The sequence below is a fragment of the Ornithorhynchus anatinus genome, chromosome X1 (assembly GCF_004115215.2).
Source record: "Ornithorhynchus anatinus isolate Pmale09 chromosome X1, mOrnAna1.pri.v4, whole genome shotgun sequence".
Taxonomy (NCBI): Eukaryota; Metazoa; Chordata; class Mammalia; order Monotremata; family Ornithorhynchidae; genus Ornithorhynchus; species Ornithorhynchus anatinus.
In genome coordinates, this window is record NC_041749.1 from 76002767 (window position 1) to 76146945 (window position 144179).

Here is a 144179-nt window from a genome sequence, read left to right on the forward strand (position 1 = left end):
TTATTCATCCCCCCTCCCAGCCCCACAGCAGTTATGTACATATCTGTAATTTTATTTATTTATATTAGTGTCTGTCTCCCCCCAGACTGTAAGCTCATTGTGAGCAGGGAATGTGTCTGTTATATTGTCCCAAGTGCTTAGTACAGTGCTCTGCACCCAGTAAGTGCTCAATAAATATAATTGACTGACCTATTGACAGACCCTCTCCCTTGCTTTACAGCTATGGTGATGAGAGAGAGCCAGACCTGCAAGCCTGCACCAGTAATCTTATCACAGCTCAGGGCCATCATTTACAGTCCAAATGGAGGACACAGTTGGAATTCTTTGAGTCTTGAGCAGTGATCTTGTCACTTGTACAGACATGGACTATGAGATAACATGTGAAATCATTTTAGGGGGCCTGTAATACCTTTAGAGTTAATGGTGCAACTGGGGCTCTTAAAATCCCTGTAGGGTGTAAAGTAATGCCGCGAAGATTAGTTTGCTTTCTAAACAATGCTTTTCCTTTTCAAAATTGGATATGATTGGATTTCTCCACATTCATTTTTCTGAGCAATTCATAGACATCATAGTAATGGATAATCAGTTAAATCAATTTTAAGAAAATAATCAGGAACAAAAACTGAAGTAATTTACAATTCATTCTAGAACTGCATTAGAGGAGATAGCAGTACTGGACATAAAGTAAAAAAAAAATCCTTTCCTTAACAATGCTCTTTTATCTACTCAATTTAGAACATGCTGCTGGTAGTTTTCATTTTCAGTTGAAGTTGTTCGAACTAGAAAAGTGTGAACTACCAGTATAAAACCTGGGAACAAATGATGGTAGAAACTTGAGAAGTCTTGTTACATTTGGGCCTGGAAATTTGACACTTGGTTCAAAAGACCATTTCCTAGCTTTTCCCTAAAAGTATGGCTGTCACAGGCAAAGTTCTCCCCCTAGTGACCTTCCAAAGATTAATTTTAAATAGTGTTTTTTTGTGGGTTTTTTTTTTTAAACGAACAGGAATCTGCATCTGTGTGTATGACTGTGGAGATATTATTCCTTGGAAAATGTGACTTCCAGTGCTATGCTTTGACTTTAAATGTTGGTTTTTGTGTGTTTTTTTTTTAACGAACAGGAATCTGCATCTGTGTGTATGACTGTGGAGATATTATTCCTTGGAAAATGTGACTTCCAGTGCTATGCTTTGACTTCTGAGTAATTTATTGTGGTCTCTAATCACAGTTACAATTGCAGCACTTAGCATATCCAGTGGAAGTATGTAGCCATACATATTATTATCTTAAATAGTGTTTTATTTGGTAGTAGGTTAAGTATCATACTGATTTAGGATACACCCAGTTGGCATAGAAAGACTACTTTTTCCAGCTTGACTTTACTAGAAACAGGATGTGTTCTATTTTTCCATCATCATTGCCTTTCCCTTTCTTGTGTCTCATAGTTACCATTCATAAGCAAAAGAACATGTTCAAATGAAGAAACAATGTACAGGAAGGCTTCAACTTATGATGAATGGCATTTCCAACATCTCTGAATTTACACCTGTTGCAGGTTTGTGACTTCAGATCTGATTTTCCGCCAGGTTCATGAAGTAAGTATTTCATAACCTTGCCCCCTCCCTCTACTCCCCGCCACCCCCTCCCCCACACCTGTCAATGTCACTCCTGCCACCGCCGTCACTCTCCCTCTCTCCCCGCCCCGGGAGAAAGGCAGTGGCAGCAGGAGTGATGGCAGCTTCTCTTCCCTCCTCTGCCTCCTCTTTTCTCTCCCCCACCACCGCTGATGGTGGTAGAATCTGAAGCAGCAGTTACCGGGATATGTAGCCCCTCACCTCACTTCTTCCCATTTCCCCCACTGCTGTAATCACCAGTCCCAGCCCGGCCCTGGAGGACTGGGGCCACAGGTTGTGGAGTGGGCTAGACATGGTAGCCAAAAAAAATGACATCCAAGACTCCGGAGAAGATTCCAGTCAAGAATCCTTCAAAAAGTCCATCTGAATCACTTCACAACACCCAAAAAACCTTGTCCAGTCGGACCCACCCACGAGCCCATTTTTCTAAAAACAGAATAAAGGGTTTTCACATTTTCTATGGCTTTTGATCATCTGTAGGTACAGGTAATGCACAATATATAGGGCAGTATTGTGCTACATTTCATTTCGAACTGTATTTGTAACTGACTGTGATTTTTATATAAGCGTGATTACTACTTTCTATACATAAAACATTGACATGTCCATTTTACTTCTGATGAAGTAAAACGTCAGCTACCCTAACATAGAACCTCTCTGGCCTCCTATTAATGTAGCCATAGTACTCCTCAGTAATCGATAAGTACACCATTCTGGGTAATTTGGGTAAAGGTAGAGCATCCAATCTTGGTTCGGGAATCAATCCAGCCACTCTTCTAAGACCTCTGCTGGTGAAACAAAGCTGTGCAAGACTGAGATTTTACTTTCATTTCAACAAATACAACAATAATCTCTGTTCTCCAGAGCAGGAAGCAACTTTTCCAGCAGTCTTCCTTTCCATAGTTCCAGATATAGAAAACTCCAGATCTTATGGATAATGCTATACAGAAAATGTAAGTAACTAGTAGCTAAAGAAATGAGTGGTTAAAGAAGTAAGGGGAAAAGCATTTTTAAAAGAGAATTCCAGTGGTTTTAGGGAGGGAAAAAGAAGGGGAGGTGAAAAGGAAGGAAATTCCAAAAGCAGGAGAGGGATTTTTAGGAAGGTTTTTTCTATGATATGATTGGGAATATTTTCTCATTTAAGTAACTTGTGGGAGAAAAACAGCTTTGGGTATATATTGAATGTGTAATTTGACTCACTGCTTCGATGCTAGATATGTTTTCTTGACATTTGCACAGATTTCACTAAATAAACTTCCTGTTTTCTGGGTGAGAGAAAGAACCAAATACAGTTTTAATTAGACATACTAGGCATTTGGAAAAGCAATATTCCAGATAACACAGTGTAATATTTAACATCTAGCTAAATATAGTCCTTTTCTAATTTAGCATAATTACAGTGACGTTTCCAAGATAAACATTGTATTACGTTGTTCTGTAGGGAGAAGTTGGACTCTTCAATCAGGCCCTGTTCAAATCCCTTCTTTGTCTTAAAACTTAGACTGCATTTTACATGAGTTTTCAAACAATCATGTCCATCCCAGACTAATGAAAAATAAAGTTCAGACAATAACGTGGCTTTAACTCTCAGTAATTTGGGAAAGGAAGTATGAGGAATTGGGAGGAGGAGAGGGATGGAAGGAAGTTTGATTTCCAAGGAGACCAGAATGACTTACAGTGAACTCATCTGGGATTTAAACCAAATTCGTGCTACCTAAAGGATGCCTTCAGCATAGCATACATATGCCTTGGGTTTCTCTTTTTAGGTCTCTGACAAATGTGCATGGTATTAAATTCGCATGACTATTCTGATTCTATATTTAAGTGGTTTTCTGCCTGCCACATGCCTAATGTTGACTTTCTCCAAAGGAGAATGGGCTTTTTGTTATCCTTTTGTCCCTTGGCACAATACTGAACCTCAAGGCAACTGCAATTTCCATTATGAGTGTAGCACATCAAATGTCTGCAGAAATGTCAAAGGTCCCAAAGTTCAGGGAACACATATAGGGCCCAAGATGAAATAACGTGTTCCTGAGTGTCACAGTACAATATCCACTGTCTACTATCTGATTTTTATGCAAGAAATTATCATTTTGTTACAGCTGTTCATGCATCCCAAAATAGTTTAGACATTGGAAATAAATTAGATTCTGTTCTGTACACTAGTGGTGCAGTGGATAGAGCACAGGCCTGGGAGTCAGAAGGTCATGGGTTTTAATCCCGGCTCTGCCACTTAATAATAATGATAATAATAATGATGGCATTTGTTAAGCGCTTACTATGTGCCAAGCACTGTTCTAAGTGGTGGCGTAGATACAAGATAAACAGGTTGTCCCACGTGGGGCTCACAGTCTTAATCCCCATTTTACAGATGAGGTAACTGAGGCACAGAGAAGTTAAGTGACTTGTCCAAAGTCACACAGCTGACAAGTGGCAGAGTTGGGATTAGAACCCACGGCCTCTGACTCCCAATCCTATACTCTTTCCACTAAGCCACGTTGCTTACTTACTTTTCTGCTGTGACCTTGGGCAAGTCACTTTACTTCTCTCTGCCTTAGTTACCTCATCTGAAAATTGGGATTGAGACTGTGAGTCCCATGTGGGGCAGGGACTTTGTCCAACCCACATTGCTTATATCCACCCCAGTGCTTAGTACAGTGCCTAGCACATAGGAAAGGCTTAACAAATGCCAGTATTATTATTATTGTTAATGATAAACAATGAGCGTTATTAGTCATGTGATCATTGTCAGGGATTTTTAAGTTATATTGCAGAAGAGTATGATTGGAAGGGAGAGGGACCCTGAAATTTAAATTAAATTAGTTCCCAAATCTTAGGGAAGGATAAATCATTCTGCTTAATGCACCCAGTAAACCGAATTTTCCCCTCCACTCCCCACGCCATCAAATAATTTGTAGTGTCAAGGACCAGAACGTTTTCAGACACAGAGGAGGCTACATCTGCTTTTTGCGCCACCAGAGGCCAGTTCTGCATTACAGAATGACCCTAACCAGGCCCCACCAGCTGTCCCAGCTGTCCAATCACACTCTTTTGCGGAAGCCATTTCGAGATGAATTTAGCCTCAGCAGTGCCGGAGTGTGTTCTTGAAACTGGGAGGGAGCTCATATCCTCATGTAAGGGTGAGAGTGGTAAACTAACCTGGGGAGCCTCTGGGGTCCTACTGCTCCAGATCTGCCCTTTAATCCAGCACTGCAGCACTAGGGAATTGAAGATTTGAGGCAATTATTCTGCTTGGATCAAACAAGTCAGAATCATGTTTTCTGTCTCCACTGAGGCAAAATTAAGCAAAGAGAATTGCCCAGATTCTCCACGTTCCTTCGCTCACAGAGCCCTAGCTGGAGAGTTTTCTGCAGAGGTAGTAAAAGTCACCAAAGTTGGAAAGGGCAGAATTTGTTCGCAAGAACAAAAGTACTTTGCTCTACAGAGATAATTCCCTTCCTCCTGTGTCTCCCCGCTCCAGTCTTCATTCCGCTGCCCGGATCACCTTTCTGCAGAAACACTATGGCCATGTCACACCCCTCCTTAAAATCCTCCAGTGGCTGCCTATCAACCTCCACATGAAACAAAAACTTCTCACTCTGGGCTTCAGGGCTCTCCATCACCTTGCCCCCTCCTACCTCTCCTCCCTTCTCTCTTTCTACTGCCCTCCCCGCACGCTCCGTTCCTCTGCCGCTCACCTCCTCACCGTCCCCCGTTCACGCCTATCCCGCCGTCGACCTCTGGCCCACGTCCTACCGCTGTCTTGGAATGCCCTCCCTCCTCACCTCCGCCAAACTAACTCTCTTCCCCTCTTCAAAGCCCTACTGAGAGCTCACCTCCTCCAAGAGGCCTTCCCAGACTGAGCTTCCCCTTTTCCCTCTGCTCCCTCTGCTCCCTCTCTGCTCCCCCTTCACCTCCCCTCAGCTAAGCCCACTTCCCCCCTTTCCTTCTGCTCCTCCCCCTCTCCCTTCCCCTCCCCTCAGCACTGTGCTCATTTGTATATATTTTTATTACCCTATTTATTTTGTTAATGAGGTGTACATTCCCTTGATTCTATTTATCGTGATTAAGTTGTCTTGTTTTTGTCCGTCTGTCTCCCCTGCTTAGACTGTAAGTCCGTCAGTGGGCAGGGATTGTCTCTATCTGTTGCCGAATTGTACATTCCAAGCATTTAGTACAGTGCTCTGCACATAGTAAGGGCTCAATAAATACTATTGAATGAATGAGTATTGAATGAATGAATTCCACTAGGAGCTCTGCTGTATGATCCTCTTTCACACTTTCACCTCAATCCTGAACAGATATTTTACAGAGTCCTTGAGAACTAATCTACAATAGTAATAATAATGATGGTATATATTGAGTGCTTCTCCTGTGCCAAACATTGTACTAAGTAGTGGGGTGGTTATGAGATAATCAGATTGGATACACTCCCTGTCCCACATAGGGCTCACAGTCTAAGAGGGAGGGAGAATAGAGTAGAGAATAGGGAGAATCTATTTTACAGATGAGGAAACTGAGGCATAGAGTGGATAAGTGACTTGTCCAAGGTCACACACAGGCAAGAGGCAGAGCTGAGAGTAGAACTCTGGTCTCCTGACTCCCAGCCCTAGGCTCTTCCACTAAGACATGCCTCATTTCAATATTTTAGTCACCAAAAGGTGAAAAGGAATTCAACTCTTCAGTACACTGTAAGATTCCACCTTGACACAGGGCAGGTAGTCCAGTTGTGAGAGTCTTGAAGTTCAAGCTTCCCAGCTGGGCCTCAGTCAGTCTGGGTTTTGGTGTAGGTTGTGGAGTTGGGAGCAGTCTCCTTGCAGCGGCTGAAAGTGCCATTTGCCCAAGCCATGGAGTCAAATCTGGGGCAAGAATCCCCTCTCCAGGGGAACCTCACCACCCTTTACTAAGCCACTCTGAGTGATCATATTCACTGATGTACAAAATGGGTGAGGGCGCAGTGATTTCTGCCACTGATGAGAGCTCAAATATGCTACTGCTACTAAAAATCATAATGGTGGTGGTATTTCTTAAGTCCGCAGTACTAAGCACTGGGGTAAGTACAAGATAATCAAGTCAGTCACACTCCCTGTCTCACAGGGGGCTCACAGTCCAAATAGGAGAGATAACAGGTATTGAATCCCCATTTCGTAGATAAGGAAACTGAGAGCTACAGAAGGTAAGTGACTTGCCCAAGGTCACACAGCAGACAAGTGAAGCAGTGTGGCCTAGTGGATAGCGCACGGGCCTGGGAGTCAGGAAGATTTGGGTTCTAATCCCTGCTCCCACCCCTTGTCTGCTTTGACCTTGGGCAAATCACTTCAGTTCTCTGTGCCTCAGTTATCTCATCTGTAAAATTCATTCATTCAATCATTCATTCATTCAATCGTATTTATTAAGCACTTACTGTGTGCAGAGCACTATACTAAGCACTTGGGAAAGTACAATACAACAATAAAGAGTGACAATCTCTGCCCACAATGAGCTCACAGTCTAGAGGGGGAGTCAGACATCAATACAAATGAATAAAATTACAGATATATACATAAGTGCTGTGGGCTGGGAGAGGGAGGAAGAGCAAAGGGAGTGAGTCAGGGCGATGAAGAAGGGAGTGGGAGATGAGAAAAAGTGGGGTTTAGTTTGGGAAGGCCTTTGGGAAGGAGATGTGCCTTAAAGTGCTATCCCAACACTTAGTAAAGTGCCCTTAACAAATACCATTAAAAAAGGCAGCAAAACTAGGATTAGAACCAAGGTCCTCTGACTCCCAGGCCCATGCTCTTTCCACTAGGCCACATTCTGTTTTGTGATCACAGATTGCATCCATTCTTCCTTCCAGTCATCTTGCAAAGTGTGGCATTGGGCACAGAGGGACTGGGCAACAGAGTGTTGACAACTCTGCACGAGCCATTACCACTCCTGCATTAACAGCTCAAGCATATGTCCTGTGAGTGGTAGGACATGCTCTTCCTTTCTTATTCATGTCCCGAATGGTAAGGATGGGCAGAAAGGTGCATTACCGTATTTTCATGGGCAAAGTGTGCCAGTGTGCAACAGCACTTTCACCGGAGGATACAATCTTATCATCAGCAGCATTGTCTTCAAAATTGAAGGACAGCTCTATAAAGAGCCTACTTTCTTTGTTTCCCCTTCCAATTCTGAATTCAAATCAGAATCTGATTGCAGTGCAGTGATCTCTGAAAGCAGTCATTGACAAACCCTTGCCCATGAACCAAAACCTCTGGGATTTCACCTGCACTACATCTCTGGGCCCAGTCATTCCACAATGTGTGCCTGTCAAGATTGTGCTAATAATAATAATAACAATAATTGTGGTATTTGTTAAGCACTAACTATGTGCCAAGCACTTTGGTAAATACATGATAATCAGGTTGGTCACAGCCTCTGTTCCACTTGGGGTTCACAATAATAAGTAGGAGCAATAACAGGTATAGAATTATCATTTTACAGATGAGGAAACTGAGGGTCAGAGAAGTGAAGTGACTTACCCAAGGTCATCCAGCAGACAAGTGGCAGAGTCAGGATTAGAACCTAGGTCCTCTAACTCCCAGTCCTGCTGTGTTTCCTGTGTTACCCTGCTGTGTTTGACATTTCCATTGCCTATTGCTGTTTTTGAGTCTTCCTCAGGGCATGAAGTTGCTGAGACAAATGTGCAGGGGAATGGATTATGGTGGATTATGGTCTCTGAAAAACTGGCAAAGTTACTCATCGCTGCAAACTCTGAAGATGGCAGACTCTGGGTTTAGCTTTGAGATGCTATTGCTTTGCTAGCTTGCTCATTGCCCAGTATTCTCTTGGTTCTTAGTGTAAAAGAAAGTAGGTTTATGGTAGCATTGTGAAGTAGATCTGCTTTCATCACACTCTTAGAGGACTGGGGGCACACAGCACCCACCCATCACTCTAGATCAAAGCTCTTTTGATTCATACCTCAAGGATACTGAAGTAAAAATTCAAACAAAGAAGTAAAATAAAGGAGAGAATGCAGAAATCTAAAAAAGAAGGAAAAAGGGAACAGAAAACTATTCTTACTAAAATTGATTACTGCCAAGTGAACAGTATTTTCCACCCAGCTAAAATACATTCCTTGTTGAAGGTCAGTGTGTTCTGCAAGTACCTGAATATGTCTGTATTCTGCTATTTTCTGTACAGTTTTACTATGATATGACAGACTCAGAAGGCACTTTGCCTTTTTCTGATTGCTGTCCCTCCTGAGTTTTGGTGTCCTGATTCTAAATTGTCTTGGCTGCAAGAACATGGGCATACTAAACTCTACTACCTGCTCAATCATGGTCAGTGTTATACTCCAAGGCCTAGCATGGGCAGGTAGGGAACCTAGCATTGAATGTCACGTCATATTTGTTTGTTTGAGTCATTGGAAATTGATATTTTCTAAGTCATTCGTCCAGGGAAAGAGCACCGCTGTGGAAATTGGGAGGCCTGAGCTCCAGTCCCAGCTCTCAGCTGCAGCTTACATTAGTGGTGAAGGTTTCTGATTGCAGAACCACCTGTGGTGTTCCATGAGGGGGATGGGCCCAGAAGGAATCCTGAAAAATAGCTGGTTAACTTGAGTGGCGAAAGCCTGCACAGACTACCAAGGAAACCACATTGCCAGGTTATGCCACTACAGCACAGCATTGGCATTATCCTGAGGGCACTCGGGCATAAACAGACCCTGCGTGTGAAAAAACCTTTCTGTACATTTGCATTGTGCCTGCCTATTCACTGGTGGCACTCTGTGCCCAAATTGGAACATAACTGGCAGATAAGAGAGAGTGTCAGTGGAGTTGCATAAACCACTAGCGCTATAATCAATTTCTGAAAGTCTCTCAGGACGGAGGCTTGTCCCTCTTTTCCGAGACACTTCATCATCGTCACCACCTAGAGAACCCACCTGGAAATCTGCAGTCATAAATGCATGTTATGGGGTTCTCTGAGGGCCACACTTTGCAAAACTTCCAGTCTGGTTTGTGCTTTTTCATGGAACTTCTCCCCAGGAACCTTGCTGAGCACCTGCAGGCTGGTGGAATCGTCTGCCTTGGGAAACTGTTAATGACATGGGATCTCTTCATGGTTCCTGCCTCTTGAGATAAGACTCATATTTAATTAGGAGCCTTCATTAGAAATGTTTTCTTCAATTTAGAAAATCTGCTCTCCCCCTTCCCCCCTTAGCATTGAAAATCAAGCTGTCAGCTTCATCTTGCATTTCCACCTTGTGGAGAAATAAATGAGTCCAACTTTCTAAGTGTACAATTAAAATAAATTACGCATCCAAAGATAAATTCCACATGCCAAGTTTAGCTAGGCAAAAGTTGTACTGGGGGCCTTATGCATGGAAATTATACATGGAACAGGTATAGTGTGTTATTAAAAGCCATAATTAATTATTTTTTAAACCTAGTGATTATTTTAAATTCAAGCTTATAGTCACAATGCCAATCGTGTGTTTTCAGATTTCACCCTTTGCTATCACTGTAGTTTTACAGAGTCAATTGTCTCATGTCCCTTGAGTAGTTCCAGTCCTGTCTAAATGTCCTGAAAAGAACCAATTAGTAAATTACATTTTATCTCTTCACTCCTTTCCATTGTCAGTTTCTCATAAAATCTTCTATTCATAAGCAGGCTTACTGAAAAAGTCCCAAATAAGAGAAAAACATCTTGAATACATCTATGGCCAAAATAATGACATTGGGAAACAGAATGACCTACTGGAAAGAGCACGGGCCTAAGAGTCAGAGGATCTGGGTTCTAATCCCAGCTCCGCCACTTGTCTGCTGTGTGATCCGGGCATATCACTTAACTGTTCTGTGCCTCATATGTAAAATGGAGATTAAGACTGGGAGCCTTATGTGGGTCAGGGACTGTGTCCAACCCGATTAGCTTGTATCTACCCCAGCACTGAGTACAGTGCCTGGCATGTAATAAGCGCTTAGCAGATACCATAAAAAATATATCCTCATCTATATTGAATAGGAGTAGAGGGATTTAAAGGATGTATGAAATGTAACAGTCACATGTGGAGCAGAGCTCTTCACTGACAGCAGCGTGGCCTCATGGAAAGAGCCCCCGCCTGAGAATCAGAGAAGCTGGGTTCTAATCCCCACTCTGCCACTTATTTGCTATGTGACCTTGGGCAAGTCACTTCGTTCTCTGTACCTCAGTTCCCTCATCTGCAAAATGGGGATTCAATGCCTGTTCTGCCTTCTATTTAGACTGTGAGCCCCATGTGGGAGAGGGCCTGCATCCAACCTGATCATCTTGTATCTACTCCAGCACTTAGTACAGTGCTTGGCACATAGTAAGTGCTTAACAAAAGCCACAGTTATTATTATTGTGTCCTCACCTTGCTGTTTGTCCAATGGAAAGAAGATAGGTGTAGAAATAAGGAGACCCGGGTGCTAATCTTGACTCTCAAAATATGAGACTGCCTACTGGGGCTTTGCTCTCAGAGTAAAGATCAGTTTGCAGTTGGAATCTCACTGCTGTCTATTGCTGGCAAGGTCCTAGCCAGAGTCCTTCTGGGCTGGCTACTGAAGAATATCATTGACCACATGCTTCTAGAACTCTAATGTGGTTTCTGACCATAGTGTGCCATGGTGACTGTGGTCTGTGAGAAGTATCAGATACACATCTGCAGGGAGAAGCACCAATGCCTGTGTCTAGATTTAGAGACTATAAAACACAAACATTTAGCTCCATTAGTGCATCTATATTCTGGCACTCAGTAGGTTTGATGACCCTATGAAGATCAGGTGGCTTAGTGGTAAGAGCACGGGCTTGGGAGTCAGAGGACGTGGGTTCTAATCCCGGCTCCTCCACCTGTCTGCTGTGTGACCTTGGGCCAGTCACCTAGCTTCTCTGTGCCTCAGTTACCTCATCTGGTAAATGGGGATTAAGGACTGAGAGCCCCATGTGGGACAACCTGATTACCTTGTATCTACCCCAGTGCTTAGAACAGTGCTTGGCACATAGTAAGCACTTAACAAATACCATCATTGTTATTATTATCATCAAGATATGGAGGGATCGTGTCTACCAACTCTATTGCATTGTACTCTTCCAAGTGCTTAGTGCAGTGTTCCTCACACAGGAAGTGTTCAATAAATACCGTTGATTGATGGAGGTTGATCCAAGCTAGCATGGTTGGTCAGGTTAGACCTGGGGGTGCCCTCTCTGATCCAGTCCCCCTTCTCAGTCAAACAATAGCATTTATTGAGTCTGAAGCTCGTCCCTTAGACATCATGGGCAAGGAATGTGTCCGCTAATTCTGTTGTATTGTACTCTCTCAAGCTCTTAGTATAGTGCTTTGCACATAGTAAGCACTCAATAAATACGATTGAATGAATGAATGAATACGCTCAGTGTCAGGCACTGGGGTAGATACAAGCTAATCAGGTTGGACACAGTCCATGTCCTGCAAGAGGCTCACAGTATTAATCCTCATTTTACAGATGAGGGAACCGAGGCACAGAGAAGTGACGTGACTTGCCCAAACTCACACAACAGACAAGTGTCAGAGCTGGGATTAGAACCCAGGTCCTTTGGACTCCAAGACCCATGCTCCATCGACTAGGCCACGTTGCTTCTCCACTCAATGTGCAGAATATTGTACTAAGAGGTTGGGAGAGTTCAATAGAGTTGATAGGCTCACTCCCTGATCTCAAGGAGCTTACACAAAATAGGGCTGCATAGGCCGTGAGAAGCAGCATGGTGTAGTGGATAGAGTATGGGCCAGATAGAGTCAGAAGATCATGGGTTCTAATCCCAGCCCACCACTTGTCTGCAGTGTGACCTTGGGCAAGTCAATTCACTTCTCTGAGCCTCACATCTGTAAAATGGGAGTTGAGACTGAGAGTCCCACATGGGACAGGGACTGTCTCCAACTTGATTTGCTTGTATCCACCCAGTGCTTAATACAGTGCCTGGCACATAGTAAGCACTTAACAATTACCATCACTATTATTACGAAGTCTAGCCCTTTTAAACTTATTCTGTGCAACTCTGCTGGAGGATGCCACAAGGGATCTGGACGTAGTGCTTCCAATCCTCTCAGAAACTCAACTAAACAGGTTGTGAACATCATCAAAAGCCCTAGGGACAGTCACTCAAGAACTGTTATATGCAAATGACTGAGCCTTAGGCACATTCCCAAGAGGGAATGCAGAGGATTGTGTGACCTTGGGCAAGTCATTTCACTTTTCTGTGCCTCAGTTACCTCATCTGGAAAATGGGGATTATGTGAGCCCCATGTGAGACAAGGACTGTGTCCAACCTGATTGGCTTATATCTACCCCAGTGCTTAGTACAGCGACTGGCTCATTTTCATTCATTCAATAGTATTTATTGAGTGCTTACTATGTGCAGAGCACTGTACTAAGCTCTTGGAATGTACAATTCGGCAACAGATAGAGACAATCCCTGCCCAATGACGGGTTTACAGTCTAATCGGGGGAGACAGACAGACAAAAACAATAGAAATAAAGTCAAGGGGATGTACATCTCATTAACAAAATGAATAGGGTAATAAAATATACACAAATGAGCGGACGAGCACAGTGCTGAGGGGAGGGGAAGGGAGAAGGGGAGGAGCAGAGGGAAAGGGGGTGAAAGGGGGCTTAGCTGAGGGGAGGTGAAGGGGGGCAGAGAGGCAGCAGAGGGAGCAGAGAGAAAAGGGGAGGCTCAGTCTGGGAAGGCCTCTTGGATGAGGTGAGTTGTCAGTAGGGCTTTGAAGAGGGAAAGAGAATTAGTTTGGCAGAGATGAGGGAGGGCATTCCAGGACAGCGGGAGGACATGGGCCAGGGGTCGACAGTGGGTTAGGCGAGAACGGGGGACGGTGAGGAGGTGGGCGGCAGAGGAGTGGAGCCTATGGGGTGGGCAGTAGAAAGAGAGAAGGGAGGAGAGGTAGGAGGGGCAAGGTGATGGAGAGCCTTGAAGCCTAGAGGGACAAGTTTTTGTTTCGTGCGGAGGTTGATAGGCAACCACTGGAGGTTTTCAAGTAGGGGAGTGACATGCCCAGAGCATTTCTGCAGGAAGATGAGTCGGGCAGCGGAATGAAGAATAGACTGGAGCGGGGAGAGACAGGAGGAAGGGAGATCAGAGAGAAGGCTGACACAATAATCCAGCCGGGATATTATGAGAGCCTGTACCAGGAAGATAGCCGTTTGGGTGGAGAGGAAAGGGCGGGTCTTGGCGATATTATAAAGGTGAGACCGGCAGGTCTTGGTGACGGATTGGATGTGTGGGGTGAATGAGAGAGCTGAGTCAAGGATGACACCAAGTTTGCGGGCTTGAGGGACGGGAAGGATGGTCGTACCATCCACAGTGAGAGGGAAGTCAGGAAGAGGACAGGGCTTGGGAAGGAAGATAAGAAGCTCAGTTTTGGACATGTTGAGTTTTAGGTGGCGGGCAGACATCCAGGTAGAGACGTCCTGGAGGCAGGAGGAGATACGAGCCTGAAGAGAGGGGGAGAAGACAGGGGCAGAGATGTAGATTTGTGTGTCATCTGCATAGAGATGATAGTTGAAGCCGTGAGAGCAAATGAGTTCATCAAGGGAGTGAGTGTAGATGGAGAACAGAAGAGGGCCAAGAACTAACCCTTGAGGAACTCCTACAGTTAGAGGATGGGAGGGGGAGGAGGAGCCTGCGAAGGAGACCGAGAATGAAGAGCCAGAAAGATAAGAGGAGAACCAGGAGAGGACGGAGTCCGTGAAGCCAAGGTGAGATAAGGTGTGGAGGAGAAGGGGATGGTCAACAGTGTCAAAGGCAGCTGAGAGGTCGAGGAGGATTTGGATAGAGTAGGAGCCATCAAATTTGGCAAGAAGGAGGTCATGGGGGACCTTTGAGAGAGCAGTCTCGGTAGAGTGGAGGGGACGGAAGCCAGATTGGATGGGGTCCAGGAGAGAACTGGAATTAATGAAATCTAGGCAGCGAGTGTAGACGACTCGTTCTAGGAGCTTGGAAAGGAAGGGTAGGAGGGAGATAGGGCAATAACTGAAAGGGGAACTGGGGTCGAGAGAGAGTTTTTTTAGGATGGGGGAGACATGGGCATGTTTGAAGGCAGAGGGGAAGAAGTCATTGGAGAGTGAGAGGTTAAAGATAGAAGTTAAGGAGGGGAGGAGGCAAGGGGCGATGGTTTTTATAAGGTGAGCGGGAATGGGGTCTGAAGCACAGGTGGAGGGGGTGGCACTTGCGAGGAGGGAGAAAATCTCCTCTGAGGATACTGCAGGGAAAGATGGGAAAGTAGGGGAGAGTGTTGGAGGGGGGAGGCAGAAGGGAGAGGGGTGACTTTGGAGAGCTCAGACCTGATTGTGTTAATTTTCATAATGAAGTAGGTGGCCAGATTACTGGGGGTGAGGGATGGGGGAGGGGGAGGAACAGGGGGCCTGAGGAGAGAATTAAAGGTCCCGAACAATTGGCGGGGGCGACGGTCATGGGTGTCAATGAGGGAAGAAAAGTAGTTTTGCCTGGCGGAGGAGAGGGCAGAGTTAAGGCAGGAAAGTATAAGTTTGAAATGGATAAGGTCGGCTTGGTGCTTGGACCTTCGCCAGCACCGCTCAGCAGCTCGAGCATAGGCGCATAGGAGGCGGACAGAGGGAGTGACCCAGGGCTGTGGGTTATTGGAGCGAAAGCGGCGGAGGGAAAGGGGGGCGAGAGGGTTGAGATGAGTAGAGAGGGTGGAGTTGAGAGTGGTAACCTGATCATCAAGAGTGGGTAGAGAGGACGGGGGACAAGGTAGGGAGAGATGTTTTTGGAGAGATGGATGGGATCAAGAGAGCGTTGGTCTCTGTGGGGGAGTAGTACAGATTTGCAGGGGGAGAGAGTGTGAGAGAGGAGGCAGGTGAGAAGGTTATGGTCTGAGAAAGGGAATTCAGAGTTGGTGAGGGAGGAGATAGTGCAGCGGTAGGATATGACGAGATCGAGGGTGTGACTAAGTTGGTGACTGGGCAAGGAGCAAGAGCAGAAGGTTGGCAGAGTTGAGGAGCGATAGCAGGAGGGCGGCAGAGGAGTCACTGGGTATATCCATGTGGATGTTGAAGTCTCCGAGGATCAGAATGGGCAGAGAAGGAGAGAAGGCAGATAAGAAAGGGGTCAAGGTGGTTGAAGAAGTCAGTGGTGGAACCAGGAGGGCAGTAGATGACGGCTACAAGTATCTGGAGGGGGTGGTAGAGGCGAATGATATGGGCTTCAAAGGAGGGGAAGGAGAAGGAAGGGGAGGAGGGATAGTGCGGAAGGCACATCAGGGTGAGAGAAGGAAGCCGACGCATCCTCCCTTTCTGGTGAGTCTCGGGGAGTGGGAGAAGGAGAGGCCTCCGCTGGAGAGAGTGGCAGCGGAGACCGTGTCATCAGGAGTGAGCCAGGTTTCCGTAAGGACGAGGAGGAGGAGAGAGCGGGAAAGGACAAGGTCAAGGATGAAAGGTAGTTTACCTGTAATGGAGCGGAGATTCCAGAGGCCACACTTGAAAGTAGCTGTGGGTGTAGGGGGCAGGGGGGAGAGTGGGGGGAGGGGAGGGTTTGGATGGGAACGAGATGGCGGGGCCCTGGATGGGGAGGGGGGAAGAGGGGTGGCGGTGGGACAGGAGGACTGGGATAGGGCGTGGGTGGGGAAGAGGGAAGGGGGGAGGGTGGGAGGAGGGGGTTTGGTGGGGAGGAGCGTAGGGATGGGGGAGGAGGGGTGGCTCTGGTAAAGTGGGGTTCTAGGGCGGGGGAGAGGAGGAGGGGAGGAGGCAGAAGAGAGAGCGGGAAAGAACTGGGTGAGAGAGGGGAAGGGGAAGGAGAAGATTGGGAGGGGCAGATCGTGGGGTGGCGGTGGAAAGAAATGGTGAGGCCAGAGAGGTAGGTGGCAGCACTGACAACAATTAACTATAACATGCTATAGCAGTAATATAGTAACATGATACAATAAAATATTATTACTAAGCGGGTGATGACCAGGGTCGGGTGTTGACTTGACTAAGGGTCGACCTGATCAAAATCAAAATCAAAAGGCTAGCGGCAAGGAGAGTCCTGGGGCTCATGGTCCAACTGTCTCTGAGGCGGTGGCGGGAGCCCTGAGGATGTCCGGTGTAGGTTGCGGGCATAGGTGGCGGCTAAGGTAACATAACACAGTGAGAACGAGGACATTGTTGCCCGGGGATGGGGGAGGGGAAAGGGGGGGCCGAATCAATCGCCTTACAGGGGAGGAGTGAGTGAGGGCTTCCTTAGAAGCTCAGTGGCTCAGTGGAAAGAGCACGGGCTTTGAAGTCAGAGGTCATGGGTTCAAATCCCGGCTTGGCCATTTGTCAGCTGTGTGACTTTGGGCAAGTCACTTAACTTCTCGGTGCCTCAGTTACCTAATCTGTAAAATGGGGATTAAGACTGTGAGCCCCACTTGGGACAACCTGATTCCCTTGTGTCTACCCCAGCGCTTAGAACAGTGCTCGGCACATAGTAAGCGCTTAACAAATACCAACATTATTATTAACATTATTCCCAAAGGATTCCCTCCGCTTCCGGGTGGAGTACGGGGAGGGCGGTTGGGGAGCACAGTGTCCCAAGGCCCGGGGTGGGAGGAGCAGGGGAGCACAATGTCCCGAGGCCCCAGCAGGGAAGCACAATGTCCCACGACTTGGCGGGGGGGGGGGCAGTGCTGGGGAGAATAGAGTCCTGTGGCTCGGGTTTGCTACCAGGATGGATTACAAGGGTCAGGGAAATTTGTGGGGAGGTCTGGGAGCTATTCGTGGATCTGGTGTCGGTGAAGCTTGCGGTGGTGTGGGGGCTGGGGCGGGGGGATCCTCAGTGTCGGAGTCCTTGAGCAGGGGTGCAGAAGCCCAGGTTGGAGAGCTGACCATAAGCCCGGGGGCAGGTCATTGAGTACTGATAGCGCAGCTCGAAGGAAGCGGAGGTCCCGAGTCGACGTGATTATTTTGTTTTAAAATATTTATTTTGTTTTATTTATTTTCCCTATTTATTTTTATTTATTTTTATTTTTATTTATTTATTATTTATTTATGTAATATTATTAATTATTATTATTATTTATTATTAACATTATTTATTATTTATTTTTATTTATTCCCTATTTATTTTGTTAATGAATTGTACATCGCCTTGATTCTATTTAGTTGCCATTGTTTTTACGAGATGTTCTTCCCCTTGACGCTGTTTATTGCCATTGTTCTTGTCTGTCCGTCTCCCCCGATTAGACTGTAAGCCCGTCAAACGGCAGGGACTGTCTCTATCTGTTGCCGACTTGTTCATCCCAAGTGTTTAGTACAGTGCTCTGCACATAGTAAGCGCTCAATAAATACTATTGAATGAATGAAGTGATGGCGATGACTGGAGGAGAAAGGTTCAGCCGTGAATAGGGACCAGCGGTCCAAGGCGCAGCTCCAAAGGAGAGGCTGTCCCGGCGCAGTGAGTCGGCGAGCAGCAACCAAAGAGCTTGCCAGGAATAAGGGACGGGCGGTCCAAGCCTCCGCTTCAAGGGAGAGGAGATCCCGAGTCCATCTGGCGGCGGATTCAGCCGGGAATAAGGGGACCAGCGGTCCAAGGCTCCGCTCTAAGGGGGTGGAGAGTAAGCGCTTAACAAATACCATTATGATTATTATTATTGCTAATAATTATAATAAACCCCTTCAGAGAGTCAGCCCAGGGCTATACGGACTGACAATAAATCCAAAGCAAAGCATGGCAAATCCATTCAATCTCTTTTATACTGGGACTCTAGGGCCTGCTTCATGGGAGAGAGGCCCCCCGACACCCCACACACACCTGGGACTCCCATTGGACACTTCTTCTCCAGCTGGGGGACGTGGGGAGCGGGGGCGAGGAGTAGCCTTGCATAGTATGGATAGCAGGATGAGAGGCTTTCTCAACGTTAGGAAGGCTATGGCTGCAGCTATAACTGTTGGACCCTGAACCTCGAGAAGCCCCAATGTCTGCCCCTCTAGCCACCATGCCCTACCTCTCTTGTTTTTAATTAATCCAATTTATGGTGTTTGGTAAACCGTTTCTATGTGTCAAGGACTGTTCTAAGCACTGGGGTAGATACAAGTTAATCAGATTGGACACAGTCCCTGAAGCTAACAGTCTAAGTAGGAGGGAGAAGTGGTATATATTGTTGTACATATAATGTCCTCTTTTATGTTGTTTTTGTATTTTTATTGTTTTATCCTTCCTTATGTTTTCTGTCATCTGTCCCATAGAGAAGCAGCATGGCCTAGTGGATAGAGCATGGGCCTGGGAGTCAGAAGGACTTGGATTCTAATCCCGGCTCTGCCATTTGTCTGCTGTGTGACCTTGGGCATGTCACTCATCTTCCCTATGCCTCAGTTACCACATCTGTAAAATGGGGGTTCAGTTGTGAGACCCATGTGGGACAGGGACTGTGTCCAATCTGATTGGCTTGAGCTTAGTACAGTGTCTGGCACATAGTAAGCACTTAATGAATGCCACAATTATTATTATTATATCACCTTCTTGGATTTTAAGTCCCTTTAGGGCCAAGGACCACATCTAATTTCCCCCATTCCCCCCCCACCCCAGAGCTTAATAGCATATTCTGCTCAAAGTAAGTGTTTAAGAAATACCATTATTACCTACACATGGGCAAAATGAAATTGAATGTTGCCATGGAATTCTGTTACCTAGGCTTCACACTGTCCAACAATGCAAAGATAGACAAGGAAGTAGAAAATCAAATCAAGATGATAAGTGTATTTAGAAAAGTAGCAAAGTTGTAGTGGCAATAAGGTGGTGGCAATTCAAAAACAATGATCTACAAAACTGTAGTGCTGTCCAATCTTCTAAAAAGTGGGTGAGACCTGGACTCACCAAAATCACCACAACCACCTCCTGGAAAAGATCCATCGGTGTTACTACGGGCCCAAGACCAAGTAGCAAGACCAAGCACAAACAGTGAAGTCCTGGAACAAAGTCACTTCTACTAGCATTAAGGCAATGCTCATCAAAAAATAGTTTTGCTAGGTAGGAATGTGTCTGTTAATTATTGTAATGTACTCTCCCAAGCACTTAGTACAGTGCTCTGCACACTAATAAGCGCTCAGTAAATACGATTGGCCGACTGACTGGCTTGGGAGAATGGCTGAAGGGAGAATACCCAAATATCTACTGAAGAGTGAGCTGAAACAGGATCAATGAAAGTTAAGCGAACCAAGGAAATGTTTTAAGAATACAGTGAAAAAAAACCACCCCAAACCTTAGAAAATGCAAGGTTTCAGCTGAACATTGGCAACAGATATAGGGAAGGTTCTTTTTGAGCAGATGCTGCAAGAAAAGTGTGAGACAAAGAGATAAAGATGAAAACAGCATCGGCTGCTGCAATCTTTGTGTGTATGTGGTATGGTTGGGATGGTCAGACCTGGATTAGCCACTTTCAGGACTGTAGGTAAACCTCACTTTCAGAAGCCTTATCTTCTAAAGAGAATAGTGATTTGTATTTAAAGAGTCCCACACAAACACTGACTTGGGGAGATCTGCTGGTGAATGAGCTGCCAAGTCAGACTTTTCAGTTTGCTGGCCAGGCAGAAAGTGAGAGAATCTCCGAAGGGAATCTAGCGCCCTCTGTTGACAATACTTCATAGAACATGCTCATGGAATAGGCACAGGGCCCCACCAGGTCTGAGCTAATCCCCATTGTCTTCGTGCCTTACGTAAGGTGTAGGTGGGCCAAATCCAGGTGCTGCAACCTGTCCTGGATCTGCTCTGCAAAAATCTACATACATTCATAAGGGACAACGTGAGCTCTGTCTCCCCAGAGGATAAAGCTCAGGCAGACGTGGGAGGAGGCAGGCCTTCTGAGAAATGGGCTATCCAGCCCTTGGCGAACATAGCTGGATAACTAGTTTAGCCTGCTTGTCTGCTTGTGAGGGCTTTCTGTTTCCATATTGTGTGAATGCTGAGATTCATTTAACTCTAAAAGAGATAAAAATTGATTCCCCATTGATTACTTGGCCTATGAGAGCTTCCTTTTCCTCAGTACTTTGAGCTGTTGTCAGGTGGACCACAGAAAGAGCAGAATATTTCCAAGCAATCAATAAATGGTATTTATTGAGGGCTTACTGTATGCAGAGCACTGCACTAAGCACTTGAGAGAGTACAGAGGATGGTCTGCTTCTTTCTCTTCTCAACAAGTCCACTGGGATTGAAAGTAGGTTGGGCTTTTGGAAGGCAAAATGAGAAGCCTCTGACATGCTCTCTCCATTGCCTACTGAAGGGGAGACTTGGAATCAACCAATCAATCAATTGATCATATTTATTGAGTGCTTACTGTTTGCAGAGCACCGTACTAAACTTCCGGGAGAGTACAATATAACAAGAGTTAGCAGATTTGTTGCCACTTGTCTGCTATGTGACCTTGTGCAAGTCACTTAACTTCTCTGTGTCTCAGTTAGCTCATCTGTAAAATGGGGATTGAGACTGTGAGCCCCATGTGGGACAGGAACTGTGTCCAACCTGATCACTTTGTATCTACCCCAGTGCTTAGAACAGTGCTTGGCACACAGTAAGTGCTTATCAAATATCATAATAATAATAACAAGCTTACAGTAACCTGTATTCTTTATTCCCAGACTTCATTTGGTTTTCTTTCACTGAAAAGATTAACAGGTTGTTATTTGGAGCATCATGGTGGGTCTTTCTCAGAAAGTAAAATGCCATTGATTGTTTCAGCATTGAGTGCTTTGGTTTTGTATTTCCTGCTTAGAGATGCAGGTGGATTTTTTAAAAAGAATTTACTCAGAAACACAGCCCATGATTATTTGCCCATTTTTAGTAGTTGTCCTATTTAACACTGACTCAGTTCTGCCATAACTTGTTTTTTTTAAATACCTGTTTGGGCTAGAATGTGATTAAGAAATTAGAGAATGAATGTTCTTCTGACAAGGTGAGCCTATTTGGATTCAGTGTGCCACATTAACCAAGAAACTGCTTGTGTGCATGTGCATAGCTTTGGAACGGGTGAGTGCTACATCACTTGCTTCCCTTAATGGGAACCACCCTCATATTATAGGATAACTGGGTATGTTTTCTGCTGTATTGCTTTTTTTCCTCTTTACAGTCATGCCAAAAATATGGGTGTTTTTTTCTTGGCCAATTGCAGTAAAGTTATTAAGTATTCCAATTTCCAACTCTGAAATACTGCTTAGGTATGCCCCCCAATTGGGGTGGGGGGAAAGGGGAGTTTAGGTACCATACCGTTTCTTTTGTGTTGTGCTTTGTGTTGTGCACCTGTCTTTTCTTTGTTGACCCACTCAGCCTTAATCAGAGGGGATTCGAATAAAAATGAAGAGCCAGTTGAGGCAAAGGGAGTGATGGTGGAAGAGTTGGTACTTGGTAAACTGTGCTGGCCAGCCACCTGGGCATGGGGGTACTTGGCTATTTTTTTGTATATGTATGGTATTTGTTAAGCACTAACTGTGTGCCAGGCACTGTACTAAGCACTGAGTAGATACAAGTTGATTGGGTTGGACACAGTCCCTGTCCCACATGGGGCTCACATTCTTAATCCCCATTTTACAGATGAGGTAGATGAGGCACTGAGAAGTGAAGTGACTTGCCCAAGGTCATACAGTAGACAAGCGGTGGAGCTGGAATTAGAAGCCAAGTCCTTCTGACTCCCAGGTCTGTGCTCTGTCCACTAAACCAGGCTGCTTCTCTTGACCTTAATTGACTGCCCACCTATGCTAGTCAATGGTGGACAAGGAGCTCCAGTACTGGTAATAGTAATACTGGCATTTGTTAAGTGCTATGTGCCAAGCACTGTACTAAGCACTGGGGTAGATATAAGATGATCTGGTCCCACATGGGGCTCAGTCTAAGTAGGAGGGAGAACAGGAATTGAATCTCCATTTTGCAGATGAGGGAACTGAGGCACAGAGAAATGAAGTGACAGGCCCAAGGTCACATAGCAACCACATGGCAGAGTCAGAATTAGAACCCAGGTCCTCTGATTCCCAGGCCTGTGCTCTTTCCACTAGGCCACACTGCTTCACAGAATCCCAGAATCTCTAGGTTTCTAGCAGCATGGCATAGTGGATAGAGCATGGGCCTGGGAGTCAGAAGGTCATGGGTTCTAATCCCAGCTCCGCTACTTGTCTGCTGTGTGACCTTGGGCAAGTCACTTCACCTCTCTGTGCCTCAGTTACCTCATCTGTAAAATGGGGATTGAAATTGTGAGCCCCACATGGGACGGGGACTCTATCCAACTTGATTTGCTTGTATTCACCCCAGCGCTTAGTACAGTGCCTGGCACATAGAAAGCACTTAACAAATACCATCATCATCATAGGTCCAGGGTGTATTGGTGATAGAGACTCTTTTCCTCAAAAGAGAGACTCAAACTGAGCCTTGAGGGACATCCACAGTCAGAAAAAACAAAGTTAGTAAATCCAGGATTAGGTGGTGGCCTACAGTGTCAAAGTGGCTGAGAGGTTGAGGAGGATTAGGGCAGAGTAGAGTCTTTAGATTTGGTGAGAAGAAGATCACTAGGGACCTTGGAGAGAGCACTTTTGGTGGAGTTGAGGTTGTGGAAGCTGAGCTACAGGTGGTGGAGGAGAGAGCTGGAGGGGAGTAAGTGGAGGCAGCTGTTGTAAACAATCTGCTAAAGAAGTTTTGACAGGAATGGTAGGAGGGAGGTGGGACAATAACTAGATAATGCAGTGGCTTTTTTTTTTGGATAGGGAAAATATGGGCATGGATGAATGTAGAAAGAAAGGAATCACCACAGTGAGTGAGTGGCTGAAGATGCTGGTCAGGGAGAAGAGTGGGTGCAAATGTTTTAATGAGTTGCAAAGTGAAGGGATCAGAGGTATAGATAGAGGTGGTAGATTTAATAATTAATAATTGTGGTATTTGTTAAGCACTTACTATGTGCCAGGCACTCTACTAATCGCTGGGGTGGATACAAGCAAATTGGGTTGGACACAGTCTCTGTCCCACGTGGGGCTCACAGTCTCAATCCCCATTTTACAGATGAGGGAACTGAGGCCCAGAGAACTGAAGTGTCTTGCCCAAGGTCACCCAGCAGACACGTGGGGGATCGGAATTAGAACCCATGACCTCCTGACTCCCAGGCCTGCAATCTACCCACTACACCATACTGTTTCTCGTGAATGCTTCTAGACTGTGAGCCCATTGTGGGCAGGGATTGTCTCTGTTGCTTTGTACTCTCCAAGCGCTTAGTCCAGTGCTCTGCACACAGTAAGCGCTAAATAAATACGATCGAATGGCTAGGGGAAGAGAGAACTGGAGAGGTGAAGAGGAGACTTTGGGGAGTTCTAACGTGAACATCTTACGTTCAGTACGGCTTCAAGCTTAATCGAGTACTATGACTCCGCTGGAGTCCGCCCGGAGGAAAGGGCGAGGGAGGAGAGGCAGAGATAGTCACTCAACTTCTCTTTTTTCCCAGGCCCTGCTTATCTCCCGAGTCGGTCCTTGCCCGTAGGGCAAGGAGGAGTCCCGACTTTTGGATTAGGTCTTTCTCTCCTAGGGAGGAGCCTGAGCGGGTTAAAGTCTCCTCCGGCCCCAGCGGGGGCAGAGAATGAGCTTTCTCGGCAACACAGGAAGGGCAGGGAGCGGTGGAGCACGCGGGCGGCGGGTGCGCGCAGGGACAGAGCGAGGGTGCGCGCGGTGGAGCGCGCGGACGGGGGTTGAGGCTCGAAACCTCGGTTTGTCCGGCGCGTTGCTGGGAAACCTGAGCCCGGGCCGGGGAGGAGGCGGAGCCCGGGCTCCGGAGGGGTTGGGGATGGAAAAAACTAAGGGCGGGAGTTAGGAGCCCATGGCTTGCCTCCTCCCCCAGTGGGCGGCCCCGGCTACAGACGGGGGTAGTCTGCGGCACTCCGGCCCCGTCCGGCGCCCGGTAATATGCCAGGTCAGTGTCATCCCCTGAAAGAGAGCGATCCCCCTGCCAGCCCAGGGCCCGGTCCCAGCGGGCTTCCTCCAGTGGGACCGAGGAAACGCCCGCCTGCCCCGGGGCCCTTCCCGTTTCTCCCGCCGCCTCCCTCCACCCCCTCGACTCCACACACCCGAAGGACTCGGGTGGGATTCGGTTAAGGGACCGACCGGGGGCGGGGTGGCCCAAGGGGCTCGTCATGCCAGGGCCGGGCCGGGCCGGGAAGGAGGGCGCGGCGAAGGGCACAGGCAGAAGAGTTGGGCAGAGGGAGATCATGAGGCAGGTTTCATTTTTTTTTTTAAAAAAAAAGGAAGTGGGAGGGAGCAACAGACCTCCATGTAGGTCTGGGCGGGGGGTGAAAGTTGTCGTGGGACAGGGGGGTCTCAGTGGTGAGCCCCATTGGGCTCCTGGATCCCTTCTGAGCCTTGGCAATGGTTTGCGCTCCTAAGTACGTTCACGGTGGCCCGATCGGAGGTAGGTCCTATTTGGCATGAAAATATTTTCAGTGGGTCAGCGGGGATCCTTTCACTTAGGGACATTGTACCGTTCCGTTTAGTAGAGGAATGGATCAACTTAAAGAAACATAAAAAGTGCCTGGGCTCCTTTCACGTTCACTTTCGTGTTAAATCAAAATGGGTATACATAGTACGTTCCCCAGAAAAATCTCAACGGCCCTCTTCTACATTGGGAGAGCGAAGGAGTCAGGGGTGATTTTCATCCCGGCACAAGTTGGGGAAAATAAATTCAGGCCCTTCCCTTAATCGGCCACCAAAACGTAACGCAGTTTATTGGAGGAGGAGTAAATGAGGCCTGGTAGCTGACCAAAGAGGAAGAAAATGATGGGACTCGGGACTTCTCGGCTCCTGGCCCCCACGCTCATGGGTCCAAGATCATGCCTTCTCTAGAAGGCAGTACTCATCGTGTAACCAACATCGATATCCTTGCTGCTGCTGCTGTGGTTTCTTTTTGGGCGGGGTTTATGATGATATTTGAGCAGAGACAGTAAGATCAAGGGTCAGCAAGGTAAGAATCCAACAGGAAGAACAGTAAAACACTGACGCAGTCTTAGCATGCAATATGTCTTTGACCTAGTGTGGGAGGTATAGCCTTTCTGCTTTCCACAGTCCTAGATCTGCTCCCTTCACGTGACTGACAAGAGAGAATCAAGTTACAAAGATGGAAAGAACCAGGTGACTTGCAGGCTGTGAAATCGGAGTTGTCAAAGTGTTGTCTAAATGCCCACTAAAATAATATTTGTTGCTAGAAAATTGCCTTCATTTCATAATTGATCCACTCTTCACTGGATAAGTTCAACAGCACTTTTTGTAATTGCACCTAACACTGTCCTTAATGATATTTCAATATGATACTCTTCTTTAAGAGTTCAGATTTAAAAATGGAATTAATCATATTTCATGTGCCACTCCTTTCCTGCTGAGTCATTTTTTTCAGAAGCCTTACAGACTAGAGTGATGCCCCAATTCACTGCCTGTGTAACTGTGGTAGGCAAATTGGGCCTCTAGATCAGTGTATGGCAGGTTAGTGCCATTTAAACAACAAGTTTCTGAACATTTTGCTCCAAGCGTGCCAAGTCTCCCCTCACATGAGCATGTGCACATTGTCTACACTCCCTTTCTTTTCCCTAAAATGACACACTGCCTCCTCTACTTAGGAGTGGGACAACTTTCCTCAAATCTGGCAAACCTGGCCCAGGCCACACATGGCAAATAGTGATTGGATTTCTTTCCGAACAGTGAAGCCTGAACCTTCTTACTGAAGAACCCACCTGGTCACCAGTGGAGGCAACAGAATTCTATCACTTTGGCTTGAATTTTGGGGATAGTTCTCTGGGTAATTCAGGCCAAAGGGTAAGGTATTCAGGCTTGAATATCTCAGGTAATTGCAGCTGGTGAGAACTAGTCAGAATTTGCTCACTGCAGAAGAACTAAGGAATTATCAAGGGGAAGGAAGTGGACAAAGACAGACTATTACCATGAATAAATAAATTTTGATGGTGTGCAATTTTGTTTCCTCTATGCATTTTATCTGATAAGCCAGATAGAACACGTGGAAGATTCAGGACGGGTCTCTCTAAATGTATTTGTTCATAGAAGAAACTAAATCAGTGAGTGCTTTGGAAAATAAAAATAAAAAACCTATAGGGAAAAACCCATTTATAGTAATGATTGTGGTATTTATTAAGTGCTCACTATGTGTCAAACACTGTTGTAAGTGCTGGGATAGATACAAGCTGATCATGTCAGGCAGTCCTTGCCCCACATGGGGCTCATAGTCTAAGTAGGAGGTAAACAGGGATTGAATCCCTGTGTTACAGATGAGGAAACTGAGGCACAGATAAATGAATTGGCCAAGATTATACAGCAGGCAAATGATGGAGTCAGGATTAGGACCCAGGTCTTCTGTTTCCAAGGGCCCCTGCTCCTTGCACTAGGCCATGACACTTCACTTCTGAGGGTAAATTACAAAATTAAAACCATGTCTGCTGGACCAGGTAAATCATAGAGTTAGTGGGTTTTGGGCACCCCTGAGGTAGAGTATATACACTGGGAAATCTACGTCCTCTCAAAGTCACACTGGATTTTTTTTTTTTGTGATTGGGGGTCTGCCTCACCCCCAGTCACAAATAATTTGCTAGTCCTTTTTGGGACAGATGAACTCTCTACTAGAAGGAGCAGGTCCTCAAAAACCCCAGTGGAGCAATTCCCCCCTTGGCATGGGCCAAAGTGTCCAATTTTAGGATTTTTCCTCTATCCTTACAGTCCAAGCAAAAGCCAGATCAGAAGGGCCCTCAAGAAATGTCTCCACACTCATTTCTCCATGGATCTGTTGTTCGTGTATAGCTGGGCTGCTGTTGTATGGGCTGCTAGGAGTTGTAGTCCCAGCAGCCCAGGGGATAATGGCACATGTGGGGAACTGCCACATATGCAAGGCAGTAACTGTTTGGAAATGAGTAATGGGCCCCTTCTGTTCCAGCTTGGGCTCGCTTTTGGTTTGGCGAGGTCTCAGCAGCTGAACTGCAGCATTTCCTCCGTCCATCCCCATAATGAGGGACTGGTTCAAACCAAACCAGTCAGCCTAGTTGTATGAGCCAAGTTCAGCCTGTGTCTCAGTCCCATACGCGCTCCCACCCAGTTAGACAGAATACCAGTTAGCGATCTTAAGGGTATATGTATAGTGTGCTTCTCCCTGAAACTCCTGGATCGAAGCAGAGGCCACTCTAAATTAAACTAGGCTTTATGGCAGAGGAGTTTCCCTTTTAGGACAAATCAGCAACAGCTGAATATAAATACATTTTTACCAAGTCCGCTCCCTGTAAGTGGATGCTCTGGGAAGCAATCAGAGCGAAGCTAAGATAACCAACTGGTGGTTAAGATGTATTAAAAGGCATTCCACTGATGGACCATATAGTGGATTGGGATAACTTGTGCTTTTAAAAATGTTCATTGATGTAATCCAATTGCTATGTTAATGAGTTACTAAACTCAGATTTGCTATAGGCTTCTGATTTCACTTTTTCACTCCACACTCATTTCTCCATGGATCTGTTATTCGTGTATGGCTGTTGTATGGGCTGCCAGGAGTTGTAGTCCCAGCAGCCCAGGGGATAATGGCACATGTGGGGAACTGCCACATATGCAAGGCAGTAACTGTTTGGAAATGAGTTATGGACCCCTTCTGTTCCAGCTTGGGCTCGCTTTTGGTTTGGTGAGGTCTCAGCAGCTGAACTGCAGCATTTCCTCCGTCCATCCCCATAATGAGGGACTGGTTCAAACCTGGTTCAAACCAAACCGGTCAGCTGATTTCACTTTTTCATGATCATATATTTTAGTAGCTAGAGAAAGGAGAGAGTAATACATAATGATATAAGCAAAGTTTCGGGCAGTAGACCGATGGTCCAGCCAATCTCCAGAAGTGGCAACAGAAAGTGTAGGGGTGATGGTAGCCCTCCTTGACATCCACCCTGAATGCTTGTGGATGTAAGGTATAACACGCCTATTTTCCCCCTCTCATAACTAGTCACAGATCTAATGCCTATGAATCTATTTAAAACCTCCCGAGGAGTCTAACGTCTCTACTTTGCCTCCTGGTAACGCATCCTGAACCAGTCATTCATGAGTTGATCCAAACCCCTCTTAAACCTGCTGATATTTTCAGTCTGCTCAAATTAAATGATCAGAAATTCCACATTTCTCACCTGCGGTATGAAGTTTCCTTTCGCTTTGGACCTGTCACCTAGCATCATTGGGTGCCTCCTGGTCCTCGTGTTGCAGGAATTGGTGAGTAACAATTTCATGTTTGCTCTGTTCTGGCTCTTTGTAATTTTATACATTTTAGTCATTTTGTGATAGTTTGAGAGTCCCCTTTGGGCCAGGGACAGTGTCTGAGTTTTCATCCATGTACCTGTCCCTGATATTTAGTACAGTGCTTTACATAAAGGAGGAACTTAGAAAATGTAATAAATAGTAGTAGTCATTCTCTTCTGAGTTTTCCATCTTTTCAAAATGAAGAATCCTAAACTTTTCAGTCTATCCTTCTACAGAAGCTTTTCCATGATGCAGTTAATTCATAGGGATTTTTTTTTGGAAGGGTATCTGCAAGAGTAAGTGGGAAAAGATTTAAATGCAGCATTCCTCTCCCCCATCCCCCAGTCTCTCTGGCTAGTTGAAGAGTTGGAAGCTGAAATAATGCATCTGGTAAGAAAGCCCTAGCAGATCTGATAATGTTACATACTGGATTGTTTGTGTTCCTTAGCAGAAGAATAGTGAAATTTCTATAGAATTGTAGTATTTCTTTTGCTGTAGCTGTCTCAAATGATTTAGGTTTAAAGTAGCATCCTTTACTAATATCCCGTTACTTGTCCCTTCCCTCTTTCTCCCCTAAAAACCCACATCCTTCTTTGTTCTGTTCTCTATTTTCAGTCCTTTTTGAGCCCTTAGGTGGAAGAACACTTAAAATCCTTTTGCAAGCCCGAAGACTACCATTGAAGTTTCAAGAAGTGTAGTTGCCAAATGTTCTTCATTTTCTGTGCTGTCCTATAAAACAGTGTGGTTATTCAAAGAGCAGTCATTTTACTAACGGTTTTATAAGAGGAAAAAGTTGAACACAATGAAAACATAATGCATCCTATCTAGGCCAGAATCTTTCAATTTTGGCATTTACAGAACTTTTACAGTGGACACGAAAGTGCTTTGTTAGAAGAATTCTGATCATTTTCAGTGGGACTGGGGCAGAGTCTAAAGTGGGGAGGGGAATAAAGAGAGGAGTTAGAAGAGGGGAGGAGGAACGGGGGGGGAGGGGGCGGAAGCAAAAAGGGGAGAGGAGGAGCAAGTGGAAAATGAAAAAAGAGAGGCAATGGGTAAGGTAGAGCAAAAAGAAAATGGGGAGAAAGGGAGAAGGAAGAGATAGGGATGGGGCGGGGGACTTTGTTCCTCCGCCCCCCCCCCCCCCCCACCTTCCTTCCTGGCTTGCTGCTCTGCTGCCACGTGACTCCAGTACTTCTGTCTAGGAATTGCTGGGTGACTGATGCTTGGCTCAGTGGAAAGAGCCCGGGCTTGGGAGTCAGAGGTCATGGGTTCGAAACCCAGCTCTGCCACTTGTCAGTTGTGTGACTGTGGGCAAGTCACTTAACTTCTCGGTGTCTCAGTTACCTCATCTGTAAAATGGGGATTAACTGTGAGCCTCACATGGGACAACCTGATTACCCTGTGTCTACCCCAGCGCTTAGAACAGTGCTCTGCACATAGTAAGCGCTTAACAAATACCAACATTGTTATTATTATCTTTAAACATCATTGCCATCTAAGCAGTGGTGACAGTGGTTGACTGGGAACAGTGGGCCACCATGGCTAAGCCAAAACTGACCCTTCCAGACCAGAGATGAAAGTTTCTGTGAGATCAGGATCGGGTAGATCATGTATTTCTAGCTGGGCAGGAATAACCATCGGCAGCCTGTACAGGCCAGTTTAGCCATGGTGGAAATAGCAGGAGCAGTGGTGGCTTCATGGGTTCCATCTTAGGCTTGGCTGGATGGAATACTAAAATATACGGCCTAGCCCTGCTCTAAAGCAAACTGTCTGTTCACGTTATATTGTACCTGCATCTCTGTTCCATGGCCACAGATGGCAGATGTTACCCTTGACAGCCATCTCACCATGCTTGCTACTCACTGGGGGTGAGGAGGGTAGATGCGTGCAGGACCAGGCAGGAAGGTGTGGATGAAACAGCACAAACCATCGCTACTAGTGCAAAAAGAACTGGAGCACAGAGTGTGCTGGTGGTAGGAGAAACCTTTCCTTTCCTCCCCACCCTAGAAAGAGAGGCCATACACACCGCAGTGCCATCAGACAGCAGCCTCACTAACTGATCAGCCATTCTTAGGGGATGTAATGGTCACTCCAAATGGCAGGGTTTTATTTTATTTTATTCATGCACCTGTCCTCATTTCTTGGGATGTGAAAATGGCTTATTATGTCATTCCACCTCTCCTCCCTCACACTCTCCCCTCTTTCCCTCCATTTTGGTAGCTGATTAGGAATCAAGACAACTTTTAAAAAATGTTTTGCTTCTGAAGTGAGATATTCTAAGCATAGCTTGCAATTGAAAAGTTGCCAAGTTAGCTGCAAAGTGATGGCTTCCTGAGGTTGTGGTTCGATAATGTTTGGGTTCACTGGGCTATCCTGGCCCCTTGCCACTCGGGGTGAGCATTATGCAGAGACCGATGGTTAAGAGGAGAAAGGCATACCCAACTGCACTGACATGGGCACAGTGTTCAAATGTACACTAGATTCTCAGTGTAACCCAGTGTTGCAACTCACCGCTAACAGTGTCCTCTTTGAAACATAGGACAACTCTACTCTAATTAGATTTTTAGGATGGGGCTATACCAAGCTGTTCTCTTCCTGATCTGCCAGGAAAAGTTACTAAATTATCAATCAGAGACAAATTGCATAATGCTAGAGTGTGCTTTATTTGTGATTTAGAGGGGTAGCCCATGTCAGAGATAGAGTCCCAGACACCTTGAGAGCCTCTGGTTCAGCCTCCTGCCTTTAGGCAGGTCAGGAACTAAACCATTCAGCACAGATGGTTGTCTAATTTGGATTCTATTTACTACTGTCACTCATGTCCTCAGGTATCTCACTAAATCTCTGTAAGCCCCTAGTTTCTCCTATTGTAAAAGAGGGTGAATTATGCTTTTCATCTCCCCCTGCTCTTCCTCCCTCCCCCCATAAAGGTGTTGTGCAGATTTTTTTTTACTAAAGCCAGTTTCACCTTCTGGGTGATTCTGGGATAGCCAGTCAAGCATCTATCTAATTAGAAAACAGGACCACAAAGCTGTCAACCTAGACCATATCTCAATGGACCAGCTATGTATTTCAAAGATTTTTTTTTTAGTAGAAAAATCTGGTTTGGGCCCAGATCTGCACAGCACTTAGTGCTAAGGGCCAACTTAAATGAACAGGTAACATCCTCTTTTTATGAGCCACACACCACACCACTAATCTTATCTCAGAGCTCGCCTCAGGAATCCTGAGCAGACATGTCCACCTAATTGACAAGCCATATTTCAGGATTTTGCAGCCCTCAAGGTCCAAGCAAGCTGGTAGTAGAATGGGGACGAGAGGAGAGCATCAACTTGACAGATGTCTCCTGAGAGTGCTAGCAAATGGACAGACTCGGCCAATTGGGAAGCACCCATAGGAATTCCATCTCAGAGAAAAAAAAAACTGCCCGCACCAGCCAAGTCTAATGTTTTTCACTTCTAGTTTACTGAGTTTCTACAAAGGAACTATCAGCCCCCACCTCGACCCCCAAATTAAGTGGCTAATACATCAGGTACCATTAGGCCTATTGATACAGCCAGTTTAGCTTTGACACAATAATTGTGTTCTTGAGGAACCCAGAGTTATGGAAAAATTAAATTATAGCGCAGTCAATTGTCCCATAATGTATGTTTTCATTATATTTGGATAGAAGGCTATTGGAAAATTAGGGAATGCTCTCCCAACGGTACATTAGGTGACCACAAGTTGGAACGAGTATTGCATGGCATTGGCTGATCAATCAGTTGTATTTATTGAGCACCTACTGTGTGCAGACCACTGTACTAAGCAATTGGGAGAGTACAATGCAACAAAGTCAGTAAATGTGTTCCCTGCCCACAACGAGCTTACAGTCTAAAAGGGGAGACAGTCATTAATATAAATAAATTACAGATATGGACATAAGTGCTGTGAGGCTGAGGGTGGGTTGAATTCTAAGGTTCAAATGCAGGGATTGGGAGAAGAGGAAATGAGGGCTTAGTTGGGGAAGCCTCTTGGAGGAGATGTGCTTTTAAAAAAGCCTTGAACATGGGAAAAGTGATCATCTGTCAGATATGAAGAGGGAAGGCCATTCCAGACAGGACATGGGTGAGGGGTCGGCAGTGATATAGGTGATATCAAGGTACAGTGAGTAGGTTGGTGTTAGAGGAGTGAAGTGCGCAGGCTGGGTTGTAGTAGGAAATCAGGGTGGTCAGGTAGGAGGGACCAAGATGATTGAGTTCTGTAAAGATGGTCGAGACCTAGTTGAGATGTACAAGATGTTTTTCGAGAACACGACTATCACATCATAGCAGAACTGGTGGTACCTACGCCATTTGCATAAGCACAACTGTTTCTTCCTGCACTAAATCTACTTACACCAGTTCATGAATAGCATTGTAGTGCATGGTGGGAAGAATGTTCCCTAATTTTTCAATAATGTGCTAACCAAATCACATAATGAAAACAAGGGTTATAGCAGAACTGATTGTCAAGTTTGTCAGTATGCTGTAAGATTTTCCGTGTGTGTGCAGGCACAACCATATTCTTGGTAGACACCTGGGGTCCAGTTCTTCTTATATTTCTCCAAAAGCCAATGGATTATGTGCTGCAAACTGCAAACTCCATTTACCGTAGCTTCAACTAGTTGTTCGTACCCACAAAGTTAGAGAAAATAGGAGCAAAATATTTAGACCTCTGTGGCCAGTAGAGTCATTGGCAAATGCTCCCTTGTTTCTAAAATTTTTTTGAAGACTGTTACTTGTAAGTAATCATTAGGCATCAATTACCTCTCACAGTTTTAGGCTCAATATCCTGGGCAAATTAAAAACAAAACTGGAAATTCACAGCACTGGAAATATACTAGCAACTTCTTGATTAAGAAGGACCCTCTACTCTGAAAATTCTCCAACAATTTTCCAGCTGATAATTTATTACTGTTTATAATCTTTGTAAAAACTCTCCATTGATTTAGCCTTTTTTTTAACTTACAACCATGTTATGCTTGTAACACAACACATTGTTGACTTGAAGGTCGGGCTGACCATATGGCATTCTTTTTTTCTTTTTTTGCCCATTCCATGTTCTCGTTTATTAAATAAGACTCAAACTCAAAAGATTACACAATGGGAAGAAGCATGCCTAGTGGTTAGAGTACGGGTCTGGGAGTCAGAGGACCTGAGTTCTAATTCTGGCTCTGACACTTGTCTGCTGTGTGACTTTGGGCAAGCCACTTAACTTCTCTGTGCCTCAATTCCCTCATCTGTAAAATGGGGATTAAGACTGTGAGCCCCATGTGTGACATGGACTGTGTCCAATCTGATTAGCTTGTATCTACCCCAGTGGTAAGTACAGTGCCTGGCACATAAGCACTTAACTAACACCATAAAAGCAAAAAGCAAACCAACAACAAAAAAAAACTGGGTTAAAAAATAATTATGTTAATGGTGGGAGGTAGGAGCAAATGTTGGAACAGAGCTGGAGTGTTAAAAATAAGCCACATCTTCCAGTCTTGAATTTAAATGTTATTGTCCATTTCACCTCCAGTATGCTGGAATGCCTTGTTTTATGACCTTGAGTATCTCTTCAAAGTTATATATTTTATATGGAGTTTAGATTGACAACTATGAATGAAAGGGGATTTATCTGAAACATTAAGTGCACAGGAACTAGTAAACCAACACTAAATGTAAGGCTGAGAAGCAACATAAAAAAAGCATACATAAATATGCTTGACATTTGCCTATAATACTTATCCAAGGATCTCAAATCACTTTGCACATGTTCATTGTTTGATTTTAGGAAACTCAGTTTTCATCATCTTTTACCCTGTTATGAAATTCTTTTTGGCTTCTGCAAGAGTCATAGGAAAAGAGGGTAAGAAATAATTGAAGTGTAGGCAGTTGACATTCAGAACCATTGATTCAGATTTTCAGCACTGCTAAAGGCTTCCAAGTGTGTTTTAAGACTTTTAACATAATGGTATTTCGTTAGTATTGTTTAAGGGAACCAAAATCAGTAGAGATGACATGATGATGTGATGTATGTTACTGATATACTATGGAGCCCAGGAAATGGGCACACTATGCCCTTTAAGATGAAAGCCATTTTGCATGGTAGCTGATTCAAGTGGGTCTATTTAAAGAGCAAAATCCTCAGAGAATGGGGCCAGATCCAAGCGAGTGAATGTGTATCTGAATTACATTCCCCATGCAATTTCATTTGGGAGGGTAGATGCAGTAGATTTTAAACAGGAAACATATTTAGAAAGTTTGGCATTGATTGATTTGTTGATAACACCATCCCTTCTGTCTTTCGAGCCCCAAACCTTGGCATTACCCTTGAGTTAAACCCTTAAAGTTAAAGTTAAAGTTAAACCCTTGCATTACCCCCTTTCACCTATCCGCCTTTTCAGTCTGTCACCATATCCTGCTGGCTTTTCTTCCAGAACATTTCCAGAATCTCCTTCCTCCCACCATCCCCCACCCCACTTCCTCTCCATCCAAATGGCTACCAGGCCGGCCCAGGCACTTGTTATATCCCAGCTTGACTACTACATCAGCTGCCTTGTTGCTCCCCATCTCCATTCTCTCGCTTTTCCAGTCAGTATTTCACTCTGCTGCCCAGATAATCTTTTTAAGACATCATTCTGCACACACCTCCCTATTTCTGGGAAACTTCGAATAGTTTTCCATCCCTCAAAATGTCAAGCAGAAACTCCTGACCTGTGTCTTCAAGGCACTCGATCAGCTCTCCCCACCACTTTGTCTACTCTCTCTTCCCATTACACCCCAGCTCACATACTTCATTCCTATTTAAGTTAATCTCACTGTGCCCCGCTAATGTATCTTCTGATGTCAACCTTTTGCACACACCCTCCCCACTGCATGAAACTCTTTCTGCCTTCACATCCAACAGATCAATTGATGTCACCAACTTGAAAAACCTTCTGAAATTGCATCTCCTCCAGGACATCTTCCCCAATTTTCTAATCTCCCCATTTTATATCTACTCCACGGCCTCATCAGGACTTCTGTACCACTTGGGAGCTCATTTCCCAACAGCCTTCCACCCTCACTCCCCCATCAAAAACACTTATATGTATATGTTTATACTCTAATCCTCTGATCTGTAATTTATTTTAGTATCTGCCCCCGTTAGACTGTAAGCTCCTTGAGAGCAGTACTGACATCTTATGACTATATTGTAGTTTCCCAAGTGTTTAGTACTGTGATCTGCATATAGTAGATACTCAATAAAAAAACTTTTGATTGATTGATTGAATGATGCATGAACTGTAGTTTTGCAAAGGAGAGCAAAGGAGATGGTTAGTGCTTCTCTGGTATGGTAGCTCTTTTTGTTTTGTTTTTTTTTCTTTATAAATGTCACCAAAGTTCCAAGAACAATTTCAGTGAGTGCTGCAGTTGATAGCCACTGTGAAAGCTTCCGTTGTTTTGGAGAGGCCTATATTTTTTGGCATTTTGTTGAAATTCAAAACACTTGAAATTTAGGAATGTATTTGCTACTTTCAAAATGCACTTTCTGCTCCTATGTATGTTCCATGGAATTAGTGGGCTTAAAGGATTTCATCTGGTGAGGATGAGCAGGAAATTTGATTCAGGAAAATTAATCAGTCAATGGTATTACGCATTTATTGTGCATAGAGCCCTGTATTAAGCACTTGGGAGAGCACAGTACAATCGCATTGGTAGAAATGTTCCCTGCCCATAAGGAGCTTACCAGTCTAGAGGAGGAGAGTAGTGAATACAGAATTAAAAATCTTTTCTTTCAGAAGATTTGAGCTTGGAAGGAAACAAGTTACCAGCCAGTAAAAGTGGTTTATGAAGGTCTTTATTTTGTTTTTCAGATCAGACTTTCTGCGACCAACTGATGCAAGACACACCTTTTCTAATAAGTAATGGCAGATTAAGTGAACAGGAGGTTGATAAAATTATCCTCCAGCTAAACAGATACTATCCACAAATTCTCACCAATAAAGAAGCAGAAAAGGTATTGACTTACTCATGCAAAATTCCAGATTGACTGGACCGTTTGTGATTTTGGTTTAAATGATACTGTACCTGATTTTACTTTCATTACAAATCTAAATGGCTGCCACATCTAATGCTTAAAGAGGAAATTCTAAATGTCAGCAGGTTTGTGCTTTTATTTTGTCTAATCAGTGAGCTAATTCTGCCTGTAGGAAAGCCAGGAAAACATGAAGTTTGTCTTTTAATATTTCAGAATCTCTTAATTTTGGAATTTATGTCCTTGTCTAAAAAGTATTCAGGAGGAAAACAGATTACAAGAGAAAAAACAAAATAATTGATTTTGGTAGTGACTCATAGTTCCCATATTTAGTAAGTAGGCTAGGTAAGGGCAAATGGATAAATGTGATGAAACCCTGGCATTGAGAGATCAGTGGCTCAAGTTAGTGGTTAACTTTTATAAAGTGCAAATTGTGTTTTTAGAGGGTCCAAGCTGTGAAAATTAGCAGTTGATGTGACAGAATCAAATAGCTGAATAGAGTACATTACGGTTAAAATAATGTTCCATGACATCCCAAAATAGAAGGGAAGGTCACTCTTTTTTATATTCTATCCCATTATCCAAAGAGCCGAGGGGAGATCCATTAAGGTCCCACTTATGAATGGGGTGGCAGGAAAGGCTCCCATAGCCATGGTGGTGATGGTGGGGGCTTGGCTGCAAGGAAGAAGTAAGGAAAGGAAGAAGAGAAGGAGACTGTTTTCCTCTTCCTCCACTTTGACAACAGCAGTAACCTATACTGCGATTGCCACCATCCATGCCACAGCTGACTTGGGCCTTCCTGGGGCCAGTTTATCCCGAGTGACTTGCCCAGGCTGCCACTGTTTCCACCCTTGTGGCAGAGGCAGTGGCTATCATGGTGGCTGTGGTTGAACTGGCCTGTCCTGAGCTGTGCCACTGCTTCTATCTGGTGGAACAATCCAGGCAAACAGGACTGAGCTCAAGCCACTGCCATCGTCACTCAGGCAGAATTGACCATTCCAACAGCAATGGCAACCCCAGCTGAACTGGCTCATCCTGTGTTGGGAAGCTGAGTAAGTGCCATCTCCCCTCTTCCTTGTCCACTTTTCCCTCTCCTATGTCTCTCTTCCCCCATTCTCCTCTCTCCATTTCTCCTCCCCTCTCTCTGCTCTCTGACCCCTTTCTTTCTGGCCTTGACCCTGGAAGCCTCACTGCCCACCCCCCATATCCAGCCTTAAAACCAAGGGTTGGACTTTCTCATTTGACGAGGTGATAGGGCAAGGCCTTCTTTGCTTCAGTATGCTTCCCCCACAGCTAGTTCTTACAATCTTACACAGTTGCTGAGGACACTAGTGCCAGGGGTGGTTATTTGCTACTTACTCTTTTCTGCCCCCAGAGAGGACTGAAGTAGCAGATAATCTGACCCAATCCTGGAACAGCAGTAGGCAGCCTAAAAAGAGGAGAAGGTATTGTGAGAAATCATTAAAATGGTTGGGAATCCATTTTATGACACTTCTGTGGAAGTTTAGAACAGTAACATCTATGAACTCTTAAGGAATTCTAAATGAATTAATGCATTATAAAAATGAAGGCCCAAATTCTGATAATGTAATTAAAAGGCTCCACTGCACTCATTCCTTCATTCTCACCACATTCCTATGAAAAAGAAGAGGCAGGAATTATTGTCCTTGTTTTATGCTTTGGGGTAAACTGAGGCCCAGAGCGGTTATGACCACACAGTAAGTGCCAGGGCTGTGGCTAATACGTGCCTGATTTCCAGACTAATGCTCTGTAAACTAGAAAATGCTGCCTCCATATCTTTTCCGTTTATTGCAGTGCTTTTAATATATAATTAATATTTAACACCATCGCACAGTACATGTGTCAGCAGTGTGGCCTAGTAGAAAGAGCACAGGCCTGGGAGTCAGAGGACTTGGGTTCTAATCCTGGCTCGGCCCATCTAAGGCTGTGTGACCTTAGGCAAATCACTTAATTTTGTGCTTCAGTTACCTCATTTTGTAAAATGAGAATTCAATACCTGTTTCCCCACCTATTTAGATTGTGAGTCTTGTGTAGGACAGGAACTGTGCCTGACCTGATTATACTGTGTCTTCCCTAGCACTTAGGACCTTGCTTGACCCATAGTAAGCACTTAACAAATACCACAATTATCATTATTATATGCACAGCAATCAGGAAGCCAATCTTTGATAAAGTTTAGGGATCAAGGTAAGGCATCAATTTCATAGGAAGGGTTTTTGGACACACAAGTTAGGAATCCTGGTCCGGTTGCAGTTTGAGCCCTTGCTAATGTTTACCTCCCAGTGATGTTGCCAATATTTTACATTTGCAGCCTTCGTCCTAATTCTCCCTTCTGGTTTCCAGTTCAGAAATCCCAAAACATTGCTCCATGTACGTTTGAACCACTTGCTAAACCATCTTCAGAAGAAGGGTGAACGTGATTGTCAGGAATTCTACCGAGCTTTATACATCAATGCCCAACATCAATACAACAGCTTGCCAAGCCGGAAAAATATGAGTAAGTTGGGTTGTTGATGGTGATTTTGATTTATTGGGTCAAAGTTTGCTTTGCCTTGCCTAGTTAAAAAATAGAAATTCCCTTTAAAAAATATGTGCACTTTTTCACTTGTTTACCTGCCATTAATGCACGTTCATCATGTTGAACTTTTCATTCTGCCAAACAAAGCCTACTCAAATCTTCTTAGCTTTTTGCGTTTTTTATTGAGGATCATTTTTTGCTTGCTTGGGTGTGGTTTTTATAATCTATCTTCTGCACAGGACTTTGGGGGGTGATAGATGATAGATGCCAACCTGGAGCAGACTAACAAAATTTGAGCAGTTAGGATTTTGGCCATGCTTTGGATTCTCTGTGACCCCTACTGCTGTGGAGTGAGTCATGAGACTCTCTGTGGCGGTTAAGTTTTTTTGTTTGTTTTTTTTTTTAGTGTGGAACATTAAGTGGGTATCATGATGGCTCATAGTTCTATATCACTTTGCAGAAAGCTAAATGAAAAACTATTCTCTGGTTGGTGGTGGTAGTAATCATAGCACATTCAGCACATAGTAAATACCATTGATTGATTGATAAATACCATTTATTGATAGTAGTATTGGCATTTATTGAGTGCCCACTGGATTCAAAACACTGTACTAAGCACTTGGGGAAAGTACAACAGAAGCATGATCTACAGTCTCTGCCCCCAAAGAACTTACTCTCTAAGAGGGACACATCAAAGTATTTGCAAATAGAGCAATCAGAATACAAATTTGACTTTATAAGTGTAGACACAAGTGCTGAGGGTGGGTGTAAAGAAATATATCAGTGCTAGAGCTGTCTCTTGGGTTGATATGACCGGAGGTGTTGAGTTAATCAGGGAAGGCTTGTTGGAGGAGGTAGGATTTTAGGAGGGCATTGAATATGGGGAGAGCTGTCAACAGGTGAGGGAGGCGTTTCCAGAATGCTCTCTTTTGTAGTGGAATTTTAACAGGATTCCACACTGGATACTTGCAGTATGATACTTGTCCACCTCAGAGTTTATGTAAAATCTCATTTGATAGGGTAATTGCCATCTCACTCACAAATTTAGATTTTTTTCCCTATTAATGTGCTGGGGAAAGGTTGGGCTTCAGTGTCAGTTTTCTGTAGGAAGTCATGTCTTTCACACTCTTAAGGTGAAATGCTAGAGAGTAATAAGAGAAGTCCTGTCCCAGCCCCCACCACCCCCATGTATGTTGCTTTTTGTTTATCCCTATTTCTGTTTTGTTTTCCACTTTATCACCATCATTTTCTCAGGCTCGTTTTGTTTCTGTTTTTTTTTTTGGCAAATCAACTTTTTACACGTTTTTTGCTCCATGGGTGCCCTACCATTGCTGTGGCAAGCTTGCTTTCATTAGACAAACCTTTGAGTCCCCAGCAAAGTCCCCATGTAGCCGATCAGCATTTGAGCCATTTCTTTTGGCCTAATAAACCTGTTTGTTGCCTGCAAGGAAGCTATCCCCGCTGAGACTTGAACCAAAAACTTGACTGATTCCAAAGCAGTATCTCTGCCACCTGAGCTAAAAGCACAGCGGTCAGAGTAGCAACAGCGATCATCAGAAGACTTTGCTAAGAAACCTGATAAACTTTAATGGGACTGTAGGGTCTGCTGCAAATTTTAAGGGTCCCTTATAGCACAATGTTCAGTGGAGTAGATCATATGAACATTAGTGCTAGTGCAGCCATGGGCTAATGAGACAGCACTTTGCTGGCCTAATTATGGTCTTGGAAGACCTAACTAGATTTGCCCCTGTTGTGCAGTGCCAAAGGTGAACCACCATCCACTTTTATTATGGAATTCTCTTCCTCAATGGCAATTGAAGCAGAAACTCTGATATAATTTGGCTAAGGCCTGTGGGGTTACAAATGGTTATTTCATTGCATTCATTTTCTCTAGCAACTTTCAGTAAGAAACTTAGCTTTGAGGTAAGACAGCGCCACTCTTCTCGTTTTTTGTTAATATTATTTGAGTGATTACTGTGTGCCAGGCACTGTACTAAGCAATGGGGAAGATATAAGTTAATCAGGCTGGATACAGTCCCTGTCCCACAAAGGGCTCATAGTCTTATTCCCATTTTACAGGTGAGGTAACTGAGACAAGGAGAAGTAAGTGACTTGCTCACCCAGCAGACATGTGGTGGAGCCGGGATTAGAACCTAGGTCATTTTGACTCCTAGGGCTGTGCTCTATCTACTAGGTCACCCTCCTCCTTGTCCGTATACTGTTTTCCTCACTAGGAGGCCAAAAGAGGAAAGATGAGAGCAAATGGTATATATTGAATACCTACTATGTGCAGAACATTGTACCAAGTGCTTAGGAGAGTGCAATTCACCAGAGATGATAGACATGTTCTGTGTCCACAAGGGGCTTACAGTCCTGAGGGGGAGACAAACACTAAAATAAATTATAGTTATAAAAAAGTGTTTCAGGGCTGAGAGTGGGGTGAATATCAGATGCTTAAAGGATATGATGCAGAAGGGAGCAGGAGTAGGGGAAATAAGGATTTCACTGAAGAAAGCCTCTTGGAGGAGATGTGATTTTAATAAGGCGTTGAAGGTGGGGAGAGTGGTGGTCTGTTATATATGAAGGGGGAGGGAGTTCCTGGCCAGAGGGAGGATGTGGGCAAAGGGTCAGTAGTGAGATAGGCAAGACTAACAGTGAGTAGGTTGGTATTGGAGGAGTTAAGTGAGTGGGCTGCATTGTAGAAGGAAATCAGTGAGGTAAGATAGGAGAAGGCGAACTGATTGAATGTTTTAAAGCCAAGCTGATTGAGTGTTGTAAAGCCAGTGGTGAGAAGTTTCTGTTTTATGCGGAGGTGGATGGACAACCGAGAATATTCATTCAATAGTATTTATTGAGCGCTTACTATGTGCAGAGCACTGTACTAAGCGCTTGGAATGTACAATTTGGCAACAGAGACAATTCCTGCCCATTGACAGGCTTACAGTCTAATTGGGAGAGACGGACAAAAACAAGACAACTTAATCACGATAAATAGAATCAAGGGGATGTACACCTCATTAACAAAAATAAATAGGGTAATATAAATATATACAAATGAGCACAGTGCTGAGGGGAGGGGAAGGGAGGAGGGAGGAGCAGAGGGAAAGCGGGGGAAGGGGGCTTAGCTGAGGGGAGGTGAAGGGGGAGCAGAGAGGGAGCAGAGGGAAAAGGGGAAGCTCAGTCTGGGAAGGCCTCTTGGAGGAAGTGAGCTCTCAGTAGGGCTTTGAAGAGGGGAAGAGAGTTAGTTTGGCGGAGGTGAGGAGGGAGGGCATTTTAAGACAGCAGTAGGACGTAGGCCAGAGGTCGATGGCGGGATAGGCGTGAACGGGGGACGGTGAGGAGGTGAGCAGCAGAGGAGCGGAGCATGCGGGGTGGGCAGTAGAAAGAGAGAAGGGAGGAGAGGTAGGAAGGGGTAAGGTGATGGAGAGCCTTGAAGCCCAGAGTGAGAAGTTTTTGTTTCATGCAGAGGTCAATGGGCAACCACTGGAGGTTTTTAAGGAGGGGAGTGACATGCCCAGAGCGTTTCTGCAGGAGGATGATCCGGGCAGCGGAATGAAGAATAGACTGGAGCAGGGAGAGACAGGAGGAAGGGAGATCAGAGAGAAGGCTGACACAATAATCTAGTTGGGATATTATGAGAGCTTGTACCAGTAAGATAGCCGTTTGGTTGGAATGAACTAGAGTGGGGAGAAACAGGAATCAGGGAAGTTAGAGAGGAGGCTGATGCATTAGTCAAGTAGGGATAGGATAAATGCTTGGATCAGTATACTAGCAGTTTGGATGGAAAGGAAAAGGCAGTTTTTAGCAATGCTGTGTAGGTAGTACCGACAGGATTTGGTGGCAGATTGAATACCTGGGTTGAATGAGAGAGATGAGGATAATGCCCAGGTTACAAGTTTGAGACAGGAAGGACGGTGGTGTTGTCTACAGTGATGGCAAAGTCAGGGGGAAGGCAGGGTTTGAGTGGGAAGATGAGGAGTTCTGTTTTGGACATGTTTGGTTTGAGGTGTCAGTGGGACATCCAAGTAGAGATGTCCTGAAGGCAGGAGGAAATGTGAGATTGCAGAGAAGGAGAGAGTTCAGGGCTGGAGATGTAGATTTGGGAGTCATCCACATAGAGATGGTAGTTGGAGCCATGGGAGCAAATGAGTTCTTCAAGGAAGTAGGTTTTGGTGGAGAATAGAAGGGGACCTAGAACTGAACCTTAAAGGACTCCCCATTGGAGGATAGGAGACAGAGGAGGGGTCCACGGAGGAGACTGAGAATGACCAGCCAGAGAGATAGGCGGTACAGCCAAAGTTAGTTCCTAAGCATTCTTTTTAGTTATTGGAAATTTAATCAATCAGTGCAGGAAGCATAAAAAAGGGGGAAGTACACTGTTGAGTTGGAGCTAAACTATTTAGTTAATTTCTGCTAAAACAAATACAGAACCATAACCTGGTTATTTACTGCTAAAGTTTTTGAACCTTGGATTATTCCACAGGCTTGAGTTTGGTGACTGATTCTCTGGTGACCTTACCACACTGCTTGAGTTCAGGTGTAGAGTAGAACACGTTCCCAGAGGGTGGGAAGGAAAATGCTCTTGCTAATGCCCAATGCCATGACAGTGTCCTAACCGGCCACTATAGAATCTCTTTCTCCTGGTTAATGCAGTATCACAGATCCCTCTTGGAATTATAATTAGCAGTCGCTGGTTGGTTAACACTGGGTGCCTGGGGATTGGCCTCAAGTCTGACTTCTTGGTAATACAGTGCTCTGAGTATCTCTTAACTCTTCCCTGAATGATAGTTTCCAAGAAAAGCCATTAAGAAGGCAATCTAAATTTTCTGTGCACAAATAGTTAATATCTCTGAGGTGATGTGGAACTGTTAACATTTCTAAACTATTAAATTAGATTAAGTGCATTTTCATCTTTCTCAAAAAACCAGGTGGCCTTACAATTACATTTTTATATTTTTTAGCATGTGTGAAGCACTTTTCATTTGTCAAATGTATACCATAACTGTTTTCATCAAGGATTTCTAATTAAAGGTCAAGCAGGAGGAAAATTAGAAATGAGATATGAGGTGTTGGATTTTATTTGGTGATGTGGGGCGCCTACAACCTTTTCCGAGCCTGAATGGTTGGTTTTTTTTGGTTAATCCTTAATTTAGAATTGAACTCTTGCTTTGAATGCTACATATTACTTTTGTATTGGGCCCTAATCTCCCATCCAAGTTCCTGAAGGGTCAACAATGCACCTCAGCAGATGCAAAGAAAATTGCTTCCTTCTTCTCTACTAATTTTCAGCAAAAAAAAGTCTCTCCCGAGTGAATAGCTGCATAGAGCAATGTCCACTAGTTATGTTTTGGGTGTGTTGGAGGGTTGTCAGAAGGGATAGCTTGTACTTACCCCAGTGCTTAGTACAGTGCTTGGCACATAGCAAGCGCTTAACAAATACCATAAAAGGAAGGGGGAGGTGTGGAGCAGTGGTGGCAGCGCTCATAAGAGAATCTCGAGGAATGTGCACCTTCATTACGCCAAGGGCCCATCCCTGGGCCCTGTTACTCCTAGAATGGCAACTTCTCCCACTTTATATCCTCCCAAGTGCTTAGTCCAATGCTCTGCATGTAGTAAGGGCTCAATAAATACCATTGATTGTTTGATTGTGACTTCAGCCTGCAAGGATTCATGACAACTGCTCTTGCCCCTCTTCAGAGGGGCCAATCTGGTTCTTCGATACACGTCCTTTAAACAAGTACTGCAGATTCTTAGAGGAGAAAAGCTGGAGCCCATTTTGAAATCTGTAGATCCAGTTTCCTTTTTGGAAAATGAGAAATCCTTCACTTGGTGACATTGCATTCCATTGTAGTGTGATGGTCCCCGTGTCCTTTGAAGGGCTGATAGACTGAAGTCTGAAAGGAGACATAATTGATGTTTATAACACCATGAAGGGTGTGGGCGGGGCAAGCATGGAATTGATTTCACCAAATCCCACAGTAAGGTGATGGAGACAACAAAAGAAAACTCTTCATCCAGCAGGTGATGAATATATGGAATTTGTCACCACAGGAAGTTGTGCGGGCTGAAAATAGCAGGTATAGTCAATCAATGAGATGTATTGAGCCTTTACTATGTGCAGGGCACTCTCCTAAGTGCTTGGGAAAGTACAGTATGACAAAGTTGGTAGATGTGATCCCTTCCCACAGGGAATTTACAGTCTACAAGAAAATATTAGGATTTGGTGGCAGATTTCGGAACCACAGATATGTAATGGGTTACTAGAGGGGAAAGTTAGGCATGTCCATGGCATATCCCTAAACATTAGGGTAGTTGTCAAAGGAGTACAGGAGGAGTACTCCTGTGGAGGAGGACAGTTCCTCCAACAGGCCTCTTACTACTGTCAGAGCCAGAATATGTGTGACCCAGTAATGGTAGTGTTCGTGTTGGTCAGTTCTCTTACCTTTGAGGTCCTGTCTTGGGAATTACCAACAGATGTTTTGTATAAAGCAAACACTTTCCCATAAGCCAAACTTGGTGAAATCTTTTGCCAAAATTATTGGACATGTTGAGTGGCCTAAAATAATTTGCTTAGCAGAGATAAAGGGCTATTCCCCTCCGTGGCTATGAACCAGTTTCAATGTAGTCTTTTGTTTTGCACTCCCACGTCAGCATTCTCAAGTCCAGGCATCAGACTCAGGGTGAAAACTGCTTCTACAGTAGCCATGGATGCCAAGAATAATTGAGCTTGGTGTGTTCGTGTCATTTATGTCCCCAGACCCTCCCCCACCCCTTCCCATTTTGAAAGTGTCCCAGTGGATTTGAGTGCTTTTCCCAGCTTGAGTCACATAAATACATTTGCCATGCCTAAAGAACTGTTTTTATAGGGTAGTCTTCTGAGCTGCCAAAACTCAGATGGGTTTGGTGCCATTGGAAAAATACAGCCTCGTTTAAGTGTGAACTTCTTCTGGCTGCTTTCCAATGGTTAGTTCTACTTTTGTTGAGAAATAAAAGTCAGTCCTGATAAATGCCAGCAGTCTTGTGTCTTTAGGAGATGTTAATTCTATATGTACAGTTTAAAGTTCCTGTAGAAAATAGTCTTATAATTTTCTTAATTTTGCATGAATTGCGACCAATGTGTTCTTAATTGAACCCCATTACTAATGATTGGTGTGTTACTTTTATTTCTAGAAACCTCAGATTCCACAGAGATAGACACTGACAAGGAGAAATATAATCTAAATGACAGGGGTAAATACAATATATTCAGAAACATTGAAGAGCAAAACTCTAAATTTTTCCCCTCCATCTATCTCTCTCTTCATTTATTCCTGAGACATCAATCACTGTGGTGATGGCCAGTCAATTGTTCTGAAATTTAAGTTATTGCTGAATGGAAAATTCTTCCTTAGTGTCCTTATTACAGTTATTGAAATTCTTCACTTCTTAGTAAAATGAGCTTCCTATAGCACATGTAAATGTATTCAAAACTGATGCTTGGTGATTGTCCTGGACAATTAAAATAATCTAAACAAATCAGATAAATTGGCATATTATTTATAATTTGGATAAATTCATTAGGGATAAGCATATTTTTCTTTTCCTCTTACCTTGACCTTGATTATTTTCAAAGAGAACATGAAGTGGAAATTTTCATATGTTGTTCCAGTGGGTTTGGTGGCAAAATAGAGAGAGATTGGCAGCCCTTTAAATCCATTGCAAATCTTATTTCCCCCTTTCAGTACATTTCCCATGTTTGGTTTTGATTGGGGATTGCCTTGTCTAATTATAATGAACCAGATTTTCAACCAGGTTCATTCTGGCCTTTAAATTTGTATCCATAATTTTTCCATTCTTGTTTTTTTTTTCCTTGGGTGGGTCCTAAAAGCTACATTTGCACAAGTCACTCTCTCTCTCCTTCTGCCTCTCCCCCCTGCCCCTGGATTTGTTTATATAGAAATCTTTTGCTTACAGCAATGCATGCCTTTTTTTCCATCACATATATAACTTGGAAAATGAATGCCCAGTATATGATTAAATCCATTTCACCTTTTTCTAGTTTCAAATTTCTCTGTCTTGTCTTTGAGAATTATAAAAAGTTCATTAGCTAACAGCAAGCAGTGCCTGGTTAATTGCCTTTGCTTCCTTTTCAGGTCCCATGTTCTTCCTTGCTTGTTTCAGTATGGCTGCAGGATTAGCATTCTTAATGTACTACCACCAACCAGGTATGGATAGGAATGAAGTGTATTTTTCCCTTTTTTGGTTGTCCAGTTACTGCAAATGATTTCAAAAGTTAAATTGTGGTGCTCTTTAAGTATTTAAGCCTGCTTCTACATAATTAGACATTTCTGAAATAATCCCAGGAGACAGAGTTACCAAGACAGGCACTCCAAGAGCTTAATTCTCCTGTACTTTGAAAGTCAGTTCCATAAGCTTCACAGATGCCCTAAGTGTACCAGAGAAAGAGACACAAGAAGAAGTCCAGAGCAACCTTATCTCTACCTCTACGTGCTCTGCACCTTGGGATCCAGCTTCAAGGATGACCCCCTCTCCCTTCCATGCCTCAGTCCTCTTCTCAGGACTCTGAAAGTAAGGGAGCACATGATGGGACTGCAAAACCCCCCTCCATCCCCTGGATTAAGAAAAAGCACTGAGGTCAAGTCCCTGCGGTGGTCTGAGGGCACTGCAGCCGGCATAGACTACCATTCATTCAAATGAATTTATTGAGCGCTTACTGTGTGCAGAGCACTGTACTGAGCACTTGGGAGAGTACAATATAGCAATAAACAGACACATTCCCTGCCCACAATGAGCTTACAGTCTAGAGGGAGTTTATGGGACACCTTGGTTGTCCTGCCACCAGCCCAGGAACCTGCTCCTGAATTCTGTTCCTGAGCCTGATAAATTCAGATCATTTATTCTTCTCTGCCATTTGCTCTGTTGGAATGTTTTCCACTGACACATGTGAGAAATATCAACAAAGCATTTCACTCCATCTGTTTTCCATGAAAACTGGATGGAATTTTTCTTTGAAGAGGTTGTGCAGGGAATGGTTTCAAAGGCACATACCACAGGAAATAATAGAATCTTGTTCACCCAATTTTACTCCTAGAAAGTTGGCTGAGTTAGATGCAAGCCCTGGCATGTACTACCAAACCAGCCTGAACTGAATGGAGTTTTTTCAAAATGAACCCCAGTTTGACTGCTACGCTACTTAGAAGAAGCAGTTAACAGGAGAGACATGGCATGTTTGAAATATTATTCTGTGGCTCCATAATTCACTCAGGGCCAGTGCCCAAATAGCACAAGTAGCCACCTTTCAAAAGAGCAACAGCTAGGGTTGGCTCTGGTAATCACATTCAGCTCCATGTTCAAGCCCTCTATGTCCTTTAAGTCACAGCTCACTGAAATATTTATGGGTAAAAACAAAGTCTTTTCACACACCCAGAAAGTTTTCCTTTATGATATCCTCATCCTTTGAGATCCATCTGGATATCCATCATTTTCCATTTCCCTCTAATAAAATTTCCATCTTAAGCCTGTCTGCTGGTTCAACTGTCCTCTCCAAAGTACTTAGTAGGGTACTTTGCACACAGATGGACTTGAACAAAGCAGTGTCTGCCTCAAAGAGTTTACAGGCTAAGAAAGTCAACACTGCTGTGGGCAATCATTAAAAGGATATAGAAAATTCCATCTACCTGCTCAGACATGGAATAAATCCTTCTGAATAAAGTGCACTGTATTATAAGATGTCTTTCCTGAGGTTGCAGCCTGGAACCATTCTACCCACAAGAGCAAAAGCCTCTTTGTCAAAGAAGACAGCATCTTAGTAAATTCTTTTTCAGGCAGGTGGATTTTAGAAGTGCTGTATCATAGGAGATGCTGTGGGTCTTGGTGGTGGCCTGAAACTCAAGTGAAGCAGGTTACAGGGAAAGGAGGATAATTAGCAATGAAAACGGTGTTCTTTTATAACCTGAACAGAGATCTTTCTTTGATCATATTGCTGAGTAGTTTTTAAGGCAGGATCTCTTCAGTCATCAATCAAGTTAGGGTTCAGATTGCCTCATCTATCATGACTATAAGGTGTCTATAAGTGTTGACTTTGTTTTGCTGGGCTGAGATTATTTTAAAAATTCAATTGGATGATGAAGTTAATGCAGTGGAATAGAGTTATTGCTATAAATAATTTATAGGGATTTTTTTGCTCTAGGTATGTAATGTGTGTCTATATTTTTAAAAAAAGGTCAATGCTGCTGTCTGGATTATTACCAAACCCTGTGATTGGCTAGGAGGCAGGAACCAGGCAACAATTGGCTATTACACTGGGCACAGAGAATTGGGGGCCATTAACAGCACATCCTCTAGACTGCAAACTCAATGTGGACAGGGATCCTAGCTACCAACTCTGTTGTATTGTACTCTCCCAAGTGTTTAGTACAGTGATTGGCACACGGCAAATGCTCAATAAATACGATTGATTGATTGATAACCTTACCTGCAGACAGGTCAGTGGCTCTCTGCTTACCTCCCAACTGTGATGTTTTCTGTGGTTGTATGTTGACTTTAAACTTCTGGTCATGGAAACCACAGCTGCCGTGAACCAGTCTGTGTTAATTTCACTGTACATCCACAGCCAGCTACTGCAGTGGAAGGTACACTGTCCCACCCACAGTGGAACACCACATTGGCTACAGGAGGCACCCTCCAAATGCAGCTGTTGTGGGCCTAATGCTAACTTAACCACCTGGTTTACTCTTACAGCTTCAGTGGTTTCTATGGCAGGGAGTTAGTTCTAAAAATCTTTTTTTCCCCCAATCTGAAATCATCAGTTTGCCTTGAGACAAGCACTCAAGATTATTGACTATTCCCCTTAACTCAACAGCTGTCTGTCCACACTGCACACAAACCAGTAGGCACACCTAACACACTTTATTGGAAGAATAAATGCCCAGGATTAAAAAAAGGTTAAATGAGACATAGCATAGGCTCTAACCATTTGTCTTGAATGATTCAGGGTGGTTTCCAGGCACAAAGGCCTAACTATTGAAAAAAGCAGTATGTTTCAGTGAATTTGTCCCTTGATTTTCTTTTCTTCTTCCATTTGCTCTTTCTTCCAGATCCCAAAGTCTTCAAGGGTGCCAGAAGGGTAATGGGATTCTCCCCAATTATCATAGGAAAACATGTCAGTCCTTATTTCTTGGCATTTTTGGAAGACAACTTGGAGCAGTAAGGGACACTTGCTTCCATCCATCTCTTCTGCATCTTTTGGATCTCCTGCCAAATGCAAAACAGCAGTACCTGTATTTACAGCCTACCCGAAATTCCTATACCAAAGAATTGGTTACCTTACTCTAGCAATGAAGATACTATTCAGGGGTTTGTTCCAAAGGTTAACTCTACACCATCTGCTTTTTCTGTTAGGAGCGGATCATTTATTTTTTTAACTTTTTATTTTAAAATATTTATCACTTTGATAGTTTTTCAACCATATCCAAAAATGTTTCAATGTATAGACTATCCAAATATTTAAATAGGTGTAGGTCTCCATAGCCATCTTAACATGTTTTTTGTCTTTTTTTAAAAAGATGTAAAAGTTTTGAGGATTTGTTTAACTGTTTCTTAAAGGTCAATTTTACAAGGACACTTTAAAGACTACCAAAGGCCTTATTAAGCATAGGACAGGTGTTTTTCTGTAACTGGCCCTTCTGTCCATGCACCAGAATCTGAGAGATAGGTAACTAGGTCTTATTCTGTGCCACGAAAGCATGGCAGAGCTTCTTAACTGCCTCTTGTGTCTGTTCTTAGTCAGTCAGTCTTTATTCAGGGAACCTTGTTCCAAATACCAACCTCCATTATTGTCCATTAAACTGCAGGTGATCATTGGTAAAGCTGGTGCCAAGTCAGATGGACCTACCTTGTTGATTCTTTTGGGCACTGACTCCAGCACTTTTCCATGATAGTAAAAGACAATCCTGACAATGAAAGTTTTTTTTTTTTCCTGAGATGGGAAACTGAGTGGGAATGTGCCAGCAGGGTTTGGCATGTTTCTGAGAAGGATGTGTCTGAAAAGGACCGCCATGAATAGTTCAGATTAGCAGCATACCCATGAATAGCAGAGGGAGCATAGAGTGCTTTGTTTGGGTATAAGTAGGGTGTTTTCAGGACATCAAAAGTATTTTTAACTCTTCCACATGTACCTGTTTTGCAACAGGTAGGTTGAATTAATTAAGTCAGTCAAACCTAATCATTCTTTTGTTACTGCAGCATGAAGCCTTAAAACAATATCTAAATAAGCAAAAAGAGTTTGAGATGTAAAAGGAGGCACAGCTGTCTAACAAGGTTTCAAATGAGAGATTTTTCCAGAGTATTTTTGCTTGAATGGAAATTCTTACTTTAAAAAAGCCAAAGGCTGTTAGCTTTTGGTTAGGAATCTGATCTTAGGCCTATTCATAAACCTGTTTGTCCTTCAAGTTTAAGGTCATACTTAGAGGAAATTGAGGCATAGGGGAAAATCCAGATAGACAATTTGGCAAAGTGCAGTGCAGCACTTGACTATCTTTAGAGGGGATGTTGATTTTAATTGTTTTGGTGTGAGCTGTATGCACCAGCTGAGAATGGTAGGTGTTAGTTTTTTGTAGGGTAAATTGAGTTATTGGGATTGCTTCACTTAAGGGAAAACTATGTCCTCACCCTGGTTAGCAAAGAGGTAACAGGGTGACATCTCATTTTCTTTTTCTTCCAAGTATCAGCTTTAAAAAACCACAGCATGGTGGCAATGGCAAGGTATCTTATTCCAGAAACTCTTTTAGACTTTTCTCCCACCTGCCTTTAGCTTAGTGTAATTTTTAAATTCCAGCAGTTGGACCTAAGATAAAAACTATGTATTAAATACTTTGGCTAGTGTAGCATACATATGGGTATTACCTTTCAATACACTTCGGAGAAGCAGCGTGGCTCAATGGAAAGAGCCCGGGCCTGGGAGTCAGAGGTCATGGGTTTGAATCCCCACTCTGCCACTTGTCAGCTGTGTGACTCTGGGCAAGTCACTTAACTTCTCTGGGCAAGTCACTTAACTTCTCTGGGCCTCAGTTACCTCTTCTGTAAAATGGGGATTGAGACTGTGAGCCCCACGTGGGACAGGGACTGCGTCCAACCCGATCTGCTTGTATCCACCCCAGTGCCTGGCACATAGTTAAGCACTTAACAAATGCCATAATTATTACACACTCACACTTATGATATTCTTGACATGAATAGCTTTGTCTTGGCATAATGGCAGGGAGGAGAGAAGAGGGACAGATATGAACTTTCAGTAAACCTCAGATTTCTCTGCATTACTAAAAATGACATTCAATTGTAAAGTGAAATATCAAATTTGAAGGATACAGTCCTGCACAATGACCCAGACAAGAGCACACAATGTAGAATTTTGCACTTCAGCAGTATAAGCATTTCCAAATTAATGTGTGAGATTTCAAATTGGGATTTCATTTTCCCTCAAGTAGAAGGAAGATGAAGTGTGGTCATCCAAGCTCATAAAATTCTTAGTAATTTAAACAGGATGGCATTACCAATGTTCCACAAAATCAAGCTTTTGTGCAAGTGATCTCTGTAGTCTCCTGACCAACAAGGGTAGAGATTAAATGATCACTGGGACCCTCCTGTTAGACCACTGTTAAATTTCTGCACAGTAGTCATAATTGCGACAACAGGCCAGAACACCCTGAAAACTCTTATACTCACTGTCTAGGAAACCACCCAAAGAAAAATGGGATTTTTCATTTGTATGATTTCCTAAGAAGGGACTAAATTTTTCTCTGCCTCTCTCCTGAAGTCTTTAGATTTTGAGCAAAAACCAAATAGCACTTTCCTCAGCCTAAAATGACCACTGATATAGTCTTTGCTTATCATATAAAAATACTAAAATAAATCCCCCACAGGACTTAGCATCTATCGGTCTCTGTATGCCAAAATGATTTTCAAAAAAAAAAATCCATGTGAGTCGGCCATTTGCTATTTGTGCTACAAATGTTTCATGAGGTTGTGTGATCTTAACCAAATGAAATTTAACACAGGCAAAATGTGATGTAATGCTAAACCTCTTCTCTCTGGGTATGTAAATCACCTATCTTAGATGTTGTCTCCTATATAGGATACTGTTCAACTGTAACTTGTGATACATTAATACTGAATTGTATGTAAAGTTATTTTAATAAAAAATAAATGTTTTTAAAGATGACTTCACATGGGTGCCTCCTAGAGGTTGGCTTTGATCCTCCTTGGTTGTTGGATTTTGAAGGAAAATGTAGCAATTGATGATCTGAAATTTCATTTCCTGGGCTTTCTTGAGAGAGGAAAAATGTCATTATTTACAGTATTTTCCCCCTCAAGGAAAAAGTGCCATCTGAAGGAAACTCACCTTTTATTTAGTAGTTTGTCTCTTCTGGAGGAGAGAGAAGTTTGCTTTTTCTGAGCTATTCGATTGCAGGACTGGTAACAGTCATCAGTATTGTAAATTTATACTTCATATCCAGCTTAATCTATTCATTTTGGCTTGGGTTTTAATGCTTACAATCCAATGTTCCCTTTCATTAGAGGATGCAGCGTGGTGCAGTGGAAAGAGCACGGGCTTTGGAGTCAGGGCTCATGAGTTCAAATCCCAGCTCTGCCACTTGTCAGCTGTGTGACTGTGGGCAAGTCACTTAACTTCTCTGTGCCTCAGTTCCCTCATCTGTAAAATGGGGATTAAGACTGTGAGCCCCACATGGGACAACCTGCTTCCCCTGTGTCTACCCCAGCGCTTAGAACAGTGCTCTGCACATAGTAAGCGCTTAACAAATACCAACATTATTATTATTATTATTATTCATTATGAAATAGAATTTCTTTTGTTCAGCACTAAAATGAATAGTGGCAGTGCACATAGACTTGAATGACAAATTACCACCCTGTATGTGCTTCTCCATTTGCAGTTAGAATTCCACCCCCTCTGGGTTTCACAGACCCACTTTAGAGGGTAGAACCAAGTTTTTCATTTCTCATTTCCTGCAACAGTAAACACCTCTACAGTTCTCCCTTCTGTAAAGGTGCAAACTCATCCCCAGTAAGATCCAAAATATTAAATATATCAATCAATCAATGGTATTTGTTGAGCACTTAAAGGTTTGCAATCAAGCAAGCAAGCAAGACCTGTTGGGAAAATCCTCTTGGGCTCCTAGATGTAGAATGGACATGTAGTTCCTGTGTTGCAGCTCCAGGAGCCATATTTTGGGAGACTCATCATCCAATTAGCTCATGTGTTCATTCAATAGTATTTATTGAGCACTTACTATGTATAGAAGTAAGTAAGCACTCATATTATTTATTGAGCACACATAGTGCTCAATAAATACTATTGAATGCAGAACACTGTACTAAGCACTTGGAATGTACAATTCGGCAACAGATAGAGACAATCCCTTCCCAATAACGGGCTCACAGCCTCTAAGGTCAGGTCACCTGGGGGAACTGACTTGGTTCAATTTATCGGTTACAGCTCACTTTTTCAATTAAGTGTTAAAGCAGATCATTTTTTCTCTCTCTTCATTTAGAATACAGGATTGTCCCCCTGAAAGAGTTATGGTGGCATTTCTAAAAGTAATTTTTTTAAGTCATTCAAGTGCCACTGCAACATTCCACTATCCCTAGGAGGCAATGGCATCTGCGAGTAAAATACAGTTTGAGATTTTTCTTGGGTTTTTTTTTTTTTAGTTTAGCTTTTATCTTTCGCCTGCACAGTGGAGTGCTTTCTCTCCTCCTGCATTTGGGGAGGTAGAGTATTTACCATGTGGTGATGAACTAATCAAATGGCAACATGTAAGAACAGTTCAAATACACTGTGTTCCTGGGAAGCAGTGTGGCCTAGTGGGGAAGCATGGGCCTGGAAGTCAGACCTGAGTACTGATCCTGGCCTTGCCATTTGTCTGCTGTGTGACCTTGAGCAAATCATTTAACTTCTTTGTGCCTCAGTTACCTCATCTGTAAAATGGGGATTAAGAGTGTGAGCCCCTTGTGGGACTTCTTTATGGCATTTGTTAAGCACTTACTATGTGCCAGGCACTGGTCTTAGCCCTGGTAATCAGGTTGGACACAATCCCTGTCCCACATGGGGCTCACAGTCTTAATCCTCTTTTTACAGATGATGTAATTAGGGCACAGATTAGTTAAGTGACTGTTCTGTGAAGTACTGCACAGGTGCAGTGTTATCTCCTAATAATCTCCTTTTTAAAAGATGTTATTACAAGGGAAACATTCTTTTGCTTCCATGAGCTAAAGAAAAAGTTGATATGAAAAAGGTGAAAATATTCAGACCTCTAAATCAAGGAAATAAAAAATGGTTTCAATGTCACTGACTGTGCCTGCACATGATATATCTTTTGAGAATACATTTTCCAGGCAGAAAATCAATTTTTGGTCAGATTCAGAACAGGATAAACCTCGTGTGACCTAATGGAAAGAATATGGGTCTGGAAATCAGAGGACCTGGATTCTAATTCTGGCCCTGCTATCTGCTGTGTGACCTTGGGAAATCACTTCTCTATGCCTTAGTTTCACCATCTTGTTTTCCTTCCCCCTTAGATTGTGACCCCAATGTGGGTCAGGGACTCTGACCGAATAACCTTGTATCTACCCCAGCATTTAGTACAGTGCTTGGCACATATCAAGAGATGAACACATTATTGTGATTATTATCAACCCGTCTATTAGACTGTAAACTCCTTGAGAGCAGGAAATATGTGCTCTGCTTCTGTTGAAGTCTCCAAAGTGCTTAGTAGGATGTTTCTCACACAGTAGTGCTCAGTATATACCACTGAGTGATTGATAATTGGCTGGTAAGGCAAACATTTGTGAAGCCATTGACCAACTTGGAGTCTACCTCCGGAATTCATAATAGCAACACTTCTGCCTGATGATCGCTGCACTTAAAGCTTTTCAACCCATTCTCAGTCTGGACCCCTTACCCTAACCCACTATTACCCAGAGAAGTTCTAAGATATCACAGGTATGTCAAATGATAGAACTGTTTTTTTAATAATCTCAATCGTTATCAACAGCGCCTCTTGGCCGTCTGAAGAGAAGGGATGGGAAGTGTTTACAAAACCAGGGGGAGGCAGTGGAAGAACCATCTGAAAAGGAGATTAAATCTTCTGGTTTCTTGTTCCCAGTAGTTGAGACATCCAACAAAATTCCATTACCACACTAGGCTATGAGATATAAGAGTTGAGAAAGACTGGCATGCTCAATTCCATTCCTCCTCCTCTACCTCTTTTCTCCACTCATCCCCAACTATGTAGGTTGGACAGATTCCCAAGTCAATCATAAGTAAAACAAAATCTCAAAGGAAATCAAAAGTTGACTTTCACCACATGCAACAAATGGGATAAATCAGTAAAAGTTAAAAAAGAAAGAACTAGCTGCAAATTCCCCTTTGATTTAAACGATAGTGAGGCTGCTTCCATTTGGGTAAGAAAAATATGGATTGGGGATTTTGTTTATTCAAATGAACATTGCTTTTGCCCCATTCAGATGCTGCCTATGTTTAGAAAATAATTTTATTCTTCCTATTTATGAGTGTTCTTTGTATTTAGTTACTACTGTTATTGTGGTTTTATGGTATTTGTTAAGTGCTTACAATGTGCCAGGCACTGTGCTAAGCGCTGGGGGAGATACAGGCTAGTTAGGTTGGACACAGTCTACGTCCCATGTGGGGCTCAAATTCTTAATACTCATTTTACAGATGTGGTAACTGAGGCACAGAAAAATGAAGTGACTTGTCCAAGGTCTTTCAGCAGACTAGTGACACAGCAGACATTGAGAAGCAGCATGGCCTAGTGGAAAGAGCATGGGCCTGGGAGTCAGAGGACTTGGGTTCTAATCCCACTCTGCCAATTGCTTGCTGCGTGACCTTGGACAAGTCACTTTACTTCTGTGCCTCAGTTTCCTTGAGTGTAAAATGGAGATTCAATACCTGTTCTTCCTCCTCTTTAAGACTGAGCCCCATGTAGGACAGGGACTGTGTCCAACCTAATTAACTTGTACCTACTCCTGCGCTTAGAACAGTGTTTGACACATAGTAAGTGCTTAACAAGTACCATAAAACAAACAAACAAGTGCTGGAGCCAGTTTTAGAGCCCAGGTGCTTCCAACTCCCAGGTCCATGCTCTATTCACTAGCCCATGTTGCTTCAAGGAGGTTCCAATTTTCAGTGTGTACATAATCAATGACAAATGCAAATCAATCAAACAATGGTATATATTGAGCACTTACTCTGTGCAGAGCACTATATTAAGTGCTTGGAAGAGTACAACAGAGTTGGTAGACACTTTCCCTGCCCACAGTGTGCTCCTAGATCAATTTCCTTGTGGGGAGGGAACCTGTCTACAAACTGCTGTACTATCCCAAGTGCTTAGTATGGTGCTCTGCACACAGCATTCAATCAGTAAATAAGTGGCATTTAAGTGTTTACTGTGTGCAGAGCACTGTGCTTCCTTTTTTTTTTTTTTAACATGATCAGGTTTATACCCACTTGCTGAACCTTTGGAACAGATCTATTTAGTAAATGGGGCCTCTGAGGAAAGGTTATCATAAAGAGGAAGCGGAAGAGAGACAGAGTAAGTAGGTAGGGAGTCGAAAGAAAATGGGTTTAGAGGGATGAGTCAAAAACAACATTTCTGGGAAAAGTATCTGATGTGATAGGCTCAGATTTGAATCACTGTAGACAATACTACTATCTTCCCTCTTTCACAAGCCTGTAACCTTGGTGTTGTCCTCCACTCATCACTCTCATACAACCATATATTCAGTGTCATCAAATCCTGTCAGTTTTACCTTTACATCATTGCTAAAATCCACCCTTTCCTCTCCATCCAAATGGCTACTATGCTGATCCAAACATTTATCCTAAACCACCTTGATTACTGCACCAGCCTCCTTGATGACCTCTCTGCTTCCTGTGTCTCCCCTCTCCAGTCCATTCTTCACTCTACTGCATGGATCATTTTTCTAAAAAAAGCTCAGTTCACATCTCCCCATTCCTCAAGAATCTCCAGTGGTTGCCCATCCACCTCTGCATTAAACAGAAACGCCTTACCATCGGCTTTAAAGCATTCAATCACCTTGTCTCCATTCATTCATTCATTCATTCATTCATTCGTATTTACTGAGCACTGTACTAAGTGCTTGGGAGAGTACAATTCAACAATAACAGATACATTCCCTGCCCACAATGAGCTTAGAGTCTAGAGGTGGTGGAGACAGACATCAATACAAATAAATAAACAGATATGTACATAAGTGTTGTGGGGCTGGAATGAAGAAAGAACAAAGGGAGCAAGTCAGGGTGATACAGAAATGAGTGGGAAAAGAGGAACCTCACTGCTTTCCTATTACAGTCCAGCCTGCACACTTTGCTTCTCTAGCACCAGCACATTCCCTGTGTGCAGAACACTGTACTAAGCCCTTGGAATGTACAATTTGGCAACAGATAGAGACAATCCCTGCCCAATGACGGGCTCACAGTCTAAATCCAGTTAGACACAGTCCATGTCCCACCTGGGGCTCTCAGTATTAATCCCCAGTTTACAGATGAGGTCACTGAGGCACAGAGAAGTGACTTGCTCAAGGTCACACAGCAGACAAGTGGAGGAGCCTAGGATAAGAACCCAAGTGCTTCTTACTCCCAGGCCCATGCAGTATCCACTAGGCCATGCTGCTTCTACATTCAGGCCTCTTTGGACTTAAATGATTGGAATTGATTGATTAAACCTCTTTTCCCATTCTCCCTCTCCCTTCTTTGTCACCTAGGCACTTGAATCCACATCCTTTGGGCATTTGGTATTCACCCCACTCTCATCCCTACGGCACTTATGTTTATATCTGTAAATTATCTTAATATCTGTCTCCTCCTCTAGATTGTAAGCTCATTTTGGGTAGGGAATGTGTAAACCACCTCTGTTTTATTGTACTTTCCCAAGTGCTTAGTACAGTGCTCTGTACAAGTAAGCACCACTGATTGATTGATAAATAGCCCCATTACAAAAGGAGAGATTTGAGTTAAGACAATTTTGGCAACATTAATCAAGTGACTACTGGATACAACACTGTTCTAGTTGTTTGGGCAACATTCAGTGGAAGTAAAACCAAAGAGGTAAACTTAAGAAATGCAGCATGGCCTAGTGGAAAGAGCATGGGACTAGGAGTCAGAGGACATAGGTTCTAATCCTGACTCTGCCATACATCTGCTTTGTATCCATGGCCAAGTCAGTGAACTTCTCTGTGCTTCAGTTACCTCATCTGTTAAATGGGGATTAAGACTGTGAGCCCCATGTGGCACAGGGACTGTTTCCGACTTGATTACAGTGTATCTACCACGGTACTTAGAACAGTGCTTAGCACATAGTAAGCACTTAACAAATGCCACAAATGAATAGAAATAGCACTTTCTCCAGGAGACTTTCCCAGATGAATTTGTCACCTCCCCAAGTCATACATATCCTCTCACCTAACTCATCAGCTCTCTTGCACCACCCGAACCACCCGAAGCACTTCTGTACATACCTACTTAGATATACTCTGCTATTTAAGCACTTCCTCATATGAATAGCCATCTCTCCAGTGGGTTCTTCCTCCTGTTTTGTGTCTCTTTTCTCTGGTAGCTCAAAGTTCCTCGAGGGCAGGGATCATGACTTCTAACTCTTTGGTACTCTCCAAGTGCTTATTAGAGGTAATTGTAGTAATAATGTTTATTGAGTGCCTCCTGGGTGCAATGTACCCTTCAATTAGTGGTACTTCCTGGGTGCTTACTGTATGCAGAGCACTGTACAAAGTGTTTGAGAGAGCACAATACAATGGAAATTGGTAGATACAATCCTGCCCAAAAGGAACTTACAGACTGGAATGGAAGATAGATATTAAGATAGATAACAGATAGGAGAAATGATAGAAATAACAGAGTATAAACTTTTGGAAAAGTACAACAGAAAGTAACAGGTTCCTTGCTCACTAAGAGGCTAGGCTTTAATGGGGATGCTATAATACCACAGCTCAGAGCTCTGCACACAGTAGGTGTTCAATAAATTCATTCAATTGTACTTAGAGTGCTTACTGTGCACAGAGCACTGTACTAAGTGCTTGGAAAGTACAATTCAGAAAGAGACAGTCCCTACTAGTAATTAATATTTTCCAGACCTGACTTCCTGTGAAGCTGGAGACCAGATGGGCAGTCTGGATTTGAGTTTGAGGGCAGGGAAAGAAAAGGGCTTGCCTAATGGGTCTGTCACAGTGTAAGAGAGAACTGGGAAATGGGAGCCCAGGCCTGGAAGTCAGATGACCTGAGTTCTAACCCCTGTTTTTCCACTGGCCTGATGTCACTTCACTGTGACTCAGATTTCTCATCTGTAAAATGAGAATACAATACCTGACTGCCTTCCTACTTTGACTATGAGTCCCATGTGGGACAGGGACTGTGTCCAACCTCATTATCTTGGATTAATCAATCATATTTATTGAACATTTACTATGTGAAGAACAGTGTACTAAGCACTTTAAAATGCAATGCAACAGAATTAGCAGACACATTCTCTGCCCATAACGAATTTACAGTCTAGAGGGATCTATTCCAGTACTTAGTACAGTGCTTAACAAATATAACAATTATTATCATTATTATTAATAAGAAATGCTACAGGAGCAGGAAAGGGAGCAGAAAAAAAGCAAAGAAACTAGAAACAGCAACAGGAACTTTCTGCAGAGACTTTAGGGGACCTTGAACAAATATTCCATCTCTTTTGAGGCTGCAGGGAAGGAACCTCCAGCTCTCTTGAGCCTAGGTAAGAGTAAGGTTGTCAATTACTGAGAATAATTTATCCAAACAGAATGATGAAAAGGGGAGGGAGAGAGGAGGGCAGGATGAAGGAGAAGAAGGGAAGAGTAGAAGGAAGAAAAAGAAAAGGGAAAAAGAGGAGAAATGGGAGGAAGGGAATTTCTCTCCTTTCCCCTCCTCTTTCCCCCTTACCGGCGTCCCTCTCCTCACCTGTTCTGGATATAGTGCCTGCAACAGGTGAGTTTCTCTGTTCTTGACTGGTGTGGGTGTGGTGGGGAGGTAGAGCTGGGTGGCCTGTGAGCTCCCTCTTGTTCTGGAAAAGTTAGATACTAGTTTTCCACCATTGTCCCAGCAATTACAGATACCCCTTGCTTCTCCACTCCTGGGTCCAGGAGCAGGGCTACGTGCCACAAAGCTGGTATACAACTGCGAGGGACACCATCACAAAAACGAGGTACAGAGCAAATGGGAAAGGGGATTCCTCCTGCTGTTACCCTGATTTGGTAGCCACCCCTGTTTACAATGCTTATGGGCTTTTATGGACACCACCAATTTTACCTGCTTTTGACAGATTGCTAATTTACTGACAGTGGGCAACCCTGTTCTAGAGAGGCTGATAGAAAGCAATGCTCCTGAGAAAAGGATCCAAGGTTGGAGGTGTGGCACAGACTTGAATTTTAAAGACTTTAATAGAACCATTCTAATAACCATCTCACTTTCCCCTTAGGTCAGAGGCCTTGATGTTTAGCAAACAGCTGTCATCAAATTGCTAGCCAGGAGTCCTCCCTGAAAGCTCTAGTTTCTGATGGTTTGCATTAATGTCTGTTGTCAGATCTTGATACAGTCACTGGTTTCATGGCTAACACTGGTTCATGGGCCCTTTTGAAGAGTTCAGAGAAAGGTATCACTGATCCATTCATTCAATTGTATTTAGTAATTATGATACCTGTTAAGTGCTTACTATATGCTAAGGACTGTTCTAAGTGCTGGGGATGATATGAATTAATGAGGTTAGATATACTGAATGCTTACTGTGTGCAAAGTACTGTACTAAGTGCTTGGGAGAGTACAGTATAACAATAAGCAGACATATTCACTGCCCACAATGAGCTAACAGTCTAGAGGGGGAGACCCATTACTATACATTACAGATATGTACATAAGGGCTAACATACCTTAACAAATTACAGGTAACATAAGTAAATCATCTACACTCGCTGCCTAGAATTCCTTAACTCCCATTCTCTTCTGGACCACCTCCAATCTGGTTTCCGTCCCTTCCACTCTACCGAGACTGCTCTCTCGAAGGTCACCCATGAACTCCTTCTTGGCAAATCCAATGGCTCCTACTCTATCCTAATCCTCCTTGACCTCTCAGCTGCCTTTGACACTGTTGACCATCCCCTTCTCCTCCACACCTTATCTCACCTTGGCTTCACGGACTCCATCCTCTCCTGGTTCTCCTCTTATCTCTCTGGCCGGTCATTCTCAGTTTCCTTCGCAGGCTCCTCCTCCCCCTCCCACCCTCTAACTGTTGGGGTTCCCCAAGGGTAAATTCTTGGCCCTCTTCTGTTCTCCATATACACTCACTCCCTCGGTGAACTCATTCGCTCTCAAGGCTTCAACTATCATCTCTGTGCAGATGACACACAGATCTACATCTCTGCCCCTGTCCTCTCCCCCTCCCCTCAGGCTCGTATCTCCTCCTGCCTCCAGGAAGTCTCTACCTGGATGTTTGCCCGCCACCTAAAACTCAACATGGCCAAAACTGAGCTCCTCATCTTCCCTCCCAAGCCCTGTCCTCTTCCTGACTTTCCTCTCACTGTGGATGGTACGACCATCCTTCCCGTCTCTCAGGCCCGCGACCTCGGTGTCATCTTTGACTCGGCTCTCTCATTCACCCCACACATCCAATCCGTCACCAAGACTTGCCGGTGTCACCTTTATAATATCGCCAAGATCTGCCCTTTCCTCTCCACCCGAACGGCTATCTTACTGTTACAGGCTCTCGTAATATCCCAGCTAGATTATTGTGTCAGCCTTCTCTCTGATCTCCCTTTCTCCTGTCTCTCCCCGCTCCAGTCTATTCTTCACTCCACTACCCGACTCATCTTTCTGCAGAAATGCTCTGGGCATGTCACTCCCCTTCTTAAAAACCTCCAGTGGTTGCCTATCAACCTCCGCACGAAACAAAAACTTCTCCCTCTAGGCTTCAAGGCTTTCCATCACCTTGCCCCCTCCTACCTCTCCTCCCTTCTCTCTTTCTACTGCCCACCCCGCATGCTCCGCGCCTCTGCCACCCACTTCCTCACCGTCCCCCACTCTCTTCCCCTCTTCAAAGCCCTACTGAGAGCTCACCTCCTCCAAGAGGCCTTCCCAGACTGAGCTTCCCCTTTTCCCTCTGCTCCCTCTGCTGCCTCTCTGACCCCCCCTTCACCTCCCCTCAGCTAAGCCCTCTTTTCACCCCTTTCCCTCTGCTCCTCCCCTCTCCCTTCCCCTCAGCACTGAACTCACCCGCTCAACTGTATATATTCTCATTACCCTATTTATTTTGTTAATGAGATGTATATCACCTTGATTCTATTATTTTGATAATGAAATGTACATCACCTTGATTCTATTTATTTGCTATTGTTTTAATGAGATGTTCATCCCCTTGATTCTATTTATTGTTATTGTTACTGTCTGTCTGTTTCCCCTGATTAGACTGTAAGCCCATCAAAGGGCAGGGACTGTATCTGTTACTGACTTGTACATTCCAAGTGCTTAGTACAGTGCTCTGCACATAGTAAGCACTCAATAAATACTATTGAATGAATGAATAGTAAGCACTCAATAAATACTATTGAATGAATGAATGAATAAATCCAAGTGTTTGTTTCATGGAAGCAACCGCCTCTGTATGAAACATCTGTGGCCCTGACCTTGATGATGATGTTATTTGTTAAGCGCTTACTATGTGCCAAGCACTGTTCTTTTCTGAATCTTAGGTTTATGTCAGTTTCTTTTCCCTTTGTAAGCAAGGCCTGTCTTGTCCTGCCAAGCAAAGGCATTGCCCTGGTGCAGGCAACGGTGATGAGGGGCATCAGTTTGTGAGTGAATGTGTCTCTTGTCTCTGTATGCGTAGCTGATATCCCTATCACCTGTGCTCTCTTTGTCCATATTTGTCCAAACTCTGTTTTTCTTTCTTTGTCTCTTTCCCAGTCTCTCACTCTTGATTTCCTTCACTCTATCTCTGCCCCTTTCGGGCTCTCTTTCATTATGCCTCTTCTCTGTCTTTTTGGCCCATGCCTTAGAAGCCCCACCCTCTTTTTCCATTTTGCTGTTTTAAGAAGCGCTGGCATGGTGGCCATGTTGGGAGGGGCAGAAGGTGCACAATTATTGCCCAAGGCTGGCCATCCTAACCTGAGATCTGGAACTTCAATCCTTTAAACCCCTGTTGTTGTTAAGCACTTACTCTGTGCCACACACTGATCTAGGTGCTAGGGTGGAAACAAGTTAATCAGGTTGGAGATGCTTCCTGTCTCAAGCAGAGCTCATGGTCATGATTGCCATTTTACAGATGAGGGAACTGCGGTACAGAGAGGTGAGGTGACATGCTCCAGTTCACCCAGCAGACGAGTGGCAGAGCTGGGATTGGAACACAGGTCCTTCTGACTCCCAGGCCCTAGCTCTATCCTTTAAGCCACTGTCAGCTCATTGTGGGCAGGGAATGTGTCTATTGTTGCATTGTATAGTGCTCTGCACACAGTAAGTGCTCAATAAATACTATTGAATGAATGAATAAGGTGGCTTGGCTAGCTCTAACGGCCTCCCCTTGGTAGCTCACCATCCCTAAACGATCCCAAAGCTGCCTGGCCTATGAGGTAAACAAATACCTTTTTATGAACGCTTATTCTTTGGCAACTTTATTTTCAGCTGAGCAAGGTGAGGGCAGGCTGATGGGAGGTTTGAGACTGAGAAAACTTCCAGAAGCAAGCCACGCCAGAGAACCGCTAGGGAAGATGGGCAGTGGAACTGTGGGTGGTTGGAAGCCCGGCCAATACAATGGTAGCCCCAGCCGCTGCTGACATCGCTACTGATTTTCCTAACAGATGTTATTTTGGAGAGGAGCAGGGGTTTTAGGGGAAGGAAGGAGGAGAGATTTCTGGAGAAGTGGAATTTTCCTAAAATAACTCTTGGGCATGTACTGGGTAAGCAGGAGTCAGGGAGAGGGGCAGCAGGGACTGCAATTTCTTGGCTCAATCATATTTATTGAGCACTCACTGTGTGCGGAGCACTACACTAAGAACTTGGGGGAGTACCTTAGGAAGGGAAGAACAAATGGTGCACTGAGGCTACCCAGTCCAAGCTGGTTTCTGAGGGGGATGCAGAGTGCAGGCAATGGGGGAAGGGTTGGTGCCAGGCCTGGAAACTGTGTCCAAGCCGCTATGTGTTTTGAGCTGTGCTTCAGGATGCTTCAGAAGACTCCTGTGCCTCTCTGACATTTTAGCCCTATTTTTCCTGCCCTTAGCCCCTTGATGACTGAAATGGACAGTGGAATTCAGCTTCCTTGCTAACACTGCTTCCTCTCCAGTCTTTTCAGTCTAAGTGGGTAAGGGCATGGAGGTGGCCAGGAGCAAGGATTACAGTAAAATAACAAAAATGTCTTTATCAAAATTTGGGCCTTGCAGAGTAGCCTGTGTTTTCCTGGTTCAGCTTCCCAAGCGGCTGAAGGATTCTCAATCTCCAACTTCACCCCCCTAAAAATTAAGTTTGTTAGTGTTGCTTACTTGCTTGGCATAGATGCGAATTCCCTGGGAACATTGCCCATATGCCTCCTTGGCTTTCCAGCTGTAGGGACAAAGATTTTGTTTCCTCACCCACAGATTTTAGGAGGATTCTTGCTCCTCCCTGATCTCTGACAAGACCTGAGTGCTTCCAAGCAGGCCTGAAAAGACCCCAGTTCATTTATTTCTGGCCCATTAACTCTTCAAAATCTGCCTGACCTGACATTCCTAATCCCCAACCAACCTCTATCCCCAAGTCCCACTTCCTTTTTGCTCCCACACTCAAATGTAAAGTCAGCCCTTAATTTCCCCATATTCAGAATTGGATACAGATCGTTTTAATGAAAAAAGAAGTTGGACTGGGTTTTGGTCATGCAGCCCAAGTAAGTGCCTGATTCAGTTCTTCCAGGAAAAAAATGAGTGGTACCAAAGAAGTAGCAGTAGTAACAGTAATCATTGGTGTTAAGTGCCAACTGTGTACAAAGCATTGTACTAAAGTGCTGGCAAGGAATATGCAGATGAGAATTGGACATGGTCCCTGGCCCCCAAGAATAAAATGGGGAGAGGAGACTGGCAGACATACAAGGAATTAAGAAACAATAAAAGCACTAAAAGAACATAAAAGACAAGGACAAATACACAGGAGAAAAACACCTCCCCCCCATCCCTGCAAACTTGCCTGCCTCTGTCATTTTTTTTTTCCTTTTCTTTTTTTAAATGGTATTTAAGGGCTAACTCTGTGCCAGCCACTATACTAAGCACTGGGGTAGGTAGCTACAAGCTAATTAGGTTGGACACTGTCAAAGCACAGAAAAGTTAAGAGACTTGCTCAAGGTAACACAGCAGACAAGTGTCAGAGCTGTGATTAGAACCCAGGTCCTTCTGACTCCCAGGCCCATGCTGAATGTTTCTGAGGTGTTTCCCAATACTTGTGGGTTTGTTTTTTTTCCTGGTTGAGATTCTGCACAGTCTTTGCAGGACATCATGGCCAGTTCAGCTATCTTGGCCTCTGTACTTGGAAAACTTCCCTTATATGACCATCCGGGGAGGGGGTCCTCTCTTATCCTTCCCTGGTTCCAATTTTCTATCCTTCCAGGCACTCCCCTTTTGTCCTTTTGCATTCATTGGTTCAGCCCTCTTCTTGGAGATGAAGGGGTCATCTGGTTCTTTTTCAGGCCAACCGTCCTTTGGCTAATTATCTCCTGCTTCTCAGCTGCTGCCAGCAAGTGTCCTGATTTAATAATAATGGTATTTTTTTAAGTGCTTACTATGTGCCCGGCACTGTACTAAGCCGCTGGGGTAGTTACAAGCAAATCGGGTTGGACACAGTCCCTGTCCCACTTGGGGCTCAGTCTCAATCCCCATTTTACAGATGAGGTAACTGAGGCCCAGAAAAGTGAAGTGCCTTGCCCAAGGTCACACAGAAGACAAGTGGTGGGGCTAGGTTTAGAATTTATGACCTTCTTCCCAGGCCCATGCTCTACACCATGCTGCTACCTTGCCCTTCCTTGTACACCTTTGCTACTGCATGCAACTGCCCCAACTTATCTTTCTGCTCCTTTTAGCATTTCCCCTTTCATAATTTCCACACACCCATCCCCGCCAACCTCATCGGCCACCCCAACACAGAGCAGCATGGCTGTCCAGTGGGTTGGGTGCTGGAGGGCGGGTGCTGCTGTTGCCTGTGGCCTTCCCACCAAGTTGGTGTAAGGGAGTAAAGGGCAGGACTCCTAGCTCGACGGCAATTGGTCCATGCATGCAGTTAACCTTCTGACTGGAAACTCCTATGACCTGCCAATGGCTAATCCCTAGTGCTGAAGGAGGAAGGGTGAAGATTCTGGGTACCTACTACTCAAGTTTCTGAGTGGCACAGAGAACATTCGATTGAAGTGGATAGAGAAAGCAACCAGATAAATGGATGAGAAAGCCCTAGAGGGAAAGCCCAGAATCCATCTCTCACTTCTGGCCCAAGCTCCATTCCTCCACACTTCTAACAAGGCTCTCTGGGGCTCTCGGAACGGCACTGTTCTTGTGGCGTATTCCTTAATGTCAGGGCTCTTTACCAATCCTCTCTCATTCAGGCGACACCTTAAAGATCAAGCTGCTCCCATGTAGGACTGAGGTTGCCCCCTTTGTCTTGGGATGAGTAGGAAAAATTAAAGCATGATGCCATACAGTGAAAGTGTACAAGGACCTATCTCCCTGTCCTTCCATTATCTTATGGCAATTTAAGATTGCCTTGATTGTTCCTTTTTGGGGAGGAGCTGAGCTGCAAACATTATTATGAGTCACCACCACCATCAACCCTCTAAAAGAGCCCATTGTGAGGATAGTATGGGGAGAATCATGTTGGAAAACATGCCGTACAGCTCCATTTCATTAGAACAGCTGGTTAAAATTCAGCCCAGGCTTTAAAACGGACCTCACGATAGCTGAACCAGAAGATGTTACTTTTTCGAAGACCATTACCGCCACCTAGTGTACATAATAGGTATATGCACCCTAGAGATTGAAAGAGGAATGCACTCATTTTGCACTTAAATCAATGGTATTTATTGAGCGCTTACTGTGTGCAGTTAGCACTTGGGAGAGTACAGTACAGGTCATCATCAGGAACCTTTCTTCATCAGGGACGTTAGGTACCAGGTAACAGCATCAAAGGTCGGTCTCGGACACTGATCTCTCCTATGAGGCTGGTTTGGTACCTGCAGTTTAAATTTGGTAACTTGGTTAGTGCTGGGTTAAACATATACGTCAATCCCAGAAGAAACCCGGTATCTATCAGGAAGGAGACTTCCTGGCGGTCATTTAGTAGGGCAGTCATCAGCGAGGGGCACCCGGACTGGGAGAGAGTGGTGGCCACCGTCTGTTGGCCGGGTCCGCTGGATCCCCCTTCTAGCTTCCCCGCTCTGTGGCAGGCAGAGCTGTTGGGATCTTTCTCTGTGCTCCGGGTCAACAGCCTCAGGATATCAGTGGGCAGCTCATCCACTGGGTAGCTGAAGAAGAAAAGAAACTACATGGCTTAGTGGAAAGAGCACGGGCTTGGGAGTCAGAGGACATGGGTTCTAATCCTGGCTCCGCCCCTTGTCTGCTGTGTGACCTTGGACAAGCCACTTAACTTCCCTGTGCCTCAATTACCTCATCTGTAAAATGTAAAATCTGTAAAATAATAATAATGCTATTTGTTAAGCGCTTACTATGTGCCGAGCACTGTTCTAAGCACTGGGGTAGATACAAGGTAATCAGGTTGTCCTACATGGGGTTCACAGAGAAGCAGTATGGCTTAGCAGAAAGAGCCTGGGCTTGGGAGTCAGGACGTGGGTTCTAATTCCCACTCTGCCACTTGTCTGCTGTGTGACCTTGGAGAAGTCAATTAACTTCTCTGTGCCTGTTACCTCATCTGTAAAATGGGGATTAAGACTGTGAGCCCCACGTGGGACAACCTGATTATCTTGCATCTACAAATACCATAATTATTATTATTATTATAGGGCATTAGGCAAAACCGGCTTAATATAGTCAGATTGGCCCACCCAAAAGTGCTAATCCTTCCCTGCTCACTCCGGAGGATCGTCTGAGCCCAGTGCACCACAAGGGTCCAGAGAGTACGACCTTGACTGTGAGCATGGGTCATGTCCCAGAACTTAGTACAGTAAGTAAGCGCATAACAAATACCGTAATAGTAATAATAATAATGTCCACCCCTGGGCCCAAATATCCAACCAGTCTATCCTTGGTTCCCCAGGGTCACAGGCAAACTCGGAGAAAAGCTGCCTGATCTCCGTAGCAGTGAAGGTAGTAGTCTGGGTGGTGACCTTCCCCTTGGGGTCCCACTCTTCCTTGATAATGGGATAGATGGGCTTGGGCTGCCACCCAGGGTTCTGTGGGGGCATCTCCCCATCCAGCCTGGAAGGTAATGGTTCCAGCTCCGGGGAAGGGTCGAGGGGGTTCCCCCTCCTCTTCATAGTCACCATCCCCGTGTGACTCCCAATACGTGACCTGCTTAATCTCCTGCTCATTCACTGGGAGCTTCCTCTGCTTTTCCAACTCTTTAGCCACCTGGGTTGCCAACTTGGGCCTCAACAGGGCAGCCAGCTGCATTTTTACCTCGGTCTCAGTGTGAAACAAGAGGCATTTCATCTCACACTCCCTTAGTTTCTCCTCTAGGTCTTTCTTTTCCTTCCTCCACCCTTCTCAGTCCCCTACAGTGGCTTGCAATGCCATTGTAAGGAGGCCGAGGAGGGCGGTCTTTCCCTTTCTTTTCCTGGTCCAGGTGGCCTCCGAGCCTGGCCAGATCATCCCAGTGATTCCCCGCCCAGCAGCTGTCCCACCTCGTGGTTTTCCATCCCTGCTCCACAAGGAAGGCAAACAGCCCCTCCCCAGCTCTCCGTTGCAGATTCCACCCTTGTTGCCATATATGTCACCCATCGTCGAGGATGGGTTCGAGGATTGACACGGTGAGAGAGAGAGAGAGAGAGACTGGGGTCAAAAAGCTGAGCTGTACAAAATATATTCCGCATAGCAAATTGAATTTCCCTTTTTGGAAGGATATAATTATTTCATTATTTTGGATGCGGTGAACTGAACTTCTTTCAGGAGTGATACGATTAATTATATTGGGGTTTTCCTATCAGGAGGAATTCACTTACACATTGCTCGCATGTGGCAAAGCATCTAGCGTCCCGCCCATGAACGCTCAGCACGAGATGCTCAACTGTCATTTTAGAATCATTTTCCTTCAAAAACATTCAGACCATGTTTTCCCCATTCCTTAAGAAACTCCAGTGGTTGCCCATCCACCTCCACATCAAGCAAAAATTCCTCACCATTGGCTTTACAGCATTTAACACCTTGCCTCCTCCTACCTCACCTTGCTGCTCTCCTACTACAACGCAGCCCTCACATTTTGTTCCTCTGGTGCCTACCTTCTCACTGTACCCCGATCTTGTCTATCTCATGGCTGACCTCTCACCCACATCCTACCTCTGGCCTGGAACGCCCTCCCTCCTCATATCAGACAGATAATTGCTCTCCCCCACTTCAAAGCCTTATTGAAGGCACATCTCCAGGAAGCCTTCCCTGACTGAGCCCTCCTCTCCTCTTCTTCCACTCCCTTCTGCACTGCTCATACTTGCTCCTTCATTCATCCTCTCTCCCTTCCCCAGAGCACATATGTATATCTGTGTATATCTCTTGTTTGTATATTCATCTATTTATTTATATTAATGTCTGTCTTCTCCTCTAGACTGTGAGCTTGTAGTGGGCAGGGAATGTCTGATCTTATATTTTACTCTCCCAAGCACTTAGTACAGTGCTTTGCACACAGTAAGTTCTCAATAAATATGCATAATAATAATCGCACACAAGGCAAGTTGTGGAGCCAAGAGTAGAACTTGGGTCCTCTGACTCCTAAGCCCATGCTCTTTCTACTAGAATACACTGCTTCCCAACTTCTTAGGGTTGCCAAATTTGTCTAGCAAAGGCCAGAGTCCTGGTCAATTGATGGTGTAAAACATTTTTGTATTGTCTTTTAAAATACAGCACTGAGGTCTTGGTGCTGCTCTCTGCACTTTTCCTTTACTTGCTGTGTTGGAAAGATCCTGTCTGCTCTGCTCTATTTTGGTCTACAGCCACACTGTTATTCAGGAAGCACTCAATTTACTATATTCCTCAGTAACCTGTTCATAAGGATTCTGGCCTGAATCTTGATGGCAAAAGAGAGCAGTGAGATGTCCTGGTAGTTTCCAAAGTCAGCTTTCTCTTCTTCTGGAAGATGGGGATTCTGGGACATCTTTGAGGTCTTTCTGTGCTCCAAATATTAAGAAAGAGCTAATGCAGTCTTGACAACAGAGACAGACCAAGTATTTCAGGCAAAATATCAGTTTAGTGAATAACTTTCAGCACAATTCAGCTAAACTTCCACACATGGGTAGGATTTCACTGTCAGTAGCATCTTCTTCAAACACACACACACACATTTGGTTGCTATACATTCAAATATGTTGATATACATCAGCACATGTGTACACAAGTACAAATGCAAGAAGGAAAAAAAGCTGAAAGGTATTATTATATTTATTAAGCTCTTATTATGTGCCAAATGCTGTTCTAAGCTCTGGGGTAGACATAAGTTAATCAGGTCTGACACAATCCCTGTCCCACGTTGGGCTCACAGTCTAAGTAGGAATCTGAACAAGTATTGCATCCCTATTTTACAGATGAGGAAACTGAGGTCCAGAGAAGTGAAGTGGCTTGTTCAAGATCATGCATCAGGCAAACAGCGGAGCTGGGGTTAGAACCCAGGTCCTCAGACTCCCAGGCCTGTGCTCTTTCCACAAGGCCATGCTACTCCTCTGAAGACTGAAGTACTTCTGAAGCTTGAAGATAGATAAGCAAGAAGAATGTTATAGAGACAGTGAGTGCAATATGTGGTGAGTGAGATAGTGAGGGAGGGTGTGGCAGCAAGATAAAAGTTGAGGAATACTTCCCTGCCTAATATACTGAAGGATTTTGTGTTTTTAGAAAGAATTCTTGAGCCATATGAAGTGAATGGAGTACCTTCCTATTAGAGCACACAGAGAAAAAAGAAGCCTGTATTGTAATAATACTGCTTTGATTCAGTACTACATAGTGTTTACATAGGAGGCTGGGAGACAGCATTTCCAAACTTTGAATGACGGAAAGGCTGCATGGAAACCGAAACTAGTGTTTAACAGATGACAAAATGCAATGATCACATTTGGACTTCTCATCTGAGCTTCCCTTGAACGTGGCTGATACTTGACAGTAACACGGGTAATGTAGAGATAATATGGGGAACATGTCATGTGCTTTGGATTCCCCAAGCATTTAGTACAGTGCATCGCACCCAATGGAAGCTCAATAAATACCATGATTCACTCTGAATGCCAGTCTATGGGAGCACAATTGTTTCTTAGGCTGTTTTGTGCCCTAATAGTGGAGGGGGTGGGGAAACAGAAGAGGAGGAGAAAACTGTGATAGAGCATAGTTAAGGGGAGCCCCAATGGACCTTCTAGCCCCCTCACCCAGGAATGGGTTTAGGGACCCTTGGGATGCTTTGCCTAGCCTGCTCTGGGGCCATAACTAAACCATACCCTCAGCCTTCATTTTAAGAGCTGATTCAAGCCTGAGAGATGGGGAGAACATGGTGGGGTTGTAGCAGTGTGATTAGGGCACAAATGACCTCCTTCTTGCCAAATCAAATGGCCTCTACTCCATCCTAATCCTCCTCGACCTCTCGGTTCCTTGGACACTGTCGACCATCCTCTTCTCCTGGAAACATTATCCAACCTCTGCTTCACTTTCACTGTTCTCTCCTGGTTCTCCTCCCATCTCTTTGGCTGCTAATTCTCAGATTCTTTTGCGGGCCCCTCCTCTACCTCCCATCCTCTAACTGTGGGAGCCCCTCAAGGCTCAATTTTGGGTCCCCTTCTAGTCTCCATCTACACCCACTCCCTTGGAGAGCTCATTTGCTCCCATGGCTTCGATGACCACCTCTATGAAGATGATTCCCAAATCTACATTTCCAGCTGGGATATCTCTCTCTCTACAGTCTCATATTTCCTCCTGCCTTCAAGAAATCTCTACTTGGATGTGCTGCCAACATTTCAAACTTAACATGTCCAAAACAGAACTCCTTATCTTACCACCCAAACTCTGGCCTCCCCTAATTTTGCCATCACTGTAGACAGCACCACCATCCTTCCTGTCTTGCAAGCCCATAACCGTGGCGTTATCCTTGACTCATCTCTCTTATTCAACCCAAATATTCAATCTATCACTAAATCCTGTCAGTTCAACCTTCACACCGTCACTAGAATCTGGCCTTTCCCCTCCTTCCAAACTGCTACCACATTAATCTAAGCACTTAATCATATCCTGCCTTGACTACGTATCAGCCTTCTTGCTGACCTCCCTACCTCCTGTCTTTCCACTCCAGTTCATATTTCACTCTGCTGCTCAGATCATTTTTTTACAAAAACATTCAGTCCATGTTTTCCCCACTCCTCGAGAACCTCCAGCAGTTGCCCAGCCACCTCGCAGTTGCCCAGCCACCTCTGTAACAAATAGAAACTCCTTACCATCGGCTTTAAAGTGTTCAATCACCTTGTCTCCTCCTACCTCACCTCGCAGCTCTACTACTACAACTCAGCCGGTACACTTCTTTTTTCTAATGCCAACTTACTCACTGAACCTCGATCTCATCTAGCTTGTTGCTGACCTCTCACCCACATCCTGCCTCTGGCCTGGAGTGTCCTCCCTCTTTATTTCTGACAGACAATTACTTTCCCCATCTTCAAAGCCTTATTGAAGGTACATCTCCTCCAAGAGCTTTCCCTGACTAAGCCCTCATTTCCTCTTTTCCCATTCCCTTCTGCATTACCTTGATTTGCTCTCTTTATTCATCCCTCCCTAGCCCCACAGCACTTATATACATATCTGTAATTTGTCTATATTAATGTCTATCTCCCCCTCTAGACTGTAAGCTCAGCTCATTGTGAGCAGGGAGTATGTCTACCAACTCAATTACATTGTAGTCTCTCAAGCACTTAGTACAGTGCTCTGCACACAGTAAGAGCTCAATGAATATAATTGTTAGGAAAGGTGCTAACACATATGTGCAGCTTTTCACACACAAAATCCAGTGGGTGAAAGGAACTACATATCCCCAAACTGCACATGTGAGAAAACAAAGTGCATTCTGGGAAGTCCAGCTGGGAGTGGGATCCAGAAACATATTGGTCACATTCAGACCTATTTCCAATTCTTGTTCTAGACATGGGTTGGACCTAGATGCTATGGTCCCAGGATTCTCGTTCTTGGACACTTTCCTGGAGGAATCTGCAATTTTTCACTGAATGAAGTACAGCACACTGGCCAGAGTCAAGGAATGAGGTTTTTGAAAGACAGTGCAGTTCAAAGTGTGACTGAGGCATTTTTGAAGGTGCTATCCTGGGAAATTTCCTGTTGCCTAACCCTTCCGATTAATGTAGTAAATTTTCCTCTCTTACATGAAATGAAAATCCTGCATGCACTCCAAAGTTGCATCATTTGTTTTTTTAAGGGACTTTCCAGTTTGGCAGTCTTTGGAGTCAGTTCTCAAGTCATATAGTCCCAATTTGCTTAATGTTTTGGAAGAATCTGGGCCTGACCCCAGGGGGCAGAAGCACTCCCAGACTTGGTGACACCTTTCTCATCCTTCCTCCTAGGCACTGGGGTATCTAAACCTCACCTCTTCTCCCTTCAATTATTTAATAGATCATCAGATCATGAGCTGGTCCTCCTCTGAAATGGTTGTCAAGCAAGTCCCATTCAAAAATTCTAGTGGTTATTTCTTCAGCTCTTGAGGGACAGGGTGTCAGAGTCAGTAGTGAAGGAGAAAATGGGGTTTTTCAGTGAGAAAATCCTTTTTTAGCAAGATCCTTCACAGGGTAAATCTTGTGAGACAGTAGAGAGTGGACTTGAGTCGAGATCAGTACAGTGCCTCACACAGAGTAAGCACTTAAATACCATTATTATTATTGTTGTTATTGTTAATCCAGGCTCTGCCACCTGCCTGCTCTGTGACCTTGAGTAAGTCACTTAAATTCTCTATGCCTCATTTTCTCATCTGAAAAATGGGGATTCAAGACCTGTTCTCCCTCCTACTTGTGAATCCCATGTGGGACAAGGACTGTGTAGGATCTGATTATTTTGTTTTTACCCCAGCATTTAGTACACTGTATGTAATTAGTATTAGTATCATCATATGACCTTGTGAACCAGCACATTTAGAGAAGCAGCGTGGCTCAGTGGAAAGAGCACGGGCTTTGGAGTCAGAGGTCATGGGTTCGAATCCCGGCTTGGCCACTTGTCAGCTGTGTGACTTTGGGCAAGTCACTTAACTTCTCGGTGCCTCAGTTACCTCATCTGTAAAATGGGGATTAAGACTGTGAGCCCCACGTGGGACAACCTGATTCCCCCGTGTCTACCCCAGCGCTTAGAACAGTGCTCGGCACATAGTAAGCGCTTAACAAATACCAACATTATTATTATTATTATTATCACATTTACAGCAGAAAGAAGTGGCATATTCAACAATGGTGTGCTTGGTATATGGTAAGAGCTTAACAAATATTATTATTATTATGATCTTGTGATCCAGCACATTTATAGCAGAAATTGGCATATTCAACAATGGTGTGCTTGGCATGTTGTAAGGGCTTATCAAATATTATTATGATTATCATCATTATATGATGATAATACCTCTCCTCCCTTCTCTCTTTCTACCGCCCACCCCGCACGCTCCGCTCCTCTGCCGTCCACCTACTCACCATCCCTCGGTCTCGCCTATCCCGCCGTCGACCCCTGGGCCACGTCCTCCTGCGGTCCTGGAACGCCCTCCCTCCTCACCTCTGCCAAACTGATTCTCTTCCCCTCTTCAAAACCCTACTTAAAACTCACCTCCTCCAAGAGGCCTTCCCAGACTGAGCTCCCCTTCTCCCTCTACTCCCTCTACCACCCCTTCACCTCTCCGCAGCTTAACCCTCTTTTCCCCCCATTTCCCTCTGCTCCTCCCCCTCTCCCTTCCCATCCCCTCAGCACTGTACTCGTCCGCTCAATCGTATATATTTTCATTACCCTATTTATTTTGTTAATGAAATGTACATCGCCTTGATTCTATTTAGTTGCCATTGTTTTTACGAGATGCTCTTCCCCTTGACTCTATTTATTGCCATTGTTCTTGACTGTCCTTCTCCCCCGATTAGACTGTAAGCCCGTCAAACGGCAGGGACTGTCTCTATCTGTTGCCGACTTGTTCATTTCAAGCGCTTAGTACAGTGCTCTGCACATAGTAGGCACTCAATAAATACTATTGAATGAATGAATGAATACTGCAGAAAGTGGCATATTCAACAGTGGTGTGCTTGGCGTGTTGTAAGGGCTTATCAAATTATTATCATTATTATCATTATATGACCTTGTGATCCAGCACATTTACAGCAGAAAGAAGCAGCATACTTAACGCTTTAAAAACTGGGAGAAGGCTTCCGAGGATGGCATGATATTGTTAATAATAATGTTGGTATTTATTAAGCGCTTACTATGTGCCAAGTACTGTTTTAAGCGCTGGGGGAGATACAGGGTAATCAGGTTGTTCCATGTGAGGCTCACAGTTAATCTCCATTTTACAGATAAGGTAACTGAGGCTCAGAGAAGTGAAGTGACTTGTCCACAGTCACACAGCTGACAAGTGGCAGAGCCAGGATTCGAACTCATGACCTCTGACTCCCAAGCGCGGGCTCTTTCCACTGAGCCATGCTGCTTCTCTTTGTTCCATTGTTACAGGCTGGAGTCCTAACCCTGTCCAGCTATCTTGTTACTGGGTACCACTGGTCACAGAAGGACTGGACATGGCTTTGAGACTGTAGATGACTCAGAGGAACTCATGATTCATTTCTGGAAAAAATAACTCTAGGGAATTTCCTAATGTTCTTGGGAAAACCCAAACATAAGTCTAATGTGAGTATGCAGCATGGTTTAGTGGATAGAGCATGGGCCTGGGAGTCAGAAGGTCATGGCTTCTATTTCCAGCTCTGCCACTTGTCTGCTGTGTGACCTTGGTCAAGTCACTTTATTTCTCTCCGCCTCCATTATCTCATCTGTAAAAGTGGGGATCAAGACTGTGAGCCCTGTGTGAGACAGGGACTGTGTCTAACCCAGTTTGCTTGTATCCACCCCAGAGCTTAGTACAGTGCCTGACCATAGTAAGTGCTTAACAAATATTATAATTATTATTAGAAGCAGCAGCATGGTGTAGTGGATAGAGCATGGACCTGGGAGTCAGAAGGTCGTGGGTTCTATCCCAGCTCTGCCACTTGTGTCGTGTGTGACCTTAGGCAAGTCACTTCACTTCTCTGTGCCTCAGTTACCTCATCTGTAAAAATGGGGATCAAGACTGTGTGAGACAGGGACTGTGTCAAACTAAATTTGCTTGTATCCACCCCAGTGCTTAGTATAGTGCCTGGCACACAGTAAGCGCTTAACACAATACCATTATTATTATTATTATTCTGCCCTGGACATTTGCCACCTGGTTGGTAAAAGAAAGCAGCACCCTGGGTATCTGAGCAGCCCAATTTAGGACTGTACTGTTCACCCCAAATCAGGAGGGGGACTAGGAAAAGTGACCTAAAAGGGGCCTGCTACCGCAAATCAAGTTTCACTGGAGGACTATAAATGGGAATGCGTCTGTTTATAGTTATACTCTCCCAAGTGCTTAGTACAGTGCTCTGCACAAAGTAAGTGCTCAGTAAATACGATTGAAAGAATGAATGAATGAATAAGCCTGGCCATGTCAAAACAAAAACCTACCAAACAGAAAGAAAAGAGCAGTTATGCATGGGACATCAACACACTACATGACCAATGAGAACAGCAGTCACTTGATAAGGAAAATGGCAGTTGCTGATTTCCTGAGGAAGGGCAGATTACAGAAGTATATGCCAGATACTACTTTTTTCTGAAAAGGTCTTTCCACTTTTAAACAAAGGCTTGCAGGCCTAAGTTTCACAATCATCCAATTGTTTGTCTCAAGCCTTTCTAAGCTTCACCTCAAGGAATCTAGAAGCTGGTGGGAGACTAGGATTCTGAGGCTCTGGAAAAGTCTTTCAATGCAGAAGGCTGAGATCATCATCACGAATCCTGAATCAGCCATACAAGAGTTCCTATGCTCTGATGACTGCCCCAAGGAAGCACCTATCCAGCAAGGCATACAGATGATTATGAACCACTTCTCCAAATCAGCAAAGAGCTATGAACTGACCATTTAATCAATTGATGGTATTTATTGAGCACTTACTGTATGCACAGCAGTGTACTAAGCACTTGGGAGAGTGCAATACAACAGAGTTGGTAGACATTTGTCATGAGAAACAACATGGCCTAATAGAGCCTGGGTCTGGGAGTCGGGAGGACCTGGGTTCTAATCCCGACTCCGCCACTTGTCTGCTGTGTGACCTTGGGCAAGTCACTTCACCTCTCTGTGCCCCAGTTACCTCATCTGTTAAATTAGGATTCAGACTGTGAACCCAATGTGGGACATGGACCATGTCCAACCTGATTAGTTTGTATCTACCCCGATGTTTAATATAGTGCCATCACACAGCACTTAACAAATACCATAAAAAAGAAGACTGAACTTTGAAGCTAGTGCATATCTGGAAAGCCCTACACCCAATCCAGAATCTCCATCTGTGACATACAGCTGACTGATGTTACTGCATTCCGTTACCTTGGTTGCCCATTGTCCACAGAGGCAAAAATTGACAAAGCAGAAAGCAGAATTTAGAAGGCTTTGGGAGCAGGGTGGACTAGTAGAAATCAATCATTCAATCAATGGTATTGATTGAGCACTTACTGTGTGAAGAGCACTGTGCTAAGAGCTTGGGAGAATACACTATGACAGATTTGATAGGCATGTTCCTTGTCCAAAAGAAAAGAGCATGGGTCTGGGAGTCGGGAGATGCCAGTTCTAGTACTAGCTCTGCTACTTCCTGCTATGTGACCTTGGACAAGACACTTAATTTGTCTATGCCTCAATTTCCTTATCTGTAAAATAGGGACAAGATAACGATTCACCCTCCCTCTTAAACTCTGAACTGCATATAGGACAGGGACTGTGTCTGATCTGATTATCTTTAATGTACCTAGTGCTTTAAAAACCATTATTATTAATACTGATAATTATTCATTAATTATAATGTAGACTGACAAAGTGGGGTGATTGAAGAATCTAACCTTCTTATAGCTAGGAGATTTAGGCCTACCATAGATACTACATTTGACTTCGCAAGCAGTTCCACCAATGTCATCTATGTGCACTACTTAACTAACTCAAATGGCAAAACAGAAATACAAGCTGTGGCGTCCTGGGACACAGAACTAAGCAGTGCTCATGACTCCAAGCTTTCTCCTTGTGGGAAGGATGGGTGACAACAGGTACCCAAACTGCCTCTCTTACAGTGAACTGCCTTGGGGTAACCATAAACAAAGACAGCAGAAAGACTATAAAAACACAAGACAAAAATCTCAAATGATGTGGCAGAGAGGGGAACGGTGAGGTTATGGGAGTAGCAGAGGATCATCTGAGCGTAAGGCATTTGGAAATGGGGAGACTGGTTTAGAAGAGAGACTACGGGAAGATCATGACACTGAAATGAGAAACAAAAACTGGCATCATGTGCTCTGGGTAGCAAATGGTAAAATGCAGCTAGGGGCATGTGAGACATGGGAGAGATTGTTGGTGACAGGCTGATCTCATCGGTATCACTCACCCACAGTAATCGGAATCATAATAATAATGATAATTATGGTACTTAAGTGCTTACTATGTACCAAGCACAGTGCTAAGCACTGGGGAAGATATAAATTAATCAGGTTGGACACAGTCTCTGTCCCACACGGGGTGCTCACTCTTAATCTCTACTTTACAGATGAGGTAACTGAGGCCCAGAGGAATTAAATGACTTGTCCAAGGTCACACAGCAGACAAGTGGCAGAGCTGAGATTATAACCCAGGTCTTTCTCACTCCCAAGCCCGTGCACTATCCACTAAGCCATGCTTCTTCTCATAGACTCATAGAGCTGGAAGGGACCTTAAGAGATCCTCCTCCCCCTCCCATCCCCTAACTGTAGGGGTTCCTCAAGGGTCAGTTATTGGTCCCCTTCTGTTCTCCATCTGTATTCACTCCCTTGGTGAACTCATTTGCTCCCACGGCTTCAACTATCATCTCTACGCAGGTGACACCCAAATCAACATCTCCTCCCCTGTTCTTCCTCCCTCCCGGCTCTTATCTCCTCCTGCCTTCACAACATCTCTACCTGGATATCCACCCGCCACCTAAAACTCAGTATGTCCAAGACTGAGCTCCTTATCTTCCCTCCCAAACCTTGTCCTCTCCAAGCCCACAACCTAGGTGTCATCCTTGACTCTGCTCTCTCATTCACCACACACATCCAATCTGTCACCAAAACCTGCTGGTCTCACCTTCACAACATCACCAATATCCGTTCTTTCTTCTCCATCCAAACCACTACCTTGTTGGTACAATCTGTCATCGTATCCCAACTGGATTACTGCATCAGTCTCCTTTCTGATTTCCCATCCTCCTGTCTCTTCCCGCTTCAGTCTATACTTCACTCTGCTGCCCGGATTATCTTTCTACAGAAATGCTCTGGGCATATCACTCCCTTCCTCAAAAATATCCAGTGGTTGCCTATCAACCTTCGCATGAAGCAAAAACTCCTCACTATTGACTTCAAAGCTCTCCATCACCTTGCCTCCTCCTACCTCACCTCCCTTTCTCCTTCTATAGCCCAGCCCACACCCTCCACTCCTCTGCCGCTAACCTCCTCAATGTGCTTCATTCTCACCTGTCCGTCCATCGACCCCTGGCCCATGTCCTACCTCTGGCCTGTAATGCCCTCCCTCCTCACATCCACCAAACTAGCTCCTTCCCCCCTTCAAAGCTCTACTGAGAGCTCCCCTCCTCCAGGAGGGCTTCCCAGATTGAGCTCCCCTTTTCCTCTGCTTCTCCCCTCTCCATCGCCTGTAGTCCCTCCCTCTGCTCTACCCCCTTCCCTGCCCCACAGCACTTGTGTATATTTTTACATATTTATTGTTCTATTTATTTTATTAATGATGTGCATTGATGGTTCTATATATTTATTTTGATGGTAGTGATGCCTGTCTACTTGTTTTGTCTTGTTGTTTGCTCCCCCCTCAAGACTGTGAGCCCACTGATGGGTAGGGATTGTCTCTATTTGTTTATGAATTGCACTTTCCAAGAGCTTAGTACAGTGCTCTGCACATAGGTGCTCAATGAATACAAATGAATGAATGAATCCATTCCAACCCACTGATTTCAGATAGGTGAAAGACCAAACTCTCCAAGATAGATGTGTGTTTATTCTCTCCTAAAAGATCTCCAAAGATAAAGATTCCCCAGTTTGCCTTGTTTGCTCCCAATAAGAAAGTCCTTCTTTATGTCTAATAAAAATCTAGCGTGCTTTAATCTAAGCCTTTTCCTCTTGTTCCACCCTCATGGCCATGGAAAATAACTTGTCAGCATCGTAAAGATTGTCACCGAGTGAGTGACCCTTTAAGTTTCTGTTTGCACTTCAAATGTAGTTCTTTTCATCTTTCTTCATAGGGCCTATTTCCCAATCCTTTCCCAGTTTTTATTTTTTGTCACTTTTCTTTGGAAGCTCACTATTTTCCTTACACCTTTTTAATGGGTGGGGATTCAAACTGGACATGGTGCTCTAATTAGAGCCTGAAAAGTACAATGTAGAGTGAAATGGTTATTTCCTTTCTCCTATGGAAAAATCCCAGAACTATGTTGGCTTTTCTGAATATCAGCATTATTTAGCTGACTCACATTCAGCTTTTGAGCAACTTTGCCTCTTCCTTGCTCAAATGCTCTCACATCTACATTCTTCTCTTTCCTAGCTGTCCCCCAAGGGGAGATTGGCTATCTGTGCCTTGGTCCCTGCCCCTCTTGCCTCTTTAAAATATTTTCTCCCACTTTCCTCTCAACTCATACTGCTAACTCACATCTGACTCTTTCCCTTCTGCCTTCATTCATTCATTCATTCATTCAATAATATTTATTGAGCGCTTACTATGTGCAGAGCACTGTACCAAGCGCTTGGAACGTACAAATCGGTAACAGATACAGTCCCTGCCCTTTGACTGGCTTACAGTCTAATCGGGGGAGACAGACAAAAACAATAGCAATAAATAGAATCAAGGTGATGTACATCTCATTAACAAAATAAATGGGGTAATGAAAATATATACAGTTCAGCGGATGAGTACAGTGCTGAGGGGAGAGGTAGGGAGGGGGGAGGAGCAGAGGGAAAGGGGTGAAAAGAGGGTTTAGCTGAGGAGAGGTGAAGGGGGCTAGAGGGGGAGCAGAGGGAAAAGGGGAGCTCAGTCTGGAAAGACCTCTTGGAGGAGGTGAACTTTAAGTAGGGTTTTGAAGAGGGGAAGAAAATTAGTTTGGCAGAGGTGAGGAGGGAGGGCATTCCAGGACAGTAGGAGGACGTGGCCCAGGGGTCGATTGTGGGATAGGCGAGAACGGGGGATGGTGATGAGGTGGGTGGCAGAGGAGCGGAGCGTGCGTGGTGGGAAGTAGAAAGAGAGAAGGGAGGAAAGGTAGGAGAGGGCAAGGTGATGGAGAGCCTTGAAGCCTAGAGTGAGAAGTTTTTGTTTCATGCGGAGGTTGATAGGCAGCCACTGGAAGTTTTTAAGAAGGGGAGTGACATGCCCAGAGCGTTTCTGCAGGAAAATGAGCTGGGCAGCGGAGTGAAGAATAGACTGGAGCAGGGAGAGAGAGGAGGAAGGGAGATCAGAGAGAAGGCTGACACAATAATCCAGCCGGGATATTATGAGAGCCTGTAACAGTAAGATAGCCATTTGGGTGGAGAGGAAAGAGCAAGCCCAAGTCTCCCCCATACTGAAAAAAAACTTCCCTCAACTCCCCCACGCGTTTAGCCCTTCCTTGCCTGTCTCCCAGCTCCTGTTCCTGTCCAAATTCTGAATAAACTGTTTATACTCACTGCCTCCACTTCCTCTTTGCCAGCTCTCTGACTCCTTTCACTCATTTAACTCCCACATTCCGTCTGTCTCCAGATCCTACCAGTTCATCCTCCACAATATGGCATGAATCCACCCTTGTCTCCTCTTAGCTAGACTACTGTACCCAGTTTCCTTAATGGGTTTCCCTGCCTCTTGCCTCATCAGTCTCGCCTACATACAGCTGCATCTATTATCTTTTTAAAATGCCAGTCTGTACATGTCATTCCTTTCTTCAAAGGTCTCCATTGATAGCTTATTGTTTCTAGTATGAAAGAAAAAAACTTAACTATTAGTGCCAAGGCTCTCTATCAACTCTTTCTGGCTACATGATCCACTCTCTTTTCTTACCACACCCTAGTTATTGTTTTACGCTCTTCCAAGGTAAACTTCAGAATGTACCTTGCTCCAGAACCTCCTGTCAGCAATACACTGCTCCTGCCTTTCCCTCACAGCTCCGCCAACCCACAACTATCAGTATTTCAAAGACCTCCTAAAAAGTCAATCTGTTCTACTTTCCAAGCACAATAGATTATAAACTCTGTGGGCAGAGATTCCCTATACATTGTACTCTCTCAAGTGTTTAGTGCAGCATCCACACAGTAAGCGCTCAACAAATACTACGGACTGATTGATTAGCAGAGAGTATTACACTCGGTGGGCACTCAAATACCACTACTATTTAGCACTGATGCCAGAGCACGGGCTTGGGAGTCAGAGGTTCTAATTATGGCTCCGCAACTTGTTAGCTGTGTGACCATTGGCAAGTCATTTAACTTCTCTGTGCCTCAGTTACCTCATCTGTAAAATGGGGATGAAGACTGTGAGCCCTATGTGGGACAACCTGATTACCCTATATTTACCCCAGCACTTAGAACAGTGCTTGGCACATAATAAGCACTTAACAAATACCAACAGTATTATTATTATATATTAATATAATATTATATTATTGTATATTAATAATGATTAGTTATTCTTAATCAATGATGATATATTATTATTATTATAACACTCTTGGTATTTGTTAAGCGCTTACTTGTGCCAAGCACTGTTCTAGCACTCATTTATCTGCTGAGTTTTGTTTTTCATTATTTTCTCTATTTCTTTGGCAACTTGTGTCTGTCTTCCTCATTGCATGATAAATGCCATGAAAGCAGGGACTGAGTCTCTGTCTTCTGTAGATTCGCAAGCACTTAGTACAGTGTTCTGAACACATTGGGTGTTCAATACGGGTTTTGATGATGTCTCTTTCTGTTCAATAAATACAATTGATTGAATGAATGAAAGAATGCTATACTTGTGCACACTACTTTTTCCCCATCCTGCATTTGTGCTATTTGTTTAATTCCTAAATACATTTAACTTGTCCTTGCCCTACTGAATTGCATCCTGATTTGCAAGAGCATTCTGGTATTTTGTCTAAATCACTTGGAGTTTTATTCCTGCCCTCAAATTGTCAGCAACCCTATCCACTTTAGAATCATATGGAAATTTATTAAGCCTGCTCTTGATTCCTTCACCCTGGTAAATTCCCTATTCCAGGGTGTTGTGTTCTTGAAGAACCTCTTGTTATGGGATAGTTATAGTAACCATTAATTCAGTGGGATTTAATGGGTTAAGGGGCAAATGGTTCTGAGGTACCACCATGACTGACAGTTTTTTCTATACAAATTCTTATAGGTGTATTCTGATTTCTGAACTACCAAATGATTCCAAACATAAAATCTAGAGATAAAGAAAGCATGAATTGCTAACTTGACTGGGATCCTTAAGTCCCATCCAACATTATGTCCAATCGCTTTTTTAATGTGTTTTGTTAATCATTTATTATGTGCCAGTTACTGTACTAAGCACTGGGGTAGATACAAGCTAATCAGACTGAACACAGTCCATGTTCCATATGGAGCTCACTGTCTTAATCTCCATTTTACAGATGAGGTAATTGAAGCACAGACAAGTGAAACAATTAGCCCAAGGTCACACAGCAGACAAGTGGCAGACCTGAGACTAGAACCCAGTTCCTTCTGACTCCCAGGCCCATCGCTGCCAGAAAGTCAAACTCCCTCCCCACTTCACCCTTCCCAACATTGTTTCACTGCTACTGTACTCTGTCTTGACCATGTTTTCTCCCCATTCAGACCCTATCCTGATTCTCCCCTCACTGTCCTCCCACCAACACCCTCTTTTTTTTAAAAGAAAAAAAAGTGAGGCAAGGTGCTTTCCTCAAGATGCACCTCCTTTCCAACTCTTGCCTGTCTTCAGCAGCAGCCAGCACACTCAACATGGAGACAAGAGATGTGGTTAATCTCCAGAATTACAGGTGAGGACAATTTGCAGCTGCCAGTGGAAACAGAGAGCCTGGGGGGCAGAGGAGAGTAGGGAGGAACATGAGGATATCAGCTGCCTTCTGCATTGCCCTGACTTGCTCCCTCTGTTCTTCCCCCTTCCCAGCCCCACAGCACTTATGTACAGATCTTTAAATTTTTTTTATATTAATGTATGTCTCCCCTGCTCTAGACTGTAAGCTTGTTGTGGGCAGGGAATGTGTCTGTTTATTGTTATACTCTCCCATGCATTTAGTACGGTGCTCTGCACAAACTAAGCACTCAATAAATGTGATTGAATGAACTAGTGGACTGGAGCTCCAGAAGGGAGGTCTTGGGGTAGGGAGTGGAGTCCATGGAGCCCAATAGGCTATATTAGAGCTAGTCAGAGAGTAGTCAGGCAGCCAAATGAAATGGAAACACCCCTTTCCCCCCTCACTTGAAGGGGGTACTCGGTAGCTTTTTCCTGCCCATTTCTTCCAGGCCATGGCAGTGGTGCATAGTTTTGGGGCACACCCCACTGATGTACCAAAAAATAAAAATAAAATGCTGGTAGGTAAAAGGGGTTGGCGAGATAGGGAGGCGTGGAGACAGAAAAATCCTTAGAAATAATGGTGGGGAAGGGATGATGGGAGATGGGGTGATGGGAAATGAGTTAAATGTTAGTTTTACTTACCCATAGAGCTTGATCATCATGTTGGGGATGGTTCTGCAACAGAACCTAACAAATCACAGGCAAGTCTAATTGGAAAACAGCTGTTCATGGTACAGCCACATTTTTGAGGATCACATTGCAAGGAAGCAGTGTGGCCTGGTGAAAAGAGTATGGACTTGGGAGTCAGAATCTGGGTTCTCATCCCAACCTTGCCACTTGTCTGCTGTGTGACCTTGAACAAGTCACTTAACTTCCCTGTACCTCAGTTACCTCATCCGTAAAATGGGGACTAAGACTGTGAGCCCATCTGGGACAAGGATTGTGTCTGACCATCTTATTTTGTATCTACCTTAGTGCTTAGATACTGTCTGACACACAGTAAGTTTTCATTCATTCAGTCATGTTTACTGAGTGCTTACTGTGTGCGGAGCACTATACTATGCATTTAGGAGAGTACAATACAACAATAAACAGGCACTCCCTGCCCACAACAATACCATAAAAAAAGGTATATTGAGGGGTCCACCTGTATTATGTCATCACTAATAGAAGGTTTTATACCCTTACTGCTCATTATTTTACTGAATTAAAATCTGTTGAGTTACATAAAGACAATGAATCAGAAAGTACTTTCTAGTACTGCAAGGCTGAGGGTCTGAGACACCGATAACTCACACTTGCACACAATTGATTCTTCCTATGCTGACTCTACATGCTCCCACTTGCAGATCATGTTACATGCAGAACAGACTCTGGGTGTTGTGGGAGGAATGCTACCTAATTCTGCCATCTCGTTATTTTTGGTCTCGTCATCACCCATGTGTTCACTATGCATTTTGCCTAGAATGCTGCTAGGGAATTAGGAGAGTTGCCCTTCCGCTTGGTAACAGTTGATGGTGAAACTGCAGACATGAGTGTCTTTGGGAGAGAGGTTATTTTACTCTTTGTCCTGAAAAATACTACTTTTCCAACCCCTTTTTGTTCAGGAATGAGCTTTGCTCAGATGCCAGTAGTTAAGAGAGGAAAGGTATGCCCTACTGCCAGCAGGTCATGCATTTGAGTGGGTTTTGCAGTGGTGGTAGTGTTTTGTGTTGATCCATTCACAACTAGGGAACATTCTTATGGTAATGAGAACTCATTTAATAATCATAACAGTAATAATACTTGTGGCACTAGTTGAGTGCTTACTGTTGGTCAAATGCTGCACTAGGCCCTGGGGTAGATACCAGATAATTAGATTGAACACAGTCCCTGTCTCATAGAGGACTCAGAGTCTAAGGGGAAAAGAGAACAGATATTGGGCTTGATGTGCCATATTATCAGAAGAAATTGCTTTGGGACATTTGCCAAGCACCTGAGTAATGCAGCACGGGTTTTCCTTTCACTGAGGTTTTACAAGAACATGACCCCTGTGTTATAGGAGAACTGGGTGTATCCCCAAATTGTGGACTAGAAATATGTGTTACAGCAAAATTGACTAGAAGAGATCTCAACCCAGGAGGACACACCCTTGTGGAATTCTACTCAATAGCCCCCCCAGCCTTACCCCCACCCTCTGCCATAGGATACCAAGTCATCAAGAACAGCTGCTTAGAGTAGCTATTTTTCTAAACAGCTCTCATAAATAGAACAAAATTATAAGCAATAGGAAAGGGGCCACCTGTATTCATTTGGCCATTTCAAAAATCTGCATCATTTCGTAGGGACCGAGGTGACTGCAATAGACAATTCCAGACTTTTTCTTAGTTGCATGATATAAATACAACCTTTGTTATCCTGTTCTTTACTGAGATCCCCATGTCTGGGAAAACTTGATACAGAAGTAGCCTCCTTGGCTGCTTTTCCTCTGGTCCCCCACCAGATAGGAAGAAAAGCAGGAGGTCCATAGAGTTGGAAGAAGGAAGCAAATTCGGGAATGTGGCATAAGGGCATCCAGGACTCATGAGGAAACAGGTAAATGATTTGGAGAGAAAATGGAAGGAGAGTTTAACGAGGGGCTGGGGGAGCAGGAGACACCAGAGGGAGGGGAGGCAGAAGGGAGTAAGCAGGAATACTTGAATCCCAGTAAAGTTTCAACAAGAGAGATCACACTATCCCTGTTACTACCAATCAGGTGATGAGAAAGTTAGGAGGAGGAGTGAGTTTAGGAGGGAAGATGAAGAGATCTGTTTTGGACATATTGAGTTAAAGATGTCAGTTGGTCATCCAGGTGGAGATGGCCTGGAGGAAAGAGGAATTGTGCAATTAAATAGCAGGAGAGAGGTTGGGGCTGGTGACGTGGATACACTTAGAACAGTGCTTTGCACATTATTGTAAGAACTGAATAAATATTGTTATTTCTACTATTAATGTGAGTGAGAGCAAAAGGAGGAAAGCATCTTGATTAGAGTATTGTATCAGCCTCCTTGCTGGTCTCACTGCCTCCAGCTTCTCTTCCCTTCTGTCCATACTCCATTTTTCTGCTCAGATCATCTTACTGAAAGGTCACTAAGCACAGGTCTCCCCTCTCCTCAAAATCTTCCAATGGTTGCCCATCTCCCTCCATATCAAAGCCACCTCACCATGGACATCAAGGCTTTCCACTAACTCTCTCCTTATCTACTACTCCCCTGCTCACTCTTCCCTTCTCCCAAGTCCGCTTCCTGGCCATACCCCACTCTTATCTTGCCCGCTTCTGACCCCTTGCTCGTGCTGTCTCCAGGGCCTGGAACTCCTTTCCCACCAAATCCTCCCCACCACCATAGTCCTCTGAAAATCCCACAAGCCTTCCCCAACTAATCATCAGTATCAATGTCTGTCTTTCCCTTTAAGGTATAAACTATTAATAACAATAATAATAATGATAATGGTATTTAAGCATTTACTATATGCCAAGCGCTGTTCTAAGTGCTGGTAGATGCAAGGTAATCAGGTTGTCCCTTGTGGGGTTCACAGTCTTACTCCCCATTTTACAGATGAGGTAATTGAGGCAGAGGGAAGTTAAGTGACTTCCCCAAGGTCACACAGCAAACAAGTGTTGGAGCTGGGATTAGAACCCAATTCCTCTGATTACCAAGCCCATTCTCTTGCACCTAGGCCATGCTGCTTCCTAAACCAATTGCCTCCATGGTGGCCAGTAACACAGGTTTACTACATGGCTTTTTTGAGGAAAAATGAGCTGCAGCAGCCATCCCTTCCCCCAACTCCTTCCTCAGTTTTTCATCCCAGGTCTGCCAAGTGAAATACTGGGAACCCCCACTGCCCTCCCACCGTGCCACCCAGGGCCATCGCAGGGCTGAACAGATTTTAATTGCAGCAGCATATTTCACCCAGAGACCCCTACTAGTCTCCTATACCTCTAGACCTGTTGAACTCTCAGCTTTGTCTTAAGTTATGTTTGCATTTTATACTGTTTCCTCTTTCCTATTGTATCTCTCTCTAAACCCCTCCCCTCATTATTCTTACATTGTGAGCCCCAGGACGACCAGGGAGCTAGTCCAATTCCCACAGTTTATTCCTCCCCCACCCTCCCACCCCAGCACTTAGTACAGTGCTTTGCACTCAGTAGACATCATAAATGCTATTGCTACCACTACTTCTTTCTGAGTCATAAGTGGCAAACCTGTTTGTGGGCAAGGGACATGGCTTGTGCTTCTGCTATACATGCCAACTCCTTGGTATAATGCATTGTATTCAAGAGGTGCGCAATAAAAACCATTACTATTATTGTTAATCTATGGTATTTGTCAAGCACTTATGTGCCAGCCACTGTACTAAGTCCTGGAGTAGAAACAAGCTACTCAGGTTGGACACAGTCCATGTTTCAGTTGGGGTTCACAGTTTTAATCCTTATTTTACAGATGAGGTAACTGAGACCAAGAGAAGTTGAGTGACTTGCCCAAGGCCACACAAAAAAACATCTGGCAGAGCCAGGATTAGAACCAAGGTCCTCTGACTCCCAGGCCCATGCTCTTTCCACTAGACCATGCTATTACTACTACTACTAGAAATAAGAATTTCCTGAGCAAATAGTATTGGTGATTGAAGAGGTGGAATCTGTTCCTCTAGATATCTTTCAAAATATGGGAGTGTCTCCTTTTTCTAGGGCAGTTTAACTATGGTCTGACCCAGAATAAGGTGAATGGATTAAATCAAGATCTTCTCAAGACCCCTTCCAGACCAAGAATCTATAATTGCTTCAAATATATTTTACTCCTTGACAAGACTGGCACACATAATAGCCCATCCAACTGATCTTTTTTTATTGTGGAGTTTGGTCAAAACTTGCTGGCAGTTTAACATTTCCTTTCTCAAAATGTTACTTTTATACTTTCAGATTTAGGACTCCAGAGGAGACAGAAGTTAAATTCCATTTTCCCAAGGCTCTCAGTTGCCCGGGAACAGAAATTTTTGAGGATCGAAATCTTGTTGAAATGAATTCTCTCTCTAGGAAGGTCATTTGGGAATAGATTATTTGGCACTGGGCAAATAACATTTTCTCAGTGCACAAGTTGGATTTTAATCTGGGCCAAAGAGAGCGATTTGCATCAGGGCCTGGAGTTGTTTGAGTAATACTAGGCTACTCCTTTAACTACAGACTCTACATAGGTATCATATTTCTTAGGTCTAGGGAAGAAAAGTTAAATAATTTAGGAGCCCTTCTATTTAGGGAACAGACATAGTGATAGAGGGACCAAGGAAACCAGCATTCACAGATTCAGGAACAGTACCAGTAGCTAAGACTTAGTCCTCCACTATGAGAATCTTCACTTTGCCTTTGACCACTCTAAAAAACAATATAGGAATTGGGTACAGCAAGAAAATAGTCACTGTCACACCTTTGATAAATGTTGTTTAAACTCATTTAAATTGGCTCAGGATATTAAAAAATGAGCCTATAACAGTAGTGAAACTACTATGCCACTGGTTTATTTCCAAAATGATTGACCATAGGGCATGCCATTTCCCCCTTCTCCAACACAACCCAGCCAAGAACCACATCTAAAGTAGAGCCAAACAAAATATGACATTATTCATATCCTTCATCTTACAAAATGCAAGTCACTGGATTCTCTAATGCTGACAGGAAGCATTGTGAACGATACACTGTTCATGTCTTCCTTATCCTAAAAAAAAACCCCACTCTTGACTCCATGGTTCCCTCCAGTCACGGCCCCATCTTCCTCCTGCCATTCATCTCCAAACTCCTTGAGTGAGTTGTCTATACTGGTTGCCTCCACTTCCTCTCTCTTTTTTTAAATGGTATTTGTTAAGGGCTTACTATGTTCCAGACACTGTTCTAACCGCTGGGGTAGATACAAGCTAATCAGGTTGGACACAGTCCCTGCCCCATGTGGAGCTTACAGTCTTAATCCCCCTTTCACAGATGAGGTAACTGAGGCAAAGAGAAGTGACATGACTTGCCCAAGGTTACACAGCAGACAATTCTCTCTTTGACCCACTACAATCTGGTTTCTGCCTCCTTCACTCCACAGAAACTGCCCTCCCTAAGAACACCAATAAACAAATACCAGTGATTGATTGAAAGAACAATCCAGATTCCACTGTTTACAGGGCTGTCCCTCTTATTATCCAAAGTATGTGTCTCAGACCAGTTTGCACTCAGGCAGTGTGTACCGGTTGTGTGCAGAGCACCACTGACCACATGGTCTTTGCTCTCAAGGAGCTAGCCCCATAATAGTCCAGTGATTTTGGCCACTTGAGGGTCAGAAGGAGTCCTACTAAGTCCTACTAAGTCCTACTAAGCCCTAGGCTCCTATGACTTCCTAATTGAACTGGGTACATTTTGGGAAGTACTAACCATGAAGGAGGAGGCTGAGGAAAGTTTCAGCTGATGGAAAGCTTTAGGCTGCTTGTTCTTCCAAAGGGCCAACTTTGCTGACTTTTTCTGTCAGATTTTCCCATGAAATCATCAGGAGTTTGGACCAACGGAAACACAGACTCAGGACTAAAGCAAAGAAATTTTGGTCTGGTTAAGGGATGGAAAATCTCCCCAGTTGATAAACTCCCAGTAACCTGCAGTCAGCCTAAGGGTAAAGCTATCCAGATCTCATCAGGAAATGTGTATCCCTACTCTTTAATGTATCAATTTCATCAGGGAATGTCCTTATGGAAGGAAAAAACCAAACATGTTGACATTGCATTGCTCATTTCCTAGAGTTGTGTTATGCTCCAGTTAAAGGCAGGTCAGGTAACAGCAGGACGAAGAAAAGCAATTACAAATATGTGCCTATGGGCTAGGTAGATCCTTAGAAACGTACTTTTGAGAGGAAGCTTCTCACCAAAATGGAATGGTGATAGCCCAAGAAACTAACCGAGGCCAGGATGAGAAAAGGCCTGACTGGCAATTGAAATACATGAATTGTAGGGCCAGTCAATCAAGGAAAGATAGGGATGTTGGATGGCATATCCCTAACCATGAAGTTTGAGGTCTTGGAGGAAAACCATCACACAGTTCCTCCAACCCACATGTTCATTCAATCAAGCAAGCAAGTGATGGTATTTACTGAGCACTTACTCTCTTCTTCAAATGCCGTCTAGTTGTTTCTGACCCATATTGACTCCATGGACACATCTTCTTCAGAATGTCCCATCTTCTGTCATAAGGTCATTCTGGTATGTGTATTCACAGAGTGCTTACTCTACACAGAGCATTATACTAAGTGACTACGAGAGAGAACAATACAACAGAGTTGTAACCTCTAGACTGTATGCTCATTGCAGACAGGGAACCTGTCTGCCAACTCTGTACTGTATTCTCCCAAGCACTTAGTACAGTTCTCTGCACATACAAACTGCTCAATAAATACCACTGACTGTTGATAGACATGTTCACTGCCCACAAGGAGCTTACAGTATACAGGAATCAGCCAATCAATTAATCAGTGGTCCTTGAAGTTTACTGGGTGAAGAGCAGTGTACTAAAGCACTTGGGAGAGTACAATACAACAGAGTTGGTACACCTGTTCCCTACCCACAATGAGCAGCTTGAGAAGCTTAGAGAAGCAGCGTGGTTTAGTGGAAAGGGCACGGGCTTGGGAGTCAGAGGTTGTGGGTGCTAATCCCAGCTCCACCGTTTGTCAGCTCTGTGATCTTGTGCAAGTCACTTAACTTCTCTGGGCCTCAGTTACTTCATCTATAAAATGGGGATGAAGACTGTGAGCCCAATGTGGGACAACCTGATAACTTTATATCTACCCCAGCACTTAGAACAGTGCTTGGCACATAGTAAGTGCTTAACAAATACCAACATTATTAATATTATTATTATTATTAGTGGATAGTGCATAGGCCTGGAGTAAGAAGAACCTGGGTTCTAATCCTGGCTTTGCCATGTTTTTGCTGTGTGTCCTTGGGTAAGTCACTTAATTTCTTTGTGCCTCAGTTACCTCATCTGTAAAATGAGGAATAAGACTGTGAGCTCCATGTGGGACAGGTACTATGTCCAACCTGATTAGCTTGTATCTACCCCAGCGCTTAGAACAGTGTCTGGCCCTTAGTAAGCACTTAACAAATACCATCATTATTATTATTTATTGAGCACTCTCTGTGCACAGAGCACTGTACTAAGCATTTGGGAGAGTACAACATAACAGATTTTGTAGGCATGTTCCCTGCCCACAGGGAGCTTACATTTTAGAGGACTTTTATAAGAGAACTGGTTATATTTTTTATTTGTGACAAGCATAAAACCTGTAGATGTAGCATAATAAATTAGAAATAGACACAAATCATATATCATCTTTATTACATAAATTGCCTTGAGTTCTACTACTTCAAAAATTGTGCTCTATGAACAGAGCAAAATAGAGACAGGTGCATGATTGCTGATAGTGTACAGAAAGAGGAGAAGGCCTATCTTGCTTGGGTCATTGGACTGATAAATGTCACAGGGGAGAAGCCTGTTGATCACAGACCTTCAACTTTGCTGAGCTGAGCATAAGAAAATGCTTCAATCCCAACTATCTACATGGAGGGTCCATGCATTTCCATGCTGGGCTTGATAAATAATGTAGGTTGACACAGTCAGAATAAAAGATGTGGATGTGAAACAAACAAAAAAACCCCCAAAATACATCCAGGTCTTAAGTTATATTCTAGTCATCCTGAGCTGCCTAGGGCAGTTGAGAAGTTCCCATTACATTGTGTTGTATACATAAACTCTATATATGCCATTGCACACAAAAATCCTGGGTTAATGAAACAAAATCACACTTATAGAATTCTGGCACCTCACCCAGCCTGATGAAATAGAACCAAATAAATCATGATCTGCCACAATCAATTTCCGGTGGACAAACCTCAGTCTGCACCTGGTTTTCTCAGTAAATTGTTTGCCTTACTAAGGTGAACGTATCAAGTTATTAGCCAATGCGTTTTCACACTTCGTTTGCCACATGATTGCATCAAATAAATTGTGTGTTTGGAGGATACACAGGTTACTTTAACTCAGTACACATGGCTCTTGTCACTTAGGTGAATTAATAGCCAAATTGAGGCAGCTCAAATATAAAGTTGTTCCTGAAGATTTGCAATTGGCTAAAGATAATAATTTGAATGGCTTCTATTAACTCTTAGCCATCCTTTACTTTCCAGAGAGCAGACTGTTGCTGTAGGCATGAGTGGCAGTCAATCTTACTCTAAGGTTTCTCAACTTTTTTTACTATTAATGCTTGGACTGTACCAGAACTCTTGTCTAGGAATAACTGTTGATTCAGGGGACAGGCAGGAAAGATCTTAGACATAACCATCTAGTTAAAGCAAACATCTGAATAGTTGAGATCTTACAAGACATCTGGGAAGGACTAATTTCCAGGGGAAAATGGCATATTATCAACCTGAACCATTCCAATGACAACATCAGAGACTGTTTGCATAGAGACACACTGGAACATTACAATTTCATCACAGTGTTGTAGGAAGTGCCTAAATTTTCAGTTCATTTGGCACCTTTGGAAGTTGTTCAACCTGAGATTTACAAGCCTGCCAGTTGAATGGAGGGTTTTGGACTTTTCATTGAATTTATATATGCAAAAATAATACATTGAAACTGCTCTAAATTGATTCAATCAAATGTTGACTATTTATTAAGTCCTCCCTCCCCTCCCCCAGGATACTACATACAGCATGAAAAACATATATAACTATTTTTAAAAGCCTTTTCTTAGCAGTTATAAGGTACAATTATACTAGCTCTCCATGCAATTCCAAGTCACCTGTTAAAATAACCAATCAGTGGTATTTATTTGAACACTTACTGATATTCCAGACCATCTTTTTCTTTCTCCCTAGAAAAGGCATGATTTAAAAATGAAAAACTGGTAGTATGCATAATTGTAATGACATTCATTTCTGAAAGGTTGTCTTGTTTTCATTGAGCCCGAGCCATTAACTTCTTCAAAAAGGATTTCTGTCTGTGCAAAACGTGTGAATCTGGATTTATTACCGGTATGGGGAAAGGAAAAATGGAACCCTTTGAATGGAGAGCACTTCCACATGCTCTCCTTCAAAAGTTTATACAAATAGACCTTTGTAAAAATAGTTTTCTTGTATTGGTGCCTATGGTTTCACTTTTTTTCCCCCCACTTCTCTAATTGTAGAGGGCAAAAAGAAAAGAAGGAATGGCAGAAGAGGAAGAGCTCTCAGATACCTAGTGAAAATACGATTGCTTCTGGGTTGGTTGGTTGCAGCCAAAAATGATAGCAGCAGCTAGCTCAGTGAACATTATTTTCAACTGTATTTAACAAGCAAAAGAAAGGAAAGTGTTTGATCAGAAAATGGGTACCAAGATCTATAAAGACATACCACAGGAGATGGAGGACAATTTGTGGAGAGAAAAGGAGCAATCTGCCATTCATCTCCAGAAGAAAATGAAACAATAGATAGGTAAAGGGGAAAAGGAGAGGAAGAGACACTGAAATAGCAGAGGCCAATAGCTGAACCATAGCAGAGGGGAAAAAAGGAGCAGTCACAAGTTATCTGTGAGGAAGCAAACAGGAAAGAAAAAGATCTGGGCAAATGGAAACAAGAGATTCAACTGAGTGGAGGCTGGGAATTAGGGAACATAAGTTTTAAGTGAGAGCCTGGCTCCTGGTGCTTTGGAGCCACTTCAGAAACAAGAGGCACTGATCTGAAGCTGCGAACCACTGGAGAAAAGGCTTTAGGGTCTGGGAATGGTTTCAGGAGGAATTAGAAACAGGCCAATTGAACCATCTCTTTATTGTTAGAGAAGATGCAATAAACATCATTGATTAAGACTGAAGAGTAAATGAGAACTAGAGTTCTATGAAATAATTGTGGTCTTGTTTCCAAGAGGGTGGATTTTTTCTCTCTTGTCACTAGCCCCCAAAGTGACAAAGACCTGTAGTAAGATCAAGCGATTGACCAATGAAACTCTGTCTCCCTCACAAATGTTGAAGAATAATACTGCTTTTAAAGAGCACTGGTTGGAAGGCATTTACTGATGTCCAGAGCCTTCATAATTGCTCTTTGAGGTAAGGGCAGACGGGTATTACATTTCCCATTTTACAAATGGAGAAATAGCCCATTTGAACCTTACCACTATGGTTAGACGGAATGAAACAAATAGCAAAGAGGCAGAATGGGGAAGAGAAAGCCCGATTCCTAGTCCAGAGGTTTTTCCATTGGATGACCTCATGTTCACAGACTTTGCTACATGAATGAATTGTACTAAATGACCATAATCCTCAACCAAGAAGGTTCTTCAGCAGAGCAATAGGGAATGTTTGTAGCTCACATAGCCTAAAATGCCATGCTTTGACACATTCTACCACCTCTGCACACTGGCAGATTACTGACTGGAAAAGAAAAAATGAGCTTCACTTGAAGACAATCTACAGTCTCCCATCAGTGAATTGACCAAGTTGCATTCAGTTGTGCATGTACAAACATAACAAAGGTAGGCACCTGATAGCTATTTATGTCTTTAAAAAAGGTCAGTCCATTGCAAGGAAATAGAATCATCTGAATGTTCCAAGAAATAGGTGATGATAATCTCTGTTTGCTATTTCATTACAAAATGATTTGGACTTTTAACCAGAAACAAACTGGTATTTTGATTTTTTTCAATGTCTACAGAAAGTTTCATTCTAATATAAAACAACAAACTTTGGAAGCTAAAGGACAACTAGTGATGCTTTGTCCTTTGTATTACAGCAGGCAGGTCCCAGATCCACTAATTATAATGCTTTTTGTTTGTTTTTAAATTTGGGGGGGATGGTTTTCGGGGGGAGGGGGAGTGGTGGGGAGAGGAGAGAGGCATGGGGAATCTGGTTACAGGCTCCAGCAGCGTAAATTCTTGCAAGCAGTTTTCCTGATTGAAGGTATTTTTTTCTTCAGACAGCCTTCAGCATGAATTAGAAGAAGTTCAAAAAATGAGGAATGCTGAACTTTACAGGCGATTCTTCTGGTTCTCTGAGGACACCCTAGAACAGCTTGTAACTCTAATAGCAGAGATATGACAACGCAACTGAGGGATAGGAGGACAGGGAAGCCCTTGGTTTATACAGAGAAAATGATTCTCCTTTTTGTTGTTGTAGTTGTTGAGCAGCTTCTTAATCATCAGCAATCCGAAGGCACAGAAAGCAATATCCTAAATGCTGGCTATTCAGTCACCTTTCTGATTGATGCCCTGACTTGTAGCAAGCTTCTATGAAGGTAAAAGTACAGAGTCTTTGAATCCCAAAAAGACCTTTTTTACACTGACTCCTTTTTATCTTCAGTACTCATTTTTCCAAGTAGTATCAAATATGTTACACAGTCAAAATTAGTTTTGAGGCTGGAAAATCCAGAAACAGAAAGATCTGTTCTGGTGGCAAGAAATAGTGAGAGTGGATGCGGCCTAGGGAATGCCGACCTCTTCATCCTTGGCTTTCATTGGGGATTTCTACGTTGGCCCAGACTTTCTTGACTTCCAGGCGCCAAGGGGCAGTGAAAAAGTACCAGTTGGATGTTCTGCAAGAAAGACAAACAAGAAAACTGAGAGCCATTGAATGAAGTGCCACAACGTGCATGGTTGCTACAGGAGCCATGGCAGCCAGCCACGTCCTTGCTTTTCCTGTTCCGTTCCCCAGCAGTTGGGGTTGGCATTCAGTCAGGAGTAAAGCCGGGTTGCTCCTTAGTGGAGGCACAGGGGTGGGGAGGAGGAAGACTTATCTCCTTTCTCAAATTGAAAGAAAGTGTTTCAAACTCAAAATGCACTGAGTTTCTGTTGTTGTTACTGCTGTTGGGCCAGAAATCTACAACAGAAATCTCATCTCACATCACTGCTTTGCATCAGCAATAATGGACGATCAGACCACCCAATTTGGCCTCTCAGAACACGAAAAAGGGTAGCTGCTCATGACTGTTTCAAAGATGATGAGAGAAATTTATTGAAAAACCTAGGTGGGTAAGAGCCACAACAGTGGTTTGCCCAGAGGATACACCCGGGTCCCTTCTCCCCTTACGAGATGGAGGAAACTACTCGGATGCAAAGAGTATAATGAGAGGGGGGATTCCAGAGGCTGCTAGCTCACCTGTGAAATTTCTACAGCTTGGGGGACATGTCTGGTACTGGTTTCTGCACCCCAAAGGCGGTGATAAAGATATTGACGACCACAATGACGAACACCAGTCCTGTTGCCAAGTTGTTGAGGAAATCCAGTTTTGCGTGCTTTGCAGGATTATTAAGGTCATGCTTTACTAAAACCAAGAAAAGTAAAAATGGAATAAGTTGGGCTCCAACAGAACACACTGCAATGCCAAAAATAAGACATTGCCTCTAAAAAGAATTTTCCCAATGAGATAACTCATTAAAGACTTGGAATCAACAAATGTCTGTTTCTCCCTTGGAAAGAGAACAAAGAACACATCACTGGAAGGTGAATACTGTAATTCAATAGGAAAAATCCACTTGATGTTTAGGACAGAAACCATTCCTTTTGTCAGTCTTTTGCATGTTTCTCTCCAGTACAGCCAGAGACTGGGTTTTAAACCAAAAGTTATGCTTTCAAGTAAAAATTACATTCCTGTTTTCTTGGTAGAATAGCCAGACAGGCAACCCTAAGACCAAGTCCCTCTGCCCTGAAACCTTAGTTTTTTTGTTTTTCCTTTGGGACATAACTGGGTATGTGTTGCTGTCTCTGCTCTATTCAGAGGTCCTCATTTGGGGACAGATGTATGTAAAGATAAAAGCAAGTCATTAAGAGAAGCACTGACCAGCCCATTTTTAGCAGTGTTAAATATTGAAGTCAAATAACCAAAATCAATCCCTTAATCATTTATTGAACATTTATTCATGCAGAGCACTGAATTAAGCACTTGGGAGAGCACGGTCTAGTGGATAGAGCATGGGCCTGGGAGTCAGAAGGACCTGGGTTCTAAATCCCTCTCTGCCACTTATCTGCTGTGACCTTGGGCAAGTCACTTCACTTCTCTGCACTTCTGTTCCCTCATCTGTAAAATGGGGATTAAGATTGTAAACCCTTTGTGGTCAGCTCTTCTCCTGTCAACAACTGGATCTTTTGGTAATCTGATATGGTGCCCAGAAACCTGGCTGGTTTCAGTGAATGGTTTGCTTGGGTCAGAAACACTCCATTATGGTATATCTTAAAGCTTTGTGCTTGAAGCAAAACAGCTGCTCTACCTTGAGCAGTAAAGTGGCTCATCTGAAGAGGGGTTAGAAGTAAAGTATGCCAGCTGTGTCACTTTCTTTTCAATTCCTTTTCTCCTTTCATTTCACTTGGTGTGGGCTTCTAAAGGTATGATAGAACTACAGACAGAAGCTTAAAATAAATGTTAATGAGTTTCATTTCCAGGTTATGCAAAAGAAAGAGAATAGTGGCCAAACTGGGACAGGAGGACTTTTAGAGGTGAGGGATGATTATCCAGATATATCAAGGAGGGAGAGGGAAAAGGAACAGAAATGAGGGACTGAGACAAAAGAAAAATGAGAAGAGGCACAAAGGCTACTTTTGTACTTGTGTGTGCTCACACTTGGCTACACACAGGCACTGACACAGATATCCTCAACAGGGGAAGGAGCAGCAGCAGGAGGAAGAGAAAGAAAACACAGCAGCTAACACAACTGCCACTGCTGCTGGCAGCCTACAATGATTTCCCACATCTATTGGCTCCTTCAGCTCCTATGAGCTCTGTGTTAAACAATCAGACGTTATGGGTGCTCTTTCTCTTTTTCCTATATCCTATGGCTGCTGCTCAGATCCAGGCTCTGTACTGCCACCCCAGAGGGTGTTTTGTAGATCCCAGATTCTTTTAGGGGGTGAGACCAGGGGACAGAATTCGTGATGACCCCACTTGACCAGCCATGCCTGATCACACTATAAATGAGGACATTATATAACCAGGTCTGTGTTTACAGTCTTTAGGTTATAAGCTCACTGTGGGTAGGGAACATGTCTACCAACTCTGTTTTATTGTATTCTACCAAGTGCTTAGTACAGTGCTCTGCACACAGTGAGCATTCAAATACCATTGACTGATTCTGTGAAGAGAACCGCAGGAAGCTGGGGAGGGGTATGGGAAGAGAGTGAAAAGTCACACAAGTCTTCTGACAAATTTACTGTAAAAATGAATGTTGAATGTCAAGCAGGATGGAGTAATTCAAGAGTCCTAATTTTAATTTATGAAGTAGAATCTAGGAATCTTGTCAACCCAGGAAAAATATGGTAAGTCAATTTAGGAAACCAGATTGTTAGTTGCCCTGTTTTTCATGTTACTAGCTATTCAATTAACATCATTTAGCCTCTCTTGGGCCCCAGATTAGTCCCTGAATACAGCATGGTAATTGGAAGGTTCCATATTCAGTGGGTTCACAAACCTGTTAGAAAGACATAGAGAACAGAGAGGAAGGGAGGAAAATACACTGTGTTGAAATAGGGCAGGAAATATTGGACTGGTTTCAGGCCCATCATCTGACAAGTATACTCTAAAAATACAGAGTGGGCACATATGAATCTAATGGCTGTGATGAAGGCAGGCAGATGTTTCCTGAAGTTTTCTCAGAGCCACAGCTGAAGAGGAAATTTTCCTCAGTCAACTCAGACTAAGTGCCAGGGTAACCAATGGAACCATGAACAAACAAGCTTTAGCTAGATGATGCACAAAATGGTCTTTGTGGTGTCTGAAGGCTCTGACACTCTGCTTCAAGTCCAACCTTGGGAATCTGAATGGATTTCCTGTACAAGTGTCCCCAAAGTCCAGTTTTCCAAAAATCAGGATGCTGGAAAAAATATGCTCAGACAAGCATGGACTCAGAAGTACTTGAGAGTTTAAGTAGAGAACAGGGATGATCATTGTTGTTATTATGTATTGTGTTAGGTGCTTACTATGTACTAAGCACTACAGTTTACACAAGATCAGCAGCTCAGACACAGTCCCTTTCTCACATGGATCTCACAGTCTATGCAGGAGGGAGAACAGGTAATAATAATAATAATAATAATTATGGTATTTGTTAAGCGCTTACTATGCGCAGAGCACTGTTCTAAGTAATCATATTGGGTAATCATAAGGTAATCACATTGTCCCATGTGGGGCTCACATTTTTTAATCCCCATTTTTACAGATGAGGTAACTGAGGCACCGAGAAGTTAAGTGACTTGCTCAAGGTCACACAGCAGACAAGTAGCGGAGTTGGGATTAGAACCCATGACCTCTGAGTCCCAAGCCTGTGCTCTTTCCACTACGCCACGCTGCTTCTCTAGTGAACCCCCATTTTACAGATGAGGGAACTGAGGGCCAGAGAAGTTATGACTTGCCCAAGGTCACAGCAGGGAAGTGACAGAGTTAGGATTAGAACCCCGGTCCACTGATTCCCTAGCCTGTGCTCTTTCCACTAAGCCATGCTTTGTTATATAGATATGCCTTGATGTTTAAATAAATATTTTGCTACAAGTATATTCTTCTGGGGCATATACAGGAAGGAAGTGCACTGATGGTTTCCAGAAATTTGGGTACTGACAGCTAGACCAAGATAGATTGCTATCAAAAACAGTATAACTAAACTCTTAAATTGAATTACTGTCCTCCTATCTATAATATGAACAATCATCATCAATGGTATTGATTGAGTGCTTACTGTGTGCAGAGCACTGTTCTAATCACTTGGTAGACACTTTCTCTGCCCACAATGACCTTAGTCTAGAGGGGGAGACAGACATTAATACAAATAAATGATTTATAATATATAATTTATAGATATGTACATAAGTGCTGTGGGGTTGAGAGTGGGGTGAATATCAAATGCCCAAAGATCATAGATCCAAGTGCATAGATGATGCACAAGGAAGAGGGAGCTGGGGAAAAGAGGGTTTAACTGAGGAAGGCCTCCTGGAGGAGCTGTGACCTTAATAAGGCTTTAAAAGTGGGGTGAGAGGTGGTCTGAGGTTTATGGATGGGGAGGGAGTTGCAGGCTTGAGGGAGGACGTGGGCAAGGAGTTGACTGTGAGATAGATGAGACTGGGACACAGAAGCGAAGGGGGCAGGCTGGACTATAGTAGATCAGTGAGGTAAGGTAGGAGGGAGCAAGCTGATCGAGTGCTTTAAAGCCAATGGCAAAGACTTTCTGTTTGATGTAGAGGTAGATGGACAACCACTGGAGGTTCTTGAGAAGTGGGGAAATCTGGATTGAATATTTTTTTAGATCAATCGAATTTATGGAGTGCTTACTCTGTGCAGGACACTGTACTAAGTGCTTGGGAGAGTACAACACAACAGTATAATGGACAGGTTCCCTGACTACAGTGAACTGACAGTCTAGAGGGGGAGGCAGATGTTAATATAAATAAATTAATTACAGATATGTTCATGAGTGCTGTGGGGCTGGGGGGAGGAGGGGGATGGTGAATTAAGGCAGCAAGTCAGGGCAACATACAAGGGAGTGGGAGAAGAGGAAATGAGGACTTAGTCAGGGAAGGCCTCTTGGAGGAGATGCTTTGAAGGTGGGGAGAGTCATTGTCGGATATGAAAAGGGAGGACACTCCAGGCCAGAGGCAGGATGTGAGTTGTCGGATATGAAAAGGGAGGACACTCCAGGCCAGAGGCAGGATGTGAGTGAGAGGTCATCAGGGATATATGAGATCGAGATACAGTGAGTAGGTTGGCATTAAAGAAGCAAAGTGTGCGGGCTGGACTGTAGTAGGACAGGAGCAAGGTGATTGAGTGCTTTAAAGTCAAGGGCAAGAAGAGTTTGATGTGGAGATGAATGGGCAATGACTAGAGGTTATTAAGGAGTGAGGAAACATGCCCTGAACGTTTTTGTAGAAAAATGATCTGGGCAACAGAGTAATAATGTTAATAATAATGTTGGTATTTGTTAAGAGCTTACTATGTGCCGAGCACTGTTCTAAGCGCTGGGGTAGACACAGGGGAATCAGGTTGTCCCACGTGGGGCTCACAGTCTTCATCCCCATTTTACAGATGAGGTAACTGAGGCACCGAGAAGTTAAGTGACTTGCCCAAAGTCACACAGCTGACAAATGGCCGAGCCGGGATTTGAACCCATGACCCTCTGACTCCAAAGCCCATGCTCTTTCCACTGAGCCACGCTGCTTCTCAAAGTGTACTATAGACTGGAGTAGGGAGAAACAGGAGGCAGAGAGGTCATCAAGGAGGCTGATACAGTAATCAAGGCAGGATAGGATAAGTGCTTGGGTTAATGTGGTAGCAGTTTGGGTAGAGAGGAAAGGATGGATTTTAGTGATGTTGTGGAGGTCGAACTGATAGGATTCGGTGATGATTAAATATGTGGGTTGAATGAGAGAGAGGAGTCAAGGATAACACCAAGGTTATGGGCTTGTGAGACAGGAAGGAAGGTGATGCTGTCTGCAGTGATGGGAAAGTCAAGGGGAGGACAGGGTTTGGGCAGCAAGATAATGAGTTCTGTTTTGGACAGGTTAAACTTGAGGTGATGAGAGGACATCCAAGTAGAGATGTCTTGAAGGTAGGAGGAGATGCAGAGAGGGAGAGAGATCAGGGCTAGATGTAGATCTGGGAATGAGCCACATAGAGGTAGGTGGTAGTTGAAGCCATGGGAGTGAATGAGTTCTCCAAGGGAATGTAGATGGAGAATAGAAAGGGACCCAGAACTGAACCTTGAGGGACTGCCCCCTCTGCTCCCCTCCACTGTTACTGGGTGGGAGGCAGAGGAGAAGCCTGTGAAAGAGAGTGAGAATGAGCAGCCAGAGAGATAGGAAGAGAACTAGGAGTGGACAGTGTCTGTGAAGCCAAGGTTGCATAATGTTTCCAGGAGAAGGGGATGGTCCACAGTGTCGAAGGCAACTTAGAAATCGAGGAGGATGAGGATGGAGTAGAGGTCATTGCATTTGGTAAGAAGGAGACCATTTGTAACTTTCGAGAGGGCAGTTTCTGTGGAGTGAAGGGGATGGAAGCCAAGGTTCAATAACCTTTCAAGGAGAAGGGGGTGTTCTACAGGGTCAAAGGTGGCTGAGAGATCTAGAAGGATTAGGATAGAGTAAATTTGGCAAAAAGAAGGTTATTGGTGGCCTTATAGATGGCTGTTTCCATGGTATGAAGGGGATGGAAACCAGATTGGAAGGGATCAAGGAGAGGAAGTGGAGACAGCAGGTGTAAACAACTCTCTCACGAAGTTTGGAGAGGAATAATAGGAGGGAGATGGGGTGATAACTGGAGGGAGCCGTGGGCTCAAGCGAGGGTTATTTTAGGATGGGGATTTGTAAACATGTTTGAAAGCACTGGGGAAGAAGCCTTTGAAGAGTGAACAGTTGAAGATGGCAGTCAAGGAGGTAAGAAGGGAAGGGGCCAGTGATTTAACAAGGTATGAAGGGATGGGGTCAGAAACAGAGGTGGAGTTGGGTAGATTTTGAGAGGAAGTGAGAAATTGTAGATCATATTTTTTTCCAAAGTGCTTTCATATCAATTTATCCTCACAACATCCCTGTGAGGTAGGGGAAAATAGGGATTATTATCACCCCCATTTAAGAGATGAGAAAACTGAGGCAAGGAGAAGTTAGGCAACCTGCAGGCCAATGGTAGGTCCCAGACCTGTGTTCTTTTCCCTAGACTGCACTGTTGGCTCATTATCATGAAACCACTTACACTGTAAGCTCCTTGTGTTCAGGGATCGTATCTACCAATTGTACTGTACTCTCCCAAGCACTTAATACAGTGCTCTGCACACAGTAAGCACTCGATAAATACCACTGATTGATGCCTCAGACATTTCTGACCAATCAACATTCATCATGCAGCTTCTTTCAGTAGAATGGCTGAGCTAGAGCCTGTCTAAAAGAGCTATGAGGAGAAGCAGAAAATGGAGGGGTAGGGAGAATCAAGGATAAATTTAGCCCTGGGGCGCTAGAAAGAGGAAGAGGTAGTTGTCTTTCACCAGCTGCATTTTTACCCAAAACATGGGGCTGGGGAGAGGCCACCAACACACATCTCATCTACTCCAGTCTCCCTTGAACCAGCTCTCTGCAGTTATGTCTCCTCTCATCTCCACTGTGGCAGGTGCCATGGCTTGTATCATCCCTGCTACAGCTCTCTCTGCTTCAGCACCCTTCCCTCCATTACTGGATAGAGCCTATAGACAAGGCCAACCTGAAATATTCTCACACCAGTCTTTGGCTAAATAAATGTTTTTTTCTCCAATTTGGAGAAAAAAGGGCATTAACCTAAGGCTGAACTGAATCTCTCCAACCAAAGGAAAAATGTCCTACCATTTTATGTCTATTCACTACCATGAAGAGGTCTTTCACTGGATAGTTTGAATGATGAAGACCTCAGTCTCGTAATCAGTGAAGCCAGCTGAGAAGCCCAATTTTTACACCAAAGATGTCTGTATGGCCCACGAATGAGAATTGCCTTTGTGAGTAAATAACCTGCAATGGGGAAGGGCTATTCCATGGGGATCTATAGGGCCTTGGGGTTAAATTCAAATGCATTAAAGACAAAAGATTTTCTTCAAGACTTCACTTATTTCAATGCCCACTGAAACACTAAATGGGGTTAAAGGGGCACTGCTAGAGGAGTCATGCAATGACTCTCGGGGCTCAGTGTAAAATCTGAATACTGCCATAGGCACCACCAAGACATGTAATTGGTATTAACCAGCCTGTGCTAGCTGGAAACAGTAAAGGCCAAAGGGGAAGAAGGTCTGAAGATGAACATTTAATCAGGAAACCACAGTGAAGCCCACACATTTGAAATAGTTACCTCTTCTAAGTTAGAAAAAAGTTCCAAAATGAACTTTAGCTTCCTGCTTATACTGATAATGATTAAAACAGTGGTTGGTGTCACGAGTGAGAGAATGAGACCACACTGGGCCAACCTTCTTGTTCTCAATACAGTAAAATCTCATCTTGTTTAGTTAATCAAGACTGGGCACGATCTATATATGCTTGATTGAAAAGGCTTAGTTAGTCTGCATCTCTGACAATAAAAAAATATAGAAGAGTGAACAAATTCCCATTAGCTCATCTCTTAGCTAGGTATCAGCCCCCAAAATAGCCTTTGTGACAAAATATTGGGAGGCTCTAAATGACTCTACTTGAGTCATTTAGCAGACCTGCAGGCTGTTTACTTCTCGAGACTGCTTGACCTCGAAAAATGCAAACGCCCTGGCATTATATTTAGATCAGGAATGTCACATGCTGTCCTGTACATGGGCCGCTTATGTGCTTAAAAATTCGCCCATGGGGCACACTTCAATAAAACTGAAAATTTCTAATGAATTATTTGTATAAGTACACATGACTATTAAATACAACAAAAGGGGATGAAACTAGTGATTAGAACAATCTTTTACTCATATCTTGCAGATACAGTCTTAGTGGGGCTCTCATGCTGGTGTGGACAGTGGCTTAAGACTGGAGGTAGAAAAGGAGAGAGAGACTGAAAGGTCAAGACAGAAAGAGATTGAGAGACAGAGAGGGCATATGCCACAGAGGGAGAGAATCACAGAAACAGATGAGAAACAGAGAAGAATGAGAGACAGAGACAAAGAGTGAAATGGAATGCCCTCCTTTACACATATACAACTTACCCCGATGATCTTCCCTGTGGATAGTAGTGGCCACAGAAGCAAAAGGAAAAAATACATCAAAAGACTGCCCTTTTACTGTTTTAGCATGGCTCCTTATTCTGGTTGCAGGGACTGCTGTCATCATTGCTCTCTAGGATTTTAGTGTGGCGTGGCCCTGGAATGCTAGAGAACAGCAGGAATAGCAGCTTTTTCAGTGTGGAGTTGGAGCCACAAGCAAAATTGCCACTGGTGAATGTGGGATTGGGCCTCTCTCCTGCATATCCTTCTCCTCCCACTTTCTTGTTGCTGCTGCCAAGACAACCTCAGAGCAGCCCACCTGTGGTCCAAGTTTGACAGGTCTGATTTTACTTGCTTAGATGGACCTAGTTCTTTCTTCTGAGACTCTCAGCCACACCCACCTCCTTGAACCAAAGATATATATTACAGCCCACTCAACAGAGCACCATTCATTTTGTGCTTTGAGCGGGGGTTCTTCTGTGTCCCCTTTCCTCCTATCTAGCCCACCTATTTATAAATGGTAGGGTACCATTTTTGAGAGAGTTTTCCAATGGGAAGTAGTGTGACCTAGTGGATAAAGCACAGGCCTGGGAGTCTGCCATGTGTCTGCTATGTGACCATGGGCAAGACATTTTACATCTGTGCCTCAGTTTCCTTATCTGTAGAATAGGGATTAAGACTGTGAACCCTATGTAGGACAGGGGCTGTTTCACCTGATTGGCTTGTATCTACCCCAGTGCTTAGTACAGAACCTGGCAGATAGTAAACACTTAACAAATACTATAAAAAGTGGTAGATAGTTAGAATGACTTTATACCAATACGAAGAGACTTCGAATGAATCTGCTCACCTAATTTTTTAATTTTCAAATTATTTACATCCCTATTAAGCAAAAATGTCACATTGTGCTACCAGTCATAATAATAATAATTATGGGATTTAAGTGTTTACTAGGTGCTAAGCACTGTTCTAAGCACTGGGGTAGATACAAGGTTATCAGTTTGTCCCACGTGGGGCTCACAGTCTTCATCCTCATTTTACAGATGAGGGAACTGAGGCACAATGAAGTTAAGTGGCATGCCCATGGTCACATAGACAAGTGGGGGAACCAGGATTAGAACCCACATCCCCTGACTCCCAAGCCTGTGCTCTATCCACTAAGCTACATTGCTTCTCTAGTCCAAGAATCTAATTTACCATTAGAATCTAATTTACCATTATCTAATGTTAAATTGAAATGGGCTTTAATCACTATATTCAAGTACAGACTTTGAGAGAGAGGGAGCCAATATTTTCAGCTTAGATGACAAAATACCAGGATTCCTTATAGTCAAATGTTCAGCATCGACAAGAAAGACACTTGATTTCTGGGCAGCAAAGCTGGGTGACACCTTTCTAATAGGGACTTAAATAGTTAGCACTCTGCCCTAGGGAGCCAATGGGAAGGCAATTTGGGTCTTTAATACATACCAAGGAATATTAGAAGCACCCCCACTCCCACCTGGAGCACCAGAGAGATGCTGATGAGTACGATAAGTGGGGTGAAGAATGAGAAGGATGGTCCTTGCTCTATCACTGCCTTCAGCTGGGATGCATTGGCCATCAACAAGGCAATGTCCAACATGCTCTCTGCTGCGCTCTTCTTGTTGGCATAATGGTTCACGTTGATCGGGCGGCCTCCCAACCTCCAGCGGGAAGGAAGCTGAAAGCAAAGGAAGAGAAAGTCCATGAATGGCACAATGCGGCACAGGAGGCACTCAAAATCCCCAAACTGCACAGACTGTTGTAAAGATGCAACTACCTTAGATGCTATCTACGCTTGCTAAATGTTCCCTTTGGCAAATTGATCCAGTACAAAAGCCTCCTCTTCAGGGAAATTAGAAGACGTGAGGTCCTCTCTAAACAAATCAGAAGAGTAGTAGATACAAGAATCCAGAATACCAAGAAGTGGTTCACTTTGCTCCATTTACCATCAATGACGTGGGGATCCCTAAGATGGAGCCCTGGACTATCTATTTTTCTCCTCAGTGGACAAAGTGGAAGACACTTTGCCTCTCCATCCTGAACTTCAACGTGGGTTCAGAGCCACCAGCTTCTATAGTGTTTCACATGTCCTTGGGTGTCCTCTTTAACTCCCATTTATGCAGAAAAGCCAACCTAATTCTTTCCAGCAGAATTGACTTCAAAACATGTAGGCATGCTTTACCAGGAACCATTTAAAGAAGCAGTGTGGCTCGGTGGAAAGAGCCCGGGCTTAGGAGTCAGAGGTGATGGGTTCGAATCCTGGCTCTGCCACTTGTCAGCTGTGTGACTGTGGGCAAGTCACTTAACTTATCTGTGCCTCAGTTACCTCATCTGTAAAATGGGGATTAAGACTGTGAGCCTTACGTGGGACAACCTGATTACCCTGTATCTACCCCAGCGCTTAGAACAGTTCTCTGCACAGAGTAAGCACTTAACAAATACCAACATTATTATTATTATTATTAATATTTTACTGAACTGACATTTTAACAGCTCTATTCTACTTTGCACTGAGGAAAAAACAATGTACACAAGCCACACCTTGGTTAGTGCTCTCAAATTAGTGTGATGAAAAGAATTCTAAATGAAATATTTTACCCATAGGAAATATTATCATTATCATCATTATTTATGCTATTTACTGAGCACTTACTGTATTGCAAGGACTGGACTATGTGATGCACAAAATGCATTATGTTCGTAAGACCCCATAATATTAACCAAAAGGCTACAAATATTTTAAAAGTAATTAAAAACAAAAAATATAGTTACATGATCAAAGAGTAATAGGATTTTATTCTGATAGGAGGCTTTGAATTAGGTTTTTTTTTAAAAATTGAGAAGTAGCATGGAAAAAGCAGGGGGCTGAGAATCAGAGGACCTGAGTTCGAATCCTGCTCTGCCACTTGCTTGCATTGTCACCCTGGACTTCTCACTTAACTTCTCTTTACTTCAGTTTCCTCATCTGTAAAATGAGGATTAACTAGCCATTCTCCCCTTCCCTGCACAGACTGTGAGCCAGATGAGGGACCGGGACTAGGTCTTAGCTCAGTCAATGGTATTTATTGAGCGTTTACTGTGTGCAGAGCACTGTACTAAGTGTTTGGCAGAATACAATGCCATAGTTTGGTAGCCACGATCTCTGCCCTCAAGTAGTTTGCATTTCACTCTCAGAAGCACTTAGTATAGTGCTCTGCACTTAGTACGTGCTCAATAATTACAATGGATTGGTTGACTGATTGATTAGTGAGAAGAGCTCAGGGTTTGGTTCTCAGTTGGAGTGTCTATTCCTCTTCTCAGGAAGAGTCCAGCTGAGTCGCTAATGGAACCAGGACATAGGCAGCCCGGGGTACCTGCTTATATTGTGTCTACCCTACTGCTTACTACAGTCCATGGCTGGCTCCGCCACTTGGCAGCTGTGTGACTCTGGGCAAATCATTTAACTTCTCTATGCCTCAGTTGCCTCATCTGTAAAATGAGGATTAAGACTGTGAGGCGCACGTGGGACAACCTGATTACCTTGTATCTCCCCCAGAGCTTAGAACAGTGCTTGGCACATAGTAAGGGCTTAACAAATACCACTATTATAGTAAATGCTTAACAAATACCACAATTATTATTCTTATTATCTACTGTGTAATAATAATGATAATGTATATGTTTACACATTATTCATTTTCAAAGTGTTATTTCAGCAAAAAAGGCATATTGTGCTAATAATCACCTATGACAGGGTAATAATAATAACAATGGTAATAGTGATATTTGTCAAGCATTTACTAGGAATCAAGCAGTGTACTAAGCGCTTCTTAGTTCAGTGTACTAAGCTGCTTCAGGAAGCAACGTCGCCTAGTGGACAGAGCATGGGACTCTGAGTCAGAAGAATTTTGGTTCTAATCCTGCTCCACCAAATATCTCCTGTGTGACCCTGGGCACTTAACTTCTCTGTGCCTCAGTTACTTCATCTGTAGAGCAGGGATTAACACTGTAAGCCCCATGTGAAACATGAACTGTGTTCAACCTGATTAGCTTGAATTGACCCCAGTGCTTACTACAGTGACTGGCACATAGTAAGTGTTAAATACCATGAAAAAAAAGCGCTGGGGTAAATACAAGCTAATTAGGTTGGATACAGTTCCTGTCCCACATGGGGATCAAAAATGGGGTCTGCAGGGGACTCCCGTTCAGACTGTGAGCCTATTATTGGGCAGGGATTGTCTCTGTTGCCGAATTGTACATTCCAAGCGCTTGGTGCAGTGCTCTGCACATAGTGAGCACTCAATAAATTCTATTGAATGAATGACAAGTGAGAGACCAATGGAGAGGACACTCCCACACAGTGGGCAATCAGGAGAGGGGGTGTTCTCCTCGAGCAAAGACTCCACAAAGACGGGGATACCAGGAAGCATGCTCAAAGACATGCACATGCCCCAGCTGGCTGGCTCAAAACCAATAAATCAATCAATGGTATTTACTGAGAGCCTACCAGGTGCTGAGCACTATATTAAGCCTTTTGGAGACAATCCTTGCCCTCAAGGAGCACACAATCTAGAGCAGGAGATAGATACTGAAATGAATTAGAGGAAGGGGAAGTGAATAGGGTAGAGTTGATCAAGTACATATGTGCCATGCGAGTGAGGGGCTGCCCATGCGATCTCGTGAGGTGGAAGTCCTGAAGTGGTATTTTGTGAGGAGAAATGTAGCATTGACTGAAGTGGTATTTGGGGTGGGGGCAGGGAAATAGGGTCAGTTGCCCATTCCCCAATACACAGCCACCCTTACTCTGGGCTGCTTCACGCAACCAGTTCTGTCCAACCCAGCCGGCCCGGTGGCCCACTGTGGGGTGAAACCATCTCCTCAATCACCTCTCGGAAGGTAGAGGACACCCATCTCTTTATTCATCAGTCAATCAATTCATCGAGCAATCAACGGTAATTACAGAGCCCATCCCGGGTGCAAAGCCCCATCATGAGCACCTGGGAAAGGTCAACAATCGTGAAGCCAAGGATCACTATCCCCAAGGGTTTTCTAGTCTACTGGGGGTGCATGGAGAAGCAGGGCATCCCACGGCACTGGCAAATAGTGGGAGGGACCAGGATCCAATAGACTGTAAGCCCATCAATGGGCAGGGATTGTCTCTATTGCCAAATTGTACATTCCAAGCGCTTAGTACAGTGCTCTGCACACAGTAAGCATTCAATAAATACTATTGAATGAATGAATGGTAGAGCAACTATGTCTGGATTAAAGCCCTGAACAGTAGACTCAGTCATTCAATGGACAATTGACTAGGGACTCAGAATTAAATGCTCAGGATGGGTCGAGACATTTCTTCCTTTGTCTCTTTTCTCACCAACTTGGCCTTGGTCTCCAACCCCCCCCACCGCCCCCATTCACAGGGGGTGAATTGTGATGTCACGGAAAGCAACCCGACAGGGGTCCTGGGTACCCCCCTCCATTGTCTGTGGGCTATAAATTGGGGCACAGGAGCCAGGCAAGGCCCCAGACGCAGGCAACAGCAGTCAAGTACACATCACCGCCTAGCCATGGCTAAGGTTACCTGCCCTCTACGTGCGGTGCACAGACAGCCCCAACGCCCGAGGGTCCAAAGCCGTAAACGAAGATACAAGCCCCCGAGTCAGAGACTAAAGAGGAGAAGAGGTGAGCATTTGGTCCCGGCCCCCTCTGCGGCTACTCCATAGGGAGTGGGGAATGGGGAATGGGTGCCAAGTTGTGGGGAGGGGACTGTGCCATCCAGCCCATGCACCCGTGCCTTTGAAACCACCTCCCTCATAATCTCTCCCATTGCTCCTTCAGTTCAGCGGAGGAGGAAGAGGCAGTCACCCCGGCAGAGAAGGAACTGACTTGGCCCCTGCCAGCCCCCGAAGATCAACCTGTAGCAGGAGTACCATGTTGCTGAACACACACCTGATGTAGATGAACCAACTAGCACGTCATCAGAATTTAGATCAACCTGTAGCAGGAGTACCATGTTGCTGAACACACACCTGATGTAGATGAACCAACTAGCACGTCATCAGAATTTGTAATCCAAGTGTAACATTCCAATAAACGAGTAATGAACATGCTGGCTATGTCTTTCTCCCCTGCGCTCAACCCTGCCCACCAAGATAGATCACCTTTCCTTCACTAAAAGACCTCCTTGGATATGTGATACAGGTGTACCTTTGCTTCTTTGATCATTCTCCACCCAGTTGAAGCAGTTGATTTGTGGCACGCTTATGAGCTGCATCCTCTGATTGGTCTGGAACATCATCCAATCACATCATGTAATCTGCTGCAGATGAGGGAGCAGGATCTCAGGACAATGGGGAAGAGATAGGCCTGCCTTCTGCCACAAGCCCTTCTTGGGCAATCTCCAGGATTAACACTCAGGCAAGTATACTCCACTGTGCCAGGCAGGGCAGGGGTGAAGACTAGGCCCATGTCCGGTGACTCAGAGGCAGCTCAGAGATCTGGGACCACGTTGGCTCCAGGGCCAACTCCTGACCATCACCACCCTGGACACACAGCTCTGGGAGCTTCTTAAAGCTGCTGGGCACAGCACAGCCTGATTGGGCCGGAAGAAAAATCACTTGGCAGTGGGTGACTCGATCACCCCACATCACCTGGCAAGACAGGATATTTACTGGCTTTGAAATGATGCTCAGCTAGTTGAGGACATATAAATAAAAGACCCTTAAAAATAAGTAGAAATATCCCATTGTTTAGATGTGAAGGATCTTTGACTTCCTGTTTCATCCTCAAAGAAATATTTTTAAAGTATACAAAATGTTTGGGCTCGAAACAATCCATATACACTGTCAAAAAATGTCAAGTATGTTTGTGGGGTTGCTCCTTGGGCCAGAAGAAAATTTCCCCTGCAGTGGGGAACACTGAAACTCAGTCACTTCACATCACCTGGCAAGACAAGGTACTATATCTACTGGTTTCGAACCTCTGCTCAGCTAGTCTAGAACATAAGTAAAATTTCTGCGGTGATTTTGAGCATTTTTTATTGGTGCAGATAAGTTCTGAGGGGCAAATAAAGGTGTCCTTGTGGATTCATGTTTGGGGTGGAGCTGAATGTCAAGCCAGAGTATGTCAGGGTTCAGCTCCCCTCTTTTTCCTGGGTTCAGAATTAACTTCCTGATCTTTCCCTAGATTCAGCACCTCCTCTGCCCCTCAACCAAAATTCACAAATTAACATTTTTGGGGGGATTCTTTCCCATCCAAACAAAGGAAATCACCCCAGGGAGGTTCTCACCCAAAAGTCACTTAACTTCTCTGTTCACCAGTTACCTCATCTGTAAAATGGGAATTTCTGTGAGCCCTATTTAACTATTTACCCCAGTGCTTAGTACAGTACCTTGCATATAGTAAGCACTAAACAAATATTAAAACAAAAGATAGTATTTATTAAGTGCTTCTCCCCTTTGGAGAGGAGACGGAGCTCTCTGACATGATCCCTGCCCTCAAGGAGCATACAATCTAGTATGGGTCAGCCCCTATATACAGCCAACTGTGTATAAGCCGATTCCCCTATACACAGCCAACAGGGCTGGGCTCCTTCACGCAACCCGTTCTCTCCCATCCAGCTGGCCTGGCGTCCCACCACAGGGAGAAACCATCTCCTCGGTCACCTCTCAGAAGGCAAAGGAAGCCCATCTCTTCATCCATCCATCAATCAATCAATCAATCCATCGAGCAATCAACAGTAACTACTGAGCCCATCCTGAGTGCAAAGCCTCATACTGAGCACCCGGGGAAAGGTCAACAAGACCAGGGCCAATGATCACTGTCCCCGAGGAGTTTCCAGTTTACTGCGGGTGAGTGGAGAGGCAGGGCATCCCAAGGGCAAATAGTGGGAGCAGGAGGAGAGGCTAGGATCCAACAGGTAGACTGTTCCCCCCCGCCCCAACACCAGACTGTAAGCTTGTTGTGGGAAGGGAATGTGACTGCTTATTGTTGCACTGTACTCTCCCAAGTGCTTAATACAGTGCTCTGCACACAGAGCATTCAATAAATACCACTCAATGGCAGAGCAACCATGTCCGGATTAAATCTTGGAACAATCGACTCAGCCATTCAAATGGACAATTGACTAGGGATTCATGATTAAGTGCTTGGGACAGGTCGAGATATTTTGCCCTTTGTCCCTTTTCTCCCCAACTGGCCTATGTCTCCAACCCCCTGCCGCCCCCATTCACAGGGGGTGAATTGTGATGACATAGAAAGCAACCTCACAGGCACCCTGGGTCCTACCCAGTGTCTGTGGGCTACAAATTGGGGTGCAGGAGCTGGGCAAGGCCCCCAACACAGGTAACAGACGTCGCATCCTGACTCGGCCATGGTCAAGCGTCCAACGCTCTCTACACAAGCTGTGGAGAAAACTCTTTGCACCCAAAGCCCCCTACCTACAAGCAAAGATACAAGCCACTGACAAGGGGAGCCGAGAGAAGGCAGAGGAGAGGTAAGCATTCGGTCCTGACGCCTTCTGCGGCTACTCCGAGAGGAAGGGGGAGTGGGTCCCAGGTTGCGGGGAGGGGGCCGTGCAATCAAGCCAGCACACTTGTGCCTTAGAAACCACCTCCCCCATAATCTCTCCTCTTGCTCCCTCAGATTGGAGGAGGCAGACCTTCTGTCTGAGAAGCTTCTGATTTTGTCACTGCCAGCCCCCGAAGAAGAACTCAACCAACTCAGGGTCTACCAAGTGTTTATTGAGCACTTACTATGTGCAAAGCACTGTACTAAATGCTTGGGAAAGTACAAGAGACAAAAGTTCACCCATCTTGAAGAGAAGAACAGGAACTAAAACACCAAAAGATAAATGATTTTAGTCACAATCTAAATTTCAACTAATGACTATCATTTGCTGAAGAATGGTTCAGAAACAAGAGCTCCCTTAGTTTTGGGTCAAAACTCCCTTATTCATGCAAGCCTGTGCATAGAATCTGAAGGACCTGGGTTCTAGTTCCAACTCAGCCAAGTGTCTTACGGTGTGACCTTGGGCAAGTCACTTCTCTGTTACCTCATCTGTAAAATGGGGATTAAGATTGTGATTCATATATAGGACAGGAATTGTGTCCAACCTGATTAGCTTGTATCTTCTCCAGGACTTAGTACAGTGCCTGGCAAATAGCACTTAAATACCATAAAAACTAAAACCAAAACAAAAAAAGGTTCCCTTTATCATGTTTTATGACTTGACAGGGATTTTACATGCAATGTAATAGCCAATCAGGCAATCAGTAGCATTTACTGGGCATTTATTCCCCCTCTAGACTGTAAGCTCCTTGTGGGCAGGGAACTTGTCTACCAATTCTATTGTAGTGTACTCTCCCAAGCTTAGTACAGTGCTCCTCACACAGAAAGTGCTCAATCAATGCCACTGATTGACTGAGTGCGAGCACGGTACTATGTACTTGAGAAGCAGCGTGGCTCAGTGGAAAGAGCACGGGCTTTGGAGTCAGAGGTCATGGGTTCGAATCCCGGCTCGGCCACTTGTCAGCTGTGTGACTTTGGGCAAGTCACTTCACTTCTCGGTGCCTCAGTTACCTCATCTGTAAAATGGGGATTAAGACTGTGAGCCCCACGTGGGACAACCTGATTCCCCTGTGTCTACCCCGGCGCTTAGAACAGTGCTCGGCACATAGTAAGCGCTTAACAAATACCAACATTATTAAGAGTACAAAAGAGTTAGGAGACACGATCCCTGACCTCAAGGTGCTTACAATGAAGTGGGGAGATAGATGCTAAAACAAATTAGAGGAAGGGGAAAGCAATAGAGTAGAGCGATCGAGTAAATATGTGCCATGCAACTGAGGGGCTGCCTGTGACATCTGGTAAGGCGGAAGTCCTGAAGTGGCATGTGGCACTGATTGAAGTGGTATTTGTGGGGGGGAAATAGGGTCAGCTGCCCATTCCCCTATACAGAGCCACCCACAATCGGCTCTGTCCCTTCCAGCCAGCCCGGTGGTCCCCCGTGGGGTGAAAACATCTGCTTGGTCACCTCTCGGAAGGTAATAATGTTGGTATTTGTTAAGCGCTTACTCTGTGCAGAGCACTGTTCTAAGCGCTGGGGGAGATACAGGGTCATCAGGTCGTCCCACGTGAGGCTCACACTTAATCCCCATTTTACAGATGAGGGAACTGAGGCACAGAGAAGTTAAGTGACTTGCCCACAGTCACACAGCTGACAAGTGGCAGACCCGGGAGTCGAACCCATGACCTCTGACTCCGAAGCCCAGGCTCTTTCCACTGAGCCACTCTTCAGCCATCAGTCAATCAATCCATCGGGCAATCAGCGGTAATTACCGAGCCCATCCTGAGTGCAAAGCTCCTTACTGAGCACCCAGGGAAAGGTCACCAAGATGGGGGAGACAATGATCACTGACCCCAAGGGGTTTCCAGTCTCCTGTGGGTGAGTGGAGAGGCAGGGCATCCCAAGGCATTGGCAAATAGTGGGAGCAGGAGGAGGGACCTGGATCCAATAGGTGGTAGAGCAACCACATCTGGATTAAAGCCCTGAATAATTGACTCAGTCATTCTATGGTATATTGAGTAGGGACGACTAAGTGCTCTGATCAGGTCAAGACATTTTGCCCTTTGTCCCTTTTCTCCCCAACTTGGCCTCTGTCTCCCCCCCCCCCATTCAAGGGGGTGAATTGTGATGACATAAAAAGCAATTCCACAGATGCCGTGGCTCCTACCCAGTGTCCCTGGGCTATAAATTGGGGTGCAGGAGCCAGGCAAGGCCCCTGACACAGGCGACAGATGTTGTATCCCAACTCGGCAATGGCCAAGCGCCCGCGTTCTCTACGCAAGCTTCAAAGAAACCTCTTGCGCGCCAAGCCCCCAACTCACAGGCGAATGTACAAGCCACTGATGAGCAGAGCCAAGAGAAGGGAGAGGAGAGGTAAACATTTGGTCCCAACACCCTCTGCGGATACTCCACAGGGATGGGGGAGTGGGTGCCAGGTTGCAGGGAGGGGGCCATGCAATCAAGCCAGCATACCTGTGCCTTAGGAACCACCTCCCCCATAATCTCTCCTCTTGCTCCCTCAGCTCGGAGGAGGAGGAGGCAGACCCTCTGGCTGAGAAGCTTCTGATTTTGTCACTGCCAGCCCCCGAAGAAGAACTCATGGCAGGGGGACTGTGACACCGAACACGCTCCCAACAGGGAAGAACTTGTGCCCTAAACTGGCTGGAACATCAGCACCATCTCTAGCCCAGGTGTAGCATTCCAATAAATGGGCTATGAGAACACTGGCCATGTCCCAGGTTATGTCTTGCCCCCCTACCACTAGCCCTGCCCCTGAGATGGATCAGGGGCAATTGGGGATGAGGAAAAAGGGACAGAGGAGAGTGACTGGATAACACAGACCAAGATTCCAGCCTTGATTGTGGGAGGATCTCTTATTCCCTATTCCTGTCATGAACTCTGGCAGTTAGAATTTTTTGGGGGGGAGGGGGTGTCATTCATTCAACCATATTCACTGAGCACTTACTTTGTGCAGAGGACTGTACTAAGCACTTGGGAGAGTACAATATAACAGTAAACAGACACATTGCCTGCACACAATGAGCTCAGGCTAGAGGGGGAGACAGCCATTAATATAAACAAATGAATTACAGATATGTACATAAGTGCTGTGGGGCTGGGAGGGGGGATGAATAAAGGGAGCAAGTCAGGGTGATGCACAATGGAGCAGGAGAAAAGGAAAGGAGGGCTTAGGTAAGGCCTCTTGGAGATGTGCCTTCAATAAGGCTTCGAAGTGGGGGAGAGTAATGGTCTGTCGGATTTGAGGAGGGAGGGCATTCCAGGCCAGAGATAGAACTTGGGCGAGGGGTCGGCGGTAATAATAATAATGATGGTATTTGTTAAGCGCTTACTATGTGCCAGGCACTGTTCTAAGTGCTGGGGTAGATACAAGGTAATCAGGTTGTCCTACGTGGGGCTCACAGTCTTAATCCCCATTTCACAGATGAGAATCCCCATTTTACTGACAAGGTAAGATGAGGCAGTGAGACAGACGAGATCGAGGTTCAGCGAGAAGGTTGGCACCAGAGGAGCAAAGTGTGCGGGCTGGGTTGTAGTAGGAGAATAGTGAGGTGAGGTAGGTGGGGGCAAGGTGATACAGTGTTTTAAAGCCAATGGTGAGGAGTTTTTGTTCAATGCAGCAGTGGATGGACAACCACTGGAGTTTCTTGAGGAGTGGGGAAAAACATCCTGAATGTTTTTGTAGAAAAATGATCTAGGCAGCAGAGTCAAGTATGGACTGGAGTGGGGAGAGAGAGGAGGCTGGGAGATCAGCAAGGAGGCTGATACAGTAATCACCTTTCCTTCACCCTTCACTTTGCTCTCTAAAAAACCTCTAATCTCTGTTCCTATTAGAAGCCCAAAGTGATAATAAATGTGTGATTGTTAAGTACTTATAATTTGTCGTACAGTGTACTAAGCTCTGGGGTAGATAGAAGGTAACAGAGCAAGCTACTTTCTCACCCGCATTTTGAGACACACTAGCAACTTTCTTCTCCTCCATCCACCCTGCTAGCCAACCAAACCACCCATGGCTTTAGTTGTTCCAGACCTGGAAGGGAAAGAAAAGCCAAGAGGAAGAGCCTCTTTGAAGAACCTCATCCCGCTGATACCGGGGCATTAACTAGGGGCTAGACTGTGAGCTCATTACGTGCAGGGAACGTGCCTGCTAATTCTGTTGTATTGTACTCTCCCAAGGCTTAATACAGTGCTCTGTACATAGCAAGTGCTTAAAAATATCACTGATTGATTGGACAGCCCTCGTGGATGCCGGACCAGGAGAAGCACAAGAAGTCACATGCATTACGCCATGCATGAAGAGCAATGCCATAACATTATACGCACCAGTTTGTGGAAATATACCCAAGGCCAACTGAACACAGAGCATTTCTTCAGGCTCACTGAGAGCAGGGATTGTGTCTTCTTACTCTATTTTCCTCTCCTTAGCACCAAGTACAGTCCTCTGGACACAGTAAGTTATCAGTAGATACAATTGATCACTTGATTGATTGAACCAGGAGGATCTTTGATACCTCCCCTAATAACTCTAGAACCTTTGTGTTTCCCTTTGAGGTCCCTCTGAACACGGGTGCTCTTTCTGACCTGTGGAAACAATATTATTTATTGAGCATTTACTGTGTGCAGAGCAGTGCACTAAGGACTTGATCACTGTGTTAAGCACTTGTGGAATTAGGCACTGATGCTAAGGTGAAGGGACAGTAGGTGTTAAAATAAAAATATTGAACATAACAGTGGTGGTGCCTTATCTATGCCAGAGAGGAATAGATCAACTGAAAACTGGACTGCCTGCTATAAAATTGGATGCCAGGTCACCCTACAATTAAACCCTCCTGTTTCCAATACTATTCAACAACACCACTCCCCCCGGCCCCAACCCCGGCCTCCACACCCCATGCTTCCTCCTGACTTTGCAAACCACATCCTTTCCTTCCATAAAGAGCCTTCCTCCAAGGACACCTCTTTGATACCCTCCCAGATTAATCTCTTCCATTCCCAGCCATGCCATCCCCTGAGCCTTCTCACGGGTCAGTATTTACCTATTCATTAGTTTGTCCTTGTTTTTGGCTTGAGTAAGGAAGGACAGTGCTGATTAGCACATCAATGGAAGGATAGGGTCTCTATCTCAGTTTCTGTATCTTCCTCTCATTTGCATACATTACACACACCCAGCAGTAAGATCACTAACCAACCCATATGGAAAAAGCATTTTAAACAATCACAAATGACCAAACTGTGGTGTGACTATATAGGAGAGATATTTGCATGGTTGAGTTTATTTGGGCTTTTGCTTTGATCTTGATTATCCTTGATTTGATAAACAGCTGTTTCAGCTCACTGCTTCTCTGTGGTAGGTGTGTGTCAATGTGCACCTGGTCAAAAGTGACCCCCAGCTGCAAGTGGGGGGAGGGGGAGGGAAGGATTCATTCATTGTTTGGTCCTTTGTAGATGCTAGCAAGCCCTCCTTGCCTAGGAGAGTTTATCTTGTTTCTTGAGGGGTTTGGAGGTTCATAGGGCCTGGATATTGCAAATTTGGGAATTTTGCATGAGTAGATATGGGTGAGAATTGCAATACTTATTGAAACTCAATGTTGCGGGGGAGGGGGGTGCTGAAAAGAGTGTAAAAGTGTGTGTGTGTGTGTGTGTGTGTGTGTGAGAGAGAGAGTATATGCATTGGGGAGTGGGGGGAATCTAAGAGGTGAGTGATTAGGTGTAGGAGTAGCAAAGAGTTCACTTCTCTGATTAAGGTTGACCTTGGTGATATTACTGCCTTCTGCTACAGGATGTTTAAGAGGAGATTGTTTATATCTATGTGTATCTTGTTGTCTTTTTGTGTCTCAAGATGACGGTAGTGATAATGTGATCCTGCTCATGTGACTGAAAAGACCATCATGAGACTCCTCAATCTCTTCTACACTGCATATGCATAAAGAAAGAGCCTTGTTCAACTACTGACTCTGACCTGTTCCTGTCTTCCAGTTTGCTTTCTAGCTTGGGGGGTAGTGTGGTCTGGTGGATAGAGTATGGGTCTGGGAGTCAGAAGGACCTGGGTTCTAATCCTGGCTTTGCCATGAGTTTACTGTGTGACCTTGAGCAAGACACTTCTCTGTGTCTCAGTTACCTAATCTGTAAAATAGGGATTAAGAGTGTGAGCCCCATGTGGGACAGGTACTGTGTCCAACCTGATGATCTTGTATCTCCTACAGTGCTTAGAACAGAGTTTAGCACATAGTAAGCATTTAAGGACCATTTTAAAAAAAAATTTATTATTCTGGTGTTTGTGCCACCTTCACTTGATTGAGGGGCATGCCCTCTTTCCCACCAGGCTGCCCTTTCAACTGCACCTACATGTAGGTTTCTGGAACACTACACCAGAAACCTTTTCTGTCTTAATTTGGATCTCTGTGGCAGGGCCTGAAGCTGAATTTATACCTTAGTAGCGGTGCTGGTCTGTTATCTTGGCCACGAGAGCTGCTCGGCGAATGAACATGGTAGGCTGGGCTAGTGTGGCCCTCTAAGCCTTATAGCTCAGATCACTGTTAGGGTATGATCTTGGGTTTCCATATCTCACTCCAGGGCACGGTATTCATTCAATCGTATTTGAATGCTCATTATGTGCAAAGCACTGTACTAAGTGCTGAACAGCATCTGAGATGCAGCACAGCATCCAGTCTTCTGGAGCCTGCGAGTTTCCCTGGAAGAAGGATGGCTGGAAATAGCTGGTGCCTGAAGGGAATCTGACCCAGAAAACTGATGAGCAACAGAAATGGGCTTCTGCCAGGATCTAACATACCTTGGACTCTTCTAGGTGTCTGGTTTCCTAACCTTCCACTGGCTTAAAAATTCAGTGTCTGACAAAGATAAGGGGTAGAGAAGCTGATGGTATATCATGTCTAAAAGCTCCAGATCCTTCTCTCAGACTTTATTTGGCTTCGATGGAAGCGAATGAGCCTGTCTTGTATTGTGCTCAGTAACTACTATATTTCTAGAGTCTGCCCCTTCCTCCCATCCCTGCTGCTACCACTTTGGTTCAAGTACTTGCCATATTCCACCTCAACTGCAGCATCAGCCTCTTCTAAAAACTGCTTCTGCTGGCAGGCATGACTCTTCCACACTTCCACATTTCCCCGGAAACGGCACACCCAGGGTCAAATTTCACTCTTGTATTCTGCCAAATGCTGAGTGGCGTGCTCTGGAAACTCTTTGTGCTCAACAAATAGTACTGATTGATTACCTGTGCCTGTCTTTGGAGAAGTAACTTACAAACACATTTGGTGATGCAACTAAGCAACTGGCCCTTCTACTCTGACAGCTGCATGAGAGCAAGCTTTTAAGTCTTGATTTTTGATGATCAGGAGCAATATTAATGTTTCAAATGAGTTCAACTGGAAATCTTAATTTGTCATACATTTTAAGATAAAGAAAGCTGTTGCTGTTTAAACTTGTCTAGGGGAGAATAATAATAAATGTTATTTTCTATATGCAAAGCACTGACCTAGGTACAGGATGATCAGTTTGGCTACACTTCCCACCCCTCACAAGACTCCTAGTCTAACAGGGAAGGAGAATATACACTGAATCCCAATTTTACAGATGAGGAAACTGAGGCCCAGAGAACTTTAATGACTTGCCCTAGGTGACTCAGCAGGCAAGTGGTGGAACTGGGATTAGAAACCAGGTCCCCTGCCTCCCAGGCCCATGCTCTTCTACCAGTCTACACTAAGGAGATGGGAATGCACTTGGCTGAGTTTCAGCTTATCTTGATTAATTGTAGCAGTGTATATTATCAAGAAAGATAACCTTAATTTAACAAAAATTAGATAAAAGATGGAGCCCAGGTGAGTAGACACTGAGCAATTACTTATTATTCATTCAATCATATTTATCAAACTGTGTGCAGAGCACTGTAATAAATGCTTGGGGGAAATACAATAAAACAATAAAGTGACAACCCCTGCCCACAACAAGCTCACAGTCTAGAGTGGGGGAAACAGACACGATACAAATGGATATCAATACAAATAAATAAAATTAGAGGCATATGCATAAGTGCTGTGGAGCTGGAAGGAGGGAAGAGCAAATGGACTAAGTCAGGGTAACAGAGAAGGGAGTGGGAGATGAGGAAAAGTGGGGTTTAGTCTTGGAAGGCCTCTTGGAGAAGATGTGCCTTTAGTAAGGCTTTGTGGGGGGGGGATAGTAATTGGCAGATTTTAGGAGGGAGGGCATTCCAGGCTAGAGGTAGGAGGTGGGCTAGAGGTTGGCAGCGAGACAGGCGAGAATGAGAACAGTGAGAAGGTTAGCACAAGAGGAGCAAAGTGTGTGGGCTGGGTTGTAGAAGGCCAGAAGCGAGGTGAAGTAGGATGGCGCAAGGTGATGGAGTGCTTTAAAGCCAATTATGAAGACTTTTTGTTTGCTACAGAGGTGGATAGGTAACCACTGAGGACTTTTGAGGAAGGGGATGGAGGTTGATATGTCCTGAACATTTCTATAGAAAAATGATCCAGGCAGTGGAGTGAAGTACGGACTGGACTGGAGGGGAGCGAGGCAGGAGGTTGGGAGGGCAGCAAAAAGGTTGATGCAGTAATCTACGAGGGATAGGATGAGTGATTGTATTAACGTGGTAGCAGTTTGGATAGAGGGGAAAGGGTGTATTTTAGCGATGCTGTGAAGGTGGGACCGACAGGATTTGGTGATGGATTGAATATATGGGTTGAAAGAGAGGAGGCAAGGATAATGCCAAGGTTATGGGCTTGTGAGAGGAGAAGGATGATGGTGCCATCTACAGTGACAGGAAAGTCTGGGATAATGAGCTCTATTTTGGACATGTTAAATTTGAGGTGACAGGAGGACAGAGGTGTCTTTGAAGGCAGGAGAAGATGTGGACCTGGGGAGAGGGAGAGAGATCAGTGGAGGAAATGTAGATTTGGGTATCATCTACATAGGGATGGTAGTTGAAGCTGTGGGAGCAAATGAGTTCTCCAAGGGAATAAGAGTAGATGGAGAATGGAAGGGGATCGAGAAGTGAACATTGAGGGACCCCCAGAGTTAGGGGTTGGGAGGCAGAGGAGGAGCCCGTGAAGGAGACTGAGAATGAATGACCAGAGATCTAAGGAGAACCAGGAGAGAACAGTTAGTGAAGTCAGGGTTGGATAACGTTCCCAGGAGAAGTGGGTGGTCCACAGTGTCAAAGGCAGCTGAGAGTGCAAAGAGGATTAAGATGGAGTAGAAGCCGTTGAATTTGGCAAGAAGGAGATCATTGGTGACCTTTGAGAGGGTGGTTTCATTGGAGTGAAGGGGGCAGAAGCCAGATTGGAAGGGGTCTAGGAGAGAACTGGAGGAGAGGAATTTGAGATAGCGGGTGTAGATGACTCGCTACAGGGATTTGGAAAGGAATGGTAGGAGGGAGATTGCGTGATAATTGGAGGGAGGATTGGGGTCAAGGGAGGGTTTTTTTTAGGATGGGGGAGACCCGGGCATGTTTTAAGGCAGTGGGGAAGAAGCCATCGGAGAGTGAATGGTTGAAGGTGACTATTAGGGAGGGAAGAGGCGAGAGTTTTTATAAGGTGTGAAGGAATGGGGTCACATGGTGCATGTGGAGAAGGTGGCATTTGAGGAGGCAGGAGATCTCCTCTGCAGATACTGATGGGAAGGATGGGAAATTTGAAGAGGGGGCCAGGAGGGATTGACGGGAGGGAAAGGGCAATTTTAGGAAGCTCACACCTGATGGTGTTAATTTTCTTAAAAAGTAGATGGCCAGGTCATTAGCCCTGTCATTAGGGGCAAGGGATCGGGGAGGCAGGGGGGTAGGGGGCCTGAAGAGGGAGTTAAATGTCTGGAACAGCTGTCGAGGGCAATGGGCATGGGTGTCAATAAAGGAAGAGAAATAGTTTTGCCGGGCAGTGAAGAGGGCAGAATTAAAGCAAGGATAAACTTGAAGTGGACAAAGTCAGCCTGATATTTAGATTTCCACCAGCAGCGTTCTGCAGCTCGAGCACAAGAGCAAAGGAGGTGGTCCGCACAGGTGATCCAGGGCTGTGGGGCTGTGGGTAAGTGGTATGAGGATGACTTTTTTTAAAAAAATATTTGTATTATTTGTTAAGCACTTACTATGTACTAGGCACTGTTCTAAGTGCTGGGGTGGGTGTTCCACATGGGGCTCACAGTCTTAATCCCCATTTTACAGAGTAGATAACTGAGGTATAGAGAAGTTTAGTGACTTGCCTAAGGTCACACAGCAGACAAGGCACTTATCAAATTCACGGGGGGAAAGCCTCCTTTGGCAATAGGTCCCAATACTTTCAGTAATCTGGCCTCTTAGAGTGTTTAGACAAGATTACTCTAGACTAAGCTCATTTTGGGCAGGAATGTGTCTATCAACTCTGTATCACACTCTCAAAAGTGCTTAGTACGGTGCTCTGCACACAGTAAGTGTTCAATAAATACCATGGATGATGACAATGACAGTTACTGCCTGGGTTTGGGAGCTAGAGCAACTAAACATGACACTACTTCTACAAATAGTTGCTATTCATTCTAGATGTCTGAAAAAGAGCTGCAAAGACAAATTTTTATGTGTCTAGAGGTCTGGGCAGCCAGTACTCATTCTGTTATAAGAAAAGAATGGTAACCAATTCACATGTATGGAAAGAATCATATGGAGCACTTCAACCAGGGAAGTGGCTATCTCCTAGCAGCAAGAGCAAAAAAGCAGCAAGCAGCAAGCAGCAAGAGAACTGAGAGCTGAGCTGGCAGGTTGCCTGCTGATGACAGCTGAAAATGAACGAAGTTTTTATCAGGACAGTAAAAGCCTTTCTGTTTCAAGGGTTATCACGGCATGTCCTCTCTGTGCTCGTTTTGCAAGGAAAGCACAGGAAATGGATTTCATTCTGTGGTTGGAAGAACAGTATGCAACTGCTAACCTTGGCAAGAAATGATTTTTGTGAACAGTGTGGCAGCTTTGTCATTTCCAAGGCCACTGAGCTCAGAGACTACCTTCGCAAAGCACCTTTTCTTGCCTTCGGTGCCCACTGATTGGGTCTGCTTAGGGAAGGTGCATTTTTAGTGGACCAGTTCATTTTTGTCCCAAACTGGCAAGGGACCTAACTGTAAGTGCCACATATGGACACAGCTGCTGGACTGACAGAGAACATTTTGGGCTCTCCCAGCTCACTGGTCAGTTCCTGGAGACCTTGGGGAAATTTCTGGAGGCACTTGGGGATGGCTGGCAACGGACAGAGACGATAAGCACATCAGCCACTATCAATTGGCTAGATTCCTGGGCCAATCAAGAGGCATCACAAGGGCATTTCTTTCAGAAAAGCACTGTCCCCAAGACCCCCAATTTAACACTTTGCAGGCAATAAGTGGTATTTACTGAATGCTTAACTGTGTGCAGAGCACTGTATTAAGTGTTAGGGAGACTACAATAAAACAGAGTTGATAGTTATGATCCCTGCCCACCATACCAGCAAATCTACTTATCCTCTGGCTAACAAGAGTGCTTTCATTAGAACTTGAAAAGATACATTTGAATACTGCATTTTTTTCTCCACTGATATTAACTCTGCTTGTGCTCAAAGGCAATTTTTGAACTCTGGCCACTGAGAGACTAATGAAGGGGCATTTTTGTGCCTGGAGCTCATGGGCAGGAAATGGGTACGCCAACTCTGTTATTGGACTTTCCCAAGTGCTTAGTACAGTGCTCTGCACACTGTAAGTACTCAATAAATACCATTAATTGACTGCCACCAAATGGTTCAATAAATACAATTGAGTGATTGATTGGAAACTTCTTTACCAACCTTACCTAAGGGCACTCAAGTAAATTTTAGCCCCTGGCCCTCACTACTACCCTGCTCCTGGGTGAGAGGTAATGTACTAATGGATATGTTATGTGCTTTTAAATGGCATTGGAATGTGGTGTCATAAGGCAGGTCCTAATGTTCCTGTCCCCCCAGCCCCCCCAGCCCCAAGCATGCTAGGCAGTGGTCATTTTGCTAGTGGTGCTGGCTGACTTAGCCCTGGCATGTGGAAGGGAAGGAGCTGAATAAAACATAACCTCAAAATCACCACATTGCTCCCAGTTCCAACTAGCTCCTGTTGACAGTTTATAGTCTGGCATGGTAACCCATCTTAATTTTAGATGGCTGAACCAAGATACTCCCTACACCTCCCACCATTATCCTAACCTGTTATCAACACTGAGGAATGACGGGAAAAGAGTCAAGACACAATTCTGAATGTTTTAAGTCCTGGCTTCTATTTCTTTCAGGATTTTTGCTTTATCAATCATGTTTGCTAAACTGAAAAGCAGCTTCAAGAAGCAGGTCTTCTGACTGTTACCTATCAATAGCGCTATGCCTCTTTCTTATCCCCTTTCTCTTTTCTGAATGGAGTTTAAGTGCTTACTATATGCCAAGCACTAGGAGAAGCAGCATAGTGTAGTGGATAGAGAACAGGCCTGTGAGTCAGAAAGTCATGAGTTCTAATCCCAGCTCCACCACTTGTCTGTGTTACCTTGGGCAAGTCACTTCACTGCTCGGTGCCTCAGTTACTTCACCTGTAAAATGGGGAATAAGACTGTGAGCCCTATGCGGGACAAGGACTTTATCCAACCTGATTTGCTTGTATCCACCCTAGCGCATTGTACAGTGCCTGGCACATAGTAAGCGCTTAACAAATACTATTATTATTATTATTATTATTATTATTATTAAATGCTGGGGTAGATACAAGCTAATCAGGTTGGACACAGTCCATGTCCCACTCACAGTCATAATCCCCATTTTACATATGAGGTAACTGAGGCACAGGGATGTTAAGTGACTTAAGGTCACACAACAAACAAGTGGCAGAGCTGGGATTAGAATCCAAGTCCTCTGACTCCCAGACCTGTGCTCTATTGTCTAGGCCATGTTCCTTCTCACAGCTCCTTCTCTCCCCTTCTTTCCTTTAGCTCCATGTCTTTTATTTTTTTTAAGAGGAAGAAGACGGTTAGTTGTCATTGATGGTAATATTCGCAGAAACTTTATTTCAAATGGCTTTGGATGTTACTGATGTCACCTAGAAGTGAAAACTTTAGAGTCCCTTTGCCTAAAACCAGGAAAGATCATTTACAAACTTGTTCTGGGTATGGTATGGAATCCTTCTGTAGTTGAGATAGTATGGCCTAATTTTTGGAAGGGATAAGGTGTTTTATTTTGCTCATTTAAAAAAGTCAAATAGATTTGTAGGTACTTGAGGTTCTGGACACCCCAAAAGGAAGCCTTGGCAGAAAAAGCTTGAAACCTGCTGCCTTAGAATATTCTGTTAAAGTCACAGTCAAACTTTCCCCCGCCACCCCCTACCGCCCATAAACCCATCCCCTATAGTCCTTGAGTTCTTGTTAGGCAAGATATGCATGTATCTTCAACTATCCCTAGCCAACACAAATGTACCTTCCATATGAAAGAAACTCTTTTAAGTAAGTTTGCCTATTGAGATGCCAAGAGATGACTGAAAGTCATAAAGAAGATATTGGCAACACTGTTGGGAGAGGGAAGAATCCAGTCCATTCGTCAGTTTGTACCCAACCCAAAAAACATTCTGAGGAGTACTAACAGGAATAAACCAGTACTTGATTTTCCACCCTCTCCCACAACAAAATAATGTGACTGATTTGGTGCAGAGTATCTTTGCATCTGGTTATGAATAAGGGTGATAAGAATGGGTGTTTTTTTTTCCCTCTGTAGACAAAGTACTCTCCTGGTTCTGCAACTGCTCATCCCTCATTCCCTTAGCTGATTTTTCTCTACTCTCCTCTTTTCATATTCACTTGGAGTGCAGCAGCATTATCAAATACTTTTTCATGCTAAGCACTATACTGGATGTTTGGGGAACATACAAAAGAAGGAATAAGGACACAACTCTCATCTTCTAATGTCCTTTCAACTAGTGCATACATCTATATGCATACATCTTCCAAATCTAAATCTCCAGCCCTTGCCTTCTCAGATGGTCTTAATGTGACCAGAAGTCCTGAAATAGGTTAGGGCAGTCATAATTTAGGGATGCTCCATCCTGTCACCTGAAAACCACTCCTTCCTTTTTTTGGAGTAGTGAAAGAAGGGGCCCCACAGGCCTTCTGCCATGGTGCTGATGATAGTGTCATGGCAACATCCTTTTTTTCTTCTTGCCTTTGTGGCAGCAACAACCAACCCTGCTCCATGCCAGTTTTTCTGGCCCACCTGGGGATGTGAATGATGAGAAGTTTCTGTGTTGGAAACTTCTTTTGTCACACAGGCCCCAAGGATAGGCCAGAACGGCCACCACTGGAGCCAGGGTTGCTGCCATTTCTGTTTGGGTGGCAGCAGGGGAGGTGTCTCTGGATGAACTGGTCCATCCTGGACTGGACAGTTGCTGCTTCTGCCTATGTGGCAGCTGTGGAAGAGGGCAGAAGATGGAAGCAGCAGATGACTTCACTTTCCCTATTTGCCTCTTTTTTCTTTCTCACTTTTTTCCCTCTTTCTGTCCACCATTCCTCTGCAACCCTGTCTGCCGCCCCCCCCCCAATTTTTTTAAAAAATGGCCCTTGGCCCTCCTTAGATAACCAGAACTCCGAGCACTTTGCTAACTCTACAGTGATGTATTTCCTGCCTTTGGCCTGACCAACCCTTAAGCTTGACATGGACAAAACTGAACCCCTCATCTTATCCTCCCAAATTTGCTCCTCTTTCTAACTTTCCCATCACTGTTAACACCAGTGTCCTCCCAGTCACAAAAGTACACATCCCTGGTGTGTATTTTTTGTCATCTCTTATATACCTCCCTCACTCAAATTTTCCCTGTCTTACCAGTCCTTTCAGAGATATACCCCTTCCTTGAAGCAACACACTCTCATCACCTTCTGGCTGGCCCACTGCAACAGATTCCCCTTACTGGTTTCCTTACTTCCAGCCTCTCTCTTCTCCTATTTTATATTTGGCTGCACTTATCTTTTTAATTCACCGACTGGAACATATCACTCCACTCCTCAAATCTCCAATAGCTATCCATTGCTTCTTGCATAACAGAAATGGTCTATTTCCTGGGTTCAGGGGCTGGGTCAGAGGATCCTCTCCGTCCCTTTCCCCCTCACCTGAAGCCTAAGGGGGAGCCCTCTATCTCTCTCTCCTTATTCTCATTCTTGTCCTCTTCTCTGACTGTGTCCCCCCCGACCTTTCCTACTTCAATCTCACCCCCCCTTTCCTTTCTCCCTCCCCCTTCTTCTTTTTCCCACCTGCAGTTTGTTCCATGCTCCAAATGAAAAACGTCTCACTTCTCCCAAGCAAATCTGCTCACTCACCCCTCAATCCTTCTGCTTCTCCTTTGTTTCAACTCTGCTCAGCCACAGCCTTCCCTTCCTTTCCTTTTAAGTCACCTCTGTGACACATTCCCTGATTAACTGTCCAGCTCACCTTCTTGATGATGCCATGCCCTCAGCCACCTCAGTATTCTTCTGTATTTATTCATTTGTGAGTAATGGGCTTATTTGTTTATTTATAATCCCACATTCTTGTAACTACTGCATATTTGTCAGTTTGTCTCTTCCAATTGATTATAACTGCCTCAAGGAAAGGAAGTCACCTTTACCTTTTGATCAGTGGTCTTTGAGCACTTTTATTGTGTGCAGAGCACTCTACTAAACCTTTGGAACAGTACACTACAATAGAGTTGGTCAATGCAATCTCTGCCCACAAAGACTTCACAGACTACAGAGTAGCTTACATTTTAATATCCCAACAGCCACCTAGTAAAATGCTCAGCACAAGAAGCTGGTGATTACTGATGATAAAAGGACATGAAAACTTTCTGTGGAGAATCAATCTTTTGCATGCTCTGATTCCTTCAACCAGACATCCTGTTTCTGAGCTATTGGATTTACTCTGAATTGTAAATTATGCAGTATGATTTACAGCACTCCAACTTGTCCCTGAATAATTAATTGGGACATTAAAAGGGTTTGCCTGGATTTAAATCTTCTGGAAATGCCCAGTCCCTGCACTGTTTTGGACAAACTGAAGGCCTGAATGGGAATGGAATTCAGTGGGAAAAATGTGCACACCAGCTGATGCTTCACCTACTGGGAAAGGGGGAGATCAAGACATATCCAAGCACATTCCAACACCTATTTTAACCCACTTTGAAATCCATAATGAATTATATAAAAAATATATTTTTAATGGTATTTAACTGCTTACTAGGTTGGACATAGTCCCTGTCCCACATAGGGCTCACAGTCTATTTGGAGGAAGGAGGATTAAATCACCATTTTACAGATAAGGTAACTGAAGAACAGAGAAGTTAAGTGCCTTGCCCATGGTCACACAGCACACAAGTGGTGGAGTGGAATTAAAACCAGGGTCCTCTGAGTTCCAGGCTTGTGTTCTTTCCACTAGGCCACACTGCTTAAAAGAATATACTCCATTACATCATCCACCATCCTCTAGTAAATGGGAAGAAGAGAAAGATCTGGAAAAATATGTAAACTGACCATAGATGAGAGGGATTTTAGTACTATGTTTTTTTTCAACCATGAAAACTCTGCTTAGAAAGGTTTAGTAGCTAAAATGCAGTAAAGTGAGAGATTCCCAAACTAAATGCCTTTATTCACTGAGGGCCTCTCAAGCTTCTTCTATCTTCAGCTACTAAAATGGATGAGGATAGGGAGGAGGGAGCATCTTCAGTGACAATGGATTAGCAGGTGTTGGGCAGTAATCTGCCTTTGACTTGCTTGATAAAGACCCAGATAAAAGGTCTACAGTTTTCTAAATGGCAGGAAAAATCCAGTAAGTAAACAATCAGGACAGAAAGGGTATATAAACTGAGGAAAAGAAAAACTAACAAAAGCAGTCTATTAGCAGTATTGTAGTACTAAAGCAGGAGTTGTTAAAAACCCTGGGAGGGATGTCTTTTTTTTTAAAAAAAAAAGATAACCAAGGGCCAGATTTCTGTCTTCAAACCACCCCCAATCAAGGGCCAGATTTCTGTCTTCAAACCACCCCCAATTCACAAATAGCCCACAAAAATTACCTATTGCACCCAAGGGGACCCAACTAATGTCGATTTTATTGGCAAAATATACATTTTTCTCCAAAGGCAGCTAAAAAATAGGGTGATTTTGTACTAGCACTCTTTGTCACAATCCCATGTGGAAGGATTGTAGAGCATTTGGTCAAGACTTGAAGGCAGGTGTCTTGAGTGTGAGTTGTATTTTTTATTGCATTTTTTGCAAAATTCTTGCTCTCTGATTGGCTTGGTAGCCCACCTAATTGACAGCTGTTGCCCAAGAACGCTACACCTTGTGTCTCTCTTCCAGTCCCACTGTCAACCTGCTCCAATTCTGAGGACTACCTTGAGGCCTGCCAGATGGAGAGGAGGGCGTGGGGTGTGTGTGTGTATTTGTTGGGGGGTGGGGGGAAATAGAGTTCGGGGTTGGAAAAGTCCCAGAATGCTACCAATCACTCATTCAATCGTATTAAGCGCTTACTGTGTGCAGAATGCTGTACTAAGTGCATAATCAGATGGATTTGTTTGTAGAGCAAGTTCTGAATGGGACTGGGGGAATGAGACTCCAGAAACAATTAAGGTAAGAGGTGACACTACCACTGGGGTAGAAGGAAAGGCCTTGGCCCATAGGAGGGAGAGGCTTGAGAGAGGCAGGGCCTTTCCTAGGTGCTTAGAACTTGTTCATATTGTTCTGCGAACACTCTGAGGCCACACCAGAGTGCTGACAGTAGCAGGAGAGGGCAGCAGCAGGGTTCAGCAGCGTTAGGGTGGGGGCCTCTACCTCCGTTAGTGGTAAATGTAGCTTTGCACTTACCAAGTTAAAGTCACTTTCATCTAAAAAAAAAATTTCAAAAAAGACATCTGGTCCTGGGCAGAGACAGCCACTAAAAGGTTTCCCCCTACACTCACACAAACACACCCCATGGCTAACCAGTGGGAGGCAGTGTTTACACAATTACAGCTTATCTCAATATGTGAGACAATGGGCAAATTTTCCTGGAGGGGTAAAAAATATCTACTCAGTAAGAGATACAATATTTGGACAACAAAATGCAACTAAAATGACTTGCAAATTGGCTTAGATAAGATTTTAAAAAGGGGGAAAAAAAACCCCAAATTTCCATCTCACTGGGAAAAGAAATAAATCTTCAGGTTGCTAATTGAAACTGCCAGGAGGTTCTTTCCCTGATTTTTTAGACCTTGTTGTATTCATTCGGGTTTCTACCACTTTAGCAAGTCACATGAAACCAGGAAAAAAAATTATATTGGCTTCAACTTTTCCTCAAAGTAAAAGGGCAGTAATAGTTACAGATGCAAATAAATTAGAGCTAATTCATTCATTCATTCAATTGTATGTATTGAGCACCTACTGTGTGCAGAGCACTGTACTAAGCGCATGGGAGAGTACAATATGAGTTGGTAGACACTTTCCCTGCCCAAAACAAGCTTCGTCTAGAAGGGAGACAGACACTGATACAGATATGTGCATAAGTACTCTGTGGCTGAGGGAGAGCCAAAGAAAAGGTATGAATCCTAGGGCAAGGGGAACACAGAAGGGAGTAGAGAGGGGAAGCCCTCTTGCAAGAGATGTGCTTTTAATAAGGCTTTGAAGGTGAGGGGAGTGATCATCTGTCGGATGTGAAGAGGGAAGGCGTTGTAGGCCAGACGTGGGATGTGGTTAAGAGGTTGGCGGTGAGATAAACGATATTGAGATATATTGAGTAGGTTGGCATTGGAGAGGCAGAGTGTGCAGACTGGATTGTAGTAGGAAATCAGGGAGGTAAGGAAGGACAGGGCAAGGTGATTGAGTGCTTTAAAGAATATGGTAAGGAGTTTCTGTTTAATGCAGAGTTGGATGGGTAATCACTGGAGGGTCTTGAGGAGTGGGGAAACATGGACTGAACAGTTTTGTAGAAAAATGTTCCCAGTTGAAGTGGGAAGAGACAGAAGGCAGAGAGATCATTAAGGCTGCTGATTCAGTAATCAGGACAGGATAGGCTAAATGCCTGGGTTAACATGGTAGCAGTTTGGATGGAGAAGACAGATTGAGCAATGTTATGAAGGTTGAACTGACAGGATTTGATGACAGATTGAATGTGAGAGATATTGAGGATAACAGCAAGGTTATGGGTTTGTGAGACAGAGAAGATGGAAAATGAAATTCTATATATCTAGGTGGCAAGTACTGAGAAGTGTTGAACATCATGACCTCGGTGGAAAGGAAACAAAAACCACTGCAAACCATTTTGGCCCGAGCCAGGCTTCACTCTGGAAGCCTGAGGCCAGAAGATGCTTCCCACTGTCACGGTCACCACAGACTCCCTCTGATCTAAATGGGGTTTCTTCCACTACCTTCCTCCCCTAGCCCTGAAAAATGCTGCCACCTTCCAAGATTGGAGTGGCCTCTAAGGAATAAGAGTGGTATGACACTAGTGGCAACATTGCTCTGGAGGAGGAAGACTGTATTTTTGGGATGTCCTTGGCCAGGAGATGGAATCCACTGGGCCTGGGGTCTGGGACAGTTGCTTCCCTTATCACAATTGGGTTACCATGGGGAAATGAGTCCTCCTCTCCCTGGTAAACATCTTTCAATTATTCCATGGTACATTCCCTAACTTGTAGCTTTAGGGCTCTCCTCTCTAGTTCATACTTCACCCTGCTGCCAGGATCATTTTCTAATAAAAAAAAAATCTGTGCTTGTCTCCCCACTCTTCAAAAACTTCCAATGGCTGCCCATCTAGCTCCGAATCAAGGAGAAACGTCTCATCCTCGGCTTCAAGACACTCAATCAGCTCATCCCCTTCCTACCTATTTAAATGCTCCTCTCACTTTCGACCCCGTGCTCCTACCCTTTCTCCTGCCTGGAACTCTCTTCCCCCTTCATAGCCAATAGACCACCACTGTCTCTTTTCAAAGAGCTACTAAAATTGTAACTCTCTGAGGAAGCTTTCCCTGACTGACCCCTCATTTCCCCAACCTGATTCTCTTCCCTTCTGTGTTATCTAGGCACTGGCTCTCATACCTTCTATGCATTTTGGTACTCACCCCACCACCACAGAATTTATATACATAGCTTTATATTCTGTTGCTTCCCCTCCCTGTAATTTCTTTCAATGTCTGTCTCCCCCATTAGAGTGTAAGCTCCTTGTGGGCAGGTATCACAAGTCTACCAACTCCGTTGTGTTCCTTGAAAACATGGATAGATTGTGAACAGCTGTATCATGGGGTACATTTCCCCACAGACTCACATGTTACAAATTGGAATCTGTTTCAAGACCTTTGAAAAGTATATGAAATTCCTTTCTGTGCTATACAGCACATTCAGCATTACTAAACTGTTTCATTTTTGTTAAATTCTGGTCATTACAACACTAAATGTGGAGTTGTAGTAAGATTATGAATCTTTGCAGGGAACTACAGAAGTAGAATTATTTTTCAACATTTGAGTGAAGAATTTTATCCAACAAACAGCCTTCTTGTTTTCATGAAGTACCCTGTAGCAGGTCAACTTCTTCTGAACACTTTTTCCCCACTTTGGATCTCCTCTCTCCATCAGGCTCTTTTTTCAGTCATTTTTATAATTTCAACTGTTTTCTTTAAAATTAACATGAGATTTCTCAATCCCCAAATTTTAGTTGGTGTCAGAGACCACAGCTTCTTTGCCTGTTCTGGTATCTTGCAATGGTGCATTAACTCACTGAAGTGTCAAACAAGAATGGTTGTATTACTGGGCTGTATGTATCATAGGGTGACTGTAACCTGGGATAGACTTGTAAACACCATTCAGAGGCTGTCAAAGCATTTTGTAGATATGATAAAAAATGGAGAGGCTGTGATTTTTTCAGAAGTCATATCTACTCTATCTACCCTAGACAATTATCCTTCCTAGTTCTCATCCTTTCTGCTATCTCTACTTAAAAGATATTTGTACTTCTTCTGGTTGCCTCCATTCTCCTTCCTCTAGATGTTCTGCCTCTATCTGACATTAAATCCAAGTTTCCAAATGTCAAGCTGACAGCAGCTCCTACTATCTTAATAGAAAGAACATTGCCTATCTGCAGATATTAATTTTTTATTTTTTTGGTGTGCTTGCTGGGAGTAAGAAAACACATTCTCAGGAGTCCCATGGAATGTTGCTTTTTATATCTCTTGCAGACAAAATAATGTGACCATGAAATGGGTGGAATGGAATCAAAATTTGGGGTTTTATCTTGCCACCTGAAAAGCCTACACAGGCATCCTGAATACAAAATCTGGGGTTTCATTGTGCTACCTGAAAAGCCTATTTTCTGCTGGGGTGGCAAGACGGGACTTCATATGCCCAGGCCCATGGCAGCGATGGCACCAGCATTCATTCCTTCAATTGTATTTGTTGAGTGCTTACTGTGTGCACAGCACTGTACTAAGCGATTGGAAGAGTACAATACAATCATAAATAGACACATTCCCTGCCCACAACAAGCTTACAGCATAAAAGGGAGGGGGAAGGGAAAGAGGAGGAGGAGGAAGCTTTATTTCAATTGGACTGTTTTAGACTGTTGTACTGCAGTCAGTCTTTGAGGCCTTTGTGTTTTCAGAATATCCAGTCAGGAGTCCTGCTGTAAATTGGCAAGGGAATTGCAGAGAGAAGCAAAGGAGAAACTAGAGAAGCAGCATGACATAGTGGATAGAGCATGTAACTAGGAGTCAGAAAGTTGTGTGGTCTAATTCATTCAATAGTATTTATTGAGCGCTTACTATGTGCAGAGCACTGTACTAAGTGCTTGGGATGAACAAGTCGGCACACTGAGTCTGGGAGCCCCATGTGGGGCAGGGAGTATGTCCAATCCAATTTGCTTGTATCCACCCCAGTACTTAGTACAGTACCTGGCACACATTAAGTGCTTAACAAATACCACATTACTTCTCCAGGAAAGAAAGAGGCTGACTCACTACCTTTTGCAACAGTAAAGGGTAGGTTCTGGATAAATCCTAGCCATAGAGAACGTGTCTACCAGCTCTGTTATATTGTACTCTCCCAAGTGTTTAGTACAATGTTCTGCACACATCAGAAGCACTCAATACGACTGATTTGATCCTAGCTCTCCAAAGTTTCCTCTGGTCGAGTGGAGACAAAATCTCTTTCTTCTTTCTCCAGGTGCTGGTGAAGTGAGAGGCTTCTGCCTGGCACAGTGGATAGAGTAAGGGCCTGGGAGTCAAAAGGTCATGGGTTCTAATCCTGGCTCCACCACTTGTCTGCTATGTGACCTTGGACAAATCTCTTCACTTCTCTGTGTCTGTTACCTCATCTGTAAAATGGGGACTGAGACTGTGAGCCCCACATGGGACAGGGACGGTGTCCACCTCGATTTGCTTGTATCTGTCCCAGCACTTAGTACAATGCCTGGTACATAGTAAGTGCTTAACAAATACCATCATTATCATTCCTCAGGTCTTGGAAGTCGGTACCAAATGGTAAGAGGGCACTATTGCCTAGTTAAAATGACGGAAAGGGCCAGGACCACTGTACTCTGCTGCCACCACCCTATTTCAATTGACCTATTGTGGGTGGGGCTGCTTGGATAGTGGCAAAGGATAAATTTTCTCCTCCCTTTCTCTTCTTTTCCCCTCTCCCTCCACCTCTCTTTTCCCTTTTCCCTCTCCATTTTATTCGCTCTCTTTGCTCTTTCCCCTCTTCTCTGCTCCCCCTCCCTTCTCTCTGCCCCGACATTTTTTGGGCTCTGTTTCCATCCCTCCAAATGTGACCCAAAACCTAGCACCTCAAGTCAAGAGTAGAGCCTGAAAATGTGCCTCCCTTGGTCTCTACACTCCATTTCACTTATACAGGGACCATGCAAATTTGTAATGGATTCCTCCTTCCCCAAATTTTAATACTTCCTCTTTGATTTAGGTGAAGCAGAAAGAGGAAAGAATTACAACTCTGAAGAAAAAGGTTCCCTGAACGTTCACTAGGAAATGTGTTTCTGGAGTACATTATTCGTAGTTTAAAATGATTAACTGAGATGTAATCATTAAAAGAAGCTTTAAGAAAGATGTATTGCAGCAACATTTATTAAGTTAAGGCATTCTTTACTATGTGTACAGCAGGGTACTAAGTACTTAGAAACATACAATAGAAATAAATGACAGAGGCCTGCCCCTAAGGAGATTAGATTTCTAATAGGAGTCACAAACCATTTGTGCAGACAGAGCAGTTTTTGTGTGAATGAGTCCTGGAGCCTCATGATTTTCTTGGAAAGTGTGACCTTTTTTCTTTCCGTAGACCTCAACTGCCTTGGTGACCATCTGGCTAGCTGTCCAATCATTATAATGATAATTGTGGTATTTGTTAAATCAATCAGTGGTATTTGAGTGTTTGCTGTGTTCAGAACACTGTACTAAGCGCTTGGGAGAGTAATAATAAAAATAATCATGGTAATTAAGTGCTTATTATGTGTCAGGCACTGTACTCAGCGCTGGGGTGGATACAAGCAAATCAGGTTGGACATAATAATAATAATAATAATGGTATTTGTTAAGTGCTTACTATGTGCCAAGCACTGTTCTAAGCACTGGGGTAGATACAAGGTAATAAGGTTGTCCCACGTGGGGCTCACAGTCTTAATCCCCATTTTACAGATGAGAGAACTGAGGCACAGAGAAGTTAAGTGACTTGCCCAAAGTCACACAGCAGACAAGTGGAGGAGTCGGGACATGGTCCCTGTCCCACACAGGGCTCACAGTCTCGATCTCCATTTTACAGATGAGGTAACTGAGGCACAGAGAAGTGAAGTGACTTGCCCAGAGTCACACAGCAGACAAGTGGAGGAAGCGGAATTAGAACCCATGACATTCTAACTCCCAGGACCTTGCTCTTTCCACTACACCATGTTGCTTGTACAACAGAGTTAGTAGATGTGTTCCCTACCCACAATGAGCTTACAGTCTAGAGGGGGATACTGCATTAATACTGCAGAGAAGCAGCGTGGCTCAGTGGAAGGAGTACGGGCTTGGGAGGTCATGGGTTCTAATACCGGCTCTGCCGCTTGTCAGCTGTGTGACTTTGGGCAAGTCACTTCACTTTTCTGTGCCTCAGTTCCCTCATCTGCAAAATGAGGATTAAGACTGTGCGCCCCACGTGGGACAAGCTGATCACCTTGTATCCCCCCCAGCGCTTATAACAGTGCTTGACACATAGAAGCGCTTAATAAATGCCTTCATTAAAAAATTTTGAAGCAGCATGGCTCAGTGGAAAGAGCATGGGCTGGGGAGTCAGAGGTCATGGGTTCTAATCCCGGCTCTGCCGCTTGTCAGCTGTGTGACTTTGGGCAAGTCACTTAACTTTTCTGTGCCTGTTACCTCATCTGTAAAATGGGCATTAAGACTGTGAGCCCCACGTGGGACAATCTGATCCCTTGGATCCTCCCCAGCGCTTAGTACAGTGCTTTGCACATAGTAAGTGCTTAACAAATGCCATCATCATTATTATTAGTAGTATAAACAAATAAATTACAGATTTGTATATAAACGCTGTGGGGCTAAGGGTGGGGCTAATCAATTGTATTGAGCACTTACTATGTGCAGAGCACTGTAATAAGTGCTTGGAAGAGTACCATATAAGAGTTGGTAGGCACATTCCCTGCCCTCAATGAGCTTACAGTTTAGAGGGGAACACAGACATTGATATAAATTAAATTACAGATATATACCTAAGTGCTATAGGGCTGAGGGAGGGGTGAATAAAGGGTGAAAAACCAAGTGCAGGGGCAACACAAAAGGGAGTGGGGGAAGGGGAAGTGAGGGCTTAGTCGGGGAAGACCTCTTGGAGGAGATGTGCTTTTAATAAGGTTTTGAAGGTGGGGAGAATGCCCAACTGCCCAAAGGGTACAGATCCAAGTTAATATATACTAAACACTGTGTTAAGCACTATATTATGCTCTGGAGTAGATGCTAGATAATCGGGTTGGGCACAGTCCCTGCCCCACATGGAGCTCACAATCTATGTAGGAGGGAAAGTAGGTATTGAATCTCCAATTTACCAATTAGGAAACTGAGGCCCAGAGAAGTTAAGTAACCTGTCCAAGGTGACACAGCAGATAAGTGACAGAGCTGAGATTAGAACCCAGATCTTGACACCGAGGCCTATGCTCACTACACAAGGCATGCTGTTACTAGCCCTCTATTTCTAATATTCCCAACTCCTAAAAGGGCCATCTGCTCCGGAGCTGAAACTTGAATGATGGACATTGAGTATAGCTCGTAGTAGTCAATGAAGTCATACGTTCCTAAGAAGTCTACTTTTGTGGTCAAAACGATAGACTTGACAGAAAATGAGTGATCTGTAATGAAGAGCATGTACTTGAGCAGAATCTAACCTACCCCTCCTAATTTCTTGCCAACAGATAATAAGGCTATTTTGAGGGAAAAACTGTGCCTAGATATTTTAAGAGGTCCCACCCTTAAATCTCCTCCAAATCCATCTCTGACCAACACTACCAGCATCTCCCATCTCTTCTGGGGAGATTCCAATCAATCTGAGGTCCCATCCCTTAGGAAACTTCAGAGAGCAGAACTCTTAAGAATGGCAAGAAGAGGGGTGGGGAGGGGGGAAACAAGAGGGATCTGAAAACTCATGTTCAAACACTAGCCCCACTGCCCTGAGTGACAACAGTTACCCAGAATCCCACTCACTGGAAGGTGTAAGGCCTTCTGGAACAATTGCTCAGATTGGCCTTGCCCAGGGCAGTCCTGTGTGTATCTCCAGTGGCATACCTTATTTATTTTGTTAATGAGATGTACATCACCCTGATTCTATTTATTTGCTATTGTTTTAATGAGATGCTCTTCCCCTCGATTCTATTTATTGCCATTGTTCTTGTCTGTCTGTCTCCCCTGATTAGACTGTAAACCCATCAAAGGGCAGGGACTGTCTCTATCTGTTACTGATTTGTACATTCCAAGCGCTTAATACAGTGCTCTGCACATAGTAGGTGCTCAATAAATACTATTGAATGAATGAATGAATATGCCTCTTGTCACATATTTGCTGTGGCTGCTTGAGGGTGAGCAACAAGTACAGGAGCTTGCAGAAAATTTTATATTCATCAGGTTTACTAGTTATTAAGCTATTTGTATGAGTAGTTTCATTGGTGTTTGCAAGTGAAACATAAAGCTGAATCAATGAAATCAAGACCCCTTTGGTAGAGTGGACTTAGAGCTACAGTATACCATGAGCAAATAATAATAATAATGTTGGTATTTGTTAAGCGCTTACTATGTGCACAGCACTGTTCTAAGCGCTGGGGTAGATACAGGATCATCAAGTTGTCCCACGTGAGGCTCACACTTAATCCCCATTTTCCAGATGAGGTCACTAAGGCACAGAGAAGTGACTTGCCCACAGTCACACAGCTGCCAAGTGGCAGAGCCGGGATTCAAACCCATGACCTCTGACTCCTAAGCCCGGGCTCTTTCCACAGAGCCACGAGGGGCAGTGACATATTATAATAATACTTGTTAGGCACTTACTGTGTTGAGTGCTGAGGTAGCTACAAGAAAGGTCGGGAGGGAGAGAAGGGGACAGAGGGAAAGAAGCAGAGGCAACTTATTTAGCCCCCATTCTTATCCTGCTGCTGCCACCACCGCCACCTGACACCAGCAGAGCTGTTCCTTCCCAGATGGAAACTCCAAGCAATGTCTTGGAAGGAAGAGTTTTGCTAGGATTGGGCAGTCCCTGCCACTTCCAGCTCCACCACTTTCCAATCCAGGTGACGGCAGCAGCAGCAACAACCACAACCCTGCTGGAATCGAGACATTCCTTAGAGTTTCTGAAGTGGCTGGATAATGTTTCCAGCTATTCCTGAAACTCCCAGGTAGGGCCTTTAGAAGGGGCAGCTAAGGTGATCATAGCATGGCCACCGCTAACCTGGTTGAAAATTAGTCCATTAGGATGAGGGTGAGTGTGAGTTGGGGGGGTGGGGGGGAGGAAGAGTGCCTTAAAAAGGCATAGTCGAGTAGCCATGCTCCTCGTGTTTCTGTTTCCCCCACATAGCTCCGTCTCTCTGTGTGTCTCTTTCCTCCCTTCAAGTTTATCAGAAGCTCAAACAGAAGATACCCCTTATTCTAATTTCCCCTTTTCTAGGCTGCTCATTTCTGGAGTTTAAAAAACAAAACAAAAACCTGACAAAACGAGTGTGGAAAGGTGGGGAGGGTGGAGGAAGACCCACTCCACGAAATGCCACCTGGCTCAGGCCCAGGAATTATGAACTTAAAAAGTGGCTGGGACTAGATTGCCCTTTCCGGCAGGAAGTGCAAATAATATGCCAATCTTGCGGTCGGCAACCCTCCCCATCCTGCAGTAGGCGTCGATGGGGCCCTTGCGGAAAATCCGGGCACGATCCAATTCCCGTTAGAGCAGGGGCGCTGCGGCTCAACCCTGATACCCGCCCCTGTGCGACCCCCGGGGAGAGGGACGGCCATCCAGCCGCGGGCACTGCAGGGGGAGCCCACCGCGTGTCTTACCCTCTCGACAGCCCCCACCTCCCCGTTCAGCTCGAATTCCTCCGGGCCCGCCGAGTCCATGATCCCTTCGCCGCCGGGGCGCTCTGCTCCGCAACAAGCTGCGGCAAGACTGGCCACGATCGGATCCGGTCGTCGGTCCCTTCCCACTCGGGACTGCGCGGAAAGCCAAGTGGGGAGGGGTGTGTGTGCGTGGTTGGGGACGCTTCCCTTTACCTCCGTTTTTTGCCACCCCCGCCCCCCGCGGCCCCAGAAGAGGGAGGGAACTGGCAAAGACCCGCCACTTCTAGAGGCCCTGGGAGGAGGCGGGGGCAGGAAAAACAAACAAAAAAAGCGAAATGCCAAGGACGAAGAAAAGCCCACAGTGGGCGGGACTCACC

General features: G+C 44.3%; 2 protein-coding genes and 3 long non-coding RNA genes across 8 annotated transcripts in view; 3 read left to right on the forward strand and 2 right to left on the reverse strand.

The window, feature by feature from the left end:
• Nucleotides 1-2491: 2491 nt before the first annotated feature.
• CARD19 (caspase recruitment domain family member 19) lies at nt 2492-53643 on the forward strand. 4 transcript variants are annotated; one of them, XM_029049684.2, is made up of 6 exons: nt 2492-2587; nt 36721-36863; nt 39246-39399; nt 46591-46650; nt 47553-47624; nt 50517-53643. In XM_029049684.2, the coding sequence occupies exons 1-6, from the start codon at nt 2572-2574 to the stop codon at nt 50627-50629; spliced, it is 558 nt and encodes a 185-aa protein (XP_028905517.1). In that variant the 5' UTR covers nt 2492-2571; the 3' UTR covers nt 50630-53643. The 4 variants fall into 4 exon arrangements, with proteins under 4 accessions (XP_028905517.1, XP_028905520.1, XP_028905518.1 ...); XM_029049685.2 differs by lacking the exon at nt 2492-2587 and adding an exon at nt 24424-24513; XM_029049686.2 differs by lacking the exon at nt 2492-2587 and adding an exon at nt 28549-28832.
• LOC114806296 lies at nt 50310-60132 on the reverse strand. Its single transcript, XR_003754327.2, has 2 exons — nt 59995-60132; nt 50310-50673 (listed from the first exon to the last, which is right to left on the reverse strand). It is a non-coding gene; the product is annotated as an uncharacterized LOC114806296 (long non-coding RNA).
• A 34249-nt stretch (nt 60133-94381) lies between these two features.
• The window catches only part of NINJ1 (ninjurin 1), a 49835-nt gene continuing 37 nt past the window's right edge, over nt 94382-144179 (reverse strand). The window contains exons 1-5 of the mRNA XM_029051096.2: nt 144179; nt 143803-144094; nt 109164-109395; nt 99190-99355; nt 94382-98626 (exon numbers count right to left, since the gene is read on the reverse strand). The exon at nt 144179 is cut by the window's right edge and continues 37 nt beyond it. Of these exons, the coding sequence (XP_028906929.1) occupies nt 99201-99355; nt 109164-109395; nt 143803-144094; nt 144179 (680 nt within the window). The 3' untranslated portion in view covers nt 94382-98626; nt 99190-99200. The remainder of the gene's footprint in view (nt 98627-99189; nt 99356-109163; nt 109396-143802; nt 144095-144178) is intronic.
• Nucleotides 113121-113805, forward strand: LOC103169817. The gene is made up of 2 exons (XR_485837.4): nt 113121-113378; nt 113535-113805. It is a non-coding gene; the product is annotated as an uncharacterized LOC103169817 (long non-coding RNA).
• Nucleotides 118066-118988, forward strand: LOC114806295. The gene is made up of 2 exons (XR_003754326.2): nt 118066-118635; nt 118785-118988. It is a non-coding gene; the product is annotated as an uncharacterized LOC114806295 (long non-coding RNA).

Bases quoted from the DNA above. Each gene is read 5' to 3' on its own strand.
- CARD19 (XM_029049684.2), top strand. The intron at 39,400-46,590 runs GTAAGTTGGGTT...TTTTATTTCTAG, and splicing joins GCCAAGCCGGAAAAATATGA to AAACCTCAGATTCCACAGAG. The intron at 46,651-47,552 runs GTAAATACAATA...CTTCCTTTTCAG, and splicing joins ATATAATCTAAATGACAGGG to GTCCCATGTTCTTCCTTGCT.